The sequence below is a fragment of the Phoenix dactylifera genome, chromosome 4 (assembly GCF_051530095.1).
Source record: "Phoenix dactylifera cultivar Ajwa chromosome 4, Ajwa_hap1_PhDact_Kaust_v1.1, whole genome shotgun sequence".
Taxonomy (NCBI): domain Eukaryota; kingdom Viridiplantae; phylum Streptophyta; class Magnoliopsida; order Arecales; family Arecaceae; genus Phoenix; species Phoenix dactylifera.
In genome coordinates this window covers 50251015-50391678 of record NC_143193.1, presented here as the reverse complement: position 1 = coordinate 50391678, position 140664 = coordinate 50251015, and the positions used below count along the sequence as shown (strand labels likewise).

At 38.4% G+C, this 140664-nt stretch overlaps 13 protein-coding genes, 2 long non-coding RNA genes and 1 pseudogene across 28 annotated transcripts in view; 6 read left to right on the top strand and 10 right to left on the bottom strand.

Annotated features, from left to right (window-relative positions):
• The window catches only part of LOC103707492 (Cox19 family protein (CHCH motif)), a 3809-nt gene extending 2541 nt beyond the window's left edge, over positions 1-1268 (bottom strand). For 2 of the 4 annotated variants that reach the window (XR_604152.5, XR_005514791.3), the window contains exon 1: positions 908-1260. Coding sequence is in view for 1 of the 4 variants with exons in the window: in XM_008792001.5 (XP_008790223.1) it covers positions 908-993 (86 nt within the window). In the remaining 3 variants the exon portion in view is untranslated. Of the gene's footprint in view, positions 1-907 lie in introns of all 4 variants that reach the window. The other 2 variants (XR_604151.5, XM_008792001.5) reach the window with 2 other exon arrangements.
• A 5220-nt stretch (positions 1269-6488) lies between these two features.
• On the bottom strand, positions 6489-10870 carry LOC103707491 (translocase of chloroplast 101, chloroplastic pseudogene; annotated as a pseudogene). Its single transcript, XR_015977351.2, has one exon. The product of XR_015977351.2 is annotated as a translocase of chloroplast 101, chloroplastic pseudogene (transcript).
• Positions 10871-16076: 5206 nt separating this feature from the next.
• LOC120106844 (uncharacterized) lies at positions 16077-17924 on the bottom strand. Its single transcript, XM_089930260.1, has 5 exons — positions 17549-17924; positions 17324-17447; positions 16913-17236; positions 16696-16803; positions 16077-16589 (listed from the first exon to the last, which is right to left on the bottom strand). The coding sequence occupies exons 1-5, from the start codon at positions 17893-17895 to the stop codon at positions 16227-16229; spliced, it is 1266 nt and encodes a 421-aa protein (XP_089786386.1). The 5' UTR covers positions 17896-17924; the 3' UTR covers positions 16077-16226.
• Positions 17925-23189: 5265 nt separating this feature from the next.
• Positions 23190-32239, top strand: LOC103707490 (uncharacterized). Its single transcript, XM_008791999.5, has 7 exons — positions 23190-23548; positions 23619-24296; positions 27161-27516; positions 30346-30557; positions 30971-31227; positions 31317-31495; positions 31671-32239. The coding sequence occupies exons 1-7, from the start codon at positions 23332-23334 to the stop codon at positions 31752-31754; spliced, it is 1983 nt and encodes a 660-aa protein (XP_008790221.2). The 5' UTR covers positions 23190-23331; the 3' UTR covers positions 31755-32239.
• An 891-nt stretch (positions 32240-33130) lies between these two features.
• On the bottom strand, positions 33131-34534 carry LOC103707489 (uncharacterized). Of its 3 annotated transcripts, none has more exons than XM_026804825.4 (2): positions 34377-34534; positions 33131-34213 (listed from the first exon to the last, which is right to left on the bottom strand). In XM_026804825.4, exons 1-2 carry the CDS (start codon positions 34397-34399, stop codon positions 33325-33327), a joined length of 912 nt encoding a protein of 303 aa, XP_026660626.2. In that variant the 5' UTR covers positions 34400-34534; the 3' UTR covers positions 33131-33324. The 3 variants fall into 3 exon arrangements, with proteins under 3 accessions (XP_026660626.2, XP_017698395.2, XP_088576539.1); XM_017842906.5 differs by having other exon boundaries at positions 34298-34411; XM_088720413.2 differs by having other exon boundaries at positions 33131-34437.
• Positions 34535-36455: 1921 nt separating this feature from the next.
• Positions 36456-46748, bottom strand: LOC103707488 (protein disulfide-isomerase-like). The gene is made up of 11 exons (XM_008791996.6): positions 46026-46748; positions 44476-44506; positions 44069-44356; positions 43780-43968; positions 43488-43613; positions 42950-43087; positions 42738-42857; positions 42424-42541; positions 41218-41330; positions 39843-40051; positions 36456-36757 (listed from the first exon to the last, which is right to left on the bottom strand). Exons 1-10 carry the CDS (start codon positions 46370-46372, stop codon positions 39848-39850), a joined length of 1674 nt encoding a protein of 557 aa, XP_008790218.4. The 5' UTR covers positions 46373-46748; the 3' UTR covers positions 36456-36757; positions 39843-39847.
• A 7024-nt stretch (positions 46749-53772) lies between these two features.
• Positions 53773-59044, top strand: QQT1 (P-loop containing nucleoside triphosphate hydrolases superfamily protein). Of its 2 annotated transcripts, XR_005514792.2 has the most exons (11): positions 53773-54090; positions 54940-54984; positions 55101-55180; positions 55330-55404; positions 57106-57209; positions 57333-57489; positions 57598-57685; positions 57977-58049; positions 58132-58262; positions 58626-58728; positions 58873-59044. XR_005514792.2 is itself a non-coding variant. In XM_039133520.2 (10 exons), the coding sequence occupies exons 1-10, from the start codon at positions 53999-54001 to the stop codon at positions 58663-58665; spliced, it is 885 nt and encodes a 294-aa protein (XP_038989448.2). In that variant the 5' UTR covers positions 53773-53998; the 3' UTR covers positions 58666-58871. The 2 variants fall into 2 exon arrangements, 1 of the variants encoding a protein (XP_038989448.2); XM_039133520.2 differs by lacking the exon at positions 58873-59044 and having other exon boundaries at positions 58626-58871.
• A 1810-nt stretch (positions 59045-60854) lies between these two features.
• On the bottom strand, positions 60855-69213 carry LOC103707487 (uncharacterized). The gene is made up of 4 exons (XM_008791994.5): positions 67438-69213; positions 65969-66183; positions 64155-64378; positions 60855-62427 (listed from the first exon to the last, which is right to left on the bottom strand). The coding sequence occupies exons 1-4, from the start codon at positions 68843-68845 to the stop codon at positions 61659-61661; spliced, it is 2616 nt and encodes an 871-aa protein (XP_008790216.3). The 5' UTR covers positions 68846-69213; the 3' UTR covers positions 60855-61658.
• A 1940-nt stretch (positions 69214-71153) lies between these two features.
• On the bottom strand, positions 71154-80071 carry LOC113462749 (uncharacterized). 3 transcript variants are annotated; one of them, XR_016400358.1, is made up of 5 exons: positions 79778-80071; positions 77555-79587; positions 75389-75501; positions 75168-75281; positions 71154-71587 (listed from the first exon to the last, which is right to left on the bottom strand). It is a non-coding gene; the product is annotated as an uncharacterized LOC113462749 (long non-coding RNA). The 3 variants fall into 3 exon arrangements; XR_016400356.1 differs by lacking the exon at positions 71154-71587 and having other exon boundaries at positions 74279-75281; XR_016400357.1 differs by lacking the exon at positions 71154-71587 and having other exon boundaries at positions 74279-75281; positions 77985-79587.
• A 3097-nt stretch (positions 80072-83168) lies between these two features.
• LOC120113032 (uncharacterized) lies at positions 83169-85082 on the bottom strand. The gene is made up of 2 exons (XM_039133521.3): positions 84107-85082; positions 83169-83477 (listed from the first exon to the last, which is right to left on the bottom strand). Exons 1-2 carry the CDS (start codon positions 84973-84975, stop codon positions 83372-83374), a joined length of 975 nt encoding a protein of 324 aa, XP_038989449.3. The 5' UTR covers positions 84976-85082; the 3' UTR covers positions 83169-83371.
• Positions 85083-89375: 4293 nt separating this feature from the next.
• SLO2 (Pentatricopeptide repeat (PPR) superfamily protein) lies at positions 89376-93930 on the bottom strand. Of its 2 annotated transcripts, XR_015977349.2 has the most exons (3): positions 90826-93930; positions 89738-89884; positions 89376-89627 (listed from the first exon to the last, which is right to left on the bottom strand). XR_015977349.2 is itself a non-coding variant. In XM_088720410.2 (1 exon), exon 1 carries the CDS (start codon positions 93864-93866, stop codon positions 91794-91796), a length of 2073 nt encoding a protein of 690 aa, XP_088576536.2. In that variant the 5' UTR covers positions 93867-93930; the 3' UTR covers positions 90681-91793. The 2 variants fall into 2 exon arrangements, 1 of the variants encoding a protein (XP_088576536.2); XM_088720410.2 differs by lacking the exons at positions 89376-89627; positions 89738-89884 and having other exon boundaries at positions 90681-93930.
• Positions 93931-94677: 747 nt separating this feature from the next.
• HDA14 (histone deacetylase 14) lies at positions 94678-101580 on the top strand. 2 transcript variants are annotated; one of them, XM_008810270.6, is made up of 9 exons: positions 94678-94855; positions 95552-95814; positions 96275-96349; positions 96477-96578; positions 98129-98200; positions 98553-98609; positions 98791-99042; positions 99995-100176; positions 101120-101580. In XM_008810270.6, exons 1-9 carry the CDS (start codon positions 94804-94806, stop codon positions 101418-101420), a joined length of 1356 nt encoding a protein of 451 aa, XP_008808492.3. In that variant the 5' UTR covers positions 94678-94803; the 3' UTR covers positions 101421-101580. The 2 variants fall into 2 exon arrangements, with proteins under 2 accessions (XP_008808492.3, XP_088576538.2); XM_088720412.2 differs by lacking the exon at positions 98129-98200.
• A 4660-nt stretch (positions 101581-106240) lies between these two features.
• LOC103720524 (NAC domain-containing protein 104-like) lies at positions 106241-107381 on the top strand. Its single transcript, XM_008810269.6, has 3 exons — positions 106241-106682; positions 106803-107095; positions 107238-107381. Exons 1-3 carry the CDS (start codon positions 106523-106525, stop codon positions 107379-107381), a joined length of 597 nt encoding a protein of 198 aa, XP_008808491.1. The 5' UTR covers positions 106241-106522.
• A 4060-nt stretch (positions 107382-111441) lies between these two features.
• LOC148714140 (uncharacterized) lies at positions 111442-112758 on the top strand. The gene is made up of 3 exons (XR_016400355.1): positions 111442-111577; positions 112064-112176; positions 112559-112758. It is a non-coding gene; the product is annotated as an uncharacterized LOC148714140 (long non-coding RNA).
• A 4365-nt stretch (positions 112759-117123) lies between these two features.
• Positions 117124-124994, top strand: LOC103720523 (thiamine diphosphate-binding fold (THDP-binding) superfamily protein). 3 transcript variants are annotated; one of them, XM_089930259.1, is made up of 10 exons: positions 117124-117142; positions 119638-119702; positions 122868-123005; positions 123203-123385; positions 123486-123643; positions 123734-123833; positions 123925-124036; positions 124131-124270; positions 124353-124538; positions 124641-124994. In XM_089930259.1, exons 3-10 carry the CDS (start codon positions 122871-122873, stop codon positions 124806-124808), a joined length of 1182 nt encoding a protein of 393 aa, XP_089786385.1. In that variant the 5' UTR covers positions 117124-117142; positions 119638-119702; positions 122868-122870; the 3' UTR covers positions 124809-124994. The 3 variants fall into 3 exon arrangements, with proteins under 3 accessions (XP_089786385.1, XP_026665586.1, XP_008808490.1); XM_026809785.3 differs by lacking the exon at positions 117124-117142 and adding an exon at positions 119193-119331 and having other exon boundaries at positions 119435-119702; XM_008810268.6 differs by lacking the exons at positions 117124-117142; positions 119638-119702 and adding an exon at positions 120920-121276.
• A 1038-nt stretch (positions 124995-126032) lies between these two features.
• On the bottom strand, positions 126033-131905 carry LOC103720532 (3'(2'),5'-bisphosphate nucleotidase 1-like). The gene is made up of 8 exons (XM_039133525.2): positions 131575-131905; positions 130115-130190; positions 129294-129367; positions 129005-129207; positions 127099-127309; positions 126915-127013; positions 126684-126837; positions 126033-126537 (listed from the first exon to the last, which is right to left on the bottom strand). Exons 1-8 carry the CDS (start codon positions 131836-131838, stop codon positions 126365-126367), a joined length of 1254 nt encoding a protein of 417 aa, XP_038989453.2. The 5' UTR covers positions 131839-131905; the 3' UTR covers positions 126033-126364.
• Positions 131906-140664: the final 8759 nt, after the last annotated feature.

Sequence of the window (140664 nt, the reverse complement as noted above, 5' to 3'; positions counted from 1 at the left end):
TGGTAATATGAGCTTTCTGATAAGACCATCAATTCTTGCACCACACTAAGGTGGACCTGAAGGACTCAGACGCATGCAATTGTTTCAGACAATCCTGTCAAGCTGGGCCAAATCGTTTACAAGGATAAGATATGTTAAGGATCTCTTTTTACAAATCTGTATTTGATTCTAAACATTCATAATTTCTCTCTTCTCTCATCAAGAACAAAGTCTACCTACTTAAAATGCTTCGGTGATAGAAAGACCCTCATCTGCCCTTAAATTCATGAATTCTGCCATTTATGACAGAATATTAACCTAAAATCAAGACTCCACCTGATTCATCCGGACTTGGGACTGGCATTGATGATTTTCTTGCATCCACTGTTTAGTGTAAAAAACAATGATGTGTAGTTTATACATTACATTCTCTAGCTCGACATCGAAATTAACAGTATACACCATAAATGTCTTAAAAAGCACAACTTGCAAGACTAGGTTATCTCCAAATCATACTTCTCCAGAAATCCAATGCCCCTCTCAAACTCTATAGCTTGCTCTTTGCTAATCCTTCGGAAAAGAACCCTTACGTCTCATCTACCAAGATTCCGTTAACTGACAGAATTTTTGAAAACCAAATCCCTGGAGCTACGCAGCGTAATTCCAATTCCAGCAACGATGTATAAGATTTTCTGGACCCGATAGCGCCAGCAAATCATTGGTTCACTTCTTTGGGAAATCAAGAGTCCCATAGATTAAATTAGGACTTGAATCCAACCCTCCCAAGTTTTCAGACCATGAAACCAGGCGTTTAGCAGCGATCCCTCCTCAATAGTACCAAATTCTCCGTTCCAATCGATGGACCAGGTCCTGCCAAGAAGGAGAAAAAGGGGGGGAGGGGGAAAACGGAAAGAAAACAAAACCGTACCTTTGGGGGATGAAGTTATTTTTGGTGAGGCAGGACTGGATGTCGCATGCCTCCTTCTTGCACGGTTCTTTGCTCGGCCGCGGCATCCGTCGAGATCGAAAAAAAGTCCGCGATCCGGTCGATCCAGAGACAACGAAAACTGATATAGCCAGTGATGGCCGATGACGATGGAGACCTTGTCCGATGTTCTGCGCGTGAAGATGCCGAGCAACGCCACCGCCTCTTGGCTTTCCGCTTGGAAATCGAGAACGGCGTTATGCTTGTTTAGTTCAAAATGAGCGTTGACCGAAAAAAAATGTCGGAGTGGGTGAAAAATCAAATTTAAAAATTATATTAGAAATTTATATTATAAGGGATGATTTCGGCAAATAAAAATTGTAAATCGCCATATCCATCTGGATTCTGGAGTGGGTATATCCAGAAATATGACATACAGTATCGGCTAATTGACAAAACTAATTAACTAAATTTTTTTATACACATTAAAAATTAGCTGATGACATAAAGATCTATATCTAATATTCTTCTTTTATCTATTTTATCTATTTTTATTTATCAACTTTCAAAGATTGTTGTAGACACATCTTTATTAATATTTCTAGTCATTATATACTTATTTGTTCAAAAATTATTATTTGCATGCGCTTGGTTCACGGCCTTGAATCAAGTCTTAAGGACATTAGATTTTAGCCATTAATTCACAGCTTCGAAGTGCACTGACACAGCTCTATAATCTCTAATAGATACGGTTCAGAATGCATTTGAAAGCTTGCTTGATGCTAAGCGCACTGAAATAGTTTCACGATAATATGCTTTCGATGCTAACCATGATGATCTCATCTTTTTGACTAATATATACTTGGTTGCTGCTAAAGCTGCAAGTTGATCCAACATTTTCAAAATTTTAAACTCATTTAACGTTTGTGATCAGGTCCTACCTTCTATCCTTTCTTTAGCTAGACTAAAGATAGCATGGAGGTCATCCAGGGACTTATGACAATGAAGAGGATAGGTATCTGTTGCGGGGACGGCTTTTGGCCGGAGCCTCACACAACAGCATAGCCCACATTAAGCTAGCAGAGAAAGAGGACTGCGTTCCTCTCGAGGTATTGTCCGCTTTGGGCGCTCCGGCCCGCGCGTCCAGCGCAGACGGGGGGAGACCACTGCCCTTACGGTTTTGCCCTTCAAAAAGCGCCTCGAGAGGAAAGAATTTCCATCCCCCATTTAAGGCACAGAACCTTTCCGCTACTATCCGATGTGGGACTAAATTCAAAGCCCCTCCCCCCCGCAACATAGCCCCCCAGCGGGAAGGTTCTTGAGCCTCCGCAGTCCTGAGGGGTAGTCAACGGTGGGAGGAGGCGCCCCCTACCTGGGGCGCCATCTGTTGCGGGGACGGCCTTTGGCCGGAGCCTCACACAACAGCATAGCCCACATTAAGCTAGTAGAGAAAGAGGACTGCGTTCCTCTCGAGGTATTGTCCGCTTTGGGCGCTCCGGCCCGCGCGTCCAGCGCAGACGGGGGGAGACCACTGCCCTCACGGTTTTGCCCTTCAAAAAGCGCCTCGAGAGGAAAGGATTTCCATCCCCCATTTAAGGCACAGAACCTTTCCGCTACTAGCCGATGTGGGACTAAATTCAAGGCCCCTCCCCCCCGCAACAGTATCCATGTTATTTTTTATCTCTTTAATGATATTTGATTTTATTCATCCATCCATTGAGATCTTTTATAGTGAAATTCGATACGAAAGGGACCAGGGTCCTAGAGTTATAAGATAATGGATTCCTAGCCTTCATGAGCTCCTATGTACGACCAGCAAAGTGAGAGCACAATTCAACCACTGTTCACCATGAAGATGCATGAATGTTCTTTTACAACCAACATAGCCTTTGTCCAGTGCCAGCTAAAAAGATACAACGTTAAGAGTGTCATTTTGTCATGCTTCACCGCAGGCTTGAATGCTGCATGCACAGGTTGTCAATCTCTCTTTTTCCTTCAGAGAAAAAAAAAGTCTCAATCTCTCTCAAATTCGCTCATGATCCTTCTCATCACTACCTTTTAAGTCTTTCTAACAAGAACTTGAGTTGATGACAGGAAACAGGGAATGGTAGGACGCTGTTGGATAAATATTTCTCCAAGAAATCCAAACGGGATAGTTGTGCTGATGAGCCCTTGATTTATGACAAAAATATCCATCATTTCAGTTAGTTTCTATTTATTTCATTGGAAAATTCTGCAACTGCATCTTACCAATAAATTCTGCAACATTTTAGTTAGTTTCTGCATCTTATGCGTCTAAACTGGGTCTTCCAGAGCTTTATAAGATCATTTCTTTTCCAATGGTAAGACACCAACTTATTTAAGATTGGCTGCTATGAGTAGGTTATGGCAACCCATGAAATATAACATGCCAATGTATCTTAAATGTGCTATTAGAAAATCGAGGCAATTATCCAAAAAATAACATTATGGTCATATTTCGTATGAGAATAAATCCTGACAAGCTTGAAGGTTATTCTCATGATGCAAACCCAGCTGCAAAGACTGTGTCTCGTATGAGTTTAAATTAAAATATGTACAACAAGAATCTGGTGCACTAAGTCTGAAGCAATTAAAAGCTAGACTCATAGTTCCGCTAACGCAAACAGATTGATGCAATATAAGTAATTACTCAGAGCTCTATTTGCATGCCGATTCATCTTCTAAAATGTACTAGTTATAATGCATGTTAGAGAACCCTGCTTCACTTCAAAAAGCCTGAGATCAAGGGTACTTACCTTTTGTTGTTTTTTTCATTTAAATGTGTTTTTGTTTGTTACCCTACATAGGAGCATTATGTTTTCCATGATATTTGAGTTCAGGTTATGCTTTGATTATGTGTAACCTTAATTTTCTTGAGTTGGTCATGTCACATGTGAGACCAGTCCCACCAGTGGGATAGTCCAACCTCTTTGTTCTGAGGATCTTCTCTGCTTCTCATTTCCTCCCTTGGCCTTTTTTTCTTCTTTGAAAGAAAAAAGATGAAAATTATGCTTGCTCGTCCGTCACCTACTCGTATGAAATCAACAACATCCATTGCATATTCAACAATGTTTAGTTCAGTTCACATTTCTAACCCACCAGGAGCACTAAGTTTCAAAAATCATGAACCGACGGACCAAACAGTAGATTCAAAACAATGTAACCAGTTCATCTTGTGTTCTAAAGGACCCCGACCTTTAACAGACATTTTGCACTCGGCGCTTTAAGCAAAACCACAACAAAGAAAAAGGCCACCTCCATTAATAAAATCAAGCAGGCAGTGAAGAAGATAATCAGCAGTTACTCATGTTCCTGAATGTCCAGTCTCAAACTATATTTGACCCAAACAAAAAAAGATGCTGCTTTAGAGGATGAAAAGAGTCCAAATTGCTTTTCTTTCACAGCGGATCCCTTTTTTTTGGTGGCTTCTCAGTGGCCTTCTAACTGCATTAGCACTAGTACCAAAAACAAATAGCAATTTGCTCACAAAACCAATATAAGGATTCAATTATATATTTCCTTATGTACATATTTCTGAAAGCTATTAATTCTGCATTGCAGAAAGTCGAACGCCTTCATAGAATCGTAATTACACTGCCCAGTTTTTAATAACTAAGATCCAGAAAATTGGTTTTCTTATCTATTTTTGATAGCTAAATTGCTATTTAAACTCATTCTAAAATCAGTGAAACAATAACCAACTGAACCAGGCCAGGACCGTTTTGTGTAATTATATGATGGATTAACTGCATAGATGATGTCAAATTGTCAATTAGGTATCATGGAGGAAAGTTGTTGACGATGTACTCACTTGGGCTTGCATAGACTCAACATAAATGGCAGGAAAACCATTGCTAAGATGTTGAATGGAAGTATAAGGACAATTGTCATTTAATAGCCAAAAAATCGACAGTAGGGTGTAGTTGGCTGGTTCTAAGGAGTTTGGGTGGATGGCGGCAGGATTAGGTTTTCTAGGGCTCACACCATAGTGGATTGGGAGGGTTGTGACCATTTAGAAAAGAAACAACACAATTGTCATGGAGACATGCTATTGATATACTCTACAAGGAGATCCATCTATATAATGGCATACATTCTCTGTGTGCTGTGCGCCTCTCGAAAATGGGATATAGTATAATTGAATGGGATTCTAAGTTATTCATATAAGCAGGGAATGTATCATCAACAAAAATTTCTAAATATTGCTGAAACATAGATGTGACATCACGTCATTTGGTTCAGAAATGCAAGCAGAAAGTGGACTTATAAGCTAGAAGCTAACAGTGCAGGATGAAAGTCTTCTATGGCAATCTTGAATGTGGCCCATTTTATGTAAAAGGCTTATGACTATTCCCAAACTATGGCTAAGAGATTCTAAATGAGAGGAACTAAGGGCTAAAGGTTGAAATGAAAATTGTAGTAATGGTCGAGGGTACAAATTATGACCAAGACACTGGAAGTCCTGAAAAGACTGGAGTGAAGTTAAAATATTTGGATCTGCAAATTGGGGTATGGTAAAATAAAATAAGGGAGAGGAAAAAACATATCGATATCTCCTTCAAAACATAGCCTAGCATCATGACTCTCATTGACAGGAAATACATAGAAATAAAAGGAAGGAGGGGGGGGGGGGGGGGGGTGTAGTAGAGGGGATGGGTTGTGACAATAAAAATTCATAATATGGCTATTATGAGAGTAGTAAATGGAAAGAAGCTCCATGCAGTACGTTACATGATTTAAAAACAACTATATCTTTGAAATTATCTAAGCAAATCAATTATTTGATGCTGATGAAAATGAATAGGTTCGACCTCTTGTAGATGTTCAGGTTATCCCTTCAGTCAATGTATATTGTGGCTCCTAAGGCTGCCTGATATTATTTGCTCCTCTCTTATCTAGGTTTTTTTTTCGTCTTATGTTTGGCAGCGCAAGACAACAGAAAATGCACAGAAGTAAAGGAGAAGCTGTAGCAAATTTTAGCTTAGTTACAGAGCAGTTGGATGGCATGGAAACTTTCAAAATTCCATTGCTAGCATCATCTGTCTATAGCTGACTCAATGCTTACGTAATGTGATGCATACCCTGGTATGCCTCTAGATACTGCTGTAACATACTGGTTGTTTAACTGATGAAGTAAATGATGTCGATGGAACATATAAAGAATAGGAATGCTTACTAGAGTAATATTACATATAGAATACATTAATGCTGTTTCTAAGATATCAATGCACAATTGCATGATGTCAGAATTAGATGATCAATTTTCTGGATGCCAACCACTGAGTGCTGTTCCAATACTAGGACACTGAAGAAGAATGTCTGGGATGATTCATACTTCCAAGCCCCCATTATCTTCTAAAAGATCCTTTTGTTTCTCAAATAAGCAAAAAGAATAAAATTGGATGAAATGAAAGGTAAAACACTGGGACAGATTAAATTAGTAGTATTCGCAGATATACCCTGGTAATCAGCAAAAAAGCAACACATATTTAAGTTATCATATAAGCATACTAGCATGAAAGGCTTCATCTTCAACAAGAAAATACAAATAATTGCACAACTATGAACCAGAACCCATAACACTGTCACTGCTCCATTTCCAACTGAAGTCTACAGTTGAGTTTCTTCATCCTTAAAATCTATCAATAAAAAAAATGTAGAAGTGCAATATTGAAATACATAACCATCCAGGATATACTGGAAAAGCCATCTCTGAAGTTATCCTCAGGAAAAGACTAAAATAGTTTTATTCTCCTGACCTAACTAATAAGCGTAAGACTCACCGGGCTGCAAACTCCTGAAGATCGAAACAGCAATTGGAAGAATACCAACTAGAGCAATCTGAAGCTGTTCTGAGGTGCTTGTCCTGACTGTGATCTGCCCGCTCAGCTTGTTGTTCAACCCAACACGAACCGCCATCTTTGAATTCCTTCCAACGGAGAACTGAGACTGCAAGTTTGCTCCCAAAGCCAAGTCACCGCGCCATCTCATCAGGGATAATCCCAAGGTCGAAAGTGCTTGGCCGATTGGATGATCCTTATCCCGGAGGTGTGCCTCCAAATTGGCTCCGTATGCTGGTTCACCTTGTGCCCGAATACCACCAGTGCTTGCAACAAGACTCACCCTCTTCCCAAGAGAAAGATGATCCTCAATCTTCACTCCAGTTGCTACAGTTTCCCCCAAGAAAGTAACAGACATTCCTGCAGCAGTCTTATTCTTCTTCAAGTTCCTGAATTTGGTCTCACCACGAAGGACGTAAGCAAGCTGCTTCCCAACAGTCTGGATGTCAAAGCCAGCAAGTGTGGAACCATTCTCCCCATGCTTGGCTGAAATTGAGGAATCCAAATGGATGCTAAATTCCTTCTTATCCTTGGTAACTTGAACAGATATTGCAGCAGGAAATTTGCCAGTAAGTGCAAGGCTCTCTTCAAGGCTGACACCATCATAGCCACAGTCATGATCCCAACCATGTGTATCCAAAACAGGTCTAGCCAAAAGTTGTGATGTTGGCTCCAAGAAGCGGTATCGGTAAGTAGGACTATCACAGTCAAATGAAGGTGGCAATACCATATCAGGTAACGGGACCGGCACAGCTGCAGGAACATTATCCTGATCATAATCTTCAGGCAAATCACCATAACCAAAAGCATCCTGACCACCCTTCCCTCTCTTCTTCAATTCCTTTAATCTTCTAAGCTCCTCCTTCCACTGTTTCTTTTGCAGAAGCTTGACTCGGTAATCATACTCGTCAAAATAGGCCCTCTTTTGTTCCTTAGTGAGCTTTGCAATCTGAGATTTCCTCAGAGGTTTAAAGGGTGGAAGCTGATCATATTCATCTTCTTCTTCATCATGATCAGCATCTGACAAGTCATTCAAGTCAATATCAGAATCTCCGTTCTCACCACCCAGATCAGTGGGTAGCTTTGGGTGTGCTCTAGACTGCAAGAGCGAAGATAACAAGTAGGGAAGTGGTGGTGAACGAAACCGAAATCCAAATAGCTTTCCTGGAGAAGGATCTTGAAGCTTCAAAAGAGAATTAGCTTCAGAGAGTATCTTTGAAGAGTAACACAGCAGCAGCATCTGAGATCTCCAACTTACGCCATTGGGTAGCACCCTTTGCCCATCCCTGTTAGTTCTACAAGATGGGTGGTTCTCGACAAGGGCCACTGGATTCATTAGACGCATATCCCCTGCTGCTTGCCGGATGGACTGCTGAACAACATGCGACCTCTGAGCTATGAACACCTCGTAGCTCAAGGGAGAACCGTTGGGCCCTTCTGGTGGAGCAGAAGCTGCATGTGTGAGAGCAACGATGGCATTAAACCATATGGACGAGCCAAAAGTACTAGTAATGGTTCTCAACAAGGGCAAATCATTAAGATCTCGTGTTTGGGCATCCACACGGTCTACATATAAAACAATATCAGGTGGACATTTCTTTGTATACTTTTTTAAGGATGAAAGGATCCTCCTGTTTGATGACTGGTCCATGACAGAAGCTCTGAGACCGGGAGTGTCTATAACACGAATTTTAACCCCATCAACAATTCCAACAATCTCCTTGACAAAAGATGTTGCTGGCTCAAACGCATTGGTTTGGGATTTTTTTTCACCAAATATAGAATTTATGGTTGCACTCTTGCCAACTCCAGTCTTCCCGAGGACCAGAATGTTACAAGAGAAGTCCAGACCCTCCTTTCCCTCAGCTTCAAGCTGCGAGGCCTTCTTTCTTGCATTCTCAAAGCTAAAGGCTCGATTGGTTTGCCTTCCATGTTTGATACCCTCAGCAAGGTTTAGACGGTAAAGCACTTGGGCAGCCACCGTGTCCTCTGGAGAATGTCCCAGCCTCTGCACGAGGCGGAGGAATTTCACCTTTATCAGCTCAACCCTCTCATGCAACTTCTTCTCTTCTTCAGTTATGACATTGTCAGGCTCTGGTGCTACTGCCAGTTCAGAAGGATTGGAAAGATTTGGTCCAGAAGAGCGGGGAGGAGCAGGTCTGAGAGATGCAGCCGAGGGCCCCAAACCTGCTGGTCTGCTAACGGAGAAGATCCTACCACCATCTTGAGAAGTAATAGTGATGCTCCCATCTGGTGAAGAACCAGTAGCTGCTTTACTAAGTGCAGCTAAGGCAGCAGAGTCGAAAATTTCCTTCCCATCACCCTCCTCATCACTATCCACCTCATCAGAATCCGAAGCAACTGGCCCATCAATGTTACCTGGATAATTCCTTGAAGTGCCAAAACCAGAGCGGGCATTATTGCTTGAAGAACCTTCCTCCAACTCTTTTATGATTTGTTTGGCAGTTTCGGAGCTTTCCAGGAGTGCAACCCTTGCAGGTCCATCAGAAACCATGCCTTCCTCTTCTTCCTCGGCTTCATTCTGTTCCATGTCTTCATTGTCATCCGCTGCTTGAGATCCATCAATACTAGGTTTCAATTCTTCGTCCAAAACAGAACTTGGCAATATACTTTCACCAGTTATTTTATGGTCATTCCCATCTGCCACCACACCTAAAGCTTTCAAGATTTGTCCATCTGCCTCCCTGCTTATAGAACCCTCAGCAAGGATAGGCAATGATTTCACCAGCTGAGATGATACAGAATCACCACCATCTGTAGTCAACTCTGCCCCAAGCTCATTGGGCTTTGACTCCAGATTATTTGCAGCTTGTTTTATTTCAGCAATCGCCTTCTCCTCTCCAGTTTGCTGGTTCAGATAAGAATTTCTATCAATAAGCCCAACATCATTCTCATCATTGAGCTTAGCATCAGAGTCCTCAGCTACCTTGGACTCCACAAGTTCAGAGCTTTCATCCAAGACCTCACCTTTCCTAATCTCTCCAACAGCAGAAATAGCATCACTACCATGCCCATCATCAAGAATCTCTACAAAACAATTAGCTATCTTTGAATTCACAGCAACAGAGCCCCCAATGAAATTCTCAGTCTTCTCTTCCCCACCAACACTAACATTGGATTCAGATGACTCATTCTCTACGGGTTTAGTAGGAGCTACACTTACCGATTGAAGATTCTGATCAGGATCAATACTACCAACAGTGCCAGCTTTTACCTCCTTGAGAGCATCCGGTTCGGCTGCTTTGTGCTTCGATTTTTCGTTCATACCGGCACTATCGACCGCTCCATCTTTCTCAACCTCAGCAGCATCAGGCTCCGCCTCCGCAGACTTTGAGTCCACTACTTCCTTGATAGAAGCTATCAAGTTATCTTTTTCATCTTGGGTAACATGAAATCCGTTCTCCTCGATTCCATCCACAGTGGATTCAGCTGCAACGTCTTCATCCCTGATTGAATTCTCCTCCACACCCAAAATTCCGTCTCCAGAACCCTCCTCCGGATTAGAGTTTTCACCAGAAACCTCTTTCACGATCTCGGACTGAATTCCACCTTCCCTGGCCTCAGAAACCCGAGTCTTCTGCAATTGCTCGCCCCCGTCTCCATCCAAAGCCACGCCTTTATCCACCAAGCTAGAATTTTGATCCGAACCAAGAACTCTAGCGGCGCCGGAGGATCCATCCCCATCTCGTTCACCCCCGAACCCTTCCTCGAACGCCTCGCCCTCGTTGCTCGTCAAAGGCGCTCCTTTTTCCGTGCCCAGGGACGAATCCGAGCGCACCTCGTCGGTGTCGGAGGCGGTCTCGAAGTCCTCATCCTCGACGGCGTCTCCGGCGAGCGAGGGCTTGTTCTCTTTCTGCTTCTGGTTCTCCTCGGAGGAGAAGGAAGCACCAGCGCCGATTGGAAGGGAATCCGTGAGAGAGCTCGGCGCCGAAGGCAGCGACGATGGGGTCCCCTGGGCCTGTGCGGTAGAAAGAGAGGGAGAGGCCGCGGAGGCCATGGTAGATAAGGAAGGGGGTGAGAACCACGCAAGAGGAGTGCAAGGGAAGGTGATGAGGCACAGAGCTGGATTTATTCTACGTTGTGGGTTTTGTTTAGGGTTTTATTTATCAATTTATATAAATAACCTCAGAGAGGCAGATGTTTTCGAGGTAGATTTGGTTTTTATCTCCAGAGAAATGATAGGAACTCTTGTGGGCTCTAAATTTAATAATAAAATATTTAAATTTAAAATCTATATTATTAATTATGGTATATCTTAACTAAGAAAGTTAAAAGTTAAAAAATTACATATTTGCTAATTTCTAATATACCCGTAACATTGGTGGAAAAATAAACAGTAAATATGATATGATATCATGTTTTATTATATCAAAGCATTAAAATCTAGTAATTTCAATATATATATACATATACATATATATATATATATATATATATATATATATATATATATATATATATATATATACATATACATATATATATATATATATATATAGATAGATACATACATACATACATACATATATATACACACACACACACGCACGCACATCATGATCAATAAATTAGATTCTTAAAATTTAAATGATTTCTCATATATTTTAGTATAACACAATGGAAACTATTTATTTTTTATCCACATGATGCATGAATTAGAAGACATTAAACATTCGATATTTAGTTTTTATATATTTTTTGTGATATAAGTTATGATCAACAATGCTGATTTTTAGTTTAAATACTATATCATTGATTTTTAGACTTGAGAGGAGTATCCTCGCCTCTTGAGAGAACGTTAGTCCATTTCTATTAACAGATTTTATTAGTCTTTGGGTTTATAATTATGTATTTTTCTCTTTCTAAGACTCCAAAATCTTAGAGCGCAAATGTACTACTATATATTTTAAAAGTTTTTTGAAATTCCTTTATATATATATATATATATATATATATATATATATATATATATCTAGCATATTGTTTTTAATTCATAGTATAACGTGTTTTAACTTTTTTAAAAGAAAAATCTAAAGAGTGTTGTTTTTAGAATTAAAAATTAGAAAATTATATTAATTTTATATAATTTAATGATTGTTGTTGTTGTCATCCTTGTTATCATTGTTGTTATAGTTTTCGTTGTTGTCATCATTGTCATCGTCATTGCTATCGTTGCTATTAAAGGAGTGGGATGCTAGAGATGTTAATGTTAGTTTAGGACTATAGACAACGAAATAAGCATTATGTGCAACAAAAAGGTAATTATTGTGATCTATCAATCAAAATACAAAAGTCAATATAAAGTGGGCTCTTGATTTTCTATACCTTACTCTTATTACATCTCTTTTCTTGACAATAGTTGTATACTTTAGTTACTAAAAGTTAACTAATATTTCATTTTTCTTATTTTCTAATTTGTTAAATTAAAGTTAGGAGATGTTTGTTGATTTAAGTTGACTCATCTTACTTAACTTGAATTTTAGTTGTTGCTATATATATAATGATTGACTAGTATGGATTTATAGTGTAAAGTATGATTCTCTCCACATCGTATGCCTCACTATTAATAAGTTTAATAATGTATTGAATTTAAATATAAACTTCATGGTCTGTCTATATCTATTTAAGGAAAGTGAATTTTGTGCAACCTAGGTTTTAGCATGATACTACAATCCATAAATAAATTTGTCAACAACTTGTTAGTTTTTTGAAAATATTCATCTTTTTTTATGAAGAGTTACTAGCTCTTAGTAACTTTTTTTTTTTTTTTGATACAATAGCGACTCACACTAGATGCATGTGAGTACATCCAGAAAAATTAGAAAGAAGAAGTTGACGGAGAGGGGAAGGAACAGACTCGAGACTCTCCCAGAGGAACTCTCCTGAATGGGGCGAAGTATAGGAAGCAACCCAATCCATAGCACTGTTTGCCTTCCACGAGCCTGTAGATATCTCGAAGCAGTGAGTGCCGGTCCACATGGTTGTGCTAGCCCTCAATCCAGTCAATCACCGTAGTTGAGTCACCTTCAAGATAGATATTGTCTGCACCGAAAACTAATCTAGCATGGGTGATGCCCTCTCACATAGCTCTCAAGTCTGCACTGATGACAGACTCGTCGAAAATATGCCAACCTCCAGCTGCAACAAGTCTGGAGTCATGATCTCTAACCACAAAGTCCACTTTTTCTCTACCTCCATCCTTAGAAATACTGCCATAAAAATTTGCCTTAAGAAAGTTAAGGGTTGGGGGCTCCCTAGAGACAAGAACGGTCCTGCTTGCTACACAAGCTGAGTGAAAATTCCAGATATCCCTGACCGACCTAGGTAAAGCCACAGCAGTAGTACTTGTGACCTCAGCAACATGAAGTAAAGCTCTGTCCACCTCTATCCTTATGTGCACTCTTTATCCTCGAAGATCCAAGCATTTCTGTCTAGCTATATGTGATAGGCCACAAGGTGCATCTGATACCGTACTCTGCCTTCATTGGGACTCCTTCAGCTGGCCTAGGAAGTTCTCAATTGAGGTCACAACCTGCGGTGAAGCCATAATAGGTTAGATGTTGGTAACCTTTAAAGCTATGTTTGGATGTTGGTTAAAAGATAGATAATATAAAATTATGCGAACTCACTGGCAAAACACCACTCAAAAAGTGGTTGATAAATTTACTCTGTCAAATAGGAAAATAACTTTAACCATCCAAAGCATGCTCTCTTTCTCTCTCTCAATTGTTCTTTTTTTCTCCAACTCTATCCCACTATCCCACGAACCATGTAAGCACCAATCAAATAATGGACGAAGTTAGTTGATCAAGGGAATACCAATGGATAATTTTATTTAAGTGGTGATTAGCTATTCAGTATCCAAACATAGCATAAGGTTGCATTTGGTTCCTAGATATGTAACCGATGATGGTTAAAGTTAAGCAATAGTTGTTACTACTTAACCATGTAAAACAATAATGGTTAAAGTGTTGTTTGGCTGCCGCTCAATTAAGCACACCTTCCTATTAAAATAGCAAAAAAAAGTGTTTAGTTGCAAAAAAACATCATTAAGACTCATTTTTACGCTATATAGGCAATGCTCTTATGCATTGTTTTTGCTTGTTTGAAAATGGCTAAGGATTCACCCATTACATGAATTTCAGGTACATTGTTGCCCAACACAATTGGATATAGCTATAGCTCAATCATGGAGGTCATCATTAGGATTGCGTGGCATATAGATGCAAGATGATTTCAAACATTGGTCCCTACTAAAAATTCTAGCATTATCTCAACTCTGATCCATGAATACATGATGCCCATAAATAAAAAATATGAAACATGAGATACGAAATACAACGCAAATATGGGGAGCTTAGAACAGAACAGGGTGCATCGGCTACTTGACAAGCAGTGTGCCAAGATGTAGCCATCGGATGTCGACATATCATTATAACGAAACCCTGAAGTTAAAATGGGTGCCCAAAGGCCATCCAAGTTGCAACTCAAACCTAGGTAAAGTATTAAAAAGATTTCACAGACCTATACTAATCAACTTAAATTTCATGCATGCCATCAAAAAAATTGGATATTATAACAACAACAAAAAAATTAGTCAATATATTTATTAAAATTGCCATAGCATCAAACAGATCACCACTGCAGATTACCCAAACTCCACATGAGATGATCACTTGGTTTCACAAGACCATGACATCAAGCTAACCACCACATGAAAGAGAGAACAGGGCCAAAAGAAAATCAAGGTTGATATTGAGCAATATCGGTGAGGGATGGACAAGGGTGAAGCCAGAATAGGCTACTAGCCACCACCAACAATGTTCAATCTAGAGATCATAGCAAGTAATTAGATGGAGACCCAAGCCAAGCCTTAAGGTACAGTCCCTAAGGACCCATCAACTTCCAATGAAACATAGAGGATATGATAGCTACAGATGATGATGGACATGGAACTGGCGAGAGAAAAAGGAGAAGAGGAAGCATCAATGACACAAAAAAAGGAAAGCAAACAAAGCTAGATCCTACCAACTAGCATGACCTATGGCATTGTGCTAATTGCGAGAGCAGGTTAGGACAATGGAGACTACACACCACCTCTCGGATTGAGCACTAGGAAGGGAAGAAGGGGCTCATAGGGAGGGGAACTCTAGTCGAGGTAAAAAAGAGGCATGAGAACCGGGGTTTAAAAACACTAGGTGTATTTTAGAAATAAAATTGGAGGACTAGGGAGCTTCATTTGCTGATTGAAGTTACTCCTGCCCCTTAAGTTAACTTTAACCACTACTAAATGGTTAAAATATTTTGACTGACTAAAATTAATTAGCAAAAAGTGAGGTTGTTTTGCTGATTAAGTGGATAATCAAGTTCATTTTCTATAAGAAATATTATACAACATTATTTTTCATTTTTTTGACTTGTCTCATATATTGCAATCAATCTTGGTGAAAAAAGAATGACGACTTTTCTCTTGGTCAATAAAAAGAATAAAAACTTCTTATTTCTTAAAATTATCTAATTAAAATTATTTATCATTTTTATTTTCCTTGGGAATTTTCCAACACATATGAACCTCAATACTGAGATCTTTCAATCCCTAAAATCCAAGAAAAAGAAAACAAGAGATTCATCTTTTTCGTCTATTTGGAATGCACTACCAGAAAACACGCGTATAGTGACGGAGATTCCCGTCACTATACCGTGTTTCCGGTTACTAATATGGAATTTGTGACCGGAGCTCCCGTCACTGACTTCGTTACAAAAACACGCGTCGCTAAATTCTCCGTGACGGCGGCGATTCCCGTCACTAACCTCCGTGACAGAACCGCCGTCACTAAGCCGTTACAAATTCAAGAATTAAATATTTAAGAAATTATGTATTTCCCGTCACTATCCAGTTGCGGAGTTAGTGACGAAGGCAACTTGGTCACTGATTTTGTCACAGAATGCGGTCACAAGTTTGGTCACTAATCTGTCACGACCTTTAGTGACAAATTTAGTCGTCACAGACATGGTCACACATTTTGTCACTACATTTGTCATTAATTCCGTCACTGACCTAGTGATAAGTTTACGGTCACTAATTGGTTACAAACGCGCTGAGCAAAATCAATTTTTATTGACCAAAATCCTGTCACTAAGTTTATGACTGCTCGTCACAATAGTTGGTAAACAATTTAGTAACCAAAATTTGGTCACCGATCACAATCTAATAACCTGGTACATTTGGTACATTGATTGGCACATAATAATAATAACAATAATATCATTAATAGCAAAGGCATTCAACATTACGCAAAAGTCATTTTAAATGTCATTCAAAATTGGCATCAACATGTCCTGAATCCATCAAAATCAAAGTCTAAAAATATGTCATAAAGATCAACAGAGATTTCATTCCTCCTAGGAATGCAAAGACCTATCATCTAAGGCAAAAACAATTATAATGAAGCATGATCAGCAGAACCAGAATCACCATTACTCCCCCGATCTGCATGCCTTGGTCCAAAGCCAATCTCTTCTCTCATCTTTTGAAGAACCTCCTCTTGCCATTTTTTCTTTTCCTGCTCAAGAATACGTAGAAGGTCTTCATGAGTGTACAGCTCTGGAGCTTGACTTGTAGAGGTGGAAGCAGATGATGATTGCCCAATAATTCCAGTGAGATCCTCTAGAGGACTAAAGCTATAGACATGGCCATGAGTTGGGACACCAGTTGCCTCAAACCACAAGTCATAATCACGTGGAGGAGCATCTGAGGTGGAGGCATCACCATATTTTTTGGAGTATTCAGCTGAATACTTTGCCTGCCAGTTGATTTAAAAGAAGAGAAAAACATTATGGTGGATCAAACAAGAGATAAACATGAGCAAGCTCAATAATATTTATGAATCATAAAAAAATTATACTTACCATGACAGCTTCACTTCTCTTATCTACATATCCTCCCATGCCTTGCTTTGTCTTATGCGTCCGATTAAAAGATTCAACTATTGTTGGCTCCCTGCCTAACTTTAATTTCTACAAAAGAGAAAAGAAAAAATTCATTAACATATAATGGGCTAATTTAAGATGACTGAACAATAATATAAAAATTATTATAGAAATCTAATTGAATAAAGATATGTACCAATCGTTCGTCATGATTGACAAATGTGATTGATCCTCCACAGTGTTTAGAGATGCTACCGTTCTTCATGGTGTTTCTATTATTTTTGTTGGCTTCTGATTTCTTCTTCCATTTTGGGGAGATCCAAATATCAATTAGCTTATTCCAATTTTCTCTAGAGATCCAATTAGGGGGTTTATCACGGGCTTTGTTTAAATCTCCTTTTGCTTCCAGAAGCTTTTGGCTTCTGACCTTCCCTAATGAGGTTGTCAATCGTCGCTGACAATGCTTGTTCCAAACTTCATGCACATGATGCAATTGTCCTGGAAGAATTGTGTGTATCTCCTAACAATATATAGATCGCAAGTAATCAGACTTACTATTTGTTAAGGGCAAAAGTTAATGATAAGAAATATAAATTAATTACATCACCTCAAATTTGTTCCACATTCCAACTTTAGCATGTGTAGGGACCTCCCTCCATGACAACCACGGACCATTAAAAAATTGGCGCATGATAGCAACAGCTTTGTGACTGACCTCATAATCAAGAAACCTGCAATTTAAAAAATATTCATTAGAAAATAAATTAAATACTTTAAATGCAACAAACACATAAATTCAAATTAGTGATATAAGAAAGTGATATTTTCATACATTCCTCTTTTGCACCTAACAATCACTTTTCCATTTGCATCAACAGGGGCTTTAAGGGTTGGTTCTGGGCCATTGCTCTGTCTTGGATCAATTCCAAGTTCATCATTCATCTGATCCTCATTCATTGTATCCTCATGATTTTGCACTGCACCATTCATTTCTTCATCATTTATTTCTTCATTTGCATCCAACTCTTCAATCATGTCCCCATCAGGAATGTAATCATCATCATCATGACATTCCTCGACACGCTCAGGCAACCTAGGAGGTTGAGGAGGAACTTGAGTAGCAGCCAGTATTAAAGCTGCTTTTCCATTACCTATTGCTTTCCCTTTTTTCTTGGCCATAACTGCACAACAATAAAAAGTTATAGTTATTTCACAATGTAAATGTCAACAAATTCAATCAAAGTAAAGAACAATCAGTAGACCTGTTGCTTTCCCTTTGCTCTTTCTCATGTCTGCACAACTATAATTTATAAGTCTAAAATTAGTTATATTAGCATTCATAAATATGCATGTTGTATTTTAATCTTCCTCAGCCTCATGCTCCTCTTCCTCAGTTTGTTCATCTTCAAAATCTTCTTCTTCATCCTCAAGATCCTCTTCCATTTGGTTAGTTGTCAACTCAATTTCTGCTGCATCAATATCTTCTGCATCTCTATTAACACCAACCAAAATGTCTGGGTCATCAAGCTCATCTGTCATCGAGATTGGGGTAGGAATCCTGTAGTTTTCTTCTTGATAAAAATCAGAAAAATTTTCTTCTGTCCCACTAGGAAGGAACCTACCTCTAGCTTTTGTCTTAATTACTGCCCACCACAATCTTCGATTCTTCTTCTTACCTGGGTAACCAGTATAGAACACCTGATGTGCTTGTTGAGCTAATACAAACGGATCATTGGTTGGAAGTCTTAGTTTGTAATTGATCTCAACGAGGCCATGTTGAGGATGCACTTTCATACCCTTATCTCTGTCATACCAGTCACATTTGAATAACACTACTTTATTACCAATCCCAAAATAGTCTAACTCGATAATGTCAACCAACATCCCATAATAGTCACTCTCAAAGTCATTGTAACTGCTTCCCTTAATGCACACACCACTGTTGAAGGTTCTTTTATCCTTTCCATATTCTTTGGTGTGAAATCTGTACCCATTCACAAAGTAGCCTTTATAACATTTAACTTTATTCCCAGGGCCATATGATAGGTCCTTTAAGCACCCATCAACATGATTTTTACTGTCATTAACCTAGCATGATAAAAATAATATCGTAAGAATAAATCAAGTGAAAGTCTAATTTATTATTATATTTATGAATTTACAGCTCACATATGATCTAAACCAAGCCGGAAACTCCATTTCGCGTCGTCTTTCCAAATCAATTTGGCTTATATTTGGACAAGATTGCCGGATATAATCATCAAAATACCTACAAGACAAAAGCTATAATCACATATATTGTACTCCATATGCATTTTTAAGCATGATTATAATTAAGTACTTGTGTAACTTACTTTCCAAAAGGTTGAACCTCCACACAATTAAGAAGAACATATAACTCAGCAGCATTAAACTCCTGAGTAGGCAAATGCCTTGCAGAAGGTTTTCCAAAAGGTCGACCTTGATGAGTAAAAATGGATAGACAATCCACGAGATCAAACTCCCCTTCATCTTCATTACGGGGAACTTGATTTAACCTCGTTTGTATAGAAGGCTCAAAATAATGCGAACAGAAAGTTGATATTTCTTCTATGATGTAAGCCTCGACAATAGAACCTTCAATCGATGCTCGATTCTTTACCTTCTGCTTTATATCATGCATAAGCCTATAAATAAGATTAATATGTTAATTTCTCAAATTTAATGGATACAAAGAAACTATATTAATGGATTTACAGAAATTGTTACCTTTCAAAGGGGTACATCCATCTGTACTGCACGGGCCCCCCAACCTTAGCTTCATAAGCTAGATGAACAGGTAAGTGCTCCATTGAGTCAAAAAATGCAGGAGGGAATATCTTCTCAAGTTTGCAGAGAGTTACCACAATATTTTTCTCAAGAACCTCCATATCTTGGACACGCAAAGTTGTGCTGCATAAATCTCTAAAGTAACAGCTTAAAATCCATGAACTTTACATAATCCCAACCCATCAACCCTCAAAATTACAACAATAATCAGTGAAGCAGTCTAAATATATGCAAACCATTGGTAGGGCTAACAAATGTGTCAGAATAAAAATGCATAATATTAAGGAGCTCCTCAAGTACAACATTATTTTTGTCTATTTTAGCAACAGTAAATTCGACACAGTGCCCATATCATGATTTACCCAACCAAGTGATGTGTCCAAGTATCATAATAAAAGCAGCTACTCAGATATATCAAAGTTTCTTTCGTCTATTTTAGCAAAAAAAAAAAAATCCCTCCTCTCTTTCTCTGTCTCCCGTCTCCACCCAAAACAAAACCACTGTCCCCACTCCCCACTCTCCCACTGTTCCGAGCTGTCTCGCTGCCCCACCACCTCTCTCTCTCTCTCTCTCTTTCTCTCTCCGGGCTTGGGCAAAATCTACCGGGATCGAGCTTGAAGAGGAGGAGGAGGAGGAGAAAACTCTTACCGGTGACTGTGAGTCGGTGACCGGAGCCGCGGAGGTTGCCGTCCGGGGGAGAAGGACGCGAAGAGCCGCCGGCCGGTCGTTGAAGAGGCGACGACACCGAGAGGAGGCGGCTATCAGGCTCTCAGCGAGGGAAAAGGGGGGGCGGGGGCGGCGGCGGCGGCGGCTCTCAGCGAGGGAGGGGAGGCCGCGGTGGCGGCTCTCAGCGAGGGGGTGCGGCGGCGGCTCTTAGCGAGGGAGGGCGGCGACGGCTCTCAGCGAGGGAGGGGGGCCGGCGGCGGCGGCTCTCAGCGAGGGAGGGGAGGCAGCGGCGGCTCTCAGCGAGGGAGGGGGGGTGCGGCGGCGGCTCTCAGCGAGGGGGTGCGGCGACGGCTCTCAGCGAGGGAGGGCGGCGACGGCTCTCAGCGAGGGAGGGGGGGCGAGGGAGTGGGGGGGGGGCGGCTGCTCTCAGCGAGGGACGGGAAGGGAAGGGAAGGGAAAGGTTAGGGTTTTGGTATTTAAGTCGGTTTGCAAGCCAAATTGTATATAGGCTGATTTGGGCTAAATCGTGATTTGGGCTAAATCGGTTTGCAAGCCAAATTTCATATCAAATTTTTTTATTATTTATAAGGCTGATTGGATGGGACTTGCAAGGCAAAAATATTTTTGAACTATAAAGTATGGTAAAAAAATTCTATAAAGCAGGAAACTTGCAATAGGGGTGCAAATGGGTCATGGCCGACACCATGAGATTTTAAAATGAGAAGAAGAAATTTGAGTTTTATAGAGAGCGATTGGAATTTGGATTATCGAAGAAATTTGGGCGGAACGGCGGGCACACTTAGTTTCATTTTGGATATTCCTCCTTTTATTTTTTCTTTTAATTTAGGTTTACTCAAAAATAATATTTTTAATATTTTTGGAATTAAAAATTAAATTTGGTGACAGAAATTTTTGTCAATAATCTGTTACTGCCAAAAATAATCTTTTAAAAATTTATAAATACTAGGGTTACTATATTTGTGACGGCTGCATTTGTCACTGTCTGGTTGCAATTTTGGTTATCATATTGCTGACAGATACCCCGTCACTATGATGGTCACTAAGGTTTGGCGCCCATCCTACCCGCGCATTCTATGACCGGTCTGTCACTAAACGGTCACTAAGTTTACACCACGGTGACCAAATTTCTGTCGGTCACTAATCCGTCACAAATAGTAACTGATAACGGTCCGTCACTAATTTTCCGTCACTATACGCGTGTTTTCTGGTAGTGATGGGAGAGAGGAAGTGTGACATACAAGAGGTCATGCAATATGAAGAAGATGATCTATAATGACAGGAGGTCAAACAAAGGTCTTTTTTTTAAAAAAATTTTCAAAAGTAGGAAAGGATAGCTAGCACACCAATTAGTTTGGTAAGCTAAACTAGTCTCCACCTTGAAATGCCCACTGTCCAACTAATATCTTTTGCAGCAAAGATAAGAGATATGATAATTCAAGAATATCCTATAGAAAGATGATGAATATATATATGTACACTAGCCTCTTATAAAACTAATCAAAGTTGACCATCATATCCCCTTTAATCCTAAGCTACATAGATGTAAAGTCTTGACAAGGGTCAGGTAAAGTAGTCCTTAGTTCCTCCTAATACTCCAAAGAAGATGATGATCAATAAAAATGACTGAATTAGTGTCAACATCATGATGGCAGCAAAATATAGTCTTAGCAATCATAAGCAAAATCACCAAGGAAGCAATTTCTAACCTAGATATGTCAACCCTCTAAATTTTCCAAGATGAATAGATTTTGATGAGAAATTTTTTTTTTCAGGATGGAACCTTCTTGCCTCAACTAATATTAATTTGATCATAATTGAGTCAAGTCTCGTTTCAACCCTCCCTAACATATGAGTTACCATGTGATAGATAGATCATTCATGCGACTCAAAGATAAAGTTGTGCATGTTCGAGTTGGGTTAGTTTGAGAAATACTTGAAACCAAACTGATTTAAATTAGTTTCCTAAAATTAAAATCGGAACCGAAACGACCATCTTCAAAAATCCCTTAGAACTAACTCAAAAAATCTGGTTTGGTTTGGTTCGGTTCGATTTATTGGATTGATGTTCAATGAGCTGGGCTAAATAATTAACTAAATCTAAACATAAAAAAATTTATTATATATATAATAAAAAAATAATTTTTTTATTATGTATACATTTGTCAGGTCGGGTAGGTTTAAATCGATTTTCTAAAAACTCAAATCGAAACCAAACCGAATTTTTTCGGTCTAAAACTTTCTCAAATTGAAACCAAACTGAATTAAAAGAGAAAAAAAGGTATAAACCAAATCAAAGAAACCAATTCGATTTAGGTTCGCAATTTCAATTGGTTTTCCGCACACCCCTACTCAAAGAAGATCATAAGATGATTTCACCACAAGACCCCTAACCTTATGGCAACCCACCCTTGACACAATGTCGGCAAATGTTTGCCGACTTCACATAAGAAGTCATGTCTTATTTTGGCATCTTAGTGCAGACTTTAGGGATGTGCAAAAGATCGGCTGAATCGCGAACCTAATTCAAACTAATTTTTTCAGTTGGGTTTATATCATTTTTTTTAAATTTGGTTTGGTTTTAGTTTGAGTAAGTCTTGAACCAAAAAAACTTGATTTGGTTTCGATTTGAGTTTTAATAAAATCGATTCAAACCGATCTGATCCGACCGAATCCGCCCTATGTGTATATATATAAATATATATTATATTCAAATCAATCCAACCCTATCTGACCCATATATGTCTACATGTATACATTTTAATTTTTTATATTTTTATATATAATATAGAATATCAATCCGGTAAATTGAATTAAATCAAACTGAATTTTTTGGATTAGCTTCAAATAATTTTGTAGGTGGTCGGTTCAATTTTTATTTTAATTTAAAAAAATATTTAAAACAATTTGATTTTAGGGTTAGCTCCAAACCGATCCGAATCGGATTCATTGCTCCCCCGTCGGGGACTCCGCGTTGGTATTATTTACAACTTGATTTCTCTCCTATTCAGAAACTAGAAGGGAGAAAAAAAAAAAAGAACAAAAAAATTGAAACGAGATTAAAGCAGCGGTCTTTTCGATCTGAGGAGGAACGAAGAGAGCGAGAGCCCGAACCATGTGGAAATGGCTCAGTATCGGCAAGCAGGAGCGGAGAGGTTCTTGGTCCGGATCCACCACGACCCCGCTGCCGACCTCCGCCTACCCCACCACAAGCCCGCCCGGATCCGCCGCTCCGGCAAGCCCCACCGCCGCCCCTCCGCCGTCACCATCCTCGCCCTGACCCTCGCCCTCGCCCTCTTCGTCGCCCTTCTATCTTCCCGCATCTTCTCCCGTCGAAAAGGTCCCCCCTTTTACCCCAAATCTTCCTCCTCTCTTTGATCTAGTCTCATTGTTTGTTTGAATCTGAGCAGAAACTGGAGGGAAATTGGACGCTGTTGATGATGGTGCTGGCGGGAATGATGTGAAGAGCGATTTGGAATTCCGACCCCGATCCAATCGTTCTTCAGGGTACTCTAAGGAGCTCAAGTTCGGCCACGGCTCCGGCACGAGCGGCCGGGATTCGAGGTATTGGGACCGGGACGACAGGCGCCGGGACCAGGACTACAGTGAGGAGAAGGGCAGTAGTGTTAAAAAAGATCATATCTTGGAGGGGAAAAGGGGTGCAAAAGGGCAGATTTTTGCCAAATATCGTCAGGATAAGCTTGATGAGAAGCGAGATGGAGGAAGATTGTATAATAAGGCAAGGCTGGCCGAGCTGAATTCTTATAAGCAGGAGTATGAGGCCTCCCTGAAGAATAATGGGGATAATGGAGTGAAAGATGTTGATCCTGATGATGAGTATGATGATGGTTTAGATGTGTTGGATGATCATGATGATGTGGAACATGATAACGGGGTTCATCGCGATGATAGTCGTGATGGTCAAATGGTTGGAATCAAGAAAGTTGCATTCTTGGATGCAGGTGAGAAAGGTTCTGCTGAGGTTTTGGGAAGCATTGGTCGTGGGAGTAAGTTGGAACAGGGCCATACATCTAGTTCTGGGAAGAAGTCGGGCTCGAAGAAAAAGCCGAAGCACCGCAAATCTTCTAGTGAGTTTTTATTTTCTTCACTTATGTTTGAGCTCTAATTTCTCATTGTGCCTTGAACTTTAAGTTTTAAGGAAAATGAATTCTTTTAGAACAAAGAAAGAGGGGAAAGGCCAAATCTGCATTCATGCTTTACGAAATACAACTAAGACAATATATGGTAACTTATATTGTTGGCTATACTTCTGTTAACTAGAGGTCCCAGACTAGAGAAAAGGATATCAATGACCAATGGATTGAGCCTGTCACTTTTGCTGACTTGATCTGTTGGAAGCCTGTGTTTTGGAGGGGGTTCACGACATAGTCCTTTTTGCTCTACGCAACAGTCTGTGTAGAGTTCGCATTAATAAGATTACAAGAGGCAATCTTCCTTATGTATTGGGCTGTTAAACTGGTTTCTCACTTCTGATCTGCTTAAATAAGGGTTCTTTTAGGTATCTTGGTTGCAACATGACTCCCATCATGGCAATTAGGTTAACTAAAATAGTAAGCAATCTCATGATTCAACCTGCAACTTATAAGAGATCCTGTATCTGGTTAATCTGTCTCTAAAACAGCTTAATCTATAACTGGAAGCTATGCTGAAGAAAGGATCTAAGATGTAGAGAGAATAGTATACAGCCATCATGTGGGCGTATCATAGAAATGTATCAGTATGTAGGTCCATGCTCCCATTAATAGTCAGTGAGTAATTGGAAATAACCTTGGACCAAATTATCAAAATAAAAAAGAAACAATAATTTCTGATAGAATTGAAAGCATGGAAATCTGTTGTTGCAGATATTTATTGCTATTTCAGATCTTTGAGAAGCTTGTCACTAGGTGATGGAACAATTAAAATAAGGTCACACGGACAACAGAAGCATGCACATGTGAACTAAATTAGTATGTAGGTCACACACAGAAGGGGCGGGAAGAGAGAGAGAGAGAAATCTACCAGTAGTCTCTTGGCCAAAATTTTATCATTTTAAATATACGATGAGCAATCTAAATGAATAATAAACACCATATGTCATGATGATAGCAGAATGAAGATGTTTTAGATTTTGCATCATGGGAAGTTGAAATGGATGGTTCAATTGAAGGATTAAGGTGATTTATTCTAATTTATTTTTTAGAGCTCTCCAATCCCACTGAATTTTGAACCATGTACTTTAAGATGCGTATATCTAGATCGATGGAAGGAGTGGAGTAATATTTAGTTAGACAAATGGCGAGACCTTTAAAAAACCATATCAGAATATATAGGAAATCATATACGGGAAGAAAAGAAAATAAATGAAAAATAATGTGACCAACAAATATCATCCAACTTGTTGCCAAGGAAGAATGGACAACAACATAGATTTCCAATATCTTGATAAATTAGAAAGGGAACATCTGGAAAACATACTCTTTCAAAATCTAATAAGGAAACCTAGTTTTAGTTCCAGTATGTTTTAGTGGTGGACTAGGCATGTGAAGGGTTTAGACCACATATTTGGGCAGTGAAGGGGCTTATTCTGTCAACCTTTTTTATTTTTATAAACTGACATGACCCAAGTGTAGCATTGGGTAATATCTGGGGTTTTTCAAGATCTTTGTTCATCAGACTACTTGTTACATAGTTGACTCTCTTATGGATACTCAATATAGTTCTTAATGAATACTTTATACCTACCTCATTTTTCCTTATTTTGTGAGGCTTTTGTTTCACAGTTATCTTTTGCTATGGGGCCGTCCTATTTTCTATAGCTAAAGCCACAAATTTCTATAATTTTCTTTAACTACCAAGACACACTGTCTATGTAGAAATTGTTACATTAAATGTTTCCTTCTGCATTCTCATCTAGAAACTTTTGGTTATATTTTTATGTTTTATATGCATTGGGGATTATTCTTCTTTTCATAATTTTTTGATGTATCCTTCATCTAAATTTATTTTTGTTCCAGTGACTGAAACTCCATTGCAAAAAATGTCATAACTAATAATATTAATCTCATAATCCACTGGATTGACCCTCTTTCAACAACATTATTTTTCTTTAACTAGAGTTTCCATCTGGGAAATCTTATGATAGTAAACTATTAGCACCATAATGTGTTAAGATTATTAGAAAGAAATCCATATGGTTTTCATGAGTTATTTCTGACTGAACAAGAGAGTGTCATCAAGTAATGTACTTCAAATGTCTATAATTGCCATGTAATAATACAATTTTGAAGCTTCCAATATTGCCCTTTATCTCTGCCTCCTCAATAAATCTTATGAATATTATCTGTGCATCTTCTTATTCTTCTTCTTCCACATGAACTTTATGAAGAAATAAAAGCAGCCCATGCATACATAACCCAATCAAAAAACTAAATCCTATGGATAGCCCATTTAAATATTATCTTCCTCAGTTACTCAACTTGAGTCTTTTCTACTACATGTTTAATGCATATGCAATAATTCCAATGACTAAATAGCATCTGCATTAAATTGTATGAGAGAGAATCAAGCCAACCTCCCTTCTGTAAATTACTTAAAAGAGATGCATCATTTTATAAATGGTGTGAAGCTGCTTAATAATAATACCTCAAAACTGCAAAGCATCCACTAAGCCTGCTATAGAATCCTTTTGGCTACATGCATGTCAATGTATTTATTGTGGGGCTTTGCTAATGTAGAATTTTCACAGTAGAATCTGCTTACAGTGCTTATAGTCTTGCATTTTGTTTTTGTTCCTTTATCAAGGTCTCTGCTTTATTGTGTTTATAGCCTTTAATCTATGGGTGCAAACTTTTGGCACCTTATATAGGTCTGTCTGCAATGAATATTCACTGTTGTTCTTTGTTACTTGGTCCTGTTTTCCTGAAACTTTTTTTCTTGAAATGTCCATCAGGTTCATCTTGTGAGATAAAATTTTTGAATTCTACAGCTCTACTTGTAGAGCCTGTCGAAAACAAGAAATTTGCTAGGTTTTCCTTGCAGTATACTGATGTTGAAGACAGGCCTACTGGATCCGAGAACTGGGAGCCAAGATTTGCTGGCCACCAGACTCTCCAAGAAAGAGAGGAGTCATATTATGCCCATGACCAGAAAATTAACTGTGGCTTTATTAAAGGCCCTGATGGATCACCAAGCACTGGATTTGACCTTGCAGAAGATGATGTGAGATACATGAGCAGTTGTCACATAGCTGTATCTTCTTGCATCTTTGGTAACTCAGATCGTTTAAGAACTCCTTTTGGAAAGATGGTAATTTTTTTAAAAAAAAGATTATAAATTTAAGAGGCATGAAATATCCCATTTATTTATAATTGCCCCCTGCAGTTCTTGTGGCTAGTTCTCTTCTCTTATGTCTATCTGAGTCAGTATAGTCTTTATGAACTTTAGCTTATTTATTGGAGGTATATTTGTTCAGATATTGATTGGATTATTTTTTCCTTTTGAATCATCTACTTTTATGGAACTCTATCGGCAGTCAGTCGATTTGAAATTGGAAAGAAATCATTTTCTTGCCAAATATTATATTTAGTTTCATATATCTTTTGATATTCTGAATGATGCATTTTTTTTCAAATTTTTACACATGAGACTCATTATTTTAGCTTTCACTGTAAAATTAATTCTTTGTTTAATCTGTATGACCTTATTGCTAAATGCTAGTGGTTGGTATAGATTTCTTATTTTTGATAGTGGGCTTTACTACATGAGGTTGAAATATTTTTTCTGGCTGAGGACGGACAACCATAGATTGCAATGATCTGGCCTATATATTATTGGTGGGAACTATCATTAGCACCTGTTTTGCACTTGATAAAACTATACAAGAGTTAGACATTGGATTTCAGACATTGGATTTCTTTTCTAAAATAGCTTTCAGTGCTTAGACCAATCTTCGTGGGATAAGTATGCAGGAACTGGTTTTCTCGTCATATGTGGCACTTGTCTGGGATCTTTCTTCAACGGTCTCCACATTTAAAGTTAACTCGCAAAAATATCTTGTATGCTTTTCTCCTCAAGTGGTTGACTAAAATTTAAACAAATATGTGACATCTTCCCATTATAACGTATGCGGTTTAACCATGTCAAAACCCTAAATACAGATTCTGGGTAAAGTGTCAATTTTTCATTGCTTCAACTCTAAGAGTTAAACTATAATTACATAGAACTTTCTTGTTCAAATTGATGAGTCAGTCAACAAATCCTTGACAATGCACCAATATGATCATTACTGTATTGAACATGACTCACATGTTACCTTTATGATCTGCAATATGTCCTGCACAATCATTTGAATTATTATTCCTAATATTTACATACACTTTCAACTGCAGTTGCAGAAGCTGAGATGTGATCTGCTTAAAACAAATCAGATAAAGCTCAACTGTACTGAAAACTGTTTGAATATCAACATCTGCATGTCTGTATCAGATATGGATATGTATTCATTTTTTGTAAATCTCTTTCCTGTTATGGATATGGATTCAGATGTTGATATGTTATCCAAATACGAACATGCAAATTTGGAAACTGATAAAACAGATATTCAGATGCAGATAGGATATCAACATATATAAAGATGGTTCTTTGAAAAACAAATTAAGTAGTTTATCCTGAAGTCCAGATGAAGCCATCTCCTCTCTCTCTCTCTCTCTTTTAAAAAAAACTTTGCTTCTCTATGTTAGTTTTCTCTTATCTAAGAACAACAGGTGTTATTCTCAAGTATATTACTTTGTTCATATGAAGTTGATGATACTTCAAAGCTGAGTACCATGGATTGTCGTACCACTCGGTATAGGGCGCATCGTACCGTATCGAGCAACAACTGGTACCAAACTCCAGTTTGGATCAGTATAGACCCTATACTGCCATATATCGTCCTGTATTCCATACCGAGGTGTGTACCAACCCGTACCAAGACATATTGACCAGTACTGAGATGTCCCAAAATAAAAAGTGAGAAAAATGATTGGTGAGTTGTTTTAGTATGGATGCATACTTGACCATAACGTACTGAATCAGGAAGGTACCGATATGGTATATGGTACTGAGATTGCATACCTTAGTGGGTACTAGTTAAAGTTTCAAGATGCAATATTCCTATATTAGGTGCAGATTCCTATGCCTTCTTGCCTTTACTCCTATTAATGGCATCTTCATCTTTGATTGTGTAAATGTGGTACCTGCCGACTTGAACAAATTAGGAACTTGATATCTACAATTGAAACAATGATCAAGTTGCAATCATGAAGATTGGCTGCTGCATGTTGAGAACTCTTGTTCTGTCCCTGACTAAAGTAGCTAGATGTACAGCTGATATGAGGCCTGAAAGAAAACATAATATGCTCATATTCGAAGGTTCCAGTAGAGTTGTAATGTAGCAAATGTATATGAAAATTTAGGAGTCTTATGAGTTATAACAGTTTGATTTTCCCCTTTTCTTCATTTTTTTTTTCTTGATAGCATATCACAGTGACTACTTCATATCAAAATTAGGACCAACAATCTTTCATGCGACCTAAGTGAGTCTTGGCACAATGGTAAGGTTGCTCTACTGTGACCTTTGTCTCATGGGTTTACAAAATGGAAACAACCTTTCTTGCACGAGTGGTAAGGCTATGTACAACTGACCCTCCCCAGACCTTGGTGGCAGGAGCCTTGTGCACTAGGCTGCCTTTTGATTCCTTCATATTCACTTAGTCATTCATTCCATTCTCATGTTTTAAAGAAATTACTTGCTTTACCCTAATTACTTCATCCATTTATATAAAAATTTTGTCCACTGTTTTGTCGAGTGATTTATATGATTTCTTTTTGTGATTATATGCATATGCCCCTTCAATAAATCCCTCCTTTAAACAAGCATAAGCAAGGTGCTTGTCGTGCTCATTGTTTAAATGATAGCTGCTATATTTATGCATCAAGTATTAGAGATATGCAGGATTCTTCTTGGAACAAACTTCTTTTACCTTTCTCATGAGTGGCACGTGCAGATGACAACTCTTTGCATGGTCAATCATCATATGAAACACAGGCTTACTTCCTTTTGTTGCTGAATTGAAATTATTAAACTCCTTGCAGATTACGCGTCTATCAAGGAAAAATGTCTGCTTCGTTATGTTTGTGGATGAAGATACAGTGCAGACTTTATTGTCAGAAGGCCAAAATATGGATAATATGGGGTTTATTGGTATGTGGAAGATTATAGTGGTTAAAAACCTACCTTTTGCTGACATGCGGAGAGTTGGGAAGATACCAAAGTTTTTGTCACATCGTCTCTTCCCTTCTGCCAGGTGAGAATGAAGCTATACGACTAGCATGACAAATAATGAAGACTAATGCTTAAGCAAAGTGTGCTTGCATGAGTCTTGGTTTCAAGTTTCTTTTTCAAGTTTTTCTCTCTTTTCTTTCTTTTTTTTTTGGTTGGGGGGGATACTATGTGCTTTAGATGGTTAGTAAATTTGGTTATTGAAATAAAATCCTTTTTTTAGTGTTGAATAAGTCATAATATCTCATATTACTTTTTGGACCTTTAATCTATTTGTGTCTGTTGACCTTTCTATTTCATCTGTGTTTCCATGTTCTGTTAAGATGTTCATATGCGTATTTGTTTGATCGTGATTTAGGTAAAAGCTTTGCTCTTCATTTTACTATCCATATACAACTTCCATTTTCTAATTTTAGGACTTGCAATATCTAAATTCAGGTATTCAATCTGGCTGGACAGCAAATTGCGACTGCAGAGCGATCCTTATCTCATCCTAGAGTATTTCCTTTGGCGGCGAGGTTACGAATATGCCATTTCCAATCACTATGATCGGCATTGCGTTTGGGAGGAGGTGATGCAAAATAAGAAGCTGAACAAGTACAACCATACCATCATTGATCAACAGTTCGAATTCTACCAGTCTGATGGACTGAAAAGATTCGATCCCTCAGATTCCAACAAACTGCTTCCTAGCTGTACAAAATCTTATCTAAACTTCTTTCCATGAATATAATATATGCATGTCGGCATCAATCTGACCATTTCTGCTGTTAATTATGGGCAGATGTCCCAGAAGGATCTTTCATCGTGAGAGCGCACACACCAATGTCAAATTTGTTCTCCTGCCTGTGGTTCAACGAGGTCGACCGCTTTACTCCACGTGACCAGCTGAGTTTTGCTTACACATATCTGAAGCTTAGCAGAATGAATCCTGGGAAACCTTTTCACCTTAATATGTTCAAGGTGCATGGCAAACACTACACCAGCTCAGAAAATATCCAGCTTGTTTATTTTCACTTGTCTTCTTCCGATTCTTCTAATTCTATTACTTACCCGTTAACATATAAAAAGTCAAGCATATCTATTCTCACTAGGCTTGTCTTGTCCTAATTTTTCTAATTCTAAAACTTGCATGCAGGACTGTGAAAGACGATCTATAGCTAAACTTTTCCATCACAGAGCAGAAGAGAAGCGAAATAACCCGGCACAGTCAACGAGATGAGATAGGATTTCCTGAACATTGGTGAAAGAAGAGGAAAGAGTTCGTATGCAAGTTATGTTCACATTCATGCATGTCGCTATGGTTCAGCCAATGCCTGAAGATAATATGGTCATTATCATGGATATGCTGCATGTTGAAGAGTGAAGCTGAGGCTGAAATTCTGCATTTGTTCATTCATCCTTTTCTCCCTTCTCATAATGTCATCCCCTCTTTAGTTAAAGCTCTCTTGCTTTGGGAGGTCGGAAGATCCCGGTTCCTGTGTCATATTTCATTTGATCAAGTAAAATTTTGGCTTGGCCCCATATTTATACCAGTCCTATTCTTGTGGATTTTTGTTTGCATTTTGTGGCAGTTTGTATATTTCCACCTGATATCATTAGCCAGATCATAATGATTTCCATGATCCTGTGGACTTGACTGCTAATCTTGTATCAGTTTAGTGATATTTTTTAAACAGCATTCCTGTTGCTTCTGAAGGCTTTCAATCTGGTCTGGTTTATGGTAGTCTACAATTTTCACTGGAATCCTATGTGCGGATCATTGGCTGTAATATGAACTTTATGTCCTTTTCAGTATCAAATTCCTTCCCTTCCAAGCTAAGAAGGTGCTTTTTACCCATGATGCTTTATTATTGTTGACAAGTCATCCCTCAAATACCTCATACTTTGCTTTCATGGAGTCTCAGAAAAATATATCATATGCTTTGTTGGAACTTCTGCTCTCCATTCATGCCCTAATGAGTTGTCTTAATGGCTGTTTTCCCTATGTTTGCATGCAAAGAAATAATCTCATCATTTCATGATCTTCAATGAAATGGTGGTGCTGTTGCACCGTTTTTCCTCGAAAAATACACAAAAAAACCGATCAAAGCATCATGCCGGTCGTGTTTCAGGAGCTTGGTTCATTGAAAAACCATAAGATGGATAGGTGGTTAAACGTAATTTGGATCCCATTGTGGAGTTTGTGGGAGGGCAAGTATAGAGGCTTTATCAGCCGAGCGGCAGCTAGCAAAGGTTACTGGACTAATATCTACTATCAAATAATACCTTGATCTCTCATTTGGATCATCTTCATCTTGGCCCACTTTCTCCGTGAAATATAGTGGCTTGGCTATTTATTTTTGCATCTAACAATGGACAGCAATTGTTTCAGATTCCAATAGAAGACAGAAGACAAATAAGTTTATAGTAACTACATGAGTTTACATTAGATACATTCGGATCATAATAGGATGGCGACTTTAGATTGTATCGTTTAAACATAAGATTACAGGCAGGAATATTGCTTTCTTTATGCTGAACAACATTTTCATTTTTAGAATAAAACATAAAACCTATAAATATAAATTTGACAATAATGGCTCCAGCTTGTTTAGATATTCATAACTGAGCCAAACCTTTTTCTGCTTTTTTTTTTTTCAGGATAAACATCATACACCCCACTAGAATTAGCTTTCAACACTTTTAACATCATCACATTACATCAAAACAAACCAACAAGATAAAAAACTATTTGCAAATTTTCGTATGTTTGAGATTTGCAAGTATCTGCTGGTGCAGCAAGAATTAATTCATCCCCCAGACACTGCTCCATCCCTGAAAATCCCCAACATCTCATTTCTCCCTCTGATCACCTCCTCAAACACCTCATCCACCGCAGCATCAAACCTCTCCACTTCCTCACTCAGCCCAGCTGACCTTGTCCTCAGCAGCTCAACACCACCCAAGAACCTCTCTTTGTCCTCAACCCTTCCTGCCACCACCTGGGCTTTCAGACGTCCCACCACCTCATCCACCATCTCATGCTCGACCAAAGCCAATCCAGAGCCACTCCCAGGCCTTGAAGTTCTCTCATGAAATCGCCCGACCAATTGCGTGAGCAACTCCACGCATGGCTTCAGCTGAGGTACCTCATGACTGATGGCTCCATTTCCCATGTCGATGGAAACAGGAGAAACCATGGCTGATACGAGGAGCAATGATAAAACTATCATTGTCGTCTTAGCGGCGAGCATCACAACAGCCATGCTCTTCGCCTGTCTATGGTTGCCTCCTGATGAGATTCCACTGCCTAGTCTTAATGTTTCTCTCGTTACTCCAACATCCAAAAGATTCCCATGGACTCTCTTGAATCTCTGGAATTCCATGTTGTTGACATCAACCATATTAGATGAATTGTCTTCACCAAGCTTATGGATTGCAAGTTCTACTACCATGCGATACCGATTGATTCCAGAGGCCGCGGACTTCAGTGAGTTGCAGAAATCTAGAAGAGTTGCAGTTTCTTTCATGTATTGATCAAACCAATCCTCCTCAGCCCCATAAGAGATTGGCAGCTTGGATTTCTTGAACAAGACGAGGAGTTCGACCTGCATCTTCTTCAAAAGGCTCATGGCTTCGACGGACCACTTGAGAGACACCGAGTCCCTTGCCAACGACTGCTCCAGCCTTCCGAGATCTCTAGCGAGAGAAGAACAGAAGTCAGAGGCATCCTCGGTCAAAAGAAGATGCTGGCTTCGAGATAGGAAGCATGGAAGAACTGACCTTCCCATGCCTTAAGCTTGGAAGAATACCCTATTCGTATAAGGAGAGGGAGAAGCTTTGGCAATGTCTTGAGACCTACCTTGGCTTCTGAGTACTGGTCATGCTTGGTTTAGGGGCGGTGGAATCTGATACCTTCTATCGTGAAGGACTTCTTATCCTTTACATGGCTGGGGTACTTTTCTTTAGATTTTTCTTTTTTTTTCCTTCTCTTTCTACAGATGAAGGGGAAAAGGAAGGGCAGATGGGAAAAGGATGAAGGGAGTACCAACATAATATCACAAAGAATACGTGATGCTTAAGAGTTTGATTGTGAAGTAAGCAGGATGGAAAGAGGAGTCACGCAACAGGCAACCTACTATTTTGTGTCTTGGCTTGACTTGGCTTTCTTGGGCAGCAACAGTATCAAGAACAAGTTGCTGTTAAACTTTTAGACACCATAATTAAGCAACCTCCAATCTATTGAGTATAGACTACCTTCTAAGCATTGACTGACCACACTTGGCAGGTCTAGAAGGAAAACTTATGAGGGGATCAAGGAAACAGAGTTCTAAGTAATCTCAAATGCGATGGTTGACAGACTGACAGTCAGAAAAATCAAAGTCACTTGCAATGTTTCCCTTGTTAGGAAATAAGTTCCGGTCTAAGGGACCTTCTATGGTTCATGGTTCTAGGAGCACGCCTTTGTCAACGTAAATATAAGTGGAAATCTAGCATCTAAGCACTAGAATTTAGATTAAACAGCAGATGCTTCTACTTGAACAAGATTGCATTGTAGAACTTGCAGATATGGATTCCAAAGCCGTCAAATATGCAAGGTTGGATGGCATGTACTTTGTTTACAGCCTAGGCTTCACCTAAAGCTTCTCTTTGTTTGCTGAGACTTCATAATAACTAGTCTGAAGTTCTCCTTCAGATTGAAAACTAAGACGAGAGCTTCTAAAGAAATGGCATGCACGTCCGCCTCTTCCATGTAGAAGGAACCAATAGAATAGAGCTAATACGTTGGTCAACAAAACAGGCACCTTGAACTTAAAAGGTAAGGGAAAGGAAGTAAGATAACAAGAAAGCCATTAATTAGGCAGAAGGCTGCAGTCTGTTGGCCCTATCTTATGAGAGTTAGTAATGAAGTCTAACAGGCCTTCAGATGACCACCTTGATGGTCCAAACACAAGCGAATACGGATCCCATGCACGCATGAGGGCTAAAGCACCGACCCTATCATGCATCTCAATGGATACTCAGTGGCTGGGGTTGCATCAGACCAGTAAACGAGCATCAAACCTACTTCAATCCTCTCTGGGTTCAAAACTTGTTCACGGACGCATTTTGCCCAAGAATTATACCGCCTCCTCCAGTTAAAAGAGTAACGTCCAACACCAGGTACAGGTATAAAGAACTCATTTGTTTACCTCATACAAAGCCTCAAATAACGCGTGCAACAACATAGTTGCATAAAAGTTCAGCCATACGACATTTGCCGACTTCACAAAAGAAGCCATATAAGTCAATAACTCAGAGACAAAATATATGCGTGCAACAATACTAGAAGAAACTGTTCGGATGGAGTATAAGAAAACTTTTCTTTTCACAAACATAAAAACAGGAAGTCAAGGTTGGGAATAGGTAGCAGCAGATGCATTAACTCTAAACTGATACAGGAAAATGTCGTTTTTTTCCTTTTCAGAAGTGATGTCTTAGTACTTTGGTTTCATATTGTGATGCCTGTCAGCTAAAAACGTAATTCGAAAACACAGGATATTTGCATCGGAATTTCAGGTATTTGTTCTAGAGAGCGGATCAGAATTCTGTCAGAAGAGATATCACCCCGAAGTTGAACTGGAAAATGACTTCGCCGCCGGTAATAAAAACCCGCTAAGAATGTGTCATCAATTGGCTCATGCATGGTTTATAGCTGCCCAATAAATTTAATCATAATCTATTTTCACCTAAATTACTCATGGATACAAGTTCGTATACATCATATTTCCAGAGTTTTCAGTATTCAAGTCAAGTATTTTTCAGTAACCATACTGCCGCATGCAATTGATTTTCTCCTTCTGCGCAAGGGAGAAAGTAAACAATTACGCAAAATAAATGTCTGCCTGACCATTTATTTAAATTTGCCCCTGGGGGGCCAAACGCACAGCAGGAAGGTAGATGGCCTAATCAACATCATAAGCATGTACTATGTTATAGAAAAGTTAAGCTCAGAGTATGTGAATGCCCAATGAAATTTGAGACAAGATGGAAAAACAAAACTAAGGTTTGCAACTATCAAATGACCGAGAAACTCAGTCGTCAAGATAAAACAAGAAGAACATGGATGGAATATCAAATACTAGTAAATCTTCCTCAGATTGATTTGATAGAAAGTTCTCTAAGATGATCCATGATGTTTGTCTGCCCTGTCACTCGGAGGGCACGCATGCTCTCTTCTGTCCACAGGTGATTGTCATATTTCTGCAGAAGAAAAATGACGGTCAAATATCTGGCAGATAGATATCAACAGCAACAGCGTGACTTGTACACCCAGCAAAAGACACCCGGCTGTGGAAATTCAGCATGGGAGGGAATTTTTAAGAAAAAGTTCTGTTAACTGATATTCACAAAGATTCATAGATTTTTAAAACAACAATGTCACATAGTTTCTAACAAAAGGCAGGTCAAAACTTCTGAAAATAGAAGGTTGTAAATAAAGGAACCAAGACAAAACAATAGAGCTATCACCCGATGAAATAATACAATTACTCAAGCTGTTTGCACAAATTTATGGAATCAGTGACAAGTAAAATCACCACAACATTGGACAAAATGCTTCATGACGTAGACGCAAACTCACAAATGCACAACAGAGCATATTGTCTTTTTTCTATATCTAAAGGATCATGACGTATATGATTGTTCCAGTTCCAATCAAGGACTACATTTTCACTACAATAGAACTTTATCAAGTCTTCCATTGGAGCTAATGATCAAAGTGACTGTAACTATTCTATGTTCTCCAAGCGTTGCAGATTTGAGCCCCCTACATTGGTCTGTCCACCTTGCCCTTCTAAATTTGTTGAATGCATACCAGCATTCACATCAGTATTACAGTAGTCTTCAACCGCTTTCGTGCTCTTTATTGCCCAACAATATAATCATCTAACAACATCAATTTTACTGGGTTGATTTTGCAGTCTGCTTTAGCAGAACCAACATTTTATTTTTTCCAAAACCACAGATTACTTGCCTAAAGCCACCAGTTTACATTCTACCCAATAAAGAGAAATCAGAGGCTTGAGAACTTTGGGTGACAAGTTACAAGCTGACTTTCTTAAATAAACAAAAGGTTCTTCTTGACATTACACAGTCATCTTAATTTCTTGCATACAGTATCTCCAGCATTTTGCCCCTTATAAAAGAAACCTCTAACACAAACTCTAGAACCTAGTAAAACACAATTTCTTTCTCATCCAACATCAGTGGTGGATAATTCTACATATTATTTGAAGCAATTTTTGGACATAAAGATGATGACAAGACAGGTTCAAGATACGTATCATTCGACATTTTCATTTTGCAGGAATGCATGGCTCGATGTTAAAAGGCAGTTTTTATGAGATAATATAGCCCACTGATTGTCATGTCCTCTATGAAACTGAATTGAATTAAACTTAGGAACATTATTCAGTCTCCTTGCACAAGTTACCACGCGAACCGCTCCCTCTAAAATGCTTAAACCACAACCTTCATCATGGAGAATCTACTCCCCAGTCTGCTTGATACATTAACCTCAAAAGGAGGACCATGGTAACAGCACTTCATATAACCCCCTCATTTCAGGCTTATTGTTACTACAGTGACCACACTTGCATACAAGTAATCAAAAGTTAACTTCTGTGATTATTTCATGTAGCAAACAGTACAGGTTCTGACTCCTTATTCCTCATGATTTTCCAAACAACAGAAAGATTCACTAAATCATTTAATGAACCTCTAATGACGCATTCAGAATTTCTTTATCCAAAGTTACCAAGAGGTAGATGACCATGGAACAGCCCGAGTTTCCCTAAACCCAAGGAAAGAATCGTATGGGCAGGGCCAGAAATGGGCCTGGATGAGAATGAGGCCCATCAGGCTGGAAGAGGCTTTGGTGCGCACCTAATATAGGCTAGCATCAGGCCTGCCATAAAATTTAAGGCTCCTTTGACATTCAGGCTGTATTTGAGTAAACCCTTGTCCCAGCATTGCCCAAGCCCAAGGCTCAAGTATTTTTCAGATACACGCCCAAAGTTCAAGCATGTTTCAGATAATATATTTATGTATATTCTATTTACTAGTCATATTCTAAACATATATCAGATTTTGCTGGATGGTCAGGATCACCAATATACAAAAATAAAATAAAATAAATCCTATCAAGGCCCTATCCTCTTTCACATAACTTTAAGCAACTTCGTTTACTAGTTTTCCCTTCTAACTTCCTCCACTTCACCAAGCCCTGGCGTAATACGATCCTGTTCTTCCACAGATTAAGGACTTCGGACTCCTTTCCCTATCCTCCTTCACATAACTTTGACCAACTTTTCTCACTAGTTTTCTTTTATCTGACTTCTTTTCACCAAGCCATGCCCAAAATATTATTTCTGGACCTGGCCAAGGTCAAGCAAAACTTGGACCCAGCACTGCCGTGCACATTTCCAGACCTACAGGAAAATCAGTCTTCCTATAAGATCGTATCGGGAATGATTTTCTTACAGCATGTGGACTATATTGAATCTCATTCTATAGTTTTTAACTTAAACTTTTACTAAATTAATAACATACTGACAGAATTGTATAGCTATTGCGAAACTATCAGAGGAAATGTCCAGGAAGTATGCACCGATGATGTAATTACAGTTCCCAAATAATCTTATGAAATAATCCAAGAAAAAGCATAAAATGTAATTTGGAGTTTCATTAAATTCTAATCTCAACGAACACTAGCAGATACATAGTTCAGGCATTAATAACAACAATCCACAGATTAGAGGTACATTCAGGTTATGTTTCCCTTCATAACGAGGCAAATCAATTCAGAAAATTCAAATTAGATCTCCAAAAGGTACTAAACTGACCCTTCTATGTCATGTTTCTTGATTCTTTGCCTCTAGTGGAGATTTGCACCCAGCCACAACCCTCCATAAATGGAGTTGCCCCCCAGTAACAACAACATTATCATGTCACTCCCACATACTAAAACCATAGACCTATTTATCCGCATTGCAGGTTTCCAATCATTTTGAAGTTACAGGAAGAATCTAGTGGCTGCCTGCAGATATTACCAGTTAATGATACTAGTATAGCATCCACTGGCATATTAAAGAACAGGATTTTCACAAATTAGGAATGCCATTGAAATTTTCATGGATGATAAGTTCGCAAAGGTATCATAGTAAACAATATTAAAGGGAGGAATATGAGATGCCACCAGTAACGGAGAGAAAGCTGGAAAGGTCAAGTCAAAAACAGTGGTATGCACATATAAGCAATTAGTACAAAATGTTAATATAAAACAAACCTTGATCATAGCTCATCTTTTAGAGACTCGGATTGGACAGTTGTATCTTTCTGAGTAGTCACATCCCTATTTTTCTGTATGAAATCAATGATGTCCTCTTTTGTCCTACCCCCATCGTATTGCACAAGCTTGCCACTTGCCGAAGAGAAATACATAGTTGGAAAACCCTGAACATTGAACTCCTTCGGGACATCATTTACAGTAGCATCCTAAAAAATAGAGATTAAGGAAACACGACAGAATTTAGACAACAATAAAAGACCTCCATTGTCCACCATTAGAAATAAAAGTGAATGCAACATCATAAAAGGAAGAATTAAAAAGAAAAGGTCAGTCCTATTACAAATTAATGGCAGCATAAAATATACAAAAACAAGTGCAAACAGGTGAGTAAAGGAAGTAAAATAATGGAAAAAAAACTCCTATTATATGAGAGATAGCAAATGCACAACCAAATGAACCTATTAAAAGAAAAGGTCTAATAACACAATTTCAGACATTGGATGTTAGCTGCTCTCTGAAGTGTCAAGCTGGCATAAAGGAGTTGCACACATAAAGAAGTCTCAACAAGGGGCCTATCTTGTAACATGCTAGAGCCAACAGGTCTAGAAGCATGCTTCATTTGACCAAGTTGATTCAAACAAAATGAAACAAAGCTTGATACATGTAGTAGCATCATCATAAAAGTATGGAACTGAACCAGAGTTTCAAACTGGACCATAATCATATCACAATCATCAGATTGCACCTTTATATTAGATTTATATTAGATTTATGCATATTAATCTCTCTCTCTCTCTCTCTCTCTAACACAAACACTCTAACATTGAAAATATGTAAGGAAACAAGTGAATTATTAAAAAGGTAAAAAAAACCTCCAAAGTGATTAACAAAAATAGATTATATTCATATACCAAAGGCACATAAGATGTCACCCTAAAGCACCATGTGCATCGAATGCTTCAAGGAGCATTAAGATTAGGGACAATGCATGCATGCGTAAGCTGTGAATAGAACAGCACATTTTTTTACAACTCACTTGCAAAAAGTTGTCATTAGCAATTCACCTAGCATATGTTAACAATCATGATCCTCTATCAACATTTAAATACCTAGCATATGCTAACAGAGATGATCCTCAAGGAACATTCAGATGCGTAATATAAATTGTTTTTTTCTTGCAGCAAGTTTAGTCAATCCAATATAACACCACTCCATACAACCTTTATATTGCTAAACTAAAACATAGGCATCAATGCATGCATGCATGAGCCTAGCTTGTCATAAATATTGCTAAACTAAAACAGAGTAACAAAAGAACAGGGGCAAAAGCCCTACTATTATAACAGTGTATCATGGATGAAAGGAAGCTTACCATCTTTGCAATAATAACCTCATCGTCATTTTGGAACGAGACAGCAACTTCTTCTAAAATAGGTGCTAGTTTCTTGCAATGTCCACACCAAGGTGCATAAAATTCAAGCAGAACTGCAGAACAGAAATGAAAATCAGATCAGCAGATTTAAAGAATATCAGCAAGGGGGTAAAGAAAAGGATGCAAGAAAACACAAAAGAAAAGCATGACTTTGACAAAAAAAAATTCATATGACCAGAACACTGCATATTTTCTCTAGCCATCTTAAATGGAATAGAATGTCATGAACCTCAACTATTTATACCATAACACTACATACAATGGATTGTCTCAATGAATACTATCTTTACTTGATATAAAAAGCTTACTCAACTCTCCTGCAAAAAAGCTACAACTGCACAGCACACAAACACACACGCACATGCATGCATACATAAATATAAATATAAATATAATTATATTTACATAACAATTTTTTTTATTGCTAATTAACTAGAACTTTGAAAGCCTTTCCTAACAAAAATCATAGTCTACTTAGATCAAAGAAGTAAACAAGACCGACTTGAGACAACACTAATCATGAAAAATGTTATGACAATTTAATTTGTAAGGACTTGGATGGAAAGAACAGAAGGGCATTCAACTAAGAGGCTGGGGAACAGCACAGCTGAGGGTTCATCGTCTGGTTTCAGCATTGTAAGGGCTAGTGTAGTTTTTATTTCTTTCACCTCTTTAAGTTTTTTGCAAAATTAAGATTCTCTATTTAGTTGTTCTCTGCTTCGTGCTTCATCACAAACTTGATGACGATATGAGGCTGCCAATTTCTTCCATATACCACCTATGATGTATGCAAGCCCAAAAGAGGAGGGGGCGAGAATACTATGAAATACAAAATCAAGGAAAAAAGAAACCAGAAGAGAATGTTCAACAAAAAATCAGATGATTATAATACAACTAATCATACTTGCAACTATGGGATAAACGGGACAAAAGAACTGCTAATTCCAATTTAACTAATAACCAACGGATGAATATTTTAAAAAAAGAAATCAATAAAATTACATTTTACTGCATTCAAAAGTTATTAAAATGATCGATTTCTTAAAAACTACAAAAGTACATTTTTAAACAGCTCCAGATCTACTAATGAAAAAGAAACAAGAAAAAGGATGTCTTTGGAAAAGGAAATGGATGCAATGAGCCAACCATGTTTCCCAGACTTGAAAACCACATCATGAAGGCTGTCAGCCACAACCACCTTTACAGGTTCATCATTGACCTCAGGAATTGGCTCTGACTTCGTAAATGGCGACAAGCTACCATCCTGCATGCACACGGTCAACTTAGTAAAGCCAGAAATTGATTGCATAATGTTAATTCTATGAGTGTGTCCATACTACAGGCACAGTGCACAAATCCTTATAGACAAAATGAGTGTTAAGTATAAACTTCATGTTATCACAGTTACAGAATGATATGGACATTATTGCAACTTGTAAGACAAGCAATGAAACCATTACCAGGTAATCCTTCACCCATGTTGCAATTTGATCAGAGTCTACATTTGGTTTGAGATATTTCTGGCCATCATTCTCTTGTACGATGATGAGGGGTGCTTGTTCTTCTTTGAGGCCAAAGAACTAAGTATCCAACCAATTGCACATAAAACTATCAGAAAACCACCAAATTATATGAGCGTAAGGGGAAAAAAAGAGGGGGGAGCGAATATAACCTGGAATGCAGATTGGCTGGCATCAAGATCACCAATCAGAAAGCTTATGTTCTTTCCTTTGTAGAGCTCAGCAACTTCATAGTACTTGGACTTAAAAGCTTCAAAATTCTCGCTGCTGAAATTCAAAAAGAGCATGGCCTATCCACCACCAGATTCCAACAGAAAGAACATGTCACATATGAGGGCTAAAATGGAAGCACGATGTACGATTACAGCACTAAATTATATCAATTTGCAGGAAGGTAATTATCAAGCATTTGCAGATGGTAAGAGTCAAACATGCACCAGAGTGCATTGACTTAGAAATACCACAAAATCCTGAAATAGCAGGTTGAAAGATTCGATTGTAAATAAAGACTGGATATATTGAGTGCATTCATCACAACCAGTTCACTCGTGTCTGTTGATAAAAATTCAACTTTTGATGCACTGACTACAGTAGAGCTTTACAAAAAAAAAAAAAAAAACTGCACAAAATTTGTTGCCAGTTCAGCTTTCTATTAAACAATTTACTTTAGAAAAGAAAATAAGTTCTTACTTTGGCATTAGGACTGTTGAAGAATTTTATGAGAAAGGGATGGTTGCTTGGATCTTTATCAAAAGTAACAACCTTAGGCACACTAGCAACTTCAATGAAATTCTCTAAAGCATCCACATGAAAATCCTGCACAAGATAACAATCAAATAGTTTATCAGAGAAACAGTGAGTCAAAGAAAGATGTTTTGCTCTTAGCAACGAGATAAATCAAAACATAAATATGCATGGTGTATATGCCTGTCAGCATATGCAAACAACTGAAAATTTAAAATTAACAAAGAATCAAAGATACCTGGGAATCAACATAAAGTTCATCAAATGGCTTGAATAGCCTAACTATAGGTCCACTGACTGTTAAATCCCCACGTGGAAGGAGCTTAGCATCCAAAGTATGACCAAAATCATAGTCTGATCGCAGTTTCTCAGCTACCACCATAAAATTTTTAAACTCCTCACGGGAATAATCAGGGAACACCCCCACCTATAATAATGTTTAATAAGATTGCAACTCAGCATGAAACACCACGAGAGATAAAAGAGGCAAGTGCAGGAAACTACAATGAAGGATATGGATAACTTACAATAACAGTTTTCTTGTCCCCAATGAGAGTACCAGCATCCTCTGATGATTTTATCTCAGCTGAAGCAGGACCAACTTGTTTCTTCAGATATTCAACTATACCTTCAGCCTCCCTTGGACCTTTATATTCTTGGATGTTCTTTCCTTGATTCCTTACAATCTTAAGCGTGGGATAGCCCGTAACCTCATACTTAGAGGCAAGCTCTTTGTTCTTCTCATCATTGGCATCAACTTTAGCAAGAACAACCGGAGGGTCATGCTTACTCAGTATTGATGCAGCCTTCTCATACTGCAAGTACAATACCCCGCCAAAACATCATTAAGAAATTAGTATGCACAGTCTTAATAAACAACGCATGTGCACATAAATTCTTAGTTCACATGGGTGATTTTCAGATAAACCATTACCTCTGGAGCAAGACTTTTGCAATGTCCACACCTGTCACAATAGGGGTTCAGTATATCACAATCAGTAACAGACATATGTGGTTTCTATAGAGAATATCACCTTATCTTCCGTACAAAAAGTACATAGCCTAACAAAATAGAATGTGATCTAAAACTTTGGAGAACCAGTTAAAGTTGTAATCGCATCAGTATTAAATTTACAATAAACTATACTCATTGAAGATCAATTGCACTATATTTTTTGATTATTGCTTTGTTAATATTCTGAATTTGATGAAAACATCCCGTAAATAATCCTGCTCCTTGTTTGGGAAAAAAAATCCTAAGAAGGCACTAACATCTCGAGAGTCAAATAGAAGGGCAACTTTGACATAAACTTGAAAATAGTTGGTATTAGATTATAAAAACACTATAATACGTGGTGCCATGGTCTAACCATAAATGAGATGCATGTCAAGGATGCTTTTACCATGGCATATATGAAGTTTAGTCTCAATCTCCTTCTAACAAAGAGGTGAATTGAAAATAAACATATTAAAGGTGGAAGCAGAATAGTTGAACTGCAACACCTTTCAAGTTTGCAATGATGACATGGATAAGGGTTGTCATGCGTCACCTTAAACCAAAAATCCACCTTCTGGTGTAGCTCACAGTTTAGGTTCATGCAATCAAGGAGTGACCCTCCAAAATTTCCAATGAGAAAAGGATAGCTTGATGCGTTCATCTCTAACGCATATGTGAGCCAAAGAGTCCAATGAAGCATGATCCCAATTGAAAAATATTATCTCAAGAATGAATTGTATCATGCCAGTGCCCAAAAATGAAGAAAGGCCATTGGCGTGATAACATGATAACATTTATCTCAAGATTCTAAAGAAATCTACTTCCAAGTAATAATCCACAAAAAATAAAATAAAATAAAAACAGTGCTTCAACTACTCATGAATTGGTAACAAAAACCTTATCTCAATAAAATCATACCAGTTTGAGCATAATAAACCGTCATGGAGAAGGTGGAGCTATAGATCGTCTTAAAGTTCACTATGGAGCCATAGAACATCTTAAAGTTCACTATGGAGCCATAGAATATCTTAAAGTTCAGAACGAATATGCGCCCACAATAAAAGGCATATAAAGGTTTTTAAAGAAAGAAATATTAACAAAAAAGTTCGAAAATATGACCAAAAGAGACACAAATTCAAGAAAAATCATAATTTTGATATGAGAACTCACCAGAAATCAAAAACAAGAAACTTGGGGTGTAAAGATAGAAAAGGATGGATGAACTCCAACATTAAAACAAAGACATAGAAGCAAATATCGTAAAAACTATTAACAATTCTTTTAATAAAATTAAGTAAAAGAGGAACTTCCATCCAAATTGATAAGAGTCCAAAATCGTTAGCGACAAACCAAGATCCATTCCGATACTCCCTAGGAAAGATCCCTGTCGGCCGATCCAGACAGGGATCTACCATCCAAACCACAAGAATGGGCTTTGCTAAGAGAAGCTTAGTAGATTAAGATAGAAAAAGAGGGGATTTGGTTACCATGGGGCGTAGAACTCGACGACGACGAAGGGGTATTTGGCGACGGTCTCGGAGAAGTTGGAGGCGTCAAGGGTGAGCACCGCCGACTCCTCGACGGCTTCGGCGCCGGCCTCTTCCGATCGTGCCGGCGAGAGGGGCGAGAACACAAGTAACGCCAAAAAGGCGGCGCAGATCGAAACCCTAGAAATCGCCATGGGAGTGAGAGACAAGCACCCAAGAATAGTTCTTCCCAATTCTATCTCACAGGTCACAGGATCGAATTGGGGCTTTGAGAGCCCGACGTGAGAGAGACATTTATACAACGCAGTGCCACCGGAGGAGGCGGAGAGCAAACGCGCCCGTGCCATGCGTCACGCATGTTGATGGAGGCCGCCATAACACGAAACACAAATTACAACAAATGGATAATCGATACGTGGTCATTTTATCTATATTATATTGTTTAGCCTTTGAGTTGACATACGCGTCCGTCGATTCTTTAGCGGACCCCGAGGATTTTCTTGAGATAGAGATGCGAATCGCTAGATTTTTGCATGTCGAGTTACAGGCACCTGTCAAGAGCGACCGGCAGAGACCAGAGGGGAAACTACGGAAGCATCGTCCACGTGGAAGCATGAGAAGCGGATTTCTTGGATTGGGTACATCTATCTAGGTCTTGTTAGGATTTTAGTTTTTCCCCTTGACCTTTCCGGTGGGCGCGAGACGGTGGCGGCTCTTTGTTGTGAGATTTGCTACGCGGCCCAGGGAACTATTAAAAGAAGGATCACGTCCGACGTGGCACAATATAATTGGATGATCGACGTGGCCCTTGGATTCTAGGCGGCGTCAGGTTTGCATTGCCACGTCGGTTAAACTTCTGGGCGACGGCCCTTGGGCTGTGTAGTTGGAGGAGTCGATGGAAGGAGTCAGAATGTTTGGTGCGCGGCGGATCGTATACAAAAAGTCCGTCGGTTTCCACCCCGTGTGCGAGAAAAGGTCGACTCCTCCGATTATTGTCTCTTTTGAGCTGAACGGCAAATCGAATGTTTGTGGTTTGCCGATTGAGGTGAAGATTGGTGCGTTTTCGTATGAATCGAGGTATTAATTCTCCAACTAGAGTATTGAAATGCAAGTTTATCTAAGCCTATCATGCAACCCGATATCATACATACATATATATGTATGTACGCATGTATATACGTGGTATCAGTTCGTATAAATCAATAAAATTAGCAATATCCATCGATATGACATAATTCTATCCAACAATGTTATTTAATTTTATTTGTAAAATAAATTTTATAATAAATAAAATTCAAAATCAATATTTGAATCCATCATCCAAACCAAGATTTCAATTTGCATAATTCTGCTTTTCCCTCTTCTTAATATGGCGGACTTATGGTAGAAGGAAGTGTTTAAATCTCTCTATCTCTAGAAAATTTCTTGAAGTTTCAAAACCTTTATCATATTCCTTGATTTTCTTGATTAAGAACATGCACCGCCGAGGATTCAGGACTTGGATTTGATGTTCTAGCCTTTCTACTTTCTGGAACAGGTGCCCCAAATAATCTCTGTTCCATTTCAGGAGTCAAGTTTTAGTCTTCTCAGCAAATTCAGCAGTTCTTTATAGTGCCATGCTCTGCACGCCATCTATTGAACACACAACTTCTCAAATGTGAAAGGGAAGTGTCCGTCGCCCAACTTAGAGCTGGCTGACAGGAGTGTGAAGTGATGGTCCGATCCAATTCCTGTAAGAAGACTGACTCTTGCTCCCGGAAATATGTCGACCCAGTCTACAGTGGTCATTGCCCTGTCATTTGTCAAGTATCTCCCAGAGTCTTGCTTCCCCCATCCTATTGTTACACCTGAGAAACCAAGAAAAATCAATCCAGTGCTCCTCATGAAATTTTTGAAACTCCCTACTTTCTTTCTACTATTTGCCCCCCTGTTTATCTGAACCGTCAGCAATCACATTAAAGTCTTCAATGATCATCATGGGCAGGCAGGCCTATGGCAAGTCTTCAAGAACCATATTTGGCATAGTTTCTCCCTCTTGGCCAAAAGTACTCACGTAGATCACCTTAATGATCCATTAATTTACTTCGAGTTATCAGTGGATATGCTACCAAAAGCCTCTTGCTTCTCGGCAGAGGTAAAGTCTATTGATTTTAGTTCCTTGTTCCATGTTACAAAAGTTCTGCCTAAGAGGCCATCCAAAGGTATAGAAAAGCAATTCCACCTGTCATCTATATATCTGTCTACTTTGCTTAAGGATTCGCCCGAGATTCTTCTCTCCAAATTACGGCATAAGTTTGGCTCATGCTTTCTAATGGGTCGTTTGCAATTGTTGATGATTTTAAGATAATATAATCATTGCAAGTGCGGTTGTTGGCTTCGATCGATGACTCTGTGAATTTGTTGGCTGGTTCTGCCACTTCCTCGGCTCTGCTTAGGCTTGGACAGTTCTCTTGGATTCCTCCCAAGGGATCCATACTTGATGGGCCGATCGTCGGTTCTCGCGCTGTTGGAATATTTTCCGGGTCCAAGCCAAGCAGCTGGATACTCCCTTCTTCAAGTTACGGGATTTATGCCTTCCATGCACCATGCCGGTTCCAGCACTGCTTTCCTCGACGATAAGCTCTTTGGGCTCCGGCCTCCATGGGCTGTGGCTTCATCTCGAGTTTGCTCATGGATGGTGGCCCTCTTTCTTTCGTCTCTTTTGGTTTCATGGCGTTCCTCCATGGTGGATTGCCACCATGCCTTCCATGTCTTAGTGAGCTGATTCATCACACTCCTACTCCATGCAAGGAGTACTGCAAAATGCGAGCACCCCATGCACACCTCCAGAAACTCTCTCTCAGTATACATCATTCATCACCTTTGGCGACAGCTGCTCGTTAATTTCCTGCACGCATGTTATGCAACCATTTGCCAGCACCCCTGCATGTCCTACTTCATCATCACCAGCTGCCCCTCTTGACCAGTTCCTTTGCCTAGGTCTGCTTTGCTGCTCCCCAACGGAGGGCTCCTTTGTTTTTTTCATCTCCCGCGGTGCTGTTGGGACTCTAGAAACTACCATCTAAGCTCTACAGCAAAGTTCGTTATTTCACTCCGTACCGGTGCCACACTAGCACAGTGTCAGTACATAATTCTTTTGGTATATATACCGAGTGCTGGTACGCCATTTATATCAGATACCGGTACTGAACTGATATAGTACAGTATATCTCGTACCGTCCGATTTGAGCCGATACGATGTACCAAGATTCATAGAACTTTAATTGCTCGATATGACCGCAATTCTACCAAGGTCCTCAGTTGTTGGTTCAAACTTCTGGCTTGGATCATGCTGACATTTCTCCTCGATACGACCGCAATTCTACCATAGAGGAAGACATGTTCATATTGAAACACTTGCCACAATATGAAAATAAAAGCTATCTCCTGCTTCCTCCCTTTTTCCACCGTATCAGTGGTCAGGTCAACCCAAATGTAGGCTTTAGCATTTTCCTCCCTTGATCGCCTCCTCCGTGCAGTTGTCAATGAACTATGACGCGCTAGTCGTCGCGGTCTGTCCCTCCCATGGTTTCATGGGGAGGTTTGGAAATTGGAGCCACAGGGTTTCCTTTGTACCGAATCAACTCTACCACAAAAAGTTGGGTCTCTAGTGCTCAATTGCCGGGACTTGCCCGGCAACAACCCACAGACCTTTAGACTTGCACAATCTCCATCTTCTTCTTTTTCAAATTTGAATAATGTATGCCCAGCTGCAAGCGGAATGACCTTGGAATTCTTTGGATATGACCATCTCAATTTGTAGTCTTCAATGAGGAAGCTTGACCGAAGGCCTTTATACCCAGTAGCTTCCCAATGAGAGAGTTAACCCATCTCCTAATTGGTCCATGTAATTTTGCATCGGAGAATACAACTGCTTCTGTGAACTTTTCCTAGAGTCGTGCAATCTCTGACTCGATAACCTTCTGTGCTGCCTCTTCCCTCGTAATACACGGGCCCAGGACGTACCCTGGTCCTCGTTTTATGCTCTTTCTCCGCTGTAGCCTGTAGGGTTGGGAATGGGACCGGGCTGCCTCAATTGGGCTGGGCAGACTTCGGGCCAGACTTCAGGCTAGGCCTGAAAAAGTTTAGGCTCAATCTAGGCTTAAATGTTAAGCCCATTTATTTTTCGGCCGAGCCTGGGTATGCCATCAGCCAAGCTCGGGCCCGGCCTAAGTCCGAGCTCGAGCCCAAACAAAGCCCAAAATAGAGCCCAAATTCCGACCCAAATCAATTTATTTTTATATATTATTATTTAAAGATAATAATGAGGAGATAAAGGACAAATAAATATGGGTTAGCTAAGAATAATATATCATGTATCATTTATATGTGTTATAGGAGAGAGCCCAATTTTTAACTAGCTCATTTACTTATAAACCAATATTATAAAATATTAAATTTTAATCAGGTTCGGGTCGGATCAATTTTTGGCTTTTGGGAGGGGGGAGTAGGGGTAAATCGGTAAAATTATACCATTTTAATATAAATACAATTGTACAAATAAGAAAATAAAATATTCAAAAATTAAGAATTCTATAATTGGCTATAACCTAGTTTTGGTATAATTGGCTATATAAGATGCAATCCAATCTACTGCACGGTTAGCTTCTTTATAGACATGTAATACTTCAAAAGAAACAAAGTATGTATCATCCACCAACAATCATATAAAAGAGGATGGAAGCTGGTATAGGTAGAAGGTGAATATGAAAACTATCTAATAACTATCATAGAGTCCCTTTTAAATAAATTTGTGAAGCTCTTAATATCTGCATTACATCAGACAATCCTTTCCATACAGCACACAGTTCTACCATTAGAACTATCGTATTAAAAATTCTGACTCCACCTGCAGCTAAAAGAATGCCGCCAAGACTCTTGACCAAGAAGCTTGCTCCACCAAAAATGCACACTACTATCAAAGTTGATCCTAAAGAAACAGGGAGTGGCAACTTCCAAAAGAAAATAAATTGTATGAGAGGATGCGGAACCTACAATAAAAGAGCCAGAGATCATCCCTATTGTCGTTGAACCCTCTGAAGTAGGCCTGTAGATGAACTCTTAAGCATGAGTGGAAGCTCTAAAAAATATCATTACGGCACGCTGTCTCCTCATTTGAAAAATATATTCACCCCAGCTACCCAAGTATAATAAGCAATATAGCACATCAAAACAGCTTCATGTCTTTTACCATTACTGGAAGTTCGCTCTCTAATAATGTGAAGGAATTCATCAATGGACAATGCAGGCATAGCATCAGGGGCGGCCCAATACATTTGGGGGCCTAAGGCGAATCCAATGAATGAGGCCTTTTTTTTTAATAATAAATTTTTTTAATAAATATAAAATATTTAAAAAATGATATGAAAATGGATAGCTATCAAGTACACTATTTCAACAAAGGTACATGAATCTAACAAAGGTAGGCCAGAAATCTTTTTAATTTAATATTATTTTTGAATGGAAATGCAGAAAAGTAATTATCCTAAAAGAAGGGCAATAAAATTGATTAAATAACTGAGATAATGCTTGGCAATTTTGTTTATCATGTCAAGCAAGAGCGGAATAGGAAAAGGCCATCCCATGGCACTTCATGGTTAAGGTAAAGAAAAGAATTTCTCCAGGAGCTTCTCTATAAGGGCTCGTTTGGTTCGCGGGAAGCATTTTTCTTCCTAGGAATATGATTCCTGGGAAACAAATTCCTAGGAAGAGGATGCCTAGGAAAGTACTTTTGGCATGTTTGGTTGACCATGGAAAAGTGACAAATTTCCAAGGTGCTTATGTTTGGTTGGCCATCCACTTTCCTAGGAAAGTTATATATAATTCCTATTATGCCCTTAATAAAAATTAGGTTTTTAATGCCTCTTTAATGCTTCTTTAATGCTGAAGGGACTTTTTGGTAAAAAGTAAAAATGGAGTGATTCCCGCCTCATGGGAAAGTAACTTTCCCATGTTTCTCATGGGAAAGACTTTCCCATAAAATGTGGGAATCACATTCCCATGGGAATACAACTTTCCCTTCTCTCTCCTTTGAAAACTCCAACCAAACAAGAGGCATCTCATTACTTTCCCGTTGACCACACTTTCCCCCCTTCTTTTCCCGCGAACCAAACGAGCCCTAAGAGAAAGTAGGGGCATTATGGAAAATTGACTCCATCTAATTAATAAAAGTCCCATCCCTCCATCTCCCCTTCAAGTGAGTACCCAAGCAGCAACCGCAACATCACAGCACAGCAGCCATTCAACCCCCTCCCTCCTTCTCTCTCTACCACCTAAGAGGGGAGAAGAAACCGAGAGGAGAAAATTAAAAGAATCTCCACCCTCCAAGAAGTCCATTTCCAATCCCCCTTTCTTCCTGATGGCCCAGCTGGATCAGGAGTAATGTGAGGGAAGGAAAACCAAGACCAAAACCAAACAAGAGAAGGGATGAAAGGTAAGAGTGGCTTCAGGCGTGTATCAAGCCAACCAAATCCCTCCTCTCTCTCTCTCTCTCCATCCAAAACAAAACTACCGTCCCCAACTTCCTAAATTTCCCCTCTGCAGGCCAAGAAACTCTCCACCTCCCTTCCATCAAGGGGGAAGACTCGTAGCCAGCTCATCCCGTTTTATATGGGGCCTTTGCTTCCTTTTGGTCACGGTCCCTCCCTCCCTCCCTCCCTCTCTCTCTCTCTCTCTCTCTCTCTCTCTCTCTTCACCTTCCGGGGGCCTTCCGTTGGCCCGGGGCCTTAGGCGACCGCCTCAGTCGCCTAAGGCTCGGGCCGGCCCTGCATAGCATATGAACCCTAAAAAGGTGCTAGTCTCCATACATATGACACCATTCTGCATTGTAATAGAATATGAATGATAGATTTCTCAATATCTTGGCATAAATCATAATGGTTAGGAATGCGAAATCTATAATAATATAAAATCTTTCCATATGAAAATCGATGTCAAACAATTTTCCTTATAAATAAAGCAATTATGTCGGTGACTCCAAATTTCGCATAACAACATCCTCCATCGTTGACTCTGTCATTACCGAAGAATCCATCTGGAGTTGACCGGCGAAGACCCAGCTCCCATTCTACCTCGCTGCTATGCTTTGGTTTTACTGCAGCTCATCTTTTGGAAATTATTATGAAACCCAGGCCCTCATAGGATTTAAAGCTAATAATTTTATGGGTATTTTGCATAGATACCCTTCTAAATATCAAATTTTACATTAATATCTTTCCAAAATTAATATTTGCATGTATACCCTTGTAAAATTTTGTTATTGTACAAATATCCGTAATATAACAGTTGTTCTAACGGTATTAAGAAAAATTATATTTATATTAATTAAAAATAAAATAAAATTTTAAAATTATGCTATTGTCTCTATCTTTTTCTTCTATCAGGATCACGATCTATTTGCATGTCTACTCATTAAGAATATTTTAATTATTTTAATTTGAAACTATTAATTTTTTAACTTCGTTAAATAGCATGGGTATATATGCAAAAACAAAATAAAAAAATGTAGATGGCAAAATAAATTTGTACGAGAGTATATATGTAAATATTAGTTTTTAAAAATATCTTCACACAAAATTTGATGTTTAGAAGGGCATAGAAAAATATAATTTTATTGGGCCGGATCGGCAGAACCCCTGATTGCTACCTTTGGGTTCTGTCATGATTTTTGGGTCAAAAAGGACTCTGAGCCGGCTCTCGTAACGCGCCCGACCCACTGCAACGCTGTGGAAACGAGAACAAAACCCATTGAGCGAACTCGTCCCCAGAACACTCTCGCCTTCTTTAGGCCTGCCCTCTTCTCCTCTCCAAAAATACTCCCCAAAATTTTTTTAGGTCACCTCCGAGAACTTCCACTCTTCTTCGTCTTCTTCTCAGTAATTCTTGAACAAAGATTCGATTTTGATTTCCAGTGTCTCGTCGAGGGAGAGAAGAGGATGGTTTTTGGGCAGGTGGTCATCGGACCCCCGGGGTCCGGGAAGACCACTTACTGCAACGGCATGTCACAGTTCCTCAAACTCATCGGCAGGTATTCGATAGCGTAAAAATCTTATCTTGTTGATTAATTTCTGGGGATTGGCCAGTTAAACTACTACTTTATCTGCGGATTTGATTAGTTTCTTGAAATATTAGTTAAGGCTCGTTACTCTTCATGCATATAAAGTTTGGGGGCAATAATAGTAAATTCTTGTAAGGATAGCTGCTGACTTAGGATGCTCGATATTCATGGAGGGTACAAGGTTAGCATCAAATTTTAGTCGTTTGGTTTGGCAAACCATGATTTGCTGTGTATTTTTTTTTATCGTTTTTTCCTTTAAAAAAAAAAAAATAATTTTTATCCCTCAAGATGAAAGGTATTGCCATGCGAACTCAAATGTATATTGAATTCGGCCACTTTTTCATGCCCAGTGTTTTCTCTATTTGTTTCAGTGTATATGGCGAATGATATTGATGTAGTAATTTGGCATCCTGAAGACAGGCATCCTTATGTGGAATCACTTCTCCAGCTCTTATTTTGTAATGACATGTTTCATAGCAAATATAAGCCTCCATCATCCAAGTTTAGGAGAAGCTATCGATGTCTTTGTGAAGAACAATTGCACTTACAAAGTTGTAGAGCTAAAGAGGGGAGGGTACGAGGGAAGTTTTGACAAGAAATAGTTAGAAGGGATTAAAAACTATTTCCATCCCAGATGACTTAGCCTTGGATGAGATCCAAAGATTAATTGATTTCCATGACCCATAACAAATGACATATCATCATAACCGAATTGGTCACTGTCCATCGTGCTGCATTCTTTGATATGATAGAAGTTTTTTTTTTGGGTATTTGGTGCTCAATGTTCGCCATGTAATGTCAGTAGCCCTATCCCTGCAGGAAAGTTGCTGTTATCAATTTGGATCCAGCAAATGATGCATTGCCGTATCCTTTCCGCCTTTAAATTTTGTTGCATTCAACTTCTATCTAATATATGATGTTGCAAAAAGCAAGTCTTCGTTTAACGAATGCCTGGTGGCTTTTCTTAACAATATATTTAGATATGAATGCACTGTAAATATTGAAGATCTTATAAAACTTAGTGATGTTATGACAGAACATTCTCTTGGTCCAAATGGAGGTAAAAATCTGATGGATTGCTTTCTACTCTAACACAGATAACACAGTTACATCTTCTATACAAGCTATCTACTGATGCATGATTTGTCCATATCATGCTTGATATATAGATAACGTGTTCCTTATATGTTTAACGGTCTGTTTGATTAGGTCTTGTTTATTGCATGGACTACCTGGAGAAAAATATTGACTGGCTAGAGTCCAAATTGAAGCCTCTCCTTAATGGTGAGTATCATAAGGTCTTTTATCACAACCCATTGATTCTCTGTTCTTTCGCAGGATATTTTATGTGGTAAGGCTTTGATGGTTGGCAAGTTTCTCGTTTGGTATGATGAGTTGAGTGCTTATATTGTCATTCCTTTTCCTTTATTATTTCTCTGGTGAGAGTTAAATTTTTGAAAGTGTGTTGCATCATCAAGTACTTCTATCTATCAAATGTAAACATCAAAATTCGTCATCGTTTTTCGAATAAAAAAGTTGTTCCTAAAAATGTTATACAACATGAAATGTGTGCAACATGCAAATCCAGTGACCTAACACTGTCTAGCAAGACTGTTCTCCATGCTGTACATATTTGAAGGCCAACAACAGCAATCCTTAAAATTCGTTTGAAAACAAAGACAAGTTTCTGTGCTTCTATATCTGTAGTCCATGTAATGATGTATAAAACCTACCATCTGAATTTCTTACTGTCTTGGAAAATGCTTGTGGCGCTCTTGTCAAGGTCCCTTCAAGTACTTGTTAAATTTCTCCTTTTGATGTGAACATAGTAATGAGTCAAGAATTACAGTGCCTCTATCTTCTCTCACCATTTTTTCTGATTTCAAATACATACAACTTACCATGAAGCATTATCTGAAGTTTGATCTCCAATGCTCTCCATTTTAGAGGGAGTAAGATCTACAATTTTTGATTCAGGGATGAAAGACCACAGAGAAATTAAGGTGAATTTTGCCTTCCCCCATTCACCTTCCCAGTCTATGTTAATCAAATAAGCAACATAACTACAAAATGATGTTCTTTTCAGTCTATTTCGTGACCTTTATTTAAATGCAAAACTTCTTGCTGCCATGATTACAATAATTTTCTCCTCTTCTTCCCTCTTCTTCCCCCACTCTCCCTATGCCCCTACTTTGAATAAGTTACCTGTGTTTGATCCAAAAAACTGAGCAGCAGTATATCCTTCTTTAACACATAATACTTGGATAAAGACAAGAGAGAATTAAAGGTATATCTGTAATGGAAGATACAGCCCTCACAAGAATTGTTGGAACCTGGATTTCAAGAAGATACCAAATAAAAAGGGGATGGCACTTGTTTTCTGATAATTTAGATAAATTACAAAGAATATATTGGTATTTATAGTACTAAATATGGCCATAAGTTATAAAAATTTGTGCAAATTCTATAATATACAAGGAAAACATGTTTGAGAACTTGTTACAACCTCTAGGAATGGTGAAGGCATGCAGATTGATAGAAATCTGGATACAGTCTTGTGGTATGACCTGACAATTTTGATCTTTGGCATTATTTATTTCTTAGCTGTATCATCATGTTTGTTCTGTGAGACGTAGAAGGATCTAAATACCGTCATATAACATTACTGCACTGCACATTTGTCGGCATAGTATAGGATCCATTTATCATGCAATAGCCCATAAGTCTCTGTAAAGTATTCATGACAGCAATTTGCTATGGAAAAGTTGATAATACCTAGGCTTGGACTTTAAAAAATTCGATCAAACATATTAACTTAATTTCAGCTTGGATTCTGGGCTTCTCATTTTTTGCTCTTCTAAACTCTTCATTAAAATGGAAAAATAAATAATAAGTCATTCTTAAAGAGATGAACTTGTCAGTTAACTAGTGAAGCCAATTGCTTTCAAACTTTAGCATTTCTGACTGCCCTGCTTATTACTACAGATCACTATCTTCTATTTGATTTTCCTGGCCAAGTTGAACTTTTCTTCCTTCATTCAAATGCGAAAAACATTATCACTAAACTTGTCGAGAAGTTGAACCTTCGGGTATGTTATTTATAGCAATGTGGTGGTTCTTATTTGTTTGTGAATGTTCTTTCTGGGCTTATATAACTGAGCTTACATGACAACTTTCTAAGAATATCTATATTTTCGTTTTATGTTATCCAGTTAACTGCTGTTCACCTAGTTGATGCCCATTTATGTTGTGATCCTGGAAAATATGTGAGTGCGCTGCTTCTCTTGCTAACAACAATGTTACATATGGAACTTCCTCACATCAATGTCCTGTCTAAGATCGATCTTATTGAGAGCTATGGGAAACTAGGTATGGTCAAAATCGCAATTATCTTGCTGGTGAATTGTAAGGCACACAACTTTCATGCGAATGGATGTACAATCAGGAGTGGTTGATCTGCTAATACTTTTTTTACAGCTTACAACCTTGAATTCTACACAGATGTTCAAGATTTATCTTATATACAGCACCACCTTGATCAGGATCCTCGTTCAGCCAAATACAGGTGTTTCTTACAGTGAATATGCTGCAGATTTCTGGACACATGACTTCCTTCAGCTACTTTTGCACTAGTCATTATAAGCTTATATTCTCACCATTCTCTAGCATGTGTCAATTTTAAATTTCTCTAAATCTTGCTAGAATGTCCAGGCATCGGTTATGCATATTTTCATTAAATCTTGAAGTGTACAACACTCCATTGTAGATATATATCTGGAAAAATATTAATCAGGTGACTTTAATATATGTTCAGATTTATTTTATTTACTGAGCTGCTTGGTTAAACTGATTGCAGAAAGCTCACCAAAGAGCTCTGTGATGTCATCGAAGATTTCAGCCTGGTTAACTTCACGACCTTGGACATTCAGGCATGTCTGCCTATTCTAATTCCTTTAAAATTTAATTTGTTGATATATTATCCTCACAGTGGACACGTGTTTCACTTTCCAGGACAAGGAAAGTGTCGGGAATCTTGTGAAGCTGATTGATAAAAGCAATGGATATATATTTGCCAGCATACAAGGGAGTGTTGTGGAGTACAGCAAAATTGCAGCTGCACCTCTTGACTGGGACTACTACCGATATCCTTTTTTCTGATTTTCCTCTCTCTCTTTTTTCAATTGCTTAATTTATGCTGTCTTCCTATCAAACAATAAGCAATAAATATTTTTTTGATTTAGTTCTATGAAGCATGCAACAGCATTCTTGAAGACTTAAAAGTTTGATAGTTTTCCTTTATATATAGGCGAATCATCATGACTAAATTAAAACTTGTTTTGTTAGCATTCATTGGAACCTCCTTTTGCCTTTGCATCATCAGATTCACAAGTACCTGAGCGTACATGGTTAAATTCAAGCATGCAAGCACGGGCTACTGGTTGATGTTTTATGACATAGCCTCCTTTCCATTATCTGCCAAACAAGTCCCCTTAACAGGTGATTACGACAGCAGCAGTGCAGGAAAAATATATGAAGGATGATTAGTATTTTCAAAATTGATGGAGAGTGCGTTGTTGATGACCAGCTACCCTTTGCATGCTGCTCGAGGTAGTATAATGTATTATTTTTTTGGTTAATGATCCACAATAAAGCATGCTGTGTGATCGCCTTTTCTCCATTTGGTGGCTCTGATAATAGCATACATTTCCTCCTTTAATATATAATGATTGAATCCTCTATTTGTCTGTCAAGGCTGGCAGACTTGGTGGCCTCATCATCTTGGTATTGAGCTAGCGTCGGTGCCTTCCTGCACTGTTTGAAGATCTGTAGTGTTGATGCTTTTACTTGTAACACAACACATATACATTATGGAAACTTGAAACACTCCTCGATATTCATATGCACAAAGATTGCTCCTCCATAACATTCTTTTTATTTTGAAAATGATGCAATGGTTATAGCAATGAGGAAATAATGAGTGATGATATTTCTTATCCACTGACAACTGAACTAATTTCAGATTAATTAGAGAATTCTTGCATCAAGAAGTATTCCTAGAGCCAGAGGAAACACGGGGCTCAGTCAGTATTTTTCTTGGAGTTAGGAATTCAATCTCTTGCACTTGCCGTATCATATCTTCTTTTTTCACACTCATATTGTCACAGTGAGACCTTAGTTTCTGGTGCTTGTGAAAATGGATTTATCATAGGAAACGACGTGCCCTCCCCGTTAATAATCACAATACCTCTCCTCGTTGCTGCTGTTTTAGTTTCTGTTTGCTTCACACATACACGTTCGCATAAAATTGTGATTGAGTTGCCTAAATCTGTTGAGCGATGATGGTCGCTCGTGTCTTGTTTAGATCTTTTTGTGCTGCGCTGGCTGTTATCTTTTTTAGCAGGAGTTTGAAATGCATGCAGTCACAGTTCAGACTTCAGCTCAACCATTCAAAAGTACAAGGGGATGTTATGTACGGTACTACTTTCAGTTCGTTCATCTGTTCCCTTTCTTGCCTCCGAAACAATCATAAAGTCATGAAATGTTATCTTATTCCCTTCTTTCCCTCTCTTTATGACCAGCGAAACTCACTCGCGGGGATGGGAGCAGGGTTGGCTATGTACCGGCTGAGGGCATTAGCACTCTGATAGGGATAGGGACAGCTCAATCCGAGCTAATCTATCATTTGATAAACGTTCTTTCCGAAATAGATGGTTGGGGTAGCATTGGGAATTGGTTAATCCGAAAGACTGATTTTGGGAATGGAAATCGGAAAGCTGACATATGGTTCCGCGGAAGATCAAGTTGGTGAGCCGTGTGATGGGAAACCTTTTCACACGGTTCAGAGAGCACTGAAGACGAATGAGAGGTTCGCCACCACATCATTGCAAGGGGAGCTCAATTTGCGGATTGGTCTAAAGTTTAACTTTCATATCATCTGGGTTCACTTTTGAATAATTGTGAAGGTTCTGGCTAGGTGACTGCTACAAAACGAAGTGCTTGATTTGTATTCGGCTCATTAGAATTTAGAACGTCCAGCCACTAAGCGCTGCAAGCCTGACTTCTGAGCATTTATAATTTTGCTGCCTATATAGGCCACTGTGATGAAGCAGCTATTACAAATCTTGAAGCTTGTATGCTGGAATTTTGCCTCTTGAGCTTCTTGATATTATGTGTCCACTGCCGGTTAAAATTCGTGCTTTTGTAGTACTGGGATATGGAAGAAAGGGTATGCTTTAATTGTTCGAGGGAAACAATATAGGTCATCTCTATATAGCAGATGGGCATGAAATTCAATTCCATGAACTGTATGCAGAACCTTCTGGAGAATATTGGGTCCAAAAATTTATATAAAAGAACCAAATCTGCCATACTGCAATCATGGAGAACAACAGATTTAAAAAAATAAAAAATAAATAAAAAAATCCATTGTTCCATGCCTATTCGTGCCTGCCAACCCAATCCTTAATTGAGTTCCATGCTATATGCTTGCAGAATCATACATTTGTAAGTTAGGTCAGCTTTGAGTGGTAAAAATTGAGGTCTGCAACGCAGCTTTGATTTACTTTTCAGGTGACATAAAATTGCATGTGGCCTCATGGAGGCTCCACCTCTTTTAAGTATGGGAACATGAAACAGTATTTTCGGTTAAGCATTTATCTAATTGTTCACAAAATTATTGATCAAAGAGGATCTACAAAAGGCGATATTCTGCTTTTTCTGAAATGGGATTGGGATGCAAGAATCTTCAACTATGATTATGAAATTTAGAGCAAGACAGAAACCACACTTCTCAGCAAGTTATAACAGAAGAGACAAGGGTATACAGACTAAGGGCATTCGCCGGCCACGCATGAGCTCTTACAAGTGATACTGCACCACGGGTATCCTTATTTACGATTTATTACCAGCCATCTGATCAATTATCCAGCAATGGAACTAACCCCAGCAGCCTAAAAAATCTGCAAAGCATGACTGAGATCCAAGACCATTCTGCTGGGGGTCTAAACAAAATTCCTTTTCAGCTTGCTATACAACATTAACTGTGAATGAATCAAAAGCAGCCTACGTTCCCTGTTTAGTTAGTAGTATAATGCTGTTAGCAGCCTACAAACCTCTAGAGGAAGAATGCAGTCACTACCTTTCTATTGATTAATCAGCCAGTTGCGAAGCTTGAATATACCTCATCATCAACCACAACCAACAGCAACCATCATGACCTCTAGAAACCCTACCAACCGATCAATAAACCAATAAATGAATGCTGTACGCCTCTCTAACTGTCCTGAAGATGCTTCCTGTTGAATCAGCAACCCTAAGGTTTCTGAAGGAACCCACACTTAGAATGGCTTTCTAAAAGGGGTCCCAAACCACTCTGGCGATCTCACCTTACAGTAAGCTCCACAAGCAACGGTGAGAAGTGCTATCTTAATTTGATCCAGAGTGATTTGCTTGAACATATTTCTTTTGCTGGACCAGAAGAGGTTTGCTTGGTTGAAACCCAACATAAATTGGCTATAATTGTTTATACGTTTGTGTGCTTATGGCCCACTTTTGTTTGGCAATCTAAGCCCCTCATAAGCCTTGAGTGTCTCTGAGCTAAAAGTTTTCAAGGCTTCAAATATAGGAATTAAACCAGTCTGCAAAATACTGGAAGCTGCATCTTGGACTTGCTTAACAATTTCCTCATGTTTGGTTTTCACTTCTTCCAATCTTTTCTTCATCGAGTCCAATTCAGTCATGCGATCATCACGGTGTTCCCCACCATTCTCAGTAACTGACACTATATCCATGCGCTCATTCATCCCACTGACCTGCTGCAGAGATTTCTGCCTTCTGTCATAATCTCTGGACAGATACTCTGCCTTTAGTCTTAGGTGCTGTTCCCTGTTTTGACTCTCCCATAATTTATGTGCTACCACAGAAAAATCATGCATTGCTTCAGTAGCTTTGTCTTCAGAAATACTTTTAGCTGCATGGAACCAATCATTAGAGATGATATATACAGCAGGAGCTCCAATCCGGCCCGGGGAGAAAGGTGCAACCCCATCAGGTGTTTGTTCCAGTTCTTCTGGGAGCCATTTCATTAACCATCCATTCAATGCTTCAATATAAGCTTTCTGAGTGCTGATCCATTCCTTAAAACAACGGCACCAGTGCAAGAGATCCACCTCCAGTTCCTTGGTAGCCTTTGCATTTGATTGGCTTTGGCTTCCGGTCTTTGCCATGAGACTGTGGCTTTTGCTATCAACTATGGCTTGTAACTGCTTCCGATGACAATCCAGCAAAGATTTCCACATTTTAACCAATCTGCACACACAAAGGATGATAATGTAAGCTCGGTGTCCTATTTCAAATATCTCATCCACATAGTACGAGATAAAGTTATGTAAAAGTAGAATTAATAAAAAAAGATCACCTAGAGAAGCACTAAATGTCCAATCAACTTGATGATTTATCATGCATATTTTACCATTTTTTTCTTTTATTGAAAGTGCTAGTCATGTTTGGATGCAAAAGTTATCAAAGGCTCAAAAGATTCATTGCATAATTTGGTTTGTTGATAAATTTATCATATCAAAATGCAAAATGAATGCTGGCCTCCCTTGATTTTTCAGAAGCCTGGCCATATTTTAATTTTCGCCACTTTCTTTTTTGATCTATAAATCTTGTCACAGTTGATTGACAGAGTTGATTCAAATAAGGTAGAAAATAATTTCACCACCTGAGCATGAATTTGAAGAAGAAGAGCAAGAGGAAGAGAGAAAAAGCAATTCTAGTTCTACAAAGAATATTAAATCTCTCCGCAGAAAGCAGTACAAAACCTGCTCCTTTTACCCAGGTCCAGCAAGTGTGTTTGAATAATTATCATGTTTCACTTCCCAAATTTTCCAACACAAAGCGTGACATCCACAAACTGGTGACAGTAGAACCTAAAGAGAGTAACATTCAAGCAAGGAGGAGCATTAAAACACTCTCAGCCAACTGGCAGGATAAGCAGACAGTCTGTGAAAATGGTAAATGTAAGGCCTCATAAAATTGTTACGAAGTCAAAGATATGCACAGTCTCATCCATTTTTTTTTAAATAAGGAAACAAAATGATGAGACCATGGATATCTTTGACTAGGATACCACCTTATGAAAGACTATTCACTATGAAAAAAAATCCATTGTAAATATTTTTGAAAAGAGATCCTACCATGAAAGGAATTCATAAACAAGGTTATGCTGGTAAACGAAAAGGAATCTTGCAGTAGGAGACTTCAATCTCCCACAAATTACTATTTAAAATATCTCTAATGGCTCACTCTTTCAAATCTGATGTCAGCCTTAACTTTCCCTCTCCCATATAAGTTCTTCTCAGTTTAATGAAAATTCATCTTTTCAGATCTTTCTCCATCAATTCCAACCCTCTTAAATTCTTAATACTATCACACTCTAATTCCATAAGTCATCTTTACAGAAAACGTATGAGTCTCATCGATCTACTAAAGCAAAACTAAATTGCATAAGCTGGAGAAACTTTTAATTTCTGATGCCAACAAACTACTGAATTCTAATATCAGCAACATAATGCTAGTTTGAAATTTGAAAGTAATAGGGTTGTATGAACCATTCTAGACTTGAACGTTTTTAAACTACACATTAACTTTAAGTGACATGGGAAAGTAATTACATAACGAGCACTCCTACATGAAATTTTAAATGCCTTAGTTTCTGTTGAGGCGACTGATAATATATAAATTTCAAAAATACAAGGGCATGATTATCTTCAGGTTTCAACCCATAGCTTGGATGATTAAAAAGTATATTTGCAGCATGGGGTTTGGAACTTCAAACCCAGCTTACCCATGAAAATGCAAGCTGTCTGGAAGTCCAACACTCTTTAGCTCAACGAACCATTTTTTGTAATGCTATCTCTATCAAGAAAATACATTTGGTATATCCAATAGCTTAATGAAAATTAAGGAACAATTTAGTGATAATGAATAGTTAGACATTCGGAAGATTAAGACAGTTGAATCAATTTTCATACCCTTGAATCAATTCAGTAAGTTGGGGCTGCAACTCTTCATCTCTTATCTTGTGCATTCTGTTTGAAATGGCATCCACTGATTTAATTAGAATGCTTATTTTGGTACGTAACTTTCTTACTGATGTTCGAGTGGAGTCGATTTTATAGAACTCTGCTCCTTCACGATCCAAAGCTTTCAGGCGTTTGTACTTCTTGTCATAAATGCTCTGCAATTTTTCTTCATCCTAGCACAGCCACTTAAGCAATGTTAACAAATATTTTGACATCAAAATAGATTGAAAGACTATGAGCCATCCATGGTTTTCTTCCATTACCTGTCCTAAGAATTGCAATTGAGAACGTTTAAACATTGTTATGTTCCCATTTGTTATTCTCCTTAACATTTGTGCAATGACTGCTCAAAGTTTCAAAATTTACTTTCTTAAGTAGTTTGCACATATGCGTTCAAATTAGTAAGTTCACAAACTTAAAGGAATTCTTATCAAAACCTACAGAATCATTCAAATTCTCAGTACTATGCATATAGAAAAACACATCAGTATAGGGACACACTTAAGGTCACCATCTTGCTCAAGAAAGTGAATTATGCTGATTTCAGCATGTATTTAACTTAGTTCTTCAGCCGAGTAGACCAAAAAAATGGATATGTCAGATTAGCATCACATCTCAAAACCACAGTCATGCAACAAATATCTGCTTTAAAAGTTTATGGTGACTTGACTGCAGAAGTAATAAAACATGCTCCAAGTCAGTTTCATAATTTTTCTAGCATGACTATGAGCTGAATTAATTGCAGAAATTTAAGCACCTGTTTGGATCCTTGGATACATTATCTATGAATATAATTTTCTGTTGTGTGAAAGTTTCAAGAATATTGAGAAAGATCACTTGGAAAAGAAGTTCCCACAGATCTGGAGTGGCAACTGATCTACCAAGTCCTGAGAATTTGGATAAAACCAAAACTTGCAAAATGGTGATTTATCGTATCCCCGAAGAACAAATGAAACCTGCAGCTCATCCGAAAGTTTAACTTGTTAGTTATTGTAATCTTTTTCTTGGAACCTCTCTGGCTGTCCCGCCTGGCAGATAATATTCTCACATTATGAATTCTAACATCAAAGCAGGCCCTTGGCAGATATGCTGCCGAAGGCATCTTCTCTCTTATATAACAAGAGCCTTTGTGCCTGGCCTTGTGTTGTGTCCAACATTGTCTTATTATTTAATATAATCCAATCTTTAAGGGACATCAAATGTCTGCACATTCCCACCTCTAGAGCTATTCTTATCTTTAAAAAAGAACACCTTGCTTAGTTCAACAGTCGTTCTAAGCTAGAGAAACAAGAGAAGTGCACCACCCAAAAGTTGAGTACATTTTAAAATTACATAAATAATTTAATTATATCAGGATTCATAGTCATAAAAATAGCATCCATGGTATGCCGTACCGGCTCGAACTAGGCGGTATGGAGCATACCGTACCGTATCGGTTCGGTACTGGTACGGGTGGCTTACCGAGTGCAAAAAAATTTCATACTGTACCGACACTGTGCTAGTGTGGCACCGGTACGAGGCTTGGTACCGAAACGGCGAATCTTCATAGCACCTTTACTCAATTAACTAAACCCCTATTTTCTGCCCAGAAATCACAATTAACCCCCCATGACTTCTATTATTCAATGTCCTTTTTGATTGCATATGTTTAATGCATGATAAATAGTTACGGCCAATGGGCTAGCAGATGTTAAAAAACATAATTACCTAATGTAAAACTGCACAAACGCATTCAAACTGATATATGAAATGATAAACTATACCTTAACTTCCTTATACAATTTCTTCTCCCATACATACAACTTCTCCAAAGTTGATGAAAGGTTGCCAGACTTCATATCCATGTGCTTGTCAGAAATGCCATTACTGGCTCTGCTCCTGATTGTGCTTGCAGCTGAATGTCGTGAACGCTTGAAAGAAGGACGTGAAGATGCCAACATAGTAAAAGCCATAGGACGCCATATCCTGGAAGAGATAACTGCGACAAGACTTATAAGATTCACTAATACTATAATAGTACATTAATTTGACAGTGTTTCTAAAGGAGATAATATAGTCAAATCTATTGTTGTTCAATAAGCTAACGTAACAGACATTCAAATACACATTTTAATTTGTACATTTATAATTTGACTATATAATAGTACATGAATGTATGGAAAAACAAGAAAAAAATTATCCTGGCTGTTGCACACATACCATATGACTAATGATTGGGCTATGAACACATCACAATAAGACAAATGAACAAGCTGGTTTTGTCATAGCACGCTTAACTTATCAAATCATTTAATTTTTAGGATGATTTCTCATATTCTTTAATTAAAGCACTATTTGAGATGAAAATACCATGAATATTCATAGCACTATCATAGATTAGAAAGCATCCGATCATTTATTACTTTATTTTCAACTAACTTAGGGCCATCATGTAGTCAACTCTAAGTGGTCAGTGCATGAAGAACAGTGTACCTCTCTCAACCCAAAGGTTCAGCAGAAGATGTTATAAAGTGCTTCTACATGGAGAATAAGGATATTGGGGTAAGAAAGTGGTATTTGAATAGTTAATGGATGGTTGGAAAACAATAGTTTTGCTCCATGAAGGTCTTTGTGTTACATTGGGATTGAAGGCACCCAATCAAGTGGAAGCTAGAGCTCTAAAAGGAGCGGTGTCAGAAACCTGAAGAATGTAAGCATTGAACAAAGAGAACAGAACTTGGAAGCTTGTATCTTTATAAAAACAGATATTACCAGATTTGCATTGTCATCTCTTTTGTACTATTATGAAATAACTGTGTTCACAACGAAGAAGTAGAAACAGATAAAGAGGAATTGTAGTTGCAATTACCAAATTGAGTTGTGTAAAGCAATTTACACTGCTCTCCAAGAAAATCATTCTGTAGAGGAAAACCAACGAAACTTTTTGCCAACATGTTCAGAAGGATGGAGTTTAGTGTCCAAAGAAAACAAATCTTTCCCATGTCAGAGACAACAACTACAACTAATATGTCACAACAATCAAGAAAAAGAGAAAAACACCATATCTGGACCCCTACTCCCCCTGTTGAGAATTTCATTTATTAGATTTTAAGAGTAACTTTCAGCACAATGAAATCAAGCCTAATAGACAAATATCCTTCCCTCCCTCAGCAATTGGCTGCAAGGTTCTTGCAGATAACAATCAGATCATTCCAAATAGAGTATAAAAATGATAAATGAATGCAATACCGACCTCTAAACATTCTACTTCTTGATCGGTACGGCAACTTGCCAACCTCAAGCATCCTTGAAACCACTTCCCCATAATTAGCAGCTGAGTTGAAATGCTCCTTAATTTCCTTCATAACTTCTGCCACATCTCTCGTACCATGAGCAGATAATGCATTTCCACTGCTTGGATCAGACATCGATTTCCCATTGCTAGGAGTGGATGACGATTTCCCACCACTAGGAGTGGACGATGCTTTCCCACTGCTTGGCCCGCTCTCCTCCGTAACAAATGATGTTTCTTCCTCAAATTTCACTCCCTTTTTCTTCCCACCGGATCCGTCATCCTCCCCGCTGCTCCTTAGTCTGCTTGACACTGAACTACTCTTACTCTCTTTATCCCCTGACCCAATTTTACCATTCTTCTCATCCTTCTCTCCCATTTCTTGCGTTGATTCGGTCTTATAGCTGCCAATACTAGATTCCTTCCCTCCTGAATCTTCTCTCACAACCTTCTTCTCTTTCCCCACCTCCTTCATGGCTTTGACCTCTGTCTCATCCTCGAGATCAGGAATCCCTTCCCGCTCCCTCACCTCGTTCGAATCAGGACTGCTCACATAAGAGGTCCCCCCATACCTTTCACCACCATACTCTGGTAAAAGTCTCTCATAAGTATTGAAAGGATCAAAAAATTCCCAAGCAAAGCCTTCAGGGGGAGGCGGCGGCGGAGGACTTGAAGGAGCTGCTGCCACCGGCCCCGGAGGACTCATTGGCCGGTCATAATAATAGGAATTCTCTTTACCCGGCAGCGGAGATCCAATTGGTACACCATATGGTGGATCCCCAAATCCATACCCATACTCATATCCGTATCCATATCCACTGTTAGAAGGATGCTGCCATTGTTGGGTATTGGGGTCCTCATACGACATGGTGGGGATCGCCGTCGATGACCTCATGAATGAATAATTAGGGCTCGAAGCGGCCGAGGCCGTCCGAGGAGGGGAAGACGACGACTCTACTCCGCCGCCGCCTCCTCCTCCTCCTCCTTTGCTCTCCGGGCTCGCGCCGGCCTCCGAGCCGGAGGATAGATGCAAGTGGGAGCCATCATCGGAGAGCGAGTGGGAGAGCGGCGTCACGGAGGATGACCCGCCACCACTACCGCCGCCGGAAGCGGAGCTCACAGATTTGCTTTTGCCCTTGCCGTCGGATGGCAGGGTGAGCACCGGCGACCCAGGGGGTGACGGCGCCACCGCGAGCTCCTCCCGGACGAACCGCTCGAGCGAGTCGCCGACGGCGGCAAGCGCCCGGAAATAGGCCGCGTGGGCAGTCGCGAGGGCGTACCGGCGGTCCGCCGCCGCCCGGATCAGCTTCCTCCTCTCCCGGCACAGCGACACCACCCTGGACTCCGCCCTGGAGCTCCCGCATCCCATATCCCGCCGCCGCCGCCCTCAATCCCTCTCTCCATCTCTCCTCCTCTCAATCATCGATTGACGACCAAAACCCCAACTCCGACCCTAAATTCCTCTCCTCTCCGACTCTCGCGCTTGGAATTGGAAATAATTCTCTTCATTGCCGTCCATGGTGACTTGGTAACGTTTCAGTTCTTCTAACAACGGTGCGTTACGAACGGTTTCGGGCAGGACACCGGAGGGCGTTAGCTGGAATGGGAACGGAAACGGGGAGGGAGAAGAATGGCGGCAATTATGAACGAATAGAGGGAAGGGGGCGCGGGAACGGAGACGGAGAAGGTAAGTCCGAAGAGGAGCTCGTCTTCGCGCACGCGGCTTTCGCTGGGACTGGGATCCACGTGTCCGCTTGCATGGACTAAAGGGCGCCACCGCAAATGTAAAGAATTACGTGAGTGCCACGCTTGCTCGTAGTGGGAGTTCGATGGGGCTGGGCTAACGTTTGTTCACCAAACCGCTGCGGGCCGGTGGTGACCCACCAAAGGGTTTGTTTTATTAACTTTTAATTGATTGGCTGGGCCATGGTTTGATGGTTCGGAAGAGGGTTAGATTCTTCCTAGATTTGGTTTTCGACTGGTTTTGAATGGGGGGACAGGTGGGGCGCTTTTAATGTTGGCTCGAGAACAGTTCAAGGCTTTTTGTGGGTTAGACGAATCATTAATTTAGTGCGAGAGGAGGGGGGGGAATGGTTCCCACAAGAGGAGGAGAAGCCGGACGTGTGAACCAACCGCATGCAACCGCTCGGGAGTCGTCGATCAACGGCCGTCAGCAGTTGGGCCGCCGTTGGCTTGTAGAAATTTTCTATTTCTACTCGTCTGCATGCTGAAAACGAAGGGCTAAGAACCGTTGACAAGAGGTAGGGCCCAATTGGACGGCCATGGAAAGGACTATTATTATAACAGTGTCCAAAAAGTGTTCCAAGGGCAGGACTCAAGACCGGTCCAACACCGTTTATAAGAACGGGGGGTCGTGTTTGGTAGGGAGCAAGGAGTCGTTCTAATCTTTTAATTGACAACTCTTGGGAAATTTGGACGGTCTCTCTTTCACTTTCGGCGACTAATTGTGTTTGATCATTCTCAACACGGCTTTAGACTTGTTCCATTATTTAGAATTTATCTCCACCATGGAAGTTGAAACATGATGTGATAACTGGCTAATATGATGGGAACACCCGTAGCATTCTAAGTAGGGATGGCACCGTATTGGATATGGATTGAGTCAGATCGAACCCACCTTGTAGGTAAAAATTCTATACCCATATCGGCCTCGTACCCATCTCGGGTCAGATTAGATTGGATCGGATAATTATAGATTATAGCTATAATTAATCATATTATAACTGCTATATAAATAGGAAAAGCTTATAACATTTTTTTTATGTTCTAATTTTTTGATTCAGATAGAGAAAACTTAGTGTACATCAATAAGTATAATATATTTGACTAAAAAATAGTTCATACATAAGTCAAATTAATTGCAAGTCCAGAAACAAAACAAATAAAAATAATTATTAATTATAATTTTTATAAAATATATATGCTTTCTAAGTTTCAACAATAATAATTTTTCTAATTAATAGAGGGAGAAACGGTTGAGGCGAATGGTATTGTGATAGCTATTATTTATCGAGTGGATCGGGAGGATGGATTAAGGTTAAGTTTTGGATGGAGACATATTATTCTCCGTATTTGATCTGGACTTATTTTGAATATTATATCTAAAATTCAAAAATAGGACCAATAAAAATATGTTCTATTCGGATTGTATCGGTTCGAATCGGATATTTGATGGGCGAGCTTAAATTGCCATCCAAAACTATATTTGGTAGGGAGCAAGCAGTGGTTCTAATCTATAAAGGGCTCGTTTGGTTTGCAGGAAGATTTTTTTCACCTAAAAATATGATTTTTAGAAAGCAGATTTCTAAAAAAAAGATGTCTAGAAAAGTATTTTTGGCATGTTTGGTTAACAATGAAAAATTGACAGATTTACAAAGTGCTTATGTTTGGTTGACCACCTACTTTTCTGGAAAAGTTATTTGTAATTTTTATTATACACTTAATAAAAATTAGGTCTTTAATGCCTCTTTAATGCTGAAAGGATTTTTGGAGAAAAAATAAAAATAGAGTGATTTCCGGCTCATAATTTTTCATGTTTCTTTTTCATGGAAATACAACTTTTTTATTTTTTTTTTTTAACTCAAACCAAACAAAAAGTATCTCATTATTTTTTCCTCCTCCTCTCCGTTCTCTTCTTCTTCTTTTTCGAGAACCTGAAGAGCCCAAAGCGGCAGCTCTTGAGAAATTTCAGCTGAGAAAGATATGATGGTACTGCCATTTAAGATTCGTATGCAATTATTTGAATGGTCTCCCTTTCACCTTTTTGTGACTAATTGTCTTCGATCATTCACAACACGGTTTTAGACTGGTCGTATTAGAATTATTTCCACCTTGGAAGTTGAAACATGATGCTACAACTGGCTAATATGATGGGAACGCTCTGAGCGTCCAACCTGTTTCCCTATTTCATCAGGCAGCAGCCTGCCTCCCTTCCGAAAGGTACCGTCAAATATAGCCATGCTTGGAGATTACGGCAACAGGCGCCCTGCGATCCAAGTGGTAGGAGTGCTACGGTAATGATACCGCCAAGTACCGACCGTGCCGACGGATGGAGATGTTTCGCTTCATGCAGGGGCTAGGTATCAAACAGCTGTGTGCCAGGTAAAAGAGGGACAAATGAGGCACAATTTTCTGTGTTACGGAGGATGGATCAGCACGAAAGAAATATGACAGCCAGAAATTGCCGCTGAGTGATGCTTAGATAAAGACGGAGACCCATCAGAAATAATCTTGCTAATTGTTATGGCATGTAATGACCTAACATGATATAGCATGATGAGATTCATCTAGCTGAAAACATACATGATGGTTTAGATATATCTAGAAACTCTCCAAGATATTCTAGTCGGAACTTCTCTGCCAGAACGACCAGATCTAAGATGGCCGACATCTTTCGACTCAGCTCGGCCCCTATCCAAGTCGAACAAGATCTTTCTATAAAAAAAAAAAAAAATGGCTAAGGCCTACCGCAAATCTACACATCGCCTTATCAATCTCATCACATGCCAAATTGTTACAGCACGTTCCCAAGATAGTTACATCACATCGACAGTATGTTATAGCATGATCTTGAGTTTGTTTAAATACGATTCACTAGATATGCGGGTTTCGACTATAAATAAACCTAGAGGTCATCTGTAAAAGAGGTAATGCAAAAATCACCATAGCCAGGAGAGATTATGTTTTTATATTCTTATCCTTTTTTTGTTCCTCTCTATAACCCTCTCTTGCTAAGCATTGGAGGGTCCGACTGGAGCCAATCCAATAAGCTCGCCCTTATCCGTTATCTTATTGGTCTATGGAGGCGCTCCACATTGGCGTCCCAAAAATCGACGGCAACATATTGGTGCTATATGTGGGAACGAAGGAGAAGAGCCACGAAACTTAAAAGGAATAACCACCTAGGAGCCATCCAGCCAGAGTCCAATAGCTCCCTGCACAGCTACCCAAGGTCATCACCCCCTCGACCTGGTGCAGAGACTACCAACATCAAACAGCTTAGCTTGCTAGTTTGGTAAGTAAAATCTCTCATGGCGATGATATAAGACCTGGTCATGAAGTCTGCACCACCCCTCCTGCCACCATCTAGCACGCATTTCTTAAGATCAACTTCGACGGATGCGTGCTAGATGGTGGTTGTTGATGGTGGGTGCCAGATCTTTGACATTTCTATTCCGAAAACGGAGCTGAAGGTAGCATGGCCTGGTCTATGTTAAGCCCGGCATATTTTGTGGGCCAACGTAATCTTGCTCGAGGGTGACTCGGCAACAATAATCGGCTGGATTCAGGGGTGCACCGACGGCATGGGTGGCTTCCATCCTTTGCTCCGGGATATTCATGCCATGGTAGGTGGAGACGTTGCCTTCCAGGCCAAGCACGTCTACAAAGAAGCCAATGGAGCTGCGGATTAGATGGACTCGTATGTGGCTGATCACTCTAGGGTAGCTCTCTAAGTTGGCGAGAGGGAGCGGCCTAGAGTACTCTGAGACTTGTTAGTTTTGACCTTTTTGGATGCATTCACCCTAGAAGTGTATGAATCATATGTTGTAGCAAAAAAAAAATGATATAAGACCTGCAACAACATGTCGCTCCTCTTTCAACAGACCAGACGTGTCATTGTAATGATCTAGCCCAAGGCAGTAGTCACCTCTATCCCGAAAGTCATGGAAGAGGTCAAAAGCAAGGTTAGTCCTGCTCCCCTTTCGAAGCCATCTCCTATATCGGCAATCACTCTCTGTATCGACTAAAGACAGTCGCTAGGTGGAGGCGGACCTCAATCGTAGAATCAAGGAGATGGGCAATCAAGGAGCGGAAGGCCAAAACTAGACATGATCTCAAGACAATGAACAAACCTCCTTTTATCAAAGAAATTATAGAGGAGCTCTTGTCAAAGGAGTCTAAAGTACCCCAATTTGAGCTCTATGATGGCACCACAGATCTCATGGATCATCTAGAGAGCTTCAATGTTCTCATATTGTTGCAAGGAGGATTGAAAGCCATAATGTAGTGGGCTTTCTCGACCTTGCTTAGGAAGGTGGCTCAACTCTCGTACTTAGACCTCCAACCAAGCTCTATCTGTTCCTTCAACTAGCTCAGTCACCAATTCGCCAACCACTTTATCGGTAGCAGAAGATAGGGAAAAGTCTCGACAAGCTTGTTCTCTATCAGATAAGGGGAAGATGAGTCCCACCGAAATTACATCGGCCTGTTCAACACCGAGACGTTAGAAGTATGCGAGGCAATAGCCACGGTGATGAATTGGCTAAGAAACTCACGTTTTAGCTTCTCTTTACAAAAAAGACCTTCTAAGGATTTGGCTAAACTCCTAACTCGGATAGACAAGTACATCAATGCCGAGCAAACAATTATTGCCCAAAAGGAAGCAACGAGAAAAGAGACCATTAGCCAAAGACTATAAAAAGGACAATTCGAGGAAAAAATGCAGCCGTGAAGAGCGAAGTGTTGTACCACCTTAAAGCCCACCACATAGGTCTAAGAGGTATACTCATCTCAATGCCTTAAGAACTCAAATTTTAATAGAGATCCAAAGCCGAGACTATTTAAGTTGACCTTGGAAGCTGCAAACCCTACCAAGAAGAGGAACATGGGCAAATACTGCCAATTCCACAAAGATTTTGGGCACAACACAAAGGGATGCCTTCAACTTAAAGATAAGATTGAAGTCCTTGTCCAACAAGGATCACTGGAGCTCTAGTCAACACAAGTGAACTCCTGAGAAGCAGGACGGTAATCAACGACTCACAGGATTCCAGCGAGGAGCTTGAGCTCTTCAGCCTAAGCGAAATGATGGTAGAACCCAGCCGAGCTGGGAGCATCCATGCCAAGCGGCCGAACTCAAAAAGCTCTTATCTAGCAATGGTAGGATGTAAAAACCACTAAGAATTCTATCTCTGAATATTTGTATTTTTTACTGCTAATAGAGAGTGGAATTGTATTTCAGTGGAATAGCATGACTGCTGAATGAACACTGGATATAGACCTGGAGTGAGACCAGCACTCTCTTTCTTGCAAACTCACACCTAGGACCTAAAAGCACAAATAGTCCTTTGTAACATTCTCTGTCTCTACACTTTAACTTTGCTTCTATCTATCAAATCCAAACTATTCTCTCACTTGCCTTTAAGAATAACAATATACATTTGCATGCAAATCTGCTAGACCAATTGATTTTCTCTCTCTTATGTGATGATTAAGAATAAACTTTACAAAACAAGCTTCTCATGCACATCATCACTATGATATGGCTAGGATAGTAAGTTCACAATGAGGCAGGTGAAGACTGAAACCAATTCTAATCAATTGGAGAAAATATAAGCACATAATCCTTGAGGCACACAAAGCAAACAACAATTTTCTCAAAAAAAGACAAAGCAAACAACAAATTAAAATGCTGCACAAATAATCAGGACAAAAACTACATGCACATATCACATGTTGATCATAATTTATAAGAATGGCTTTATTTCAAAAATGAAGTCGTTATAAGGTAAATTCAGGGCCAAAACTCTTATGGTTCATTGGTTAAACATTGGATAAACCAGAAGCTTAGTAGGTCTGGGCATGAAACATGAACCAGGAAAATGTGTGTGTGTGTGTGTATGTGTGTGTGAGTGAGAGAGAGGTTCAAGGATGACAGTTTAAAAGAATACTCTTAGTTCTTGGTATACAGCATGATATTGGGGATATCTTCCTCCTGCTCCTCCAAAAGCATCTTGCCATGTATCCATTAGAATCAATATCTTCTCCCTCACATTCAAGTTTGGCTGCATAAATAAGCTGCAGAAGCTGGCATATCACAATCACATTTCAAAATACATGCAACAATGTAAAGAATAACTATATAAGGTGTGCAATAAGGAGAAATACTTACTTTTTTCTTCACCACTTTCACCATTTCATTCAAGATATCCTGCTCAACAATTTGTTGGCGAACATAGTCCCTACAATTTTTGTTTGGAGTTTCTAACACCTGAATTAACAATTCTGAGAACAAATATTACAATTGTCAGAGAATGTAGCAATATGTGAAAATTCTGCTGAAGAAAATTTGTCAATTTGCAAAGCTAGTGGAAAAATATTAATATACTAAATCAATTGTTTGTACAATAGTTCAGCCTGAGTTCATAACCAGCAAGACTTGTCTATATGGATCAGTTTTTTGGATCACTTTTTCCATTTGTTTAGAAAAGGATGCAATTGTTAATTTTTTTATTAACTACTTGATAATATTTGGGCATGATCCAGAAGAATCATCAGACTCGATGTGGACCACTTTGGCCACTATAAGTATTCAAGAGGATCACCAAACTCAATGTGGATCACTTTGGCCACTACGATGATCCAAATAGATAATCAAACTCGATGTGGAATACTTTGGCCACTACAAGTATTCAGGAGAATCACCAAACTCGATGTGAATCATTTTGGCCACTACGAGCAAGGCTGGACAGAGTTCAAGAGTGAGATCCGCCATATCGGAAAGCCGAATCGCAGGCCAAATTCTAGGAGACTATAATTTGGTCATACGATGCCCTATTGAGATTTTTTTTTTTTTTTGAAATTGGGTATCTTTTTGAGATCTACAACTTTGGGCTACTTAATTGAATTGGGACGAAATTTCATCGTTTAAGCTCCGAAATAAGCTGGTCAAATCGAATTTTTTTGTTTTTGGGATAAAACTTTGACCTGGTGTTTTATCCGATAAGAATTAGGCAGAGCGATAGAAAGCAGAGTTGATATAGAAGTCGATATCTATCTCCTCGAGAGTTTTAGCTTTTTTTTTTAACTAAAGATGTCTATTTTAAAAAAGAAGAGTTCTAATAGAATTAGAAAAAAGGAATTCGACCCAAATTATGATGGGGCGAACCTCACATTATAAATAGAGATTATGTACCTCATTTTTTGAAGGATTAATAAAAAAAAAGGACTTCAAGCCCTACTTTCAAGATTCCTCCATCTTCTTCTAATTTTCTTTTGAGAGATTCGAGTTGAGCGAGTTGAGGAAAATCTTCCTTCTCCCCAATCGGATTAAGTTGATATCAGAGCTTCAGTCCGCTATATATATGGGAGCTTTAGTGCATGGTCTTGATGCACGAGCGGTACGAACAGTCCGGAGAAGGGCTATCCATGCTTGAAGTACATTGAAGAACAAAGATGGGTATGGCTACTACTTCTACCTTGATGGATGATAAAATAATAGAACGTTTCACACAACTAGAGAAGGAGATAGCCCAACTCACCAAGATCGTGTCTCGGTTGGTGACACTTTCAACACGAGCACCAGCAACTCTATCTTCGAGCAAAACCAAGTAGTTCAGTTACGAGGCAGGAGCAGGCATTTTCTCATTTTCAGTTCTAATTTAGCAGGAGCTAAATATCTTAAACAAGGGAAGCTTTAATTCAGGAGGATCACCGGACTTGATGTGGACCACTTTGGCCACTATGAGTATCCAAGAGGATCACCAAACTCGATGTGGAACTCTTTGACCACTATGAGTATTTAGGAGGATCTTCAGACTCGATGTGGACCATTTTGACCATTACGAGCAAGGTTGGATATGGTTCAAGAGCAAGATCCACCATATTGGAATTTTGGAGGCTATAATTTAGTCATACGATGCCTAATTGAGATAATCTTTTTTGTGAAATTGGGTATCTTTCCGAGGTCTACAACTTTAGACCAACTTCAGAAGGTTGAATCCAGCCAAAATTTCATCTTTCAGACCCCGAAACAAGCCGGTCAAATCAAAAATTTTCTTTTTGGTTAAGACTTTGACCGGGTGTAGCTCTCTATCCGACAAGAATCCAGCAAAGCAACAGAAGACAGAGTTGATTTAAAAATTGAGATCTATTTTTTCAAGATTTTTAGCTTTTTTTTTACTAAAGATGTCTATTTAAGGCAAAAGAGTCATATTAGGATTAAAAAGAGAAATCCAAACCAAATTGTGTTAGAATGGATCTTACATTATAAATAGAGGCTATGAACCTCGTTTTTTTGAAGGATTAATAAAAAAAAGGGGACTTAAAGCCGCCTTACTTTCGAGATTCCTCTATCTTCTTCTAGTTTTCTTTTGAGAGATTCGAATTGAGCGGGTTGAAGAAAATCTTTCTTCTTCCTGATTGGATCAAGTCATAAGACATAAATTTATAACAATGACTAAAATTCTTTGCTGACAAAGAATCTTCATAACACTATTTGCTAATCCCAACTTCCATTTTTCAATAAAAAAGGATGCAATGCATAAGTCATATATGGATGTAGGGCTCTTGCATAAGGAAAATAAAAATAGCTGGATGCAGTCTATTAGAAAATTGTGTTTCCCAGCAATAGTATCCCTGGAAACAAAACTCAAAGAAATGTAATAGAAAACTATGACAAGAAATTATAAAAATATACATATCTTACAGAATCAAATTGCAAAATAAAAAATTCTTAATTGCAGGAAAAAAAAGTTTCATGTGCTCACAAAAAGTGCCAGAAGTTGTATTTTGGAGTTCTTGCTTCCTAGGCACTTCTTAAGTATCATAAGGGTATCCGTTGCCTGCCTGTACTTCACTAAAAAGATAAAAATAAATAAAAGTTAAGAGATCCAACAATAGATTGAAAGTGGTCTTAAACTAGTATGATTCAATGACAAGCTACAAGAACAAGCAGCATGAAACACAACTGCAATTAAATCAAAGTACCGAAATAAAATTTCTCTAGAAGGTTGATTTAGCAGTAATGGCACCACCTGTCCAATGCAGAGGACCAACTTCAAAGTTCAGTTTGAAAAAAAAAATAACCGTGGAATACTACATAAAGAATCAGATATGGGTGTTTATAAGCTAGACGCATGGTGGAATGCATGGACAGCAGTCTTGTTGAAGCACTCACCTTGATGTCAGGTTGTAGTCCAACCTAAAAACTAGTGTGCAGGCACATGAACCTCCCCTATTGACATTTAATATACTATACTCTAAATGAAGTCATGACAACAATGGTGCCTCGTGGAACTGATTCAAGATAATTGCTGCAGCATCTTAATAACCTCCATTAGAGAAAAAAACCCAGTTATGTTTCCTGCAGCATTAAATAGTGAAAACCGACATTCTTGACAACAAATGGATGAGAAGTAAATAGAAGACATACTTGTCGTTTTTTGTGACATGATAAAGATATAAGCTGACAGAATCCAGTTTTTTAAATACTTCGAAAAGATTGCTACAGAACAACAGAAATGGCCGTATCAACTGGAGAAGTGTTACAACTAGTAACAGAATATGGAACTACCATGTCAAAAGGCTTCTCACGGTCTTTATTGCAGCCTAAGGCATTCTATAGTAATAGAATCACAGACTATAGCAAGTAGAAAATAGCAGATTCTATACTAGGATGGCCTTATCTCGCAATGTCAAAAGATTTGGAAGCAAGCCTAGCAAGGAAAGCACACATCTATATTTTTAAAATGTCACCAGTTCACCACAAAAAAAAAAAAGAAAGAAAAAGACTCCTAGCAATAAAAGAGAATTCACCTAATCCTTCAATAACAAACTACACAGGAAGAGAAATCAAAGATTAAATGATGATGTATTGAGGTAGCATAACCAAGAAAAAGGATGCATGTTATTTCTTCAACATATTGCTGAGTTATCCATTCATATTCATTACATGAGTTCTGGGCCAAAAATCAGAATAATACAGAAACAATTTGGTACGAAATCAAGTATCGATTTTCTAAAAGATCAGTTGTTTATAGTTTCACTAAGATGCAATGCTTACCTATCATAATCAATTACATAGGCAGACAGCTCCATCGGAACAAGGTAGTACCTGGCTAGCATCATCTATGAGATAATCCAGTGAAGGTGACGAAGAGCTTTCGTCAAATAAATTACATAAAACACATAGACGATGGCCGAACAGAATCACAAACATAAGAAAAGGGCAAGAAGAGGAGAAGAACCAGTACCAAGCCTCCATATTGATAATGCCGCACAATTCAATGTCGATTGCCCAATCTGGACTGATCAACATGTCGCTTGTGGCCCTCTCGGCGCAAAGCCGCCGCGTTCGCCACGGGAACCCTCCTGCGCACCAAACTCTCCATGAATTTCCCACCCAAGAATCCCAAGCCCCACACCCAGACACCAAACCCTAAAAATCTCAATTCTTGCATTTCCTTGCAGCATCTCATTCAACCAAGAATCCAAATAACAGAACGAAAGCTCTTGTTTTTTATTATTATTTTCCGGAAAATAGAAAAGAAAGATCACCAACCGAAGTCGCAGCAAAAACCGTAGCATCAAAAGCATTCAGAACCAGAGGGGAAACAACCAGAAACCCAATCGTCTTGAGACGAAATCAAAAGGGTTTCAAGATTTCCTAATTCCGAGGTCAAAATGAAGATTAGAAAAGAATTTCTCGAGAATTTTTTGGTACGAGGATCGACAACGTAATAGTTCGAGATTCACGAGGAGACTCCCTGTCCGAGAGAAAGGCGAAGAATTCGAGATTCTTGGCGGGTCTTGAATCGGGGGCAGAGTATAGAGAGAGAGAGAGAGAGGCGGGGGGCAGCTGTTGCGCGCGGACTTTATATTGAAAGAAGTTGCCCGGCTTTAACACAGTTTTTGGGTCCGGACGAACCAACCATAGAGGGGTATTTGGTGACCTTGGGCCTCATCAAGGCCTCCCTTCTCCTCAAAGTTATTCTTTAGTAGATCAGAACATATATGGATAGGACTTGTAATGGAGTTCCGAAAAACAAATAATTTTTTTCTGGGCCTATATCCTTTTTCTAGGTTCTTCTTAGTATTGTATAAGTATATAAAATTTTTTTAGTAAATAACTGATGTGGGACTAAACACATGCCCATACGGATCCTCATGAATGACCGATGTATAACTATTTAAATATATAAATCTTCCACTTATGATAGAGCAGGATAATTGTTGATATATCATTCATTTGTTTCTATTGAAAATTGTGGCAGATTTTGGTAGATTTATACATATATTGCATTAGGTATTTGAGATTCGTGGACAAGATGTAGATGCATCTCACCAAAAGTGTTTTGCTAGAATATAATAAGTTTGGAGTTTGAGATAATCTTCATATGCAATTAATGATCTCATCAATGGAACACCATAATGATTTTCATTAGTGTTTTATTACTTTACAAATTCTGCTGAAGTTGTAACTCAAACTTTTATTACAACAGAGCAAACTACTAATGCTATGACACCATTCGCTAGAGATCCTCATTTTCTGAAAGTTGGACAACATGCTGTCCTGTTTATCAAAGGTATTATCCTCTTTCTTGCTGCAGCCTTGTTAACATCTATTTTTTTTATCATGTTTCGAATATTTTGTACAGGGTGATAGTTAGGATCATAATCTTTTATGTGATGGTTTAGATCGCTTATGACTATATCAAATTAAACACAAAGGAAAGGGATTCATCTATAAAATAAAATTTCTTTAGCCTCCTCAAAGATCCATGACACAATTATTCTCATATCAGAGCAACACACCCAGAACATGAATGTGTACATGCTAGTACCCGTCAAAACATGAAATTTCTTTTATTATCTCAGCATCCAACTCTTTTACATATATGACTTGGTTTTCTAGTGAGCCTGGTAAATCTTTGAATCCATTCTAACATTTCAAATTGTTTTTGCAGTCTTATTATTGATGGTGTCTTACCAAAAAGCAATGCAGGAGTCCATGATCCATGGGCAATGGGTCTCTCGACCACTTATTTCTCATGACAGATATGAACATGTACATATCCATGTTGGATGTGAAGTTTAAATCTGAATCTTCTACATAGGCTTTTAAGGCATCTCCTCAAAATTCGAATTATTTTTGATGATTGGATATATAAACACAAACTAATCTGGTTTTCGCTATTCTGCTATTAGCTTAAATTTCTCAAAATTTGGGAATCAAAGGCTGGTAAAAAGAGGAGTTTAAATTTCCGATTAAACAGCCATATTAGTTTAAAGTTCTTAACATGTTGGGATTAGATTCCAAAATCCCATTGAAATTCTACTAAATAGCCTTATTAGTTTAAATTTCTCGATATGCAGGGATTAAAGTCTGAAATTCTGCTAAAATTTCTTTTAAACAACTTTATTAATTTGAATGTCTTAATATGTGGACATTAGGGCGTGAAATCTTGTTGAAATTTCTAACACAGAGTCAATGCATGTTGACTTTCTCGTGGTATCCTATGACATATTGAAAAGCAGGGAATTGGATCGGTACATATGTTAAGTTAGGCACCAAAATTAAAGAATGGCACGGTTCGTTTATGAAATTCTAGGACTTTTGGTGAATTCTGAGAATTTCTAGGAACCTTTTCAGAAGATATATATACATACAATTATTTATGGCCCATGTCCAACACCATAAGTGAGGGCATAACTTTGGATGGTCCTCATCTACTTTTACCTTTAGTTTCGTGAGACTTTTATTGAAGATCTGAGCTTTCTTTTCTCTATTCTCCAAAACTCTCTTCTATCCGAGTTCTAGATGAATGCTGTAATGAAGTTCGGTTTTGAATACCACCTACCGCATGCACAGTTCATGGAAGGATCGTTATATTTTAGGAAAAAGCCGCCAAGCAACCCATGCATCTTATGTTGGCAAATCTTTTTCTAAAGATAACCTTATATGGCATGCAATCTATCGATAATCTTTCTTCTTTCTTTATTTACTACTATTTTTACGTGCTATTCTGAGAATAATTCTCGATTTTTTGTTTTTCAGGAACTCAAAAGGTAAGCCATGGTTATTGTTTCTTTTCTTTTCTAGTTTCCTCCCCTCTTTTCAATTTCTTTCACTGCCATCTCATTTTTTTCTAATATATCTCTCTCTGAACCAGTCTGGAATGATGTGAGAACTATTACTCATTCTTAACAACTTCCTTTGCCTGGTTTTGCACATCGTAGATCCATCAAAGTGAAAGGAGAATTTAGACTAAACTTCATCTGTTCCTGCTTCTGCCATGATGTGAGATCTCAATCTTGATCCATCCATAGCGGTAAGATATATTTGCCTTTCTACATGATATCATGGCCTGCCAAAATAAGACAGCAATTTGGTGGGGTTTGGGTTCTGGTTTCCTGTCAGGGGACCATCAAATACCTATTTGTAACTAAAAAATTTACTCCATCAATTCATGGTTGTATACATAAATCTATTTTGACAGCTTCTTTTTGTCAACCACTTCCTCTTTAATATGACAAGTTTTTACATATCCTTTCTCACTATGAAGGGGGACACAATCATCCAAACTCCAAGTTATAATTCTTCAATTGTAGGAGATTCTTTTCCCCCCTCTCTTGATCTTTTATCCTTTTCTTGCATCTCCAATTGCCAAGGATGATAAATTGATCAAACTTTATACAAGACCAGATGCATTGGGAGAGCAACTCAGAATTGAATAACTTGAAGTCTAGAATAAGGCTCTACTGGATATTTTGCATGCGAATATGGTATCATCATACATTTCTTACCTCTAACAATTCGATTCAGATGTTCAAGAAACAACATCAACTGAACATTGATGTTTGTGCTAACATTCCAACCACAATGAACAACATCCTATGGATGCATCCTGATTAAATTTTGAAAGGATCATCAGGTAAAGAAATAGCTTCAGTTTTCCTCCAAAATCTTCTGTTGATCTATGGAAAGTACAATGCTTGTGATTCCAAACAGTGACACTTGATCAACATAGTTTAATTATCGAACCTCGGTTCATATAACATAGCAAAAGAACGAAGATAAGTACCTATACAGGCCATGCTGGTACACTTCAACTGATCATATTATCAAACAATCCCAGAACTAAAACAGGGGTTGCTACAGGATAGTTGTATGGTTTCCCTTCACAACAGAGTCGCCCTCAATTTTCCCTGGCTTTGTTTTTCTTCGCGCGCGAAAGAAGCAATAGCAGCCACTTATTTTCCTGGAACAACAAAGGAATATGTTAATGAATTATGCAGCAAGTGAAATTATTTATCGATCAGTTAATCAATTTTCTCCTGCTACCTAAATTATCTTATCCAGCATATTCAGCTTGCAATCTTGCTTCGAATCATTTTGCATATTGCTGCAATATAATTTAAAACTTCCTCAGATTTTAGTTTTGTTGTATCTATTTCACTTATTGACATACATATTGTTCTGTCATATTTCAGGCAGTAGCAAATCTATGCATTTAACAATCAAGAGGAAAAGGGACAAAAGGGGAGAAAGTATATGAAGTTGGATTCTGAGAATGCAGAATCTATACATCTCCTGTATTTGATCAATGATTTCCACAAAAGACAAAAAAAGTATGCATGCTCTTAAACAAAAATTAAGTTCCTCTGAGAAATTCAATTATCCAACCATATATTATTTTATATCAGAACTGGTTATATATGTTCAAAGGACTTTAATACTTCCAAAGAGTCTTTTAAAAATCCAGTTTCAGATTACTTTTCAAGGGAAACATTATGTTTCAACTGTTTTGAAAGAAATGGTTTATTGATTGCAATTTTTTTCTCAAAAAACAAAAATGATCGCAAAATTTTCATTCTAGGAAAGGCTTACCTGCTTCTGCTGCTGCTGTCGGAGCTGCTGCCGCTGCTGCTTCCCTTTTCTTCTAATGCGTTCTTTCTCCACCAGTCTCGATCTGTACTCTTCTCGAGCCCACCTTTCTCCCCTTCTACCAACATGGGCTTTGGCGAGACCTTCGCACACGTACCAGAGCCTCCAATGCTCTTCCTTTTCGTAGTCAGAGAACTTGGAAGGAACATCTTTAGAAGGAAACCTCCGGTGTCCATACTGTCACTCCTCGACATCCTTCTCATTCCTTTCTTCGTCTTCTCCTTCCTATCCTTCTCCTTCTTAGTCTTATCCTTCGGCAATTCTCTACCTCTCACCAACGTTTCATGCGCAGCTCTTGCCATCCTTGGTGGCTCCACAAGATCTCTCAGAGAGAGCTCGTAAGCCGTCTCCGGCATATCTCGGACCATATTCAACATCTCTTGCCGGTATCCGGCAATGACCTGCGCTTGTGGGGTGGGATAAAGAAACCGGTCTTTAACATCATGGTGGTGGCAGCGGCTGTGATCATGGATTGGAGAAGACTCGGCTGATCGAGTCATGGGTGATCCTGGCTTCGTCCACAGCGGTGGCGATGCAACATCTGAGTCATCGTCATCTTCTTTTGCCACCCATCTGAACTCCTCCTCATCATCTTGGTCGCCATGAAGATTCGGCGGAGTTCTTCGTTGCCATGCGCCAAACTTACGATCATCCGATTTGCCGAAGTATCCATAACTGCCTTTAATTCTCTCAGCCCATGTCCCGTACTCGATTCCATCCGAAGAATTCAGCTCACCGCTCGCCCTGTGGATCGGATTGTGGAAAGTGAACTGGTTTCCGGCCTGGAATTCTCGCCGTCGGTGAGGGATCATGGTGTAGAGAGAGAGAGAGAGAGAGGGAGAGAGAGAAGATTGGTGGTGATGGTGTGGAGAGGGAGGGCCAAAGTCTGTGCTTAATTACTTTCCTTTTCCCCTCTAAAATTAATTGTTTGCTTCGGGTGGGGTTGGAAGGTGGGAAAAAAGTCTTTGTTTTCTAGATGAGTGCTCACGTAAGTGGTGTTGACGTCTTTATTGCTTTCTTTCTCCGAAAGAGACCTCCTTAAATCCCACATCTCCCTTTTCTTTGGCGTACTCATATGTGGTGTAATTCTCATTTCAAGAAAGAGAGCGAGAGAGAGAAGGCAAGCTTGGCTAAAATTAAATGACCATCTTATCTCCAATTAATCAATCTAATACAGCCTTCATCTCCACCATTTTTCCAAAGGTAAACTCTTTTTACTTGAATAATTTTTTTATAGGTCAGCTTTCACCGCCTAATCAATGGGTTCATGGACTTTTGCTTCTAAGACTTGGGTGATGAACAGATGGTCACGCTAGATCGACCCAAACTTGCGGGATGGGTCATGTTAGCATTCAGGCTCCAGTTTAGGTCTTCGGCTCGCAGATTTCGACCTAGCCCCCTAGCTAGACCCAAACCAATTGAAATTGGACCAAATATAGAGTAAAAGAAGTTGCATGGTCTATAAAATCTGCCTTCATTGGGTCAGGCCGAGGTTTCGTGTCAAGCTAGACACACTCATCTAATGGACCCACTTCACTTTTAGGCCGTTTAGAATGGGCTGATAGTTTATTTGTTGATGACTCCAAAGGAAAGGATAAGGAAGTTATGACATCAGCTCAGATCTTAGAATTAAAAAGAAATAGATGCTTCGGATCTAAATTCGCAACACAGACTTGAGACACACGGTAATCATAGTTCCATTTCAACACGTCATTATTATTGTATATATTAGAGAAGGTTAAGTTTGGATACTTAGGAACCCAACATTAGACCCGGGTCCGGTCCTCACGGTCCCACCACTCCTTGTCATGAATTATTGCAATGAAGAAATGACACCTAAGTTTAGGTGAAAATTGATCTGCTCACTTTGCCAGCCAAATCCATAGTAATATTAATCGAATTCCATAGTTATATTATGGTTCATGATGGCAAACCTAACTATTTTGATGGAATTCGACCCAAAATTGCTTCATCGAGCAACTGCTGCTCGCGTCTCATGTCTTGCATGCTTGTAGGAATCGGTGATATAAGCCAAAGATGGATGAATTGTTTTCTTCTATTTTTTTCTCCTAAGAAATAGGGTGAAAATGCAGCCATGAAGGTCATAATCTCGATTTTTGCAAGTAGAAAGACATGTCCATCATCCGAGCTAAAACCAGTTAGTCTAGTAAATTCAATTGCATGAAATTATATAACAGCTTATTGGATCTACTCAGACCACTTGTTTCACCTTTTTGATCAAGAGGCTACCATGCCGACCAATTACGTACAAAGCCTAGCGTAATCCTAAGAGATTGCTTGGGTTATAAATAATGGTTCTATCTTATCCCTAGTTCCCCTTCTTGTTTTTTTTCTCATTTTTGTTTTTATCTGTTCTATTATATAATTTAATTTTCTTTTAATAACGTATGCAAGGTCGCTAGCTTATCCCCCAAGACTCTCCAATCTCTTAATGATTCACCACCCCAGGTGTCCATGTCATTTGCATCACACCACAAATGCCTCAACATTGCAGAACACTACAATAGTTCAAAAATCTTGGAACATATTGACCGCAGTTGAACACGAGGTTTGGAAAAAACACACCACCAAGTGATCGGGACACGCCCACGTATCGTCCAATTCCAATGAACTAATGCATGACTTCATATCCAGACGAGCAATAGCTGTCTTCCCCGGACATCACACGCGTGTTAACAGTAGTCAACATTGTTGTCTCTTTCTAGAAAGCCGTATACAACCCCAATTGTGCATGAAATGCAACAACTCAGGAGCTCACTGCACACGTACTTCCATCGAATCGGTCCGTAGTCAGTCCCAATAAATTTATACTGCAGTGCCTTCTAGTCCATATAGATCCATCCAGAACTTCATCCAAAATAGCTACCCGAAAGATATTAATTGGATTTCTTGATCCTGTATAAGTATCCAAAATCTATCCAGCGAATAACCGATGTAGGACTAAACATACGTCCGTACGAGTACTCACATGAAACTGTGCATAGATGTACGTGATTTTATCATGATGCTACTTGATGCGTATTAAGATATGTATTTGGTTGGTAGGCCATGAGTTTGGCTTTGGAAAGCAAGAATCTTGTTAAGCCGTCCCTTGAGATTTTATTCCCATATCAACAAAATTATAATAGGTTTTGAAGAGCAAATGGCTTGCGCCCACGAGCAACGCCGCAAAGGAGATAGTACAAGTCTTCTTTGATGATAAATCTGACTCCACCACTCCACTTAATAAAGTCCATAAAAAAGGCTTCATTAGTTTAATATGGTATCACTATCTTCCCTTGCACCATGTCTTTGCTAAGCAATGGCTAATCGTGGGATTCTTGAGATTATAGAATGAGATCTTAGAGTAGACTCGGCAGTTGGATTAGATTCTTGTTTTGAACTGGGCTCCACACTTTAGATTACAGGAGCATATGTGAGTGTGAAAGCAAAGATAGGACCAATTCTAGATAGAATATTTTGGTACAAGATTATCACACTTGAAAAGTTACATCAAGTATTGGTTTACTGGTTCCTCTGACAAGATTTAAAAGGCTATAAAGTTTAAAATAATTAGGCGAGCACAAGTGGCATTGTTATGATAGCATTGTCAAAGCTTAAAGCACCCGAAAGCAAGGGCAGGAGAAGAGTAACTTTCTTGAACTAGATTGGCAACAAAGGACAGATTCTTCAGCATTAAATTTTATGCAATTCACATTGATATGAATGGCATCAATAATATTTAGCAAGTGGCAGATTTTGAAATCCTAAATTTGACATCTTTCCCCCATTTAAAATGATTGAAGATGACTTCACTAATCTTGAGAAAGTTACAGCAGATGCATCTGCCAAATAAAAAAAAACTATCACTGATATGGTAGCACGGTTGGAACGGGGCTAAGATTTCACCGGAGTGGCTCAGATTCGAAATGCACGAACATCGATTAAATGCGAGGACCGGATGCCTCCCGCTTGATTTGCTCGGTGGAATCGTCATCTGATCTAGCAGTACTTAGATGATGCTATTGTGACGTAGTCACACGTGGAAGGGGCTGCCACGTTGGTGAAGCTCCTCCGCAGATGGGAAGATTATGAGTAAAACTTGTCTGTTCGTATCGAATATTTTCTAGCAGAAAGGGGGCAGTGAGAGTTGCTACCCTCTTTTTTTTTTCCAAGAAAAAAAATAAAATAAAATAAAAGAAGAAAGAACTAGGTTCGAGACAAAATCCAGTGTTGTACATGGTACAGTTTAACTTCTTTTTGATGCATTAAAAAATAAAAGAAAGAAAAGTAACTGTACCATGTACATAAGGGCAGATTGGACCAACACTGTTTTGTCATTTGTAGTTTACTTGTTTGCTGAAATGCACTAAATAGAGAATAATAACCACGGAAGATACCAAGGCTAATCACGATAGATGAAAACTTCCAAAAATCCAATCCTAGCACAATTTCCAAGGGTTTTACTGTCTAACAATTAATGTAGATATGCACAGTATAGCCAATGTTTCGTTCTCATCAGTCACAATCATCATTACTGATAGAGTGATAGTGTTTCAGTGTTTCAGACATAAGTTGGAGAGAGAAGAGTAGGCCATACTTATTTTGAAATTAGACGGTGTGCATGAGTTCCTACTATGTGGTGTCCATAGGTGGCAAAATTAGTCACAGCATGCATACAAGAACCAGATGAGATATGAGATTCTTCTTTCGGACTTTGAAAAGTAATGGAGTCCAGCATTTACCTAACTTCAAATAAAAGGCTGAAGCTGAGAGCACAGTCCTTTTCCATCAACAGCGGTCCTTTTCTCATATTAATATCAGGAGTTGGACAAAGTATGGAAACGGGAAGGGTTATAGAAGAGAAATAGGCTTTATCTAGGAAACGGGAATTTTATATTAGTAGGAAGATCCCAATATACCGATAATCTAGTCCAATAAAAGGATTTAGGGCTCGTTTGGTTCAAGGGAAAAGAAGAGAAAAAGTGTGGTCAACGGAAAAGTAATGAGATGCCTCTTGTTTGGTTAGAGTTTTCAAATAAGAGAGATGGAAAAGTTGTATTCCCATGGGAATATGATTCCTACATTTCATAGAAAAGTCTTTCCTATGAGAAACATGGGAATGTTACTTTCCCATGAGGCGGGAATCACTTCATTTTTATTTTTTCCCAAAAAGGGCCTTCAGCATTAAAGAAGCATTAAAGAGGCATTAAAGACCTAATTTTTATTAAGGGCATAATAGGAATTATACATAACTTTTCCAGAAAAGTGGATAGCCAACCAAACATAAGCACTTTGAAAATTTGTCACTTTCCCATGGTCAACCAAACATGTCAAAAGTACTTTCCTAGGCATCCTCTTCTTATGAATTTATTTATCAGGAATTATATTCCTAGGAGGAAAAATGCTTCCCGCGAACCAGACGAACCCTTAGTTCTCAGGTCTCTCATTCTTTTGATCAGATCTGGATCATAACAAAGACAAGAGAAATTAAAACACATAAAAAAGGCGAGCAACTACAGAGAGAGACAGAGTATAATTAGTAAGGATAACATCTCATTAAATGGAATATACCTCCTGATTATCAGCATAAATAGATGTTTTTCCCCTTTTCTTGAAGTTCCAGGTTCATTTCAATGCTTGATAAACAGTTAATATGGCCCAACTTCATTGATGTTCCAGCTCATCCAATTATTATTTTGGACCAAGATGTTTCTCAACCTGGCACAAGTAATTAGTTGTGTCAATAATTTGGTGTCGTTTTCAGGTTTTGTCATCATCAGGAATCCTGTGAAAAGAACAGATGGGCATGGCATCCTTGGAACCCAAGCTACAGTTACTGAATTAACCTATGAGAACTCAGCCGTGCCATATGTTCAGAAGTAGGATGAGAACTTGATGATAATAATTGGAACAAGATAAAGTGTAGTTCATTAGTTAATGCATAAATTAAAGGTGATATCTACTCAAGGAAGTTGAAACTAAGGCCTGCCACGAAGTCTTTTGCATAATAAATGCATGTGCAATTATGAAATGGTTGAATGCTTTGATTGTTTAGAGGCTGATAAATAATAACACAAAGGTCACTTTAACAACAATACAGCCGTACTATGGTTATGTATTATATTATGCATGGCCCATAAGTGGCAAGAAGCAAGTAAGAAACAAGCAAAAAATTAAAGAAAGATACGGAAAAGGAGTCTTCAGATGTTCGGATCCAAATATATTTTTCTGTCCTCCCAGGTTGCAATGGAAGTTCAAGAGCGGGAGGATTAGAGAAGTGGTAACATCACCATGGCAACATCTCATCCTAGAATTTCAAAGCAGGTGTTATAAGGCTGAAAAATTTTGTGGTTGCTGCCTCTGTTTCCATTCTCATTACCCTTAAAGATCAGTAGACATAATTAGTAGAACATGCCTTGATCATTAAACTTCTTCAAATTAACCTTGGTCTTGACAGATCCCTTCAAGTTTTTCACTTGCTAATGAAATAATAATATAACAAATTTCGACAATATTTGTATCAGTAACATATCATTGCATTCATATCTCTGCAGTATTATACAGCAGCCTCATTTGATTTCAAGCAATCTGAGAATAAATCAAATTGAAGTATTTACATAAAAGGAAAAAAATGTAAACATTAAAAAACAACAACTTACCCATTGCTTGTAGCTTCCAAGATAATAAACCTAAAATTCTACTACTTGCTAGGCATAAGAATCTCCATCTATGGGAAACCAGCAATGACGTACAATGAGTATATGAAGTTCAAATCTTCCTAGGAGTTTTGTTTTGTGATTTATCCAGTCTATCAGTTCCCTTTTTTTAAAACTATTGAAAACTTCCCATGCTGTAAGCTCTCTCTCAATTTCCTTGAGAAGGTAAGTTAGAGAGCCACCCAAATCAAGCTCCTGAATGCTCAACATTGGCACCCAACTTTTGACAGCAAGCAAATACCTTGGTTGTGTTGATAGCTTGACTAACCTGGCCTCCGACATGACAAAAGCATCACATATCCAATATTTAGGACTTGCCAATTGTCATGTGTCTGACAATTTCTGGAAACAATGATGTTCAACTAATGCACAAACCAGATGCCTGACAAGTTGAGACTCGGAAAATAATCTGAACCAAATCCATCAAGATCACTAGTTCAACAACCTAAATTGGAACCTCTCCAAAGTCTCCCAATCCCTTCTTTCACCCTGCCATCATGGTACATGATACTGGAAAACAAAGTAACCTGAATTTGCTTTCTTAAGTAGCTCTCTAGGAGTCTTCTTCATGCACTTATGAATCGAAAAATCAAAAGCTGACCTCAAGACTTATTTGAAAGGCCCTGGAAGTGTTGGGTTAAGATGTGCCCACTGAAGGATCATAATAGCCACACTATGGTTTTGAATCTTGCTCTAAGTCTCTTGTTATAGTATCTTTAAGAAATGTGGTTAAGAAAATCTAAACCCCAATTACCTGGGTTTGCTTAGAATGAAGCATGAGTCACATTGAACCAGGATAATACAAATTGCCTTTTATTACTTGAAAAACTAAGTATAGACTATTTTTTGTACGCTTTAGGCGACCATCCATCCATTACCCATTTTGTTTCAGAGCTCACTGATCATCAGCTTCAAGCTAATGAGAAAACCATTTTCTCAGGCACCGCAACACCAACATCTGTACCAATTCTATGCATTTCTATTTTGAGAATTCTCAAGATTTTATAAATCTCCTTCTTACATGGGTGATTTTTATCTCTTACCATAAATACATGCACCTTCCTTCCTATCTCAATCCAGCTGCATCCTGGCTGCTTAACCACACCTCTCTCCTTCATTAGACTCCTCATTCTCACAACATCTGCCCATCTTCCCAATTCAGCATACATGTTTGAGAGAAGTACATATGGCCCAGAATTCTCAGAATCAAGCTCAAAGAGCCTCTCTGCTGCCCATTCCCCCATCTCCACATTACGATGCAACCTACATGCAGCAAGCAAAGAACCCCAAAGAATAGAATCAGCTACTATTGGCATCTCCTTTATTAATTTCTCTACTTCATTAAAATAACCAGCACGGCCAAGAAGATCAACCATGCACGTATAGTGATCTCTGGATGGAGCTAAACCATGCTCCTCGGTCATGGATCGGAAATACTGACGACCCTCTTCCACCAGTCCTCCATGACTGCAAGCAGACAGGACTCCGATCATCGTTACATGATCAGGAGTCTCCCCAGACAACAGCATTCTCCTGAAGAGATTCAGGGCTTCTTCACCACGCCCATTCTGTGCATACCCAACAATCATGGCATTCCAAGACACCCTATCCCTTCCAGCCATCTTTTCAAATACTTTACCCCCATCATCAATGGAACCACATTTAAGGTACATGTCAACAAGTGAGTTTCCTACAAAAATATCAGACTCTGGCCCTGCCTCAAACCGGAACCCATGTTTCAAAACATGTGCTTGCGCTTGTTGACCAAGACTAAGATCTGCAAGGTTGGCACATGCATTAAGGAGGTTTCCAAATGTGTAGTGGGTTGGCCAAACAGATTCTCTCTTTAGCTGGAGAAACAGTCTAAGCGCCTCCTCATCTTCCCCATTTTGTGTGTACCCTGCAACGAGTGCATTCCAAGCTACAATATTCTTTTCAGTCATCCTCAAAAACATTAGTCTAGCATCTTTGACACTTGCAGATTTTGCATAACCACTAATCATAGATGTCTCTGAGACTATGCTTCTGATAGGCATGCGATCAAAAATGATCCTTGCCTCTCGAATTCTTCTACATTTTGCATACATATCCACCAAAGCATTGCCCAACACCAGATCATCTCTGAATTTGTCAAGCTTGATTGCTCGTGCATGGATTTGCATGCCTTCTCTGAGAGCCATCATGCTTGCACATGCGCTAACCACACTTGCAAGCGTCACCTCGTCAGGCTCCACTCCAGTGACCATCATTGCCACAAACAGCAATAAAGCTTCATTCACCGGACCATTCTGCTCATAACACGTGATCAGGCTGTTCCACGAAACCACATTTCTCTCCGGCATCCCCTCGAAAACTCTGTGTGCATCCAAGGGTCTCCTACACTTTGAGTACATATCCACGAGAGCACTGCCCATATATACATCATAAGCAAGTCGGGATTTTGAGATCAGAGCATGAATTTGGACGCCAATTCTCGAGTCCATAAGCCCCGCACAAGCACTGAGAGCGCTAGAGAATGAGTGTGCATTAAGCACAAAGTCCTCAGCATGCATGGCAACAAAAAAATCCAGGGCCTCTTCGAACCGACCATGCTGGGCAAAGCCCGAGACCATTGAGCTCCAAGAGCACTGGTCAGACTCAGGAATCGACAAGAAGAGCTGCTTCGCTTCATCAGAATAGCCTGATTTCATGAATGCACCAATTAAGATATTGAAAGTGAATGTATTTCTGTGGGTCATCCTGTCGAACAACTTCCGCGCATCGGCCAAGCAGCCACATTTAGCATAGGCATCGATTAGCCGATTCTGGATGAAGGTCTCGGAGGAGAAGCGCGTCTTCAGGAGGCGGGCATGGACGCGGCGAGCGTCTCTGAGGGATTTGGAATGGATGGAGGATTGCAGGAGTTCGGAAAAGAATGTGGAGTTGGAGAGGGAGAGGTCGCAGACGAGCGGGAGGTGTTTGGAAACGCAGGCATGCCTCGCCATCCCATCGTCAGGAATGGCTATAGCCTTTTGAATTTGTTACAGTGGTGGCAATCGGGTCGTACATGCGGTGGGATAAAAAATTCATCAACTCAACTCCAATTTAATTATTAAACAGATCAGAAATTGAGACCTAAATTTGATCTATTTATTAAATAGATCAAATAAGAATAAACGGATTCAACGTTTTTTTATCGAATTAAATAAATTTAAACAGATTAAGTGAGTTGGATTAAATAAATCAAAAATAATTTAAGTAGGTTTCAAACCAATTAAATAAATTTTAAATAGAATAAATAGATTAGGTCATAATCTAACCTAATTACTAAATATATCGAAATGGGTTTGATGGAACAAAAGTCTAAAATTCAATCTATTTAATAAACCGTTTTAAATGAATTGATCTGTTTACAATTCAAACCTATTTATATTAAATCTAAACCTACTCAAAGTGGTTAGATTGATGGATCAGACCATAAATTGTCAGAAATTAAATATGTGACAAATTATATGCCATGATGCTTATTTTTTTGGTTGATTGTATTTTTTATTTAAAAACTATTTAATTGTTTTAAAATAATATTTTTATTTTGATGAGTTATATCCTATATCTTCAATTTTATTTTATTTAATACTATATAAAATATTAAAATTTACTTTAATATTTTTAGTTACTTAATTTATATGAAAAATAATTTTTACAGTTTTGTCCGGTTTAATCCATCCAAGCCGGCCGGTCTAATTCTATACATCCCGCCCGTCCCATACCTGCCGTCCGCTCGTCCATATGAAGCGGTCCGAAGGCTGGATGAACGTTACTCGCATATCAGCTAATAAACTCATAGACACCCTGCGGAAGATTTTTTGATGGTGATAACAAAACAATAAGAGGTATCAGAAAATTAAAAGACAAAAAAAAATCGTGTGGATTCCAAGAACGATGGCCGCCTGGCTGTTGGAGCTCCGGACGATGTCTTCCCCAGTCCTCGCAGGTAGCTCGAGAACCCCTCCCATCTCATCTTAAGAATAATAGAAGAAGAAGTTTCCTCTCCTCTCAATGCTGTGGAGTTGTGCTTCTTTGAGTTCTCCGGTCGTCTACTGATTTCTTGGTGATTTTAGAACGTGTTGTAAACTTGGCCGGTATTCGAGATCGTGGAATCTCCAATTTTTTAATATAAAATCTAGGATCGAGTTGTTTGGTTTTCTTGCTTGTTGGGTGATCTTGCGGGGATCTAATTCTTCCTCCCGTTTGTGGAAATTCTCCTTTAAGTGGCCGTCAGTCAGTTTGCTGCTGAAACTAGTGGGTACGAACATGATAATTTGGGGATGATGGGTACTTGGCATTGCGGAAGGTTTGGTCCTTGCCTGTTTCAGTTTTTGATTTGTTTGATCTTGGACTCGCATTGTGTCCTGAGAGCACGGGTAGTTTTTATACTTACCTCGATTCAAAAGAAATTTGATGGCATAATGGGTTTGGATCTTGGGGAAAATACAGGAAGTTAGTCCTAATGAACTGACGCTGTCCTGCATAAAAAAAAAAAATATTTTGCCTAATGATTAAAAAACAGAAACATTATTCAGTTACTAATTCTTAAAAAGAAACTCATTTGCATCAGAATGGCTGAATTAACTAGTACCAGCATATTGCCTAGAATGCTCAGAAAATTATGACATTTGCTGTCATGCAGGGCATACGTTTCCAGGAATCAGGCAACAGCACTACAAGTTCAAGAGTAGTTGTGGGTTCAAATTACAAAACAATTTAACAACTGTAGGAAGAAGATTCTATCACTGTATGAATTCAAATGTGAGATGCTCTGCGGAAGATGTTGGGGTTTCTATTTCTTATTCTGATGGCCTTGAAAAGGATTCAAACTTGGCTTCTTCTAATATTTCACTTTATGATGCTCGAGTCCTTTATTGTGTAGCTCCAGCCATGGGCCATCATAAAGTATGCTACCATTTTGCTTTCTCATGTTATGTTTATTTCATATTGCTATTCTGTTCATCTCTCCTAACTTGGATGTGTGCTTGACTGTAAATTTCTTCACATTGTCTTCAAGATTCATGCAGAATGTTATGGAGCTATTGATTATATTTCGGACTAACTTCTGATATCATCGAATTCAGCTAATGACCTATATCTTCTGCATATTCTGTCACTTGCTAGTATTTTTTGATAGCATTATGATGAAAAAGATTTATTTATAATGAGAAAATTTATTTACTGAGTTAGAAAAGAACTAACGTACCATCATAACAAGATTATGGGAAGTCGAGGAATTTTAGTTCATGCTTATTAGTTCTCTCCACATATCTTGTCATATTAACTTGTACCTTTTCTTTTATTTTTTCTTGAAAAGAAAACTTGTACCTTTCCTTTGTAATTTTCTATTTGATCTTATAACCAGGAATCACACCCAGAGTCCAACAAAAGGGTGCCTGCAATCATTGATGCTCTTGAAAGGCTGGAGCTCACACCAAAAGTACAAAGGCTGAGCTGACATCTTTATACATTACCAGCCTCTTATGCAATCCCATTGTTCCTTCTTTCCCTTACTTTTGACAGGCTTTTTGTCTTTCTTATGACATCTCGTTCATTCTCTATTTCAGTACCGTAACTCAGAGGTGTTGGAAGCTCAAAATTTCAAGCCTGCATCCCTTGATGATATTGCAACTGTTCATGCAAGAGCTTATGTAGCTGGGCTTGAGAAGGTAGTTTTTATCGTTTGGGTACTTTTCTTTCCATGGGAGATAGTTTAGAACTTAATTTTTGTACCCTTGTTACTTCTCTTCTTTACTTAATTTACTCCATATAATGTAAAACTTAACTCGTGTAGATTTATTACTTCTCCTCGTTACCTGATTTACTCCTTTATGATATATGCTCCATATGAGGCATTAACATAAGAGTTTTGTTAGCTAACAACTCAGTTGCTGGAGATTGTGAATTTTGAACAAAACAACAAACTTGAGGAGATAACTGCTAAGTTCAACTTCATATTTTATTGTGCATATGGGTTGATGCTTGTTCTATTTGCTGATTGACTTGATCTCTTTTTCCATTTATTCCGATATTGGATGCTTACAACATCTGTCAAACCGATGGGCATTTAAAACTAAGTATATATTTCATTTGGTTAGGATCACCCCAAGTCATGCAATTGCATATTGATTTGCCCTTCTTTTGTCTAAACATTGAACAATTGACTTGTTTCACCATATCGACACTATGTGAAACTAATTCATAATGCAGACTTTATCTTCTGTAATGTGTTTTGCAAACTATGAGGTTGGAGCTACATTTTTTGCTTTAAGCTCCATACACGAAGCGGGCCATGTACTTTATACAAGATACTTTATGTATGTTGAGTGCTGATGCTTAGTCACCTAATGATGGATTGCCATTTTACCCATCACAACCTACGGGGCCACTTTTTCCTTTCCTTATGCATCCAATAGGAATATCTAGTGACCTTATTATTGGTCATATGTAATGATGATGCTGTAAGATCAAATTTTGCCTGCATGGTAAATTGAAAAATAATAGACCAAAAAAACATTAAAAACTTAAATATGTTAGTATTAGAAGGAGATACTGTCAAATGCCAATGTCAAGTCATTGATAAGAAGAATATAAATATTTGGAGTTTTAAACTAATGTGAACCCTTTCATTTCTACAATCCAAGGACTTTCCAGCTCTCTCACATGAGGATGGGTCTTAGACCAGTTTATGCTATTGTGGATAAGGAGACCTCAGCTCCCCATTTTGCACTTTCATATCTTTCATCAATTTTAAATTCTATTAACAATATTATCTACAGGCTTATGGTTTCCTTTTATTTATGTTTTTTATCAATTTACCCATTTCCTTGTTTGCCTATTGAGGACCGGAATGCCTTTTTGCATATTTTAAGTGTATCTTCTAACATGACAATACATCATATTGTGAACATTCTTCAATCATAGTATGACATCATCCATGTCATCTTTAATTGGTGTTGAAATTGCATAGCCTTAGTGCTTTTGAGTTGTTATACAATGCTTTCATGTACACATGGGTTCAGCAATTCTCTTGTTCAGTTAAAGCAGTTGGATATCATGTAATGCTGTGTTTGAACTACTTATTAGGTCTTTGCTTAGTTTTGGTTTAGTTCATAATATCAGAACTGCTGATCTTGATATTATAGTTGAATATGCTGACTGTGTACTCAAGAAATCAGGTTGCTCTTTGTGCAATTAATCTTGCAAAACTTTTCTGTAGGCTGTGTCTAGGGCTTCAGATGAAGGTGTTATTTTCATCGATGGATCTGGACCAACATATGCTACTGAAACTGTAATCATCAGTCCTCATATCTTCTTTATCTTCATTTTTTTAATAAAAAAATGCTTTAAATCGATGGTGGATCTGCATATGCAGTCACACTAAATTTCATTTGATCAGACAATAGTGGGCTCTTGTCATTTATAAGTACTTTGTTCTACTACACAAAAATGCTGGGGATTTTTCCTCTGAAATTGGAAAAGCAGGTATATGTGTGGTGTATTTGCAAACGCATGTCGTTATTTATGACCATATATGGGTCCATAGAGGCTTGCTATTGAGTATTAATATGAAAGTATCTATGCTGACAAAAACTGTTAAATTCTGTCATCTTGACTTATATATCATGTTACTTCTTATGCAGACTTTTCAAGAGTCCCTCATGGCAGCTGGTGCAGGAATTACCTTGGTTGATTCAGTGGTAATAGAGTTATTTAAGACGCTTCGCTCTCATTTTCATTCTCAAATGCATTTTATTTTTATTGTAAACTCACTATACTGCAAATGCATCTAAACATTTATTGCTACTCTTAATTAGTGTAACTTTATAATAGGCTTATCTTGTGCTCTTTTGCCAAGACATATGTATATTTGTCTCTTAGGTTGCAGCATCAAGATTGAGACCAGATCCACCTGTAGGATTTGCCTTAATAAGGCCACCAGGTCATCATGCAATTCCTGAAGGTCCTATGGGTTTTTGTGTCTTTGGAAACATTGCAGTTGCTGCTCGATATGCTCAACGCGCACATGGATTAAAGCGGGTTCTTATCATTGATTTTGATGTTCACCATGGTAATGGAACATGTGATGCATTTTATGATGACCCAGATATATTCTTCATCTCGACTCATCAGGTAAGTTGATATTTTTTGTGTAATTATTGGTCATGATGTAGGATATACCTTGTGCTTATTTCATCGTACGACTAATGCCCTTTTAAATGGCATAATGTTTTTTGGGGTTTATTTTGTAAATGGAAATTCTTAGTTGTTTGCCATCAGTTGGGGCTGAGTATATGGATTCCTTATTTTGGAGTGTGTATGAGGTGGTTATTTTATATCAGTCAGTGCTAAAAAAACACTTGTGGATTTATCTGTTGAAAATTTTGAACTATCAGTGTGAAAAATGTTACCTATCAATTTTGCTAGGCCAAATCAGTAATTTGGAACTCCATACTATATTGAGTAAAGTTTCCTTTTTTGGGTGGGTGAGGAAGCTTGACCCAAAGAGGGAAAGGAAAACTAGCATCAATAAGAGTATTTTAACTGAACTTTAGCGTGCTCTCGACTTCCCATTATATTCTTAAAATATGCAGACCTTGTTTGATTGTTATGTTGATTTTTTGCAAAATAAGCTCCATCTATTGTAAATATACCGGTCCCACTTCATCAACTATATTTAGAATTTGTTTGGCATTGTAATGTATCATCAACAGCCAAGCCAATTTATTGCTTTCAGGAATCCTAAATCACTAATATACTTAGCGCAGAACTTGGTGACAAATCTATTGTTATTACTTATCCATATAATATCAAAAATTTCAACATAATCATGGTGCCAATTAAGCTTGATTGACATCCAAAATTAAATATAAATGTGCTTATCATGTGCCATCAAGATTGTTTGTATCTTGGCTGCAAAATGTTGAGGAAAAGGATTATCTGTAGCTTGTCAAGGTGGGTGTTTGGTTAGATGTATTTTTTCTAGTTAATTTTAGTAAATGCATAGAGAATAAGATAAATAGATAGCAGATAAATTTTTTCTTTTAGATAAATGATCTTTTTTCTTTAAACTTGTTTTTTGTAGAATGGAAGCTACCCTGGGACGGGTAAGATCGAACAGGTTGGTCAAGGAAGTGGTGAAGGAACAACTCTGAACCTGCCTCTACCAGGAGGTTCAGGTGACAATTCTATGAGATCTGTATTTGATGAGGTCATTGTGCCATGTGCTCAAAGGTTTAAGCCTGAGATCATTCTTGTTTCAGCTGGGTGAGTTGCTCATTCTTCATTACTTTAAGGTTGTCATTGGATTTGGAAAGTTGTGAGTCCAATGACCAGCCTATTCTGGGTCATATTACCCATGTTTGAGAAGTTGAAACCTAAGTTCTGAAAGCACCTGACCTAGAGCTCTTAGAGCAACATACTTTAGGCTGGTAAGGATTTTTGCTGATTTGGCATCTTCATGAGTTGAAGCTAAGTGGGACCTGCTTTTATAGATTCAGGCCTTTTTAGGTTTCATTTTATGCAAAAATTTGGACCATATATAGCCCATTGTTCACAGATTTGACCCTGTGGAGCCCATGGTTGGATATGTGATTGGGTGGGCTGTGGGTTTCACATAATTAAAAATAATGCCCTTTTAGGCTCTGCTTGGCTCTAGTTGGGTTCATGGATGCCGAAGCTCATAGGCAGGGTCTGACTGGCTTTGATTTAAACTGTAGCACGGTTTATTGACATAGAGCCTGGAAATGGACCCATTTATAGCACAAAGCTCAAATTGGTCTCTCTTTTGACATAGAGCCTGGAAATGGATCCACCATTTGTTGACAAAGGATCTCTGAGATATATATCTTGTTACTTCTGCTGCTGCCCATGTACTTTCACCCTCATGTTTTGGTATGTACATTTACAGATATCGACTGTATAACAAGAAAATATTAGTCACCCTACAAAATGGATCGAATTATTTCATGCTCATTTACATTTAGAAATGTTCTATGACTATTATAAATGATTATGTTGTAAGGGTGCTGTGCCCACTTTTTCTTGTCTTCAGAAATCTATGCTTGCTTTAATTGAAGGTGACAAGGAAAAAGAAATCCCTTTGAAACCAAATAAATAATGCTCCCATAGCAGTCAATACTGATCTTTGTTTTGAACAATTGTCAATTGTCAACCTAAAAGTCTATATGCATTGACATTCTGTTTTCAGTTATGATGCTCATGCACTGGACCCACTGGCTGGTCTGCAATTCACAACAGGCACATACTACATGCTTGCATCAAATATCAAACAACTTGCAAAGGAGTTATGCGGGGGGCGCTGTGTGTTCTTCTTGGAAGGTGGATACAATCTGAAGTCCCTCTCAAATTCCGTTGTTGACACCTTTCGTGCATTCCTTGGGGAGCCAACCTTGGCTTCTCAATTTGATGATCCAGCAATGCTGTATGAAGAACCATTGTCTAAAGTAAAGCAGGCCATTCAGAAGGTTAAACACATACACTCCCTGTAGACTCAACAGGAGTATTACTCTTTGTACTCATGTGGACCTTGTTGTTTGGCTCAACTTCTATATTCATCACCAGTTCTGCATGAGCATCTATGTACATATACTGCACACTAGTTACTTGAAAAGAGGTGCGATTAATTATCAGTTTATCACTTACCTTTCATTGTTGTGACTTGAAATGTATGCCCACATCTAGTGCAGAAGTACTTGTACATCGAACACTAACCTTATCAGGTTTTAGTTGGTACTATGAGCCCATCAAACTGTTCATGACTGCATGACTTCCGGTGGTCTTTATGTGAAGGACCATATGTGATATCTGTCAACCTTTTTATTTTTATTTTTTTTTGTGATGGAGAGGCATTTACGTTCTGTAGTATTGCTACAGTTGCTTCTGTCCCATTCGCTTCAATTTTGTAGTCTGCAGCCTGAGGAGTACATAGCTGCAGGTTATACTGACAGTTGATCTAGTTGATTGGAGGCTGTTAAGGTGAGATCACTGCAGCTTTTTCCCATCTGGACAATTATTCACTAGTTTCTGTCCAGCCTTGTGTAATTTTTCCTCTTGTTTACTGCATCCATATTCTGCTAATTAGTTTAATAATTTTGATCCAAAAATAAATTGATATTATGATCAACTTAAATAAAACAAGTAGACCAAACCATTTGAAGGTTGCTTATTTTAGTTTGTTGACAGGTGTAATGATAATGACATTTAAACAAAACATTCGCATCGCATCACTTTTAGCTGATAAGTTTTAATAAACATGCCGTTAGCAATCAATCAACCTGCTCATAAACATGCCCATGCCAACGATCAAATTGCTTTCCCCCATCTAATCATTTATAGCTGATTTAGTAAATCCCTGGAGCATTATTCACTAACCTAGTTTTTCATATTTTATTATTGAATTCCAGCCGCCTTGTATTATGTCTTATCCCCTTTCTTCAACAGAAACTGTAATCATTGCTTATTAGATCAGCCTCAAGTATATATTTGTTCATGTGGATATCACATCAATTAATTCTTACCCAGATTTTCTCAACTGGTGTAATGCCTACTTTCCAATAACGTACTCATTGCTAATCCTTCTCTTCATCATTTTATAATAAATCCACCTAAATATTGTTTGTCCACCGCATTCCAGTGTATACTAATTTGAAGATTATATAAAATTTATGAATGCCTTCAGATGTTTTCAGTCTAGAACTCTGATCTTGTGTGCTTGAAATTTTCTCTACAGTCATTAGCGACTGCATTACAGCCCAAAAGCACCTCTCCTAGTTCTCTTATCCCTCCTTAGAAGCTCTGTTCATTGAATCTTTGCTGACCTGTCCTTGTTTGCAGGGAAGGCAGCAGCGACAAATTAGCAGCATAAGTGGGCTACATGCTACCACAATTTAGCTCAGAAGAAGCTCAACTAGTGCTCAGAGTAGTGCAGCACCCCTAACCAAGCCTCCACCATCCAGTCCTAATGGAATGGCAGTTCCACCCATAGCCTCTTACCATGCTCTGATGTGATACAATGCCTGAATAGCATCCCAAGGGAGCCTGAGCTCAGGAAAGTGGATGTCTCACAGCCCCCTCAATTGGGTGCAGAACAACAGTACTACTGTCTGCACCGCAGCCTCTATCTCATCCCCTGCTCCCAGAAAGCAGTGTCTGGAAGCCCACAGCAGAGCACAATACTCTCGAGGACTTTGACGCCATCCCACCACAGAGGCTCATGTACATTAAAGGTGGGAATTTGGGATAACAAAATTGCATCACTTGTACGTCATCAGAGAGCAGAAAAGCTCATGGAACTTCTCCCCAAGGGGTGGGGCGGGGGGCCCTGGGTTGGGATCTTGGTGCCCCACGTTTATTGGCACCAGGCATCCATAGTGGTGGACTTAGCCTTTTCTCGTAGGGGAATCCTTGCTGCTTGGTGTCTAGTTTTAATGAAGCAGTGCATCTCCTATGGGAGTGGAGCAGGGGAATGTGGGTGCGTGGGCTTGGCAATGATTGCTGGTTTTCAGACACTCAGCAATGGTAGACGCATACGGGGTATGGATATAATATTAATGTCTTCTTCTCCAAGTGATGCTCTTGTACTTCGTCACCACGTCAACCGTGCTATTGGGAGCCCAGTATCATTGTTTGTTTTAGTGAAGAGAGCAGGGGGAAGGTGTGGTGGAAAAGAGTGACGTACTTATTGGCATGGCATGACATGAGCATGGATGCTCCAAGGTGCTGTCCTAACTCCGCACGGTTCCAGAGGAATGTTGGTTTAGGTCCGGGTTGGCTTGACCCAATTTGTCTGACTTTATGTGATGCATCTTTGGTGGGGAGCAGTGTTTCTGCGATCTCCATCTTGTTTGTAGCATGTTTTCTGTATTGGAATTGTTTTGGATTCCCATGCCAATCTAAATGCCCAGGAGCTTACCTGTACAAACAGCCTGAGAGAGATTTTGATGGTCTCTGATTCAGTTTTCTATGTTTGTTATATATCATGATGCTTTAATTTGGATTGTTCTCACAAATTTAAAATCTAGCCCTTGATATTACTAACGGCTTAATTTAGATTTTCTTATTATAATTGTTTTTGAGGCTTGCTTCTAAGCAATAATGACTAAGGACAATTTATCAAAACTAGCACAAGAGGGTAGTTGGATCCTTTAATGTTATTGTTTAACTAATTATATCAACTCGAGATCTCGCCCAAAAAAATTAGTCGGAAGAACTCCCGTCAGGCTAAGGGTCCCAATCTATTTATATCTAATCACAAACACCACGGTCGGCCTATGGTCAGCCTTAAAGAACTCACGTCGCAACGTCTCATAATCTACATAGTCATAGGTCAAGTTCGTTCTGATACCATTTATAACAACTCAAGATCTCATTCGAAAATACTAGCCAAAAGGTATTTTTTAGATTCCTTAGTCCTGTATAAGTATCCAAGATCTATTTAGTGAATAACCGATGTGGGACTAAACATACGCCCATATCGGTCCTCACACCAATTCTCCTCATCTAACATGAGAGAAAACTAACAACATCATAAATTGTAAAACTTTTTAACATTCTTTTTGCTATGAAAAAGCATGCAAAAGAATACTTTGATCCTACATAGCTCTCCAAATAATCTAGACTGATTACCCAAAAAAGAATCTAGAGAGAGAGAGAGAGAGAGAGAGAGAGAGAGAGAGGCTATGAAAAAAAAAAGTGGAGGGTATCAATCAATAACCTATTTGAAAGCTTCTTCTTGGTAGTCCTCTGAGAGTATTAATCATAGGATGGGGTGGTTCGTAACGAGCAGGCCGAACTTGATGAGCCGCATGCTAAGCTGTCATCCCTCTTTTCTTTACAATCATTCCCACACTCGAATAATATGTGACATCAGGTGATAAATTCAACTTGGTCAGCCAAGAGTAGACCTACGATCCTTCCCAAAGGAAAACAAAGATATGATAAAGACTGACGAGACTCGTAACCAATTTCTTTCACCTTAGAGTAATGACTTAGGCGAAGCACCTTCCTGTTATTATCCTTGGACTAGACTATATAATGAAATTGAGTCCCACAAGAAAGAAATTATGTTAGACCGGCAAAGTTGGGCCCCACAGCCAATTCTATCCTCGTCTGCATTACTCTGAACTTCGGATTAGATTGGAGGGACTCTTTGTGTCATCAGCTTAATAATAATTCCCCTCATTAGTTATCACCAACAAGATTCATAAAACGTGGCCAAGAAAGGAAATCATAGCATCCAGGACTTATATAATTAACTCTTAGTTAGATAAACCATGCATTATTATCACTACTTTCCATTGTATTCTTTGGTTTTTTTCTAGTTAGGGATTGGTGCAGTGCGTAAAGGATAGGTTGTGATAGTAAGGCCCTGCATATCATTCAACTAATCACTAACTTCCACATCACATTGGTGAATTCAGCAGTGAATAGATGGGTGACCTTAAGCTGTTTTCTGAACCACTAGAGTTTTTCTGAACTATTAATAAGGAAGTAACCTAGAAAATGTAATTATTTTTGGATGGTCACACCAGCTATCCTTTCAAAGAAAAAAAAGCAAGTCGCCTAGCAATAGCAAATAGCAAGTGATCTTAAATTTAGGAGGGAAAGGAATACTGAATTGCTATTACTAAGAATATCCTGCCTAATTTTTAGATATATCATTGGGGTCCAACTACCCTTTTGAATTATGTTTTGCAACATTTATTCTGAAATCACCAAGATTAAGGTTACTCATTTTGCATTAAATTTTCTATTCATATCACACACTTTTATGGTGAACAACATCCTCCAATACATTTGAATGATAAATTTGTAAATAGTGACTATCACATACCAACCAATTGCATAAGCAAGCATTATCTTGAGTAGGAATCACCCTATTCTCCGAGAGCCAAAAAGCTACACAATTTGGTAACTTGATAGTGATTTATCAATTTGGAAAGAAATGAACGGTTGATTGTAAGTTACCTCGAGGATGTAAACGAGAGATATGCATGGAATAATTACTTTAAGTTGAGTATTAAAGCAAACAGTGCTGCAAACTCGATGGTGACGTATATTGCTAATCACATAGCATCTATAACAGATATCTCTTCTAAGTTGTTGGATATTTATTTTCTGATGCCCATAGATGATTTATTCTTGATTAGTTTAATAAATCTGATTTTCTAAAAAGAAAAGAACAGATACAACTATAGTGTCGGCCTCATTCACTGGAATTCTTATGTATTGATTTTACATTATATGAACACTATAGTCTTCTCTTACCCTACTCGCAAGCTGCAGATGAAAAGAGAATCTTTCTGTAGTACAAAAGGGAGCGTGTGTATCATCTCCTTGTATATTTGTTTGTGTGTATATATATATATCATATCTGGTTCTTGTTATTAAAGCACTTCCACTTTCCCTACCAGCCGCCTCAAAATAGACTCTCTCTCTCTCTCTCTCTCTCCCCCCCTAACGCTATAAATATACCATTAAAACCAACAAAGCACCAATCACTCTATAATATCTGCAACCAGTCTTCCATCTCTTGTTTTAACTAGCTCTCTTCTTCGCCACTTCTTCTCGTCCGTTTGCAGTCTATATCAGTATGGGAGAAGGAACCACAAACCTCCCACCTGGTTTCCACTTCTTCCCTTCCGATGAAGAGCTTGTCATCCATTTCCTCTATCGCAAGGCGGCTCACCTTCCATGCCATCCCATCATCCCAACCATTGATCTCCTCTATTGTGATCCATGGGATCTTAATGGTTAGCATGCTGCCCTTCTCTAAAAAGTATACGTATCTGCTTCAGCTTATGCTTCTCTCTTCTTCTTCTTCTTCTTCCTCTCAAAAGCTAATGGGACTTCTATGTAATGCATGTATGAAGGTAAAGCTCTTCAAGGAGGTAACTACTGGTATTTCTTCACCCATAGGGCCCAAAATAGGGAGACTGCCAATGGTTACTGGAAACCTATCGGCGTCGAGGAGGCCATTACTGGCAGTGACCATAATGATGTTGGCTTGAAGAAGACTCTCATATTTTATGTTGGAGAGCCTTCCGAGGGAATGAAAACCAATTGGATAATGCATGAGTACCATCTATTTGATGGTGTTCTTGATAATGCCAGTAGTAGTGGTGGTAGCAGCAGGTCTCTGAAGAAGAGAAGCAGCCCGAGAACTGTAAGTCTAATCATCTTAGCCATTCATTCTCTCTTACTTTTTCATATTTACCAGTGCTCACTTCTTCCTCCATGGGTACGGTTGATTACTTCAATTCTTCTAATGTGCCTAATCACGACTTGATCCTCTTCATGATCATTAGGAATCCAACAAGTGGGTCATATGTCGAGTTTATGAATCGAGCTGCAGTTCGCAGGGCTTCCATGACGACGGGATGGAGCTTTCATGCTTGGATGAAGTTTTCTTATCACTGGATGATCTTGATGAAGTAAGCTTGCCAAATTAGATCGGAGTCCCCCCTACTTTGCCAAGGTCAAATAAGAACAAACCAACCTAACCAATGTAATTACACCGGCGTTAGCCCTCTTCGATGTTGTCTCCAATAACATCTGTACCAATTTCCAAGTACTTAGTTTCTTAAGCTCATTCGAGTGATTCAAGCGGCCCCTTCTCTCTCTTTTTTTAAGCTTTTGCGACTGTTTGTGGACTTTGGAGCACATGTTATAGGCCATTGGTTGGGGGAGGGTCCCTAATTACTTGGTGGGGTTTGGGCATTCCTTATGGCATCTTTTCCTCGAATTCTTCTCCAATTCATCTCTTTTCTGTGCATGTTCTGATGGTTGAATGGCTTTGTTGCGCCACAAAGCAATGGGCCTGCTTTTGTCTAATTTTGTTTAAGGGGATGGGTGGAGCTTACGCAAGCCTGTCGTCAATGGGATAAGCTTATACGTGCACGAAGGCACGCCTGGGGAGGGAGGCTTTTTTGGGACCATGAGTGGAAGTGGAGCTTCCTTCGGGGCATCAAACTGCCAAACCGGTGCTTGGACCCACCAAGATTTTATAATAGCCTGGAGCGTCCTCGCACTGATAAATTATTGTAGCATTTGAAAATACAATAACCATTGGTGCTGTGACATTTTAGGAATTTAACTTGGAAGTATTAATTTGTACAATAGCTTTGTTGGGATCTAGTCTGAGATGTAGGACGAGGTCACCAAATTGGAGCATTTTCTGCCCAATATAACCCCCTTGTCGCATTTATAGACTTACTGCAATTCCAAGGTTGCTCCAAACCTTTGCATTATGCTGTGGTATAATATTTTTCTTTCATTCGAACTCTCAATTTTGCATGGAACTTTAACTAGATCTAGGCACTCGTCAATTTCTCGGTTGTTTGGATGTTCCTAGCTTTGATAAAATAACTTACAATAGAAAATAAGTTTTTCGTTATAGGAGAGGGAAGTTGTTTTTCATGGAAGTCGATTTTTTAGATTTTATGGCCCTATTGTTATCTACGAAACAAATTTTATATAAATCATCCGTGTAAAACTCAATTGTTTCATGCGTACGATATTTAGATGGTAGATATCAGGTTCTAAAGCTGGCTAGCTCAAAGAAACATTCTCAATTTGATGAATTATTTATTCATGTCGTAGAGTTAATCAAGAGATTGTTTCTAAGTATGTGGATTTAGTACTCTCTAGGAGAACAAGCTAGGGAACTTATTATTCCTGAATTTAGTCGGTGAGAAAAATTAGCATAAGCGCTGCTGAGACAAATATCAAACATATATATATATATATATATATATATATATATATATATATATATATATATATATATATATATATGATTGATTAAAGAGAAAGTCCCCTAATAATAAGTGTTTAATTCATATCTCTGAATAATTATATTCATGGAAACCAAGAAAGTCCACATCATGAAGAAACTTAAGCCCATGAAAGAAAGATGCGGGTTACTCCTGTCATTTCCAAAACCTCGGATCCTTTTCATGAACTGCCTACATAAAATAAATTAAGCCACTATCTTTGCTTGATGAGTTCGTGACCCCATTGAACTCCTAATCATCTCCACCTCCTGTAAACAAGGAATTAGTGCCAATAAACGAGCATAAATAAACTTCTTTTAAGTGCCATGTTCTCTCATGCTCCAAACCGATTAAAAGCATGCATGAAAAAGGAATGCCCATGTAGCCACGTAAAGTGTTTGGGGTGGGCGAGGGCTCTACGGACTTCCACCAACCAATTAGCTTTGCAGTGCCATTACCTCGGGTTCTCTGAGCTCTCTCACGAAAAAGCCCAAACAAGAGCTTTTTGGGGGTGGTTAGGCTCCTGTTTGTTTCGACCAAAACCGGATTTATGGCCGTGATGATTGCATGAGGACATGGCTTTGGGCCTAACTGCATAAGCTTGACATTGACACCAAAAGAAGCTTATTTGAATAGATTTAAGGATCCTACTCTCGTCTTGCGGCTAATCATGGTTATAATGTGGATTAAGCGAGAACAAAGTGAGGTATGTGGCCCATTATGTTGCCTATGTGCCAAGCTAATAATGTTAATGGCATCAGAGCAGCTCATGGTTTAGGTAGTTGCCTGTAGGAAGACTGCAGGCATACGTGGGTTGGGAAGACTTGGGCCTCATCCATACTCGTTTCAATTTGGATGTAGCCTGAGCCATGGCCCCGAGTTAACAACAAGCTACAGTTAGTCATGTTTCAAAACAAATACCTATTTAAGTTGATTAAACTAAACTGAGATTGTGAGGATCCTATGCGGACGTATGTTTAGTCCTACATCGATTATTTGCTGGATAGATCTTGGATACTTATATAGGATCAAGAAACCCAAATAATACCTTTCGACTAGTCTTTTTGGGTAAGATTTTGTAGGTTGTTGATGAGTGAATGGGCTGTGAAGAACTATAGAAGTTCATGGTCCTCGCCATCAAAAAAAATTAGATTGGATTTAGTTATAACCAACTAAAGGTCTATTTGGTTTGTTGTGAATGGGTTGAGTGAGAGCCAGCAATCTCGGTCTTCTGTACCGGAGTCAATTTAGACCATTTTTCTCATTCATGGTCAATTCGAGAATTGAATTCGATTCCACTTCAAACCAACCAAGCACCCGAAGAGAGTTGCATTGGGCTAGACTGACTTTGAATGCCTAATTACAAGCAAGCAAACAAACCCTAAACTTAATTAACATGCATCCTTCTCCATAACCATCCAAACCAATAAGCGTGACAGGAGCTTTGGAATCAGCCTATTAGCCCATCAATTTTTGCATGGATATGGCTTAGTATTTGAGATACCATATGAATGTATGAAGAGAGGGCTCCTCTTGTGAATTGATGCCATGTCCATCAATCTTGGCTCCTATAGCCAACAAGTGAATTCTGCAACTCAATAACATAAAAAGCAGGCTTGCACTAGATCTAGCATCCAGTTCATTTTTCTTGGTAAACTGGCTACACTTTATATCATGAGTATAAATAGAGTCTCTAAGATTACCACAATAAAATGTTGCTCGAAGTGCTGCTGTGTGAAAACGAGCAGTGCTTTGTAAATATGGAGGTCGTCTGTGCAAAAGAAAAATTCACCTTCTCTTTGCACGGATCTATCATTGGATTGCGTAATAGTCACTTCAAAATTTGTGCAAATAGAAGAATAAAATAGTTTGGAGTGCTTTGAAAACTATGCATATAATGATCCAACAATTGGCCTTGCAAAATAAGATCAATCATTTTTTATGGGAAAGATAAAGCCAAACCCAAATATAGATTGTTTGGAACCACCAAAGTAACATGCTTTGTCTGCCAAGGATATCAAGAAGAAGCGGCTAGGCATCAGTCCTTTAGAAATCCAACGACAGCTTTCAAATATTCTTCCAGCCATATTTTGATTTTAGTTGCCTGAAGTTTGCTTGTTGGTTGCACAATCGGTGCCTGCCCAAGCTGTATGAAGTTTTGTCATGGAGATATTAGGGTTAAAATGCTGCTAACGGCTAACCTTTGACAATTAGAAATTGACCATATCTCATGGCATAATCCAAATCAACTTATTTGCTAAGCTCTTTAATCAATAATGGATATTGTGTACTGGTGTATATCATATTTTAAAAGTTATGTATCGATATACCTAGATATGTGTATTGACTTGTTAAATAACTAATTTACTTGATGTGTTTATTAAGCCATATAGTGTGTGCTAAATTTTTTTAATTTTTTTAATCATAAAACTGGCTCTGCGTTAGTTAAAAAAATAAATTGTGATTTTTAAATTTATTATTTAAGATGTGCACTTTTAGTGGCAAAATAAGTAGCTGTACTTTTTTTTCTCTCTCTCTCTAATGTCTGCCCATATGATTTTTTTGTTCCCATAGATCCATTTTAAATAGTAATTATTCCGTTTTTGCTGCCGTTCTCTCTTATTCCGTATAAATGAATTCCAAGTATAAATATAATTTTTCTCATCGATATTCGCCATTCATTTTCAGATAAACGGTTTGGATTAACCATTTTCCAACTGGTCGTTCTGGGATATTTTTATCCCCAACGATTTCCTCTCTCGTTTGCTAGCAACCCGCGGCGACCTCCTCCGCCGGCGTTCCAGCGACGTCGTCGGCGTGGTTCTTGCTGGGATTAGCATTCCGGAGACAAAACGATCTGCTCACAACCTGGTGTGAAACCCCCCTCTCTCTTGCTGATCTCTTCCTATTTCTACTTCAATCTCTGCAATAACTTGGAACCCTAGTTACCGGTTGGATTAGAATTTCATTTCTTTTTACTCTATCCGTATTTGATTGCTGTTTTAGTTCTTTTCTAATTTTTAATTGGAAAATGTTGGATAAATTGCGGAAGAATGCGAATGCTTTCTTCTTCAAGAAAAGTTGAAACTTTTCATGCGAGAATGAAGAATTTCCTTGAGGCTAAACAAAAGATAGATATTGGGATAACCTATAACGATAAGAACTCTTAGGAAATGTTAATAGAAGCTAACTGTATGATGCAATCCTGAAAAAAGAACCCGTGATTCCATCTCACTTGCACTTGAACCTGCTTTTTGTCCAAATTCTTAGCTAACTTTGTTCTTTCTGGATCTTAAATTTTCTAAATTTGATGTGATGACTGCATTCTGACTTTCAATTATACTATGGCTTGTTCTCAGTATCTTATTTTAACACTGATACGGGAACGAGAAACTTTTTGGTGGAGCTGTCAAGTGGCATGCCAATTACCCTTATTACTTGGGCTGCAATGAACCGAGCTGCTCACTAAAAGGTTTGGATTTTGCTTCTGTATCGTTCTTGTTCAAACTCATTCAAATAAAAAAGTTCAAGCTTAAGCTGCATTTGTGCAAAGCATTTTCTTCTTTGGATGGGTCAAAAGCTAAGCTTGAACAAATATTTCTGAGGTTAGCTCAAAGTTGAGTCAATCTTAAACATCATCTTATTATATTGTGTTATGATGAGCATATTAGAGGAGACAATATGCAGTACCATCGAAGTAAATTTTCATTCATTTGATTTTGATTGTTCCAATATATGGTTCATGTTTCTTGTATGCATTACTTTCGATTTCCTCTTTCTTCAAAGTCATGGTTTTGTGAATTGCCTTATATAGTTGTATAATGTCTAACCAAATTATTTTTTTTTCATTCCAGCACTTACAGGTTCATTTGTGTATGGCATCAGAAGAGTTAAACAGAGATTTTTCAGCCCTGCATATTAGTACAGAGCCCAATGCAATGGGAAAGGCTCACTGGAAAATCAAGCAGTGGAAAGGGATGTACAGATCACATGTTTTACTGAGGATTTGCATGATCTCACACTTCACTTTCAGAACATAAGGCTCACAAAGCAGGTGATTCTCTGTTCTAGCACATTGCATGTATACTTGGTCATGTACCTCCATTATCATATACTCTACTGCTCGGCTTGTGGGTCATAATGTTGACTCTCTTGCTTTTGTCTTTTTGCTGGGTTTAGTGTTTAGTGTTGTTTTGCCGAATTTAGCTGTTACTAAGGTTCTTATATCATGATAGAATAAGCCATCTTCTTTTCTGAGAGTGTAAATGGTGCAGAGAGAGCACCAAAGAAACTTTATTAAAAATCATAAAGAGGAAATGTTGAAGAAGCCATCTTCTTATATGTCTGCCACTCATGAAACTCAATTTTTTTTTTGAATTTATTTCTAGCTATTCTATTGGTGATATTGATTGAATATACATTGGTTGAGAAACCAGCTTTTATCTTAGCAGTCTTATTTTCTTTAATGCTGAATAATACTATGTTTTATGGTATTTTTTATATTTACTATCAATTTACATGTGCCCATGACTACTGGTCTTTAGCTCTATACTTCTTTTGCTCATATGTCAATTGCAAACTCCTTAGATTTTTATTCACACATTCTCTCAAATTTTTAATTTATTTACATGTGATCATAAACTCTAGCATTCTGCCCGACGCCATCAAAACATACCCAAGAACCATCTATTGTTGGTTTCAGCTTACTGTTTCAGTTTGATGGAGAAAAACCAAAAGTGTCAGTCAAAAATAAAATATATTAGCTGAAAATGTTGAAACAAGATGTGCGAAGAAAGGAACAAGGAAATATACAAGCCTCTTGGCTTGAAGTGGACACCTTTGCATCTATGTTACAAAAAGCATTACATATTGATTGGAGAAAACTAAGCATCCAAATCAAGATTCGCCGTCTCAGTATCGGATCCCGTATTAGTATCATTTTATTACAGTATCGATATGTGGTACGGTATGAGACGGCAAGACGTACCAAGTATTGATACCGTACATGATTGCATACTAATTTAGTACCGATACTGTACGGTGTGCTCGGTATGGTACAGTATATCTAGTACAGTATGGTACTGACCGGTATAGAAACCTTGATCAAAATCTTCACCTCCATTGCCTATCAAAATATTGAACAAATAATAAATAAATTCTCCGGATAATCATAAACCTTGATTGTTATATGCTATGAGCCTACGCAACAAACTGGAATGTTATAAAAAAATTTCATCTCTATACTCAATATAAATTTATTGTCAAAGAAATGGACATAGATTCCTTATTCAACTTTCTTAATCTGGGTTGAATAAGTTATGTTTGGTTGTGTTTTGGAGAATTCTTAATCTTTAAGATTTTGGGAGTATCTTTCAAGGAGCTTAGAGCAGAAGAGGGTAATAGAAACTAAACCCAGATGTCAGTTTATGGTTGTCTGTTATTCTTATGCTGGAAATGTCTATTCAACCAATTGTAACTGTTCTCACATGCTTGCTTAGCAATTACTCCTTTCTTAGTGATCTAAATAGACTAAATGAACAAAAATTTTCTTCTCGAAGTAGAATGTTTTGATCTAAATGATTCAATCCTATCTTTGGTACCTGTCCTATCCAATTACATTTGTGTAACCTTTTGGATTTTCATTTGTCATCTTGACTAGATAAATCCAAAATTATAGTGTAAGAATGAATTTAACTTCGAAAATTTCTAAGAACTAATCAGTGATGCAAGATAATCTTATCACTAGGTAGTGATTGAGAATGACTTAAATTTCTACTCGAGATCAAATCAGGCAAAATGTTACTAGCCTGAATTGAAATCGAGTGCCAGGTGAGTAGTGCTTTCAAAGACATAGGGAGCAAGATTGACGAAGAAACATAAGTATAAAATACAATAAAGTAATAGAAAATGAAAAGCATAATTCATTGCAAAGTTTCAAGAAAAAGAAAAAAAGCCTAACTACATCTCTCAAAATAAATAAATAATAGAAGTGTTTGAAAAGTTTCAACAAAATAAGATTGGATTTGGTACAAGGTTGTCAAAAGCAAAATCTGCCCTAAGGGCAATAGGACCCTTATATCGCTTGAGATGCTAAGCGCCAATAAGGGGCCCTCCTGAAGAAAGCGAGGTGCTATTTAAAAAGTTTGATAAATATATTTAAAAAAAATATTGTATGTATCTGGAGATGATACAAGGGTTATAAAATTAGTTATTCAAGTTCTATTATCAAACATCATAATTATCTTGTACATCAGATGTCATGTTTCACATCTTTCAAAATATCATATTGAAATATCACTTTCTAGGTCATGTTTTTAAACAAAAGTTAGTAAAAATAAATGACCAGGCATCCTTTATTAGCATCAAAATTCAAACATGAGAACAAAACACCACTTCCCAAAACATGTTTGAAGCTTCTAAACAAAACATAACACAAGAAGAATTATTTAACATCCTAGAGGAGCTCTTTATAAGGACTCCGGTAAACCTCAAAATAAAGCTAATAGAGCTCTAACAGAATGGGCAAGAAAAAGATAGGAAGAATACTGTTGGACATTGGAGAGACACTTGCCAAACACCTCCTGCTTTATCCCGCTTAGGGGTTACCTTAGTAAATTTTTCTCGCTTGGGGACTTTTGAAGCTCTCGAGGGCATTCTTGCTTCACTTGAGCACCTAGGTGAGAGTGCTCGAAGTGCCTTTGACAACACTGGTTTGATAGATATATTAGTAGAATGGGTGCTGATGGATAAAATATCGAAAACACAAAGAAGCAAGATCAGGAGTTGGAACAAGATCCAGTGCAAGTGAGGCACCCAATGTTTTGGCTACTCTCTCTTCTCTCTCAAGAAAGGGAGGGACACGCACTGGCACTGTAATTAGCTAGGCTCAGATTTTTGGAAAGTGCACCACCAAAAAATCAAACCTAAAACCTTTGGTTGCTAAGCAAAGGGGTGTGACTGCTGGAGCAAGCTCCAATTCACCCAATGTTTTAGCTACTTCAATTAAGAAATTTTGAAGTTTATCTCGAAATCTGAGTTATACTCCATAACCTAGCCCATCCTGATGGGATAGGACTTGGTTGTTGTTGATGCCATAACCTCAAGTCTGAGTTTTGTTAATGTGAGTGAAATTGCATATGCAAGGGAGGTATACATAGCTCATTTTTTCTGTACTTTCGTACATCAATAGATTGCATGGAAACCAAAACAGCTTAAGTTTATTCTTCTATTTGAACAAGACAAACTTGTATGCCTCGCATGTTTTGGACTTGGCTTTGTACTTTATTAGAAGGAGTTAGATCAAGAATACTTAGAAGTTCTGCCTCAATTCCATCGCCATTTTCTGCAATTGTTTAGCCTCTACGTATTGGATGGGCTGTTTATCATCGTTCCTCGTGGAGGTGCAACTGAACCGAGCCGAATCGAGTAGCTAGAGGCTCAAACTCGACTCAATTCAAAATTCTTGGGCTTGAAACTCGACTCGAGGTCGATCGAACCTCAATATCCAAGCTTGAACTTGACTTAACCCGAAAAAAAGTAATACTCGAGATTGACTCGACTCGACTCGAATATCAATCGAGCCATACTCGAGCCCAAGTTTGAACTCAAATTCAAGCCTTGATCATAATCAAAACATGCGGTTAAAAGAAAGTATAACATAATATTATATTTAAAATATTACATTAATGATATTTATTATAAATAAAATATAATATCTTCAAAAATATATGTATTCGACTAGGCTTGTGAGCTATTAAGCCGAGTATTTTGCTACTCGAGCTCGGTAATAGTCGAGTCTAGGTGAGCTTGGATCTAAGCCAAGCTCGAGCAGCTTGTGAGCTGCTCGGCTCATTTGCACCTCTAGTTCTCCGGTGCTTTCTTGACAAGCATCTCTATTTGCTTACTGCCGATATTATAGATGGAGATTCCTTGAGTGGAATCTTTAATCTCCACATTATATTAATTCAACAAACATCCTCTGACTTACGTCATCATTTTTTCTCGGTGTTTGATGCTGTATTTTTCTGTTAGAATCCCTAAAAATCTTGTCACCTTGCATAAGTGGTGCAGATCTATATATGGATTGGATGCAACTCCGCAAGGTTTCGGCATTTATATGCTGCTGCAACTGCTAGACCGTCAGCTACGTACTCTTATGATACTATTGTAGTTGTTTTCTCTTCAAATATCCGGCGTTTATTCTGATAAATGAGATTTGGCAGAACAATGAAGTGGGTGTTCTTTGATTGGGGGCAGTTCTGACAACACTGGGTCCGGCATTGCTCATCATTTAAGTATAATTACAGCTATATAATGTTGCTTTAGATGTTCTTTTGTTGACATGGTGACTGATGATTTGATGCTTTCTGCCAGTACCGAGGACTGATCTTAGCATAGTTCTGGCATGCAATATACCAACGGACAGCCCCATGCTTGAGGTAATCTTTGATCCCGTTCTCTCACAACAATACATAGGCACTTGAGCATCCACTTTTTGTAATATTTGGAGATTTCACCTTTTCTCTTACTTTTATTGGGGTGATGACAATTGCTGAATGCGTCTGTCCTAATGTATGCGTTCGTTGACTATAGATAACTGTACGTATAAGCACTTCTTTGATGAGCGATACTAGTGATCCAGGCAACTGCAGAGAGGAAACTGGTGGAGAAATTGAGGAGTCTGGGTTACATATGACATCAACCTGAATAAATGCCTGTTACTTTGGCCTGACCTTGATAATTATAGTTTATGAAGTAAAAAAATATTTCTTAGTTTTCTTTACCATGTTTTTTCCTGTTTCTTCCATGAAACTTTAGCGCTACTAATAGGTTAGCTACAATATACTAAAACTAAGCACCTTGATTACATAAGATGGTTAAGGATTTTGTAAATTTGATAGCTGGTCTGAAGTCTGAACTGGTTCAGCCATCGGCAATTTTGCCATGACAACCTGATGGTAGTTACGTGGAAGAAAAGGTTTTGACTGGTAGAATGAGAATAGATATAGCTTCTGTTTTCTTCTTTCATGAATTGCTCTTGCAGAGCATCGAGTTTCAATGGCGTGCTCATCTTGTTATGGTAAACCTTTGGTGAACTGTTAAGGCTGCCAGAATGGTTATATCTATTATATATGCATCTATTTTATATATATATATATATATATATATATATATATATATATATATATATATATATATATATATATATATATATAGTGGAGGTTTAGCTTGTGCAGAGCTCTTCATCCCTTGTATGAACAATTCATCCCTTGCATGAACAAGGGTTTTAATATGCTCGATCATCATTATAATAATATAATAATAAAAATAAATAAAAATAAATAAGTATATACCTTATATAATAATATGATAATTATAATAAAATTAATAAGAATAACATATTATTCTAATAAAATTAGATTAGAATAAATTAAAATTTAATATAAAATATTAATTTATTTATAAATTGATATTTTATATATGTATTTTAAAATTTATTGCTTAAGAAGCAACAGATATAAATGACATTGGTATTGATGTGCCAGCGAGTATTAATAATGAGAGTTTCTTCAAGAAGGCTTTAAAGTACTCTATTCCCAATAATATTGGTCTTATAACATCAATATGTAGGATGGAAGTTTCTGAAAAATTAGTCTATTGAAGCTTTCTTTTTTATTGGAATTTTGTATTTCAAGAATACTTGGAGAAAGGGGAAAAAATGATATTCTGTGTATCGCCCTGATGATATGCTAGTTGACTGCTATTTCTCAGAACTACACGGAATTGAGTTTGTCAGGAGTTTTACCAGAATGACCGCTATTTCTTATTATAGTGAAAAAGTTGTCCAAGTCACTATCGACTGAATATATAATCATTCTTTAAATGTTGATTAAATTTCCAGCTAGTGCAAATTTGAATTCAAAAAGTACGAGTTTATTCAGTAATCAGCATGAAAGCTAAATGACGGTATATATTCCATCATTATAAAGGAATAAGAGCCAAGATAACAGCTGCTAAACAAATACCAGCTAGTAATACACACTACAGTGTTTATTGTTTGTTTTTTTTTCAGATTAAGGGCCGTTACTATTGTTAAAACTACACCATGTCCATAAATGGTCCAAGATTAATGGTTCAAGATGCTAAAAATCAAAGTTTGGAATTTTCCGTATATGCGAAGAATTATATGCTGTTACCAATTAGTGCCGAATTATTGAACAAGGCAATGTCGAATCTTTTGGTGGCAAGCACAAAAGGCTACGCTTCATTAAAAAAGGCTAAACGTTTCGGCCCACCCATGTCTTATCACTTCATACTCCGGAATCTGGATTGGTTCTAATCGCAATCCCAAATGCAATCCTCCAGAAACGCCGTGTCCTTTTCGCTTCCAACACCAATGTAATCCTGTCTTTTCTGACCATCAAACGCTTGTCCTCCAAACCCCAGGAGATGCCTCCAGCGTCCATTTTTTTTCCAGCATCAAATGGTCGGATGTCGTTGGATCTGCGCAGGATCCCGACCGTAGGCTTCCAATCCACTACTTCCCATTTAAGATTAGCCATGACGTGGTATCGCTATCAGAAGCCGACGCCGGTCTTCCCGTGTCTCCGATGGAATTCGGAACACGGTAGGTTCCTCCTGTCAGTTTCTAAAAAAGAACAGCACTGAAGTATCCTTCTCTCCTACCAAGCCTCTCTCTCTCACACACCTCCTCTTTCGTTTCTCTATAGGTGAGTTCTCGTAGCCACAATGGCTATCTGGTTCCTGAGGTCGAGGTTAGCCCATCATCTTGGACAAAGGATTGGTTCTTTGGATGCTCTGAAACTGAGCTCTTGGGCTTCATCTCTGCACCCATGGATTCCTCCTTCCCTGGATAGCAGCGATGATAGATACGCTTCGAAGTTTCTGAGGAATCCAATGGATCTTTATGCAGCTCGGCGTTTCAGGTCGGCGAAAGCTCAAGAGAGTGTGCCGGTGGTGACTGATGGCAGTAATCAGGTAGAACTCCTTGACTTCCTCCTATTGATTCTTTTGGGTATCGCATTTGCTGAAGATTCTTTTTGCTTTTAGTTGAAAGGAATTGTTGTTTATTTTCCTTGCATACGCATACGCAAACACTTTGATATGTTGAAGCCATCCGAATCCGGATCGGGTGTAGATTCCCTCTTTTTTTTTTTTTTATTTGAGAGGATACCCAAATTTGGAATCAAGTTTAAGATAATTCTTATGTTTGAATTAAATAGTTGATATGAGAACAGCTTTAAGCAGTTGCTTGCTTTCTCGAATGCTTTGCATTCATCTCATCTTTTGCAATTAGTAGCATGCTTTGCTTGATTTCATACCTCTTTTTAGTTGTGACTCGTGATGGATTTTAATCAATATGTGATTAGGTACGTTCTTATATTTTAGTAGTTTAAGAAATACCAGAACCAAGATTTCCAATACCAATTTTGGTTCTTGACACCCATTCTCGATAGGCAGAGAGATTGATTCCCTATCGGTATGAATCAGCTGATACAGAAAACCAGGATGACTCACGAAAACGCAAGAAACATGCAAGCTCTGAGAAATCTTTGCTGAATGTCGTTTGTTCCAGGCCATTCTTGGCGTTTTCCTCTCTCTTTTTTTTTAATGATCGGAATGCGTGTGGAGTTCCATGTGAACTACCTGCAGTGTGCCTGTTAACACTGGGTACTCTTCTGTATGACAGCCTAGGATAGAGAGGATCCATCTTACCTTAGAATCCGTGAGCTCTGTTAGTTGTTACATTAAGTTTTTCTTTTACTTCATTTCGGTTTTTAAATCAGAGGTACCCAAGGTTTATCTCGGCTTCTATTCTAGTAAAAAGAAAGGATTTTTTTTTTCCAGAGATCTCGGGCGATATTTTATGACTAAAATATTAAATTTTTGATCAATTTTTAACAGAAAAGTCAGATAGGCAGTGAGACGTTTTTCCGGCATGGAAAAATTATTCGGACTCTGAAGGATGATGCAGCTAAGATGCTATTAAAAATTTTCCTAAATTTTCTTTGTTTTAAAGTTTTAAACTTCATCTTGAAAACGAACAAAAAAATACCAATGGCACACGTGCTGAAGTTTCCACCTACAAGCTTTTAGTGACACCCACTTCTGGCGTGGAGCTCTATCAGAATCGTACGAGCGATTTTTTTAATGTTATTTATGTCCATCTCTATCCTTACGTACGCGAAGTCCCTTCCTTTCTCCCGCATGTCTATCACTCGTCGATATGTAACTATCGGCCACCAAACGAAAGCAATCAAAGAACAGCGCCAAAGCCAGAAGCCATCCTCTCCTCGTTTCTCCCTCGCCTCCTTGGTCTCTTCTCTCTTACACACTTCACAATGGCTTTGTCGCTCGCGAGATCAAGATTAGCCCATCATCTTGGGCAGAAGATGGCTTCTTTGGTTTCGTCTCTCCAACTCTGGAATCCGCTGCCTTTGGAACTGGTTGGTGGGTTTTCGAGCAATCCGATAAATGGTTGCTTGGATCGTCGTTTCGCATCGATCAAGGCCGAGAGTGCGGCGGCTGTGGATGATCACCGCTGCTATCAGGTTTTTTTTTTTCTTTTTTTATTTTTATGTTTAAAGACTCTGTTTTCGATTCAGTTGATTAGTTTAGTTTGGGAAGGAATAGAAGGTACGGAGAATCCATGAGAGATTCTGCCGTGATTTTGGTTAAGAGGAAGTCTTCTTTGTTTTTCTATAGTTGAGTGGATTATCGTATCCCCTGCTGTCTCTCTAAACACGAGTTTGATGATACTAATTTCCTTGATGACACATTGGCTTCTATATTTGAAATTGTGCTTCTACATTTGAAATTGTGCTTCTTTTCTTTGTTTTTTCGGAAAATTTTCCTTTGTTTAAGGTAGATTAGTATGAGATCAGACTGTAACTGGAACGAGACTTTTGCTGACATAAGCCGACTGTTTGCTAGCTTTTTAGAAAGAGAGATATGTGGGACTTTTGAAGTCTGTGAAATGATAAATTATGTTGGAATTTAATTGATGGCATCTTATTTATCTACATCTTTGAGCAACGAGACTTGCATTATTTGTGCCTGTTTAGTATTTTTTCTTCCCTTTGAATTGATCGTAGGGTAGAGCTGAAAACAGATCGAATATGGATTGGATATTGATATATTTATATTTATATCTATATTTTTCGACGAATACGGATATGGATAAGAATATTAAACGGATATAAAAATTAATTTCCATATTTGTCTTAACGGATACGGATACAAATCGGATATTAAGCATATCTATATCTGTTATAAACAAATATGGATACGAATCGGATATTAAACATATCCACATTTTTTATCCGAATACGATCGGATACTTTTTCAAACATTAATCAAATTTGAACAAAATTCAACGAAGAAAACTAGTAATAAAGAATGATCATAAAGATAAGATTCAATTTAAAAAATATATAATTGTAGCGACTATTTATCAATAATAAAAACCAACAATTTTATAAAGGATACCCCGCTCAAGGTTGCTCGTCACCGAAGTAGACAGGATCTATGGCCACTCTAAGGCATCTCGCAACTGTTATCGGTTGCAATCATCAAATGAAAACTAAAAAATAAATGGGACCTTTGAAACTCTAGTTGCCTGAAGACGACGAAGAAAAAAGATTAACGAAATCGATAAACGAGAGTGCAGGATAATTCAAAAAAAATTATTTGAATCAAGCATTCTGTATTCAGGTTACTGTCTTAAGTGATGATCATCCGATATTTGGGTTTCTTTTAGTTTAGATTTGGTTAATCACCTGGTCTTTTGATTTAACTTAAACTTTTGTTTTTCACTTACGAATATCCGGATTTGGGTCCAAATCTAGAAAAATTAGGTGTATCCGCATCCGTATCTATATCTGTATCTGGAAGATTTTTAAATTGACTATCTGAATCCGTATCCAGATCCGATCGGACTAAAAAAATAGTATCCAAATCCGACCTGAATCAGATACGAAAACGGATAGGGTCGGATATAATCCAATTTGCTTTAAGCCCTATTGTGGGGTGGGGGGCTCCCTTCAAACCCTTTAGAATTCTTTTCTAACATAATCCTGAAAATGGTATAATTAAAGACTAGGCATGACTTATGATTTTTTTTTACCATTGTTATCATGACAGGTCATGGATTTTCCTGGTGGAAAGGTTATGTTTGTTCCTGAACTTAGATTCCTAGCCGAGTCTCCAGGAGAGCGAATCAGCTGCTACCGTATTCTTGATGATGATGGAAAGACAATCTCTGGCAGCAGTTTCCAAGAGGTAGCCATTCTTAAATTAGATGAACAGTTTCTAAAATCTACTGCATTCTTTAGTTAAGCTTCCTTCTCACAAGGCCTAAGCTTTATATAGAATAGTTAAGTTTTCTGCAAGAAGATAAGTCTGTAAGATAAAGTTGTTTTCCTTTCGCTTTACCCATTATTAAATCCTTGCCAATAAATATTTATCTTGCTCATCAGGTCAGCAAGGAAATTGCTCTGAAAATGTACAGTGACATGGTCACCCTACAAATTATGGATACTATATTCTATGAAGCTCAGAGGCAAGGAAGAATCTCCTTCTATCTTACCACGATCGGAGAAGAAGCCATAAATATTGCATCAGCTGCTGCCCTCACGATCGATGATATTGTCTTTCCACAGGTATAAAGGCACAAGGAAAAAGAGTTGTATTCATCTATTGCTCCTGTCTATGCTTTGTTCTCCCACCTGATCTCCATGGATAAATTTGCACCTAATTTAGTACAGGGAACCTGGTGTCCTTCTATGGCGTGGCTTCACCTTGCAAGAATTTGCAAACCAGTGCTTTGGCAACAAGTTAGATTACGGTAAAGGGCGACAGATGCCAATACATTATGGATCTAACCGGCTGAATTACTTCACGGTGTCGTCACCAATAGCGTAGGGAGCCATTTCCTGACAACTTTAACAAATTCAGTAAACAAATGACATCAGTATTTTTATTCCCCGCTGACGTCTATTTTTTCTCAGTACGCAGGTACCTCATGCTGTTGGAGCTGCTTATTCCCTTAAGATGGACAAGAAACATGCTTGTGCTGTCACTTATTTTGGAGATGGTGGCACTAGCGAGGTCTATAAGCAACTTGTTCTCACTTTAGCTTCAATCATTGATACCTCCTTATGCTATGGTTTGATTTTTTTGATTGCATCTAATGTGGCAGGGAGATTTCCATGCTGCATTAAATTTTGCTGCTGTAATGGAGGTCCCAGTCATCTTCTTCTGCCGTAACAATGGTTGGGCCATCAGTACTCCTACAGCAGAACAGTTTCGAAGTACTGAAGCTTTCATTTTGAACTTGCTTTGCACTTAGTGGAGTTCCACGTAGAATTACAGAGCTTTTGTTCCCTCTTCTTCATTGGACTGCAGGTGATGGTGCTGTGATTCGTGGTCAAGCATATGGTATTCGGAGTATCCGTGTAGATGGGAATGATGCTCTTGCTGTTTATAGTGCAGTCCATGCAGCCCGTGAGATGGCCATAAGGGAAAGCAGGCCTATTTTAGTTGAGGTGCAGATTTTTGTTATCTAAGCTATCATGTGAAGTAACAATATAAGTTAACCTTGCCATTCTGCTCATTTGAAATGCCTAGGCACTTACGTATAGAGTGGGACATCACTCCACATCAGATGACTCCACCAAGTACCGACCTGTCGATGAGATCGAACACTGGAGAACAGCACGAGATCCTGTCTCCAGGTATCGAAAATGGATTGAAAGAAATGGCTGGTGGTGTGATGATGCTGAATCTGAACTTAGAAGCAATGTCAGGAAGGAGGTAGGTTTTTGACAAGTTAATGCCCAAAGGCATTTTGGGCACCTCATTTTCTAGGCCTATTAGTATTTTGTGATATCTTCAACAAATGCAACTTTTGTGCAGCTATTGCATGCGGTTCAGGTTGCAGAAAGAATGGATAAACCACCTCTTGCTGAGCTATTCACAGATGTTTATGATCAAGTTCCTTCCAACCTTCGTGAGCAAGAAAGGTTGCTTACAGAATTGATCAAGCAGCACCCTGGAGACTACCCACCTGAAGTGCCTGTTTAGACAAGTTGCCGTTCAGCTGACAAACTCCGCCTGTTACAATTATGAATTGCATCATTATACCTTTTTCATGAAAATTGTAATAACCAAGCCCTGCATTTAGCTTGAGTGACATTGAGGAACCAAACTTCTGCATCTGAGGAGGGGATTGCATGGAAGCATAAATAAGAAGTCCATGTTCTTAATGCATTGAAATGGTGCTGCAACCCTCCCAGTCCTTAATTTTTCCCTGTTACTTATGGGGATGATTGGTCGAGGTAATTAGATAACTCATGCTGGGTTCTTCCCAAGCCCTCACACTTCTTCCCTCCCCTGGTTTTGGGCAGGGAGATGGTGTCATTTTTTCCACCAATATCTTTTTTTACCTCACCGATTCCTTCAAGGCCCTTTTTCTTTCAAGTAATGAGTGCCTATCGCCTTTTAGCTTGATGTAACAATTGATGTACCCGGTTTCTGGTCCTTGAGGCCATTAGTGCAAGGCCTGTGATACGATGACTCACAAACAATCCATGGTGGCTTTTTGATGGTATGCATTCTGCTCATGGTCCACAAGGTCTCAAGTTTGAATCGCAGCGGCGACGATTAAATTGTGGACCGGAGCTCACTACTTTGGCCACTGCTTGGACTTGTGATGTAGGACCGCTCTTGAACCGCTAGTAGCCGGGGTGGTGCTGGGTGTGACGTACTCACACGTGGGACTCGAGCCAGAGCTCAGAAGAGTAGCTGAGCCGGGCCCACGGGTGGAGAGGGTATGCGTAAAACCGGTCAGGGTGCCCAACACACGGCCATTTCTGCCCGCATCGAACATTCTCCTGGCGGGGCGGAAGCCCAGTGGGGGCTGCTATACGGGAGTGGGCTTGTCCCTTCCTCCCCCCTACCCCCTTTGTACTAGCACAAAAAAAAAAAAAAGAGAAAGAAATAAAGAAAGACAGGAAGAAAAAACCCACCATCAGGAAGCAACCACTTCCCCGAGCTGAGCAACTTCTTTAGATCAACATACTAACAATGTTTCTGGTGGGCGATCTGTGTGCATCGTGGTGCTTCTGAAGATATTCATTACCTATTCGTGGCTTGCCAAACTAGCTATGGTTATTTGATGATAAGAAACTAATACACGATAACCTAACCCACCATTCACTTCGAGTTGGCATGCTCGGTTAGATCAGAGAAAAAAAATTGAATCAAGAATTTAACAAGTGTGCAGAGATCAAGGTAGTGGTTCTAATGTTTTTACAGCTAATTGATGGAATAGAATTTCACCCATGCGATGTAATCTCCGATTCAGTGATGCGATAATACATGCCAGAAAGCTTCTTCAACTAAGGATAGTAATGCTTCGCATCCTGAAAGTAGAAAATACATTTAAGAGCAGTTTTCAACTCTCAAGTTACAAACAAACAGTAGGCAAATTCAACTTCCGCTGAAATGAAATTATTGCCGGTGCCGGAGATATCAGCGTAATTTATCGCCATACCAGGAAGAATTCAATCCAAATTTCAGAAAGCAATTAGAGGCATGAAGTGGCAGACATAACAGCCAGATGTAGCTACATATATTGGCTACAAGAGGGAAGCAGATTGAGATTTCTCTTTCACAGCATCTTGTACTGCTTTGAGCAGTGCTGGCATTAGCTTCTTATTTGTGACGATGATGCCTGTATCGAGATCAAGGTACCTCCCCTTGGAAAAATCCAAATTATTTCCTGCTGCATCAGTCGCCACACCACCAGCTTCTGTAAACCATTAGGAAACAGTGTCAGATCTGAAGAGATATTGAATAATTCGTTTTCAAGTATCTACAATTCTGCAGCATAAGCAAGCCACCAGAACTCCATTTAAGTTGAAAAAGCATGCGAATAAAAGGTTTGATGGTTTGTACCCATGACGACAATATAACCAGCTGCATGGTCCCATATCTTCTCACGATAGCCTTCATGTGGGAAACGTAAATATATGGCACCATCTCCTCGGGCTAGAGCACCATATTTTGCCTGGCTATCAATTCTAACTGGTGGTGCTCGGACACCAAGTTTCTAAAAGCAACATCATAATGAAATTATACTTGATCTCTAAGAATTTGTAGTTAGGAAAGAGTACTAGTATGTAATACCTCTGCTATTACACTAGATAAATCATGCATGGAATGTGCTGCTTCAAATGATTCAAAGAATGATGCATCCTCTGAATTTTCAATGGCACTCACATGTATCTGAAGGGAAGTCAATAAAAGTCATACGGTGATAAAATGTTTGCAGCAAGTTAAATAAAAAACGAAGGCAATAAAGAACATTAACCTTTGTTGGTGAAGAGCCATTCAGTGACTGCATGAAAGCACCATCACCAATTTTAGCAGAAAAAAGACAACCAACTTGCTTTTGCAAAGAGTGTTCATCTGGAATTGCAATTGAAGTTAGAGGAAGATTTGGACATGCCAAGACACCCAACACTACTCTTCCTCCATCAAGCAGTGCCAAAGCAATTGCATACTGATCTCCTCTGAGGAACCTGAATCAAAATTCATGTATGTGAAGGTGTGTTGGCATGAAAGAACTAGAAGTGAAAATTCCAAGTCATCCTATATATCCAAGATGCAGAAAAGTAAATAGCAGTCAACTCTGACAAGTATTAAGGTGGCCCTTCATTCACTGTTTTATTGAACAGAGAGATACTAACAGCAACTGGCATAGAATTTTGCATTTGGACAGTACGCCTAATGAACATGTTTCAACAGCATTTACAGCTTGGGTTAGTACCATGTTTTGTGGCTCGGGAATAAATTGTTGTAGAACTTATAACGTACCAGAACTTTCTCACCTACATACACCTATTCCATTATTGTTTGATCCTATCAGCATATTTTTCTTAGCAATTTCCTAGCATCTCTCAAGTCAGTCCGCCAGCATTTCTGGTAATCATTCAACATTGCTGTTTGTTGTATGTGTAGGTGTTCTTATGGTACTTGGAATGATGTTTGTTTCAAAAACAAAGAGAACATAGTATCAGTCAGATTAAATGATAATACGGTAAAACTCAGTATGCTGCTATATTTACAAAATTAATTGGAGCCTGGATAATTGGTTTCACTTGAGTTTTAAAAAGTAATCATTGTCAATGACAATTTCATTCCCATTAGATTAGGTTCTCACTAAAACATATCATATCTCAATGACAATTTCTGCAGTATATCATATTTATATCCTTCTTTCCTTGTGGGATAGATTTGGTCTTTAACTTTTTACCATTGCTGCTTGATTTTGGATATGAGAGAGAGAGAGAGAGAGAGAGAGGGAGGGAGGGGGAGAGAGGAGGTGATCTATCAAGTCTTCACATTAGCCAGTGGGGTCAGAGGGGAAAAGGATCAGGTGAATCAACTTACACTCAATCTCGTATGGAAATATTTTCTCATACTATTCACAATTCCTCTCTTAAATATATTTTCTTCTTAATCTATAAAAAATGATATTAATCATGGAATCACATTTTAACAATTAACCAATCCCAATGCAGAATAATGCTGAAGCTAAGGATAGACACACACACACACACATATATATATATAAAAGGAGTACTCCAACAGCTTTACAGAAGAAGCATAGAACCCATGCATGTTAAACTGCTACTAGCCCCCTTAGGAGTGCATATATCAGTGTCAGCAAAAATAAACAATCAAATGAATATAGCATGCAGTTATTTGAACCTGTATTCATCAATTTCACCTAATATATAGAGATCATGATAATGCATGTGCCAATGTGTAGATTACTGATCCACAAATATAAACATGAATGCATCCAATATGTGCTCAGTCAAAAACCAACAAATCGTAAAGCCAAAGGAGAAAGAGAACATAAAAAAATCCTTGTTGTGTAGCAATATATGGAACAACCATAAATAGATGTATGCACAGAACCAGATCTAAACTCAACCCACAACAGAGCAATCATAAACATAAAAGATGGACATGCAAATATTTGAATGTTAATTAAAGTCATATTCTTAATTTCAAAATAATGTCACCATAGTTTTAGTTATTCATGGCAGCCAATCAACTTTATATTAATTTTTACAGAGGGATTATATTAATACTTATCAATCAATACATGAACTCAAAAAAGGAAAAAAACATTGCATCCTACTTACATAGTCAAATGCTATATATAATTAGAATCCTAAATTTCAAGCTTAAATTACCATGCTCACCCTTTAGTGCCATCTATAGGGTCCAAAACCCAATGTCTGCCATTAGGGCCTCCTTCAGATTTGCCACTATCAATGGCAACAAGCACATCTTCCTCAGATAAAGTAATATTATATGTACCATCAATAGAAAGAGTGTTGTTAACAAGCTCAGTAATGCGTCTTAGTGTTTCTTGAGCACCATCCTTACGTAGATCGCCTGAATCCTACACGAGTATGTCATTATACCTCTCAGGTAATTTTCATAATTAATTCATGACAAACTTTGGAATCTAAAGTCAAGTTCATGCACCTCCTCAGCCACTAAAGAAAAGGATTCAGAGGGAAGTTCTGTCTTCAAAACAAGGCTGACTAGTGCTTGTGAACCTGCAAATTAAGAGAAGTATATTGCTAGATAATTGTAGTAAGCTGAACATTTCATGTGTTAAGAAGCTATAAAAGTATTAAAGCTAAACATCACCCCCTTCCTCTCTTCATCCTCCGGTTCCCAGCTCATCTGCCTAGTGGGCATACATATTTCTACAATATCGCGAAAAATACAAGACACGTGACAAAAGAGAAGAAACAAAAGAAAGGGAAAGGAGAAACGTAGAGGCTGTGAGTTGGATTATTATCATATGATCATTACAGGGCACAATAGGTTCTCTAATCTCTTAATTCTGACATATTTTTACAAAACCAACTTCATCCTATTGTTTACTGACTTTACTAAGAATTGATAGCTTACTTTATGAGTAACAAATATGAATCCATCACAGATTCCCAGTTAGCATTCTCCAGACATCTCTCTATAATATTAGAATGTACTACATCAATGCTATATATCTAGAATTTCTTTGTTAGACACGCTTAAATCTTTGTCGTTTTGTTTAATTAAAAAGAGAGAACCATATTCTTGGAAGTTTCAAATGCAGCAAATCAGCTGAACTAAGTTTGTCCAACTTGTAAATGATCTATGAATGTAGAACAACTGTCCTACTATTTGACTTCATATGAAAGTAAACCTTACCAAACTAAGCATATTGAAGATCATTAATCAGAAACAACACATAGATTATGAAGTGTCAGCTATGAAGCATAAGCAAAAGAAATTATAAAAGTGTGGAAGTGTACCATAATCTGCTACTGTAACAGGACTCTTATCAGATTTTGATTGGACATCTGATTGCACAAGTGCCTTTTGTACTGTCTGGAAAAGAAACAAAAAGAAACATTAATAATTTTGACTGTGAGGGGAGAGGGGGGGTAAAAAAAAAGAAAAGGACACATGTTTACATGTATTAACCAAGAATAAACATTAAATGGATTCCTTTCATGCATAAAGTATCCATCCCTCTCTTGACTGGCACAAAACTAAATACTATAATTATAGCAAGCCTTCAGCATGTATTCAGGAAAATTATAACCAAAAGAAGCAGCTAAGGAAAAGGAATTAGAGGTCATCCCATTTTAAAAACAGTTATTCTGAAACAGCTTTGTTCATCTTAATCTCTGAGATCTACCGCAATTTCAAATGATCTGAATTATAAATTGTACTGTTATGCAATCAGATGCAAGCATACAAACAAAACATGATTGGGTGAAACAGCATTCCATCAATCTTCAATTCCTGCTTTAATTAGTAAACCAAAAACTTAGCATATTCTGTATGCAAAAGTTGTTCGACACTGGTTTTCGATACTTACAATTTCAATGAAGTTATCCTGTACTCCAGTTTGGCAAAGAGTACTCCTACCAATCATCTGCTAATGATCACTTCAGTTCACCTGGGATGTGAAAGTCCGGGATTGGTACCGTATGCAGTGGGGTCGGTGGTGTCAGTCAGGCGCTGGCTGCACTCAGCCGGTAACTGACTTCAACAATCCCCAGTGAACTAAGTGGTGATCGGTAGAGGAAGATCTATAACTCTTCCTTTGCTAAAAAAAAATAAAGTAACATTTCAACTCTATAGCTAACTAAATCAAATGATCTCTAAGTTTGCATTTAAATTTTCTTAAAAAAAAACTACAAAGAATTTCATGAGCGTCATTTACATGCTTTAGTAGTCAAGCTCTAATCGGGTCAAAAAGAAGAGGGGCATCATCCCCATCAAAGTTCACATTGTGAATTGAAGGTGCCGCTGCACCTCTTGACACCATAACTTCCTCTCAGTCAGTAATCGAAGGAAACAAGGTATTAAAAATTCTCAAAGAGCAGTCTTGCTATACCTAAAGGCACCCAGTTACTTTCAAAAGTTCAGTTACAGTGTCTAAAATTAGGCATAAATCACGAAAGATAGATCAATAAAAATGGCACCACAGAAAAGTCACAGAAGACAAGTTAAAGAACAAATCAACATAAACCATATGCCATTTCAGAAAAAATTCTGAGTTTAACGGATCAAACAGCCCAAACAAGAGCAACTGAAAGATAAGGGGGAAAATGCACATTTGTATTCCAGATCTTGATCCTAGAATCAAAACAAGAGCTTTCCCACAGCACTCCTCTCCAAATCATCAACAAAAAAGGACCAGAAAAATCCCATCGGCAACGAATCCAAGCCTAAATATAGAAATAAAGGTTGGCCACAGTACCTGGCAGAGGCGAGCGGCGACAGAGGCGGCCTTCTTGGCGGCGGCGAGCTCCTTCTCGTAGGAGGCGGCGGAGGCCATGGAAGCCGCAGGAGATCGATGGAGGTTGTAGGAGAGAAAAGGAAAGAAGAGGCGACGAAGACGACAAGGAGGAGGAGAAGGGAAGAAGAGGAGGCGATGTGGGGGTTTCGGGAGCGAAGAGGAGAAGGCGGAGAGGCGAGGACAAGAGGGATTTTTTGTCGATAATAGAGCCGCCCTTGATGCCATCGGTCGGTGGTTGGTTTGAGAGCCTTAATTTTGCCACGGGCCACAACGATTGCCGCAGTTATGGCTCGTCGGAAAAGAAAAAAAAAATCTGAACTTATTCAAATTTCTTGTTTTTTTTTCTGAATTTTAATACGATGCAGTCAAATTTTCAAAATTTTACAATGGATATCCTAATTATTACTTAATATCATGTACGGTCAAAAAGCAGTTGCTAATGTAGCAAAAACTTTTAGAATTAACTATGTCAAAATTTTAGACCTGTGGGAATCTTCTATTTTTAATTTCAATTTAGTACAGCACATAATAGTATAAACCATTTTCGTCACGGTCATCATACAGAAGTTATATCCAGAGTATCAATCGTAAAAGTTTAAAAATTCGGTAACATGGTAGTACTAAATTAAAGTTTAAAATAAAAATAAAAATTTTAAAAAATTTAAAACCTTTAGCATGATTAACCTTTTTTTTTTTTTTTTCCGACAACTGCTAATTAAGATGTTGTGAGCGAAATTGAAGAATGTGAAGTCTAGGTTGTGGATTTCGAAGGATGAAGTCTGCATTTACCACGAAATTCGCAACATTTTGAATTAGAGAGGCATGTTTGTTGATCACCTATCTCCAGTTCAATCTTAACTTAGTAAGGATATTGATTTTGTTATCTTGCGTTCAGATACTTTCTAGCTTGGAGAGTTCATCTGCCCATCACTATAGCTTATGTTTTGAGTAATGTTGTATATGTCTAATTGATTAACGCATGGATTGTGAACAATAGGATTAGTTTAAAGGACATTTGGAAGAGAGCATGAGGGTGGGAGGGATGGTGTAGATATTTTTCTTAAAAAAAAATTCCCGCAGAGATTGAGCCTTGCGACCCCTACACTCTTCCTTTCCCATTGCTCCCTCCTCCACAATGGTGCTCTCTATTGGAATGATTCTGTTGGATCCTATAGAAACTTCTCAAATAAGCCTAGAAAAGGAAGTCCAAATTTTTATCCAGGATGGTGATTAGCCCCTTCACGATATCAAGCAGTTGTCCTTGCAACCATACCTGGGGCGAATTATTGAATTTTTGGAAAATTTAGCACCTAACTAGCTGAATGGCAGTAATTTCGGAACACAATTTACTCAGCTCCCAAGAATATGTTTTTCACGAGAAAGAATGATTGATTTTCTTTCGCCACATCGATCATTAGATCGCATCCTGCACAGCTCTCAAAGCACTCCGAACTTCTTTGTTCATCCACTTGCATAGATCTATCTTGAAGCGATTATTTTGCGATCCAATAGTGGGTTCATGCAAAGAAAAGTAAATTTTCGCGAAAGATGCAACATTTTCGCGCTCGGCAAATGAATTGGATACATGCAAGCCTAAGAGCTGACCTATTGCAAGTGGGATACGTTGTAGGTTAAAAATGAAACTTCTGTTTTTGTTCAAAAATGAATACTAAAATCTTCACTTGCTTGCTGCAAACATCGTACAAACTAAAATCTTCACTTGCTTGCTGCAAACATCATGCAAACTCTTCACTGAGCTATTGCAAAATTTTCTATGCATCAGACCTGGATCAATATTTCGTGGAGAAATTAAGCCCATGGACGGACCATATCCAGCCCTAGATTCATGAGCCCAGTAGATAATTGGGCTTACGATGGAAAGGACAATAAGACTTTTCTCAGGACTCGGCCCATTGAACCCATACCCCACGCCGAAAAGGCCTTGCATATGGCTTGATGGAGTCAGAGAAGGTGCAAGAATGAATCTCTAGTGCTGTATATGGAGACTAGTTGATACCAATTTATTTCACCTTATAAGAAGGCTGGAGGACTGACCTACCTAATTCCGGATTTTGTTTCTGAAATCGTAGATGCTTCCATGCTTTCATACTTCTCCTTGACGCTACAAAAACGCTGCTTTTTGGCTTGTCAATTTTGGTTCAGACTGGATTTGATTGATCCTGGAGGAATAGAATTTGTTATCGGCTGCTGCAACTCCAACTTTTGTTACTTTGACCGAATCACATAGCAGAACTTGGGGCCTTCCATTGTTATTTCGTACTCCAGTATTAAAAAGGATTAATACTTTTGGGGCCCGTTTGGATACACAGATCCAAGAAACTACAGAATTTATAAAAGAAAATTGTGGTAAAAGGATGATGCCACCATAGAATCTCATGGGCAATATTTGCTTTGGTCTTTTCTCACATTTCTTGTTTCATTAATGTGTGAAAGTTTTCAGGAAAAATTGACACTTGCAATGGTCACCATCCTTTTTTTGGTTTTTTGAATTTAATAAAAAACATTCACCATCAGCCTCTTAAAACTTATTCCTCTAAACCAATTGAGGGTCTTTAGGTTCGCTTATTTGAAAAACTTGAGTTTATCTTGCTATACCCTCAATCTATTTTTTCTATTAATATCTACTCTTCAAGTTCAGATGGATCAAAAAGGAAGATTATCGCGTGGTATTTTGTGAATATGTTAGTAATCAATACGCATAGATAATCAAAGTTAGCTTTTTTAACTAAGATTCGAGCCAATTCAAGTTGTATTCATTTTCCAGTTGTGGTAAGGATTAGTTAAGCAGCCCCGAAAGCATTCCATTCCGTCCTAACTTTAGAGTCGGTGCTAGCTTCTTCCCTTGAGTTGTCTGCTTTGTCAGTCTTTTTGTATTCGTATGTGAGGCTAGCCTCTGCCTGGGAATCTTCGAATCATGCTCAACAGGGGTATCACTATCACGCAGCAGTATTGCCGTAGTAAGCGGGTATACTTTCATAAAATATCTTCTTTTTTTTTTTGAAAATGAAAAAAAAAAAAAACTCTTTCCCATGTAGGGAATTACAAAAAAAAAAAAAAGAATGTATGTAATAATGGTGGTGGTGTCTTACCATTCCATCAAATAGTAATGGCAATGAATAACATCACTGGATCTCCAAGTGTTTGCGTACTCTATTCTAGAACAAGATGTGGGATAACCTCGACTCAGTGATTGAGGAGTACTACTGAGAGCAATATTAGAAACAAGCCAATAAGGGAGGATACCTGATGTCTTGCAAGATCAAAAAAGTTTGATAAGCATTTCATTATGGTGGAAGAAGATGGAAATATATGGAGGATGAGGGGAAAAATAAAAATACTTGATTATCTTATCCATTGAATAGAGACAAGGCTAGGTTGACGAAGGGCAGATAGCTTGATTTATCTGTAAATGGAGCAGAAGCCAAACCTCTAAAAAGCAATGAGATACAAAAGGAAAGAGATTGGATAGCTATTGCAAGAACTCATCATGTTCGTGAGAATCTCTATCTATGTCTATATCATATCTTTCTCTACAGGGCTACAACTTATATCTTCATGATTCAAAGTTTTGAACTCATAGGAATTGAGATTTTTTTCTCCTCATGAATTATTTGCTTTTTCGCCTGAGAAAGTCCTACTTTGCTTTTCTTAATTTGAAAAAAAAAAAGAAGGAGAAACCAAAAAGAAAAGAAAACAAGCATAATCATCCCTAGTGGAAAAACTCTAATTCTATGATTTGATAAACTTTATAATGAAATTCCAGTACACAAATTACACCAAAGTCAGATGCGACATCATGCTGCACCATGACTTTACATTACATCCAAATAGACATGAAACTTCACACATTTAAGTCTTCTTCACAACACAATGGTAAACAATGTGTACCATATAGCCTCTACTCTACCATGCAATACAGTCTTTCAGAAGATCGGTTTGACAAAAATAGCAGCCAATGAGTGGAGACTGTCGAATTGCTTGGGCCAGCCAATCAGATGTGCATGAGTGGATAAAATTTCTTCTGCTACAATCATGACCAGTCCCTTTTCAAGCCACTAGATGTATGAGCTGCTCTTGCTCTTCAAGCCTTCTTCATCTCTCGTACCATCTCTTCCGACCACCCTGTTACAGTGTAAAGGTGGTATCAGAGTGTGAAAGTGAGAACTGAGTTGGAAGTGATCATAACTAGACCAAACCACAGTACACGCCATGACTCCACCATGCCATTGGGCCAGTGGGGGGATGCTATCCTCCAAGCACCATATTTCCCCCTGAGGTTCTAATCTGATGTGGCACCTGATGACTGGCCTAACTTCTTGTGAATCACACCATCCCCTCGGACCGTGCCAATCTCCTCCTGACACGTTGGACGGTGAACGGAGCCAGGAACTGGATGGCATGGCACGGCTTATTCCCAGCAGAGAGGGAGCATATTATGTGACAGGGATTGCCAAATTATCGTGTCGTGGACCCTCTTGACTCTTGAGAGGAAGGCTTTCTAATCGCTTTCAGCAGGCTCGGCAAGCAGCACTCCGAAGTGTCACGGGGTCATGTCATCTTGGCGCATTGCTTGCTCTGAAGGACGCTTCCCACACATCCATATAAATTGCTCGGCATGATAGATGCAGCAAAGATTCGCAGAACCGGTACTGAGACTCATACCGATCGATGTTCGATACGAACTAATTTCATTTAATTTTGACTCGACAGATTTCAACTAGAGCCAATCAAGCCGAAACTGCTTTCTACTGTCGAACCAATCCGATCGGCTCAATTCAGGCTGAACCAGCTGATTTAGCTCGGTTCAGCTCTTTTTGAGACATGGTGGCTCTTCTGTCATTGAAACACATTCCATCCCACAAAATCGTATTATATCTGAGAGAACTAGTTGCATGGGACCAGCTACATGGCAGCATCAAATTGTACATGAATTGCATTTATTTGTCCCCCTAAAAGCTTGATCTTTCTGCACCAAGAAAGAAAAGGGTTTGGATCATTGATTGTTATTCCCTTCAAGGAAAAGAAATCAGCAATTTGCTCCTTGACTTTTAGGATATTAAAACTAGCTCGGTAATGAAAGTCAACACTGGGACACGTGTATAGCTGCAGTTCACTGAGAGCAAGCATGAAACTATTTTTACCTTTTTCTTTTCCCAATACGAAGCAAAGTTCATGACCTTATTCTTTTAATTACACAGAGAAAAGACGAGGATATCTTGTTAGTCAACATACAATATCTCTGTTGTCGTTTGCTTTTTACCTTTTTATTTTGGCCCCTTCTTTTCTATGAACTGATGGTTTTCGCCATCCTCTTTGTCCAGCAAAAAGGTACATGATCTTTTTCTTTCTTGTTTTGGAGAATAACGGTGGATGCATCATCCATATTCAAACATAAATCATTCCTATGTAGACAGCGGCATGTGATCTGAAAATGTTTGCCCGACAAATTTGTTTTTCATATCGTACTTCTTGAGATGCATTCAGAATAAATTATAAAAGTATTCAAAGTAAATTATCTTTATATCTAATAGTTGAAAAAATCTATATTTATTCTTCTAAAATCTACTTTTATAGAATATTTTAAGTCATAACTTAATAGAATATTAGTAAAATCATTAATCTTAGATGAGACCCAAATACCACATCAGAAGAAAAAAAATTAAAAATAACTAAAATAACTTCAAATGACGTAACTACTGCTACTTAAGAATATGGGCTCGTTTGGTTCGCAGGAAGTATTTTTTCTCGTAGAAATATTATTCTTGAAAAACAGATTTCTGAGAAAGCAATAGATTTTCAGAGTGCTTATGTTTGGTTGATCATCCAATTTTCTAGGAAAGTTATGTGTAATTTCTATTATATCCTTAATAACAATTAGGTCTTTAATGCCTCTTTAATGCTGAATGGTCTTTTTGGAAAAAAAATAAAAATATTTCAATTTTCAACTCACGAGAAAGTAATTTTCTCATGTTTCTCATGGAAAATACTTTTCCATGAAACGTAGAAATCATATTCCCACGAAAATACAGCTTTCCCATCTCTCTCATTTGAAAACTCCAACTAAATTAATAAGAGGCATCTCTTTACTTTTTCGTTGACCGCACTTTTTTTCCTTTCTTTTCTCGTGAACCAAACGAGCTCTATAAGAAAACACGTACATCTTCCTCTTCATCCAAAAATACTTTTTTCATTTTTTACATGAGGTAAATAGTTTCACTAGCGCTGTTAATTTAATCAAGTGTATATAGATTTTATGTAAATTATTGAATATAATTGTAATAAACATATACCCTACAAAAAAATTTATAATTTACTTTTTCCTACCAATTTTCATGTTTATTTATTTGTTTGAGGAGCCAAAGTGGAGAGTGCAGTCATGCACGGGACTCTGCACTTGTTGGATGATATGTGTCCTGGATGTGTGGCTCATATGGTTGCTTCCCAGTAGTAAACAATGGAGGTGGCGCATGGCCTTTTCAAAAACACGGGCAAACTAATATGGGGAACATAGTTTGGTGGATTGTTTGGAGAGTTATCACTCGTCTCATATCTCAGGGATGTGGAGCGATCGAGCTCAGAACGGACAACAAGAAGGACAGATCTCTGAAAAATTTTGTCGGTGGTGAAGAGATTTTGTGCAAGTATCCATGAAGGACTGTGTCCAGAGAATCTGTATAACTATATATTTAGTTTTATATCGATTATTGATCGAACAAACTTTGAACATAGAATTAAAAACTTTTAATATTTTCTTGCTAGAATGTTTATGAGACTCTAGATTGTTATGTTGCCGAAAGTCATAATTTTTTAAGAATTCTTTATATATGCATATATATAGAACATATATGGGTGCTATGAGTTGTTTTATTTTCAGGTATATTGGCTTGACTATATTGATTATAAATTGCGATACAATCTAGCTTTTCAGACGATCACGTCTAAAAACTTGATACAAGATCCACTAGGCATATTCTTCGGAGGCCAACCACAATCAATCAATTGAGATCCATCCAACATCAATGTGTTATGACTATATCACAGTGGAAAGTTTTCTTTTTGTATGAAATAATACATGTAGTGGAGCCTAACTCTACCACAATATCCCAACTAGGACAGGACAGGATTATATTTGTGAGCTCATATGTTTTGTGTAGTCACAAGCCCCTCCAACAAGAGAAGTCTCTGTGAGAATTCAGAAGACCTACTTGGTGAAGTCTATTATACTCCAGAAACCTTTTAGAGCAAATAAAAATAATAATTTCGTTAATAATTTTGGTGCGTTCATACAAACACTAATGCACTAGGATCCCAGCAGGACTTCGAAGGTAACAAGCTCTTCTATTTGTCATGTTTGCATGAGTTTGTCTGTGTTTCCTCTATTTGTCTGGTCATCTGCATGTTTGCTCGTCTGTGCACTAGATATTGCATGAGTACGTCCAATAACGCTGTGCTATGTATGCATACATTTGTCTGTGAGTGCATGGGACAACAAAGCTGGTACAAACTATAGATATGCAAGAAAATGCAAGTGAATTTATTAATGCAGCCCGTATTAGAGAACAACATTCAACATAAATCACTGCATGGATGTGATTGTTAAGATACTTCGTTTCTATGTAAAGGACCCACCTGTTCTAGCTTAGCTTTTTTTTTTCTTTTTCGAATGGACTGTCTTAGCTTAGCATATTGGCATTATACTCCATTTGAAAGCGAGATTTAGGGTTCGATCCTTGCGTTGGACTGATTGCTAAATGTTGTTTGATAGCAATCCTATATATCATGGTCGCCGACAAAATAAAGTCAGTGTGGTACTCTTGTGCGCATGCGTCTGATGGTTCGGTCTAGTATCTAGATATATTAAAATTAGATATCTTTCTTTTGATGGTGATATGCACGTTATAGGAGCATCCCTCATCTATATTTTATGAAGGGAATCAAAAATATTGCTTTGCAAAACTTTAAAGTGCATCTATAAGTTCACACCATCTTTAATGGGTGGACATTCTTCCAGGGTTAATTAACTGCATGGATGATTGGAAGTCACACTTACCAAGTCCACTCACACGTCAGCCGACTCGCATGCTTCTTAAAGCTTACATGGACTGCAACATTGGCTTTGTACTCGGTGGAAGCAGACAGATCAAAGTGGAGTCTCCACAAGTTCAATGGTTATCCTTTGTTCCAACTTTGTACTTATCCTCGTTGCAGCGAAGGGCGTCGTTCAGCTACTTCTTGAGGACGGCAAGGTCAACTTCAACGTGGCATACTCTTTCCATATAAGTCAGTGGGATCTTGGGAGCTTACATGTGGCTATAATGTAGTAAAAAAAAAAAAGGGGCCTACGTTCTTTGCTTTTTTTTTTTTTTTATTTAGCATTTTAATATGGTTGGGCTAGACTTGGAAAAAGGTCAATTTTGATGATGGTGTGCTGGAGAAAGATGATATAGGTGGAGCAAATTTTGTTATAAGAAGTGAAATGTGGTGGTTTTGTAGCAGCAAGTGTTGTTATAGCCGTCGATACTATGGTTCCAATGAGTTGAGGGCAGCATGGGAGGAATAGCCAATTATGTTGTACATACATTACGAGCTTTACGGATTTAGTGGGTGATTCTATGAAGATTATTAGATGGCTTTCTAATTAGCTGAAGACTTTTGCGATCACTATAATCTTTTGAGATCCCACATATACATAGAAAAATGAACAACATTGCTGATCAGATGGCTTCGTATGTGGCGAAGCACATAGAATTTACTTTATAGGCATCCTCGACTGATCTTTCTATCCAGTTTTGTGATATTTTATTTTCTAATTTCCACAAATATATGTTCTCTCGTTTAATTTAAATTATCCGATTTACCCAAAAAAAAGTCATGAAAAAATGATTATATTTGAAAATCCACACTGTTGAATCAACTGATAATTTCTTCTTTTTATTCCCAGTAGTTTCTACCTGCACAAAGATATATAACATGCAAAAATTTAGATATCATCAAATTGGCCCTTCTTACATAAAAAGATTGGAAGTAAGC

Bases quoted from the DNA above. Each gene is read 5' to 3' on its own strand.
- LOC103707489 (XM_088720413.2), bottom strand. From the start codon at position 34,305: ATGGGAAGGTCAGTTCTTCCATGCTTCCTATCTCGAAGCCAGCATCTT.
- LOC103707488 (XM_008791996.6), bottom strand. From the start codon at position 46,372: ATGGCACGGGCGCGTTTGCTCTCCGCCTCCTCCGGTGGCACTGCGTTG. The intron at 44,507-46,025 runs GTAACCAAATCC...CTATTGTGACAG, and splicing joins GTCGAGTTCTACGCCCCATG to GTGTGGACATTGCAAAAGTC. The intron at 42,858-42,949 runs GTTATATTCGCT...TTGGATACTTAG, and splicing joins CCAGCCAATCTGCATTCCAG to TTCTTTGGCCTCAAAGAAGA.
- LOC103720524 (XM_008810269.6), top strand. From the start codon at position 106,523: ATGGGAGAAGGAACCACAAACCTCCCACCTGGTTTCCACTTCTTCCCT. The intron at 106,683-106,802 runs GTTAGCATGCTG...GCATGTATGAAG, and splicing joins TGATCCATGGGATCTTAATG to GTAAAGCTCTTCAAGGAGGT. The intron at 107,096-107,237 runs GTAAGTCTAATC...CATGATCATTAG, and splicing joins AGAGAAGCAGCCCGAGAACT to GAATCCAACAAGTGGGTCAT.
- HDA14 (XM_008810270.6), top strand. From the start codon at position 94,804: ATGGCCGCCTGGCTGTTGGAGCTCCGGACGATGTCTTCCCCAGTCCTC. The intron at 95,815-96,274 runs GTATGCTACCAT...TCTTATAACCAG, and splicing joins CAGCCATGGGCCATCATAAA to GAATCACACCCAGAGTCCAA. The intron at 99,043-99,994 runs GTAAGTTGATAT...TGTTTTTTGTAG, and splicing joins TCTTCATCTCGACTCATCAG to AATGGAAGCTACCCTGGGAC.
- LOC103720532 (XM_039133525.2), bottom strand. From the start codon at position 131,838: ATGGCATCAAGGGCGGCTCTATTATCGACAAAAAATCCCTCTTGTCCT. The intron at 127,310-129,004 runs GTGAGCATGGTA...ATTTTGATTCAG, and splicing joins CCTATAGATGGCACTAAAGG to GTTCCTCAGAGGAGATCAGT. The intron at 126,838-126,914 runs GTATTACATACT...TGTTGCTTTTAG, and splicing joins TATCTAGTGTAATAGCAGAG to AAACTTGGTGTCCGAGCACC.
- LOC120106844 (XM_089930260.1), bottom strand. From the start codon at position 17,895: ATGGCCAAGAAAAAAGGGAAAGCAATAGGTAATGGAAAAGCAGCTTTA. The intron at 17,448-17,548 runs GTATGAAAATAT...TTTAAATTGCAG, and splicing joins GTTAGGTGCAAAAGAGGAAT to GTTTCTTGATTATGAGGTCA. The intron at 16,804-16,912 runs GTACATATCTTT...TCTCTTTTGTAG, and splicing joins TCAATCATGACGAACGATTG to AAATTAAAGTTAGGCAGGGA.
- LOC103707490 (XM_008791999.5), top strand. From the start codon at position 23,332: ATGGCTCAGTATCGGCAAGCAGGAGCGGAGAGGTTCTTGGTCCGGATC. The intron at 30,558-30,970 runs GTGAGAATGAAG...ATCTAAATTCAG, and splicing joins CGTCTCTTCCCTTCTGCCAG to GTATTCAATCTGGCTGGACA. The intron at 31,228-31,316 runs GTACAAAATCTT...AATTATGGGCAG, and splicing joins CAACAAACTGCTTCCTAGCT to ATGTCCCAGAAGGATCTTTC.
- QQT1 (XM_039133520.2), top strand. From the start codon at position 53,999: ATGGTTTTTGGGCAGGTGGTCATCGGACCCCCGGGGTCCGGGAAGACC. The intron at 54,985-55,100 runs GTATCCTTTCCG...CAATATATTTAG, and splicing joins CCAGCAAATGATGCATTGCC to ATATGAATGCACTGTAAATA. The intron at 57,686-57,976 runs GTGTTTCTTACA...AACTGATTGCAG, and splicing joins CCTCGTTCAGCCAAATACAG to AAAGCTCACCAAAGAGCTCT.
- LOC120113032 (XM_039133521.3), bottom strand. From the start codon at position 84,975: ATGATCCCTCACCGACGGCGAGAATTCCAGGCCGGAAACCAGTTCACT. The intron at 83,478-84,106 runs GTAAGCCTTTCC...TTGTTGTTCCAG, and splicing joins GACAGCAGCAGCAGAAGCAG to GAAAATAAGTGGCTGCTATT.
- LOC103707487 (XM_008791994.5), bottom strand. From the start codon at position 68,845: ATGGGATGCGGGAGCTCCAGGGCGGAGTCCAGGGTGGTGTCGCTGTGC. The intron at 66,184-67,437 runs GTCGGTATTGCA...GTCTTGTCGCAG, and splicing joins AAGAAGTAGAATGTTTAGAG to TTATCTCTTCCAGGATATGG. The intron at 64,379-65,968 runs GTATAGTTTATC...TGGCTGTGCTAG, and splicing joins AATTGTATAAGGAAGTTAAG to GATGAAGAAAAATTGCAGAG.
- LOC103720523 (XM_026809785.3), top strand. From the start codon at position 119,454: ATGGCTATCTGGTTCCTGAGGTCGAGGTTAGCCCATCATCTTGGACAA. The intron at 123,834-123,924 runs GTCTATAAGCAA...CTAATGTGGCAG, and splicing joins GAGATGGTGGCACTAGCGAG to GGAGATTTCCATGCTGCATT. The intron at 124,037-124,130 runs GTACTGAAGCTT...ATTGGACTGCAG, and splicing joins TACAGCAGAACAGTTTCGAA to GTGATGGTGCTGTGATTCGT.
- SLO2 (XM_088720410.2), bottom strand. From the start codon at position 93,866: ATGGCGAGGCATGCCTGCGTTTCCAAACACCTCCCGCTCGTCTGCGAC.